The sequence below is a fragment of the Salvelinus namaycush genome, chromosome 33 (assembly GCF_016432855.1).
Source record: "Salvelinus namaycush isolate Seneca chromosome 33, SaNama_1.0, whole genome shotgun sequence".
Lineage (NCBI taxonomy): Eukaryota > Metazoa > Chordata > Actinopteri > Salmoniformes > Salmonidae > Salvelinus > Salvelinus namaycush.
The window spans coordinates 13,457,448-13,601,626 of NC_052339.1; the positions used below are offsets into that span (position 1 = coordinate 13,457,448).

The 144,179-nt window shown below is 42.0% G+C and overlaps 4 protein-coding genes across 6 annotated transcripts; 3 read left to right on the forward strand and 1 right to left on the reverse strand.

Annotated features, from left to right (window-relative positions):
• Nucleotides 1-1,200: 1,200 nt before the first annotated feature.
• LOC120027806 (cAMP-responsive element modulator-like) lies at nt 1,201-4,964 on the forward strand. Of its 2 annotated transcripts, none has more exons than XM_038972846.1 (3): nt 1,201-1,332; nt 2,583-2,739; nt 4,408-4,964. In XM_038972846.1, exons 1-3 carry the CDS (start codon nt 1,302-1,304, stop codon nt 4,553-4,555), a joined length of 336 nt encoding a protein of 111 aa, XP_038828774.1. In that variant the 5' UTR covers nt 1,201-1,301; the 3' UTR covers nt 4,556-4,964. The 2 variants fall into 2 exon arrangements, with proteins under 2 accessions (XP_038828774.1, XP_038828776.1); XM_038972848.1 differs by having other exon boundaries at nt 3,995-4,526.
• A 6,489-nt stretch (nt 4,965-11,453) lies between these two features.
• ccny (cyclin Y) lies at nt 11,454-89,388 on the forward strand. Of its 2 annotated transcripts, XM_038972933.1 has the most exons (11): nt 11,454-12,056; nt 68,974-69,048; nt 71,366-71,400; nt 71,681-71,704; nt 73,784-73,884; nt 74,044-74,079; nt 75,863-75,920; nt 76,111-76,230; nt 80,236-80,402; nt 85,004-85,166; nt 86,002-89,388. In XM_038972933.1, the coding sequence occupies exons 1-11, from the start codon at nt 11,903-11,905 to the stop codon at nt 86,116-86,118; spliced, it is 1,050 nt and encodes a 349-aa protein (XP_038828861.1). In that variant the 5' UTR covers nt 11,454-11,902; the 3' UTR covers nt 86,119-89,388. The 2 variants fall into 2 exon arrangements, with proteins under 2 accessions (XP_038828861.1, XP_038828862.1); XM_038972934.1 differs by lacking the exon at nt 71,681-71,704.
• A 2,490-nt stretch (nt 89,389-91,878) lies between these two features.
• On the forward strand, nt 91,879-93,801 carry LOC120027662 (gap junction delta-4 protein). Its single transcript, XM_038972656.1, has 2 exons — nt 91,879-91,942; nt 92,585-93,801. The coding sequence occupies exons 1-2, from the start codon at nt 91,879-91,881 to the stop codon at nt 93,799-93,801; spliced, it is 1,281 nt and encodes a 426-aa protein (XP_038828584.1).
• Nucleotides 93,802-103,666: 9,865 nt separating this feature from the next.
• fzd8a (frizzled class receptor 8a) lies at nt 103,667-106,417 on the reverse strand. The gene has a single exon (XM_038973232.1). It carries the CDS (start codon nt 105,964-105,966, stop codon nt 104,215-104,217), a length of 1,752 nt encoding a protein of 583 aa, XP_038829160.1. The 5' UTR covers nt 105,967-106,417; the 3' UTR covers nt 103,667-104,214.
• Between the last annotated feature and the right edge of the window lie 37,762 nt (nt 106,418-144,179).

Here is a 144,179-nt window from a genome sequence, read left to right on the forward strand (position 1 = left end):
CGATCCAGCGACCTTTCGGTTACTGGCTCAACGCTCTAACCACTAGGCAGCCTGCTGCCCCAAAAAGGGCATTATCATAATTTTCACAGTATTATTCCGACCTCATTGTGTGGAAATGTATATAAAACCCAGGAAAATCACGTTATTGACTGCACTGGACCTTTAAATTTGTCATCAAGGCTGTACTACTGCAAAGTACTCTTCATCGGGATCTCTGGCAGGAGTCTCCAGAAGCGCCAATACATCCAGAACAGCGCTGCCAGGATCTTGATGAGAGTGCAGAAACACCGTCACATCACCCCCATCCTGGAATCTCTGCACTGGCTCCCTGTCTCATTCCAGATTGAATTCAAAACCCTCTTGCAGTCTTTCCAGTGTATTCATGGCAGTGCCCCTCCTTATCTCAAAGAACTGCTCTCCCTCCATAACCCCACCCGCACCCTCAGGTCAAGCAATATTCTGCTCTTCGACACCCCCCAGGACCAAGTTCCGCTCCTTGGGGGATCGGGCATTGAGCACGACCGCCCCAAACCTCTGGAATGCACTCCTAGACCACCTGAAAGCACAACAGACTCTGGGCTCCTTTAAAACGGGCCTAAAGACCTTTCTCTTTAGGAAGGCGTTCTGTTGATAGCTGCGCTCCTTGGTGTCCTTGTCTCTTATAGTGTCGGCTGGGTTCTTTGTGTCAGTTGCCCTGTCTCGTTGTGTCCATTTCTTTTTCTATTTGGTAAAAAAATATAGATTTTATGCACTTAGAGATTATTCTGTATAATGAAAAGCGCTTTAAAAATGTATTAAATGATTATTATTATTATTAAAGCTTGGACACTTCAATTTAAGTGAGAAAAGTCACTCAACTGGAATGTCATAATTTGAGCATTACATAGAAATCACATTGTACAGAAATTATGTTTACAGCAGTTTAAGTATTTAAGTAGTATTAAGTAGAGTGATGTCATGTGTTTTTGTCAGTTGTTTATGTTAGTGTATTATATAATTCACATCCAATATCCAATGTTTTAAAAAGCCATACAAATAATCTTAACTTTTTGGGGTTGGTAATATGAACATATTTGAGTAGCAACTCAAACCTTTTGTTGGACCAAAAAAACACAAAAGCAATACAGTGTAGGGGGAGGACTCATAGAGCAATGCATGTCATCATTGACATCAGGAGGCAAATGATGTCATAGTGATGTCAATGCCCTTAATTGTGATTGCACACATAGCTGGTGGTTTTGGAAACATTTCTGTTAGAGAGCTGAGATAAAGGGTTTCTTTTGGACCTCTTAAGAACAGATATGGCTGTTGCTGGGGATGAGACTGAGTCAGGTATGTTAACTTTAATATTTTACTTCATGAGAAAGTTAAAGAGAAAATGGTAACTGTAGAGGAACTCTTCTGCCTTTGTGCTACACTAATACTGTACAGCCTGCTTAGCCTCTGCTTTTTGGATTAATGATTAATTTTGACTCTTAACTGTAGAAGATTGTTATTGTATGATAATATCAAAGTTGTCTACAGACATTAGCTAATAAAATAGAAAGAACATGTACTATAAAGGTATTGAACTCACCATGAAGTAATAAAGGTATTGAAAATGTGTTGATATCCTGAGAGCTGAGGTTTTTAAGATGACACAGTTGTTGTATTGCTTAGGATTTATTTTCTTCTCAAAGCAAATACATTAGAATTACATGTCATTTAACATGAGTATCCTTGAATGTCTTGGTTTGACTTTTATAAAACTGCAAAACAGCCTGAGAAAAATCAGTCTTGTGAAATAAAAAGCAGATTGCAACACGCTGAATACGATTGGAATATTTTCAGTGTTTCCCTGTGCGCTCTGTCTGTCCACCCCCCCCTCTCTCTTCTCTCCCTCTCTGTGAAATGCTTCGATGCTCTGCCCACTCAAAGCGCGCACACACACACACACACACACACACAGTGGCTGACGTCACTTGTTTTCCTGGAACAGGACCCCAGCAGGGAAATGTAAATGCTAATCGGCAAATAAGATGGACATTGACGTCAGTCCCAGTCATGCTGTGATTACAGGCAGTTCCTTTTGCGAGAGCAAGACGTTACCAAATGAATCACCATATGCAATGATATGCAGGCAGCTCCCATAGCACAGAGGAGGTTTATTTAAGGAGAAGTAGGCTACTGTACATAGAGATGGCAATAACACTCTCTCTCAGTGCTTCATCAAATGGTTTGCTTCTACAAAACAATGTTCTTTGTTCTCTGACTGATTTTGGATCGAATTATGCACAAATTGAAACTAACATGTTGAATTGAAATTCAAATAGTCAAATTCCTAGGCATTTTATTTTGTTCAGCTCTCTGTGTAGCGATCATATCCTCTCACGTCACCACTACACCCATAGTAATCGGATGACATCAGAACCGTATTGCGTAATCCACCGACGTATTCTTCCATACCTTTTGAGTCATTAATTAATTAGACAACTTACCTTTCTGTACTTTTAAGGCGGTGGATGCCTTCTGTTCAGAAAGTTAGCAGCTAATACAAATGGTAGTGCTCTAAGAAGTGTTCCCCATTTCTGTGTTTCTGTCAGCTTCCACTGGTGAAATGTCAGGCTACCAGATCTGCACTCCCACCTCCAGCCTGCCCCAGGGCGTTGTGATGGCTGGCTCACCAGGCTCTCTGCACAGCCCCCCACACGTGGCTGACGAGACCACACGCAAGAGACAACTCCGCCTCATGAAGAACAGGTAGACTACACCCACATAAGAAAAAATACTACAGTTTACTATAGAATACTACAGTACTTACTATAGAATTATGTAGTATACTGTAGAATACTATACCACACACTAGTATCCCTCGATCATGTGTAGTACTTAGTATAGATTTTTGTAGTATACTGTAGAATACTATAGTAAATAATATGGTATTATCCACCAAAAAAACACTAGTAAATAATACAGAAATGTCAGCAAAAACACTACAGTCCACAAAAACAAGACCTTTTTTAAACTACAGTATTTAATTTGCATGTACACTGCCAATTCCCCTCCTCCATATTCTAATTTGTGCCACCCGTGCCAAGTATAGACCATGTGTTGTGTTCCCTATGGTTACATACCTACAGGTTATGGAGCATTTACCCTTTTAGTATTTCTCCAGTAGATTTCCTCAAGGAGAAAGTTCCCCACTTTTTTGCAAAAGATAATAAAACAAAAACACTAAAGTAAATTCTACAGTATGCTAGAGTCCGCAAAAACACTACAGTAAATACTACACTATACTACAGTCCCCCAAAAATACATTAAATACTACAGTCCACAAAAACACTACAATAAATACTATAGTATACTACAGTCCAAAAACACTACAGTGAATATTACAGTGAAGTCTGCAAAAACACTACAGTGAATACTATAGTATTCTTACCATGGTATACACTATAGTATTTTTTCATGTGTGTACTAAACAGCCTTATGATCGATGCGGGTCCTGCATGAGAATGTTGTCTAATCATGATGGAACAGATAATCATAAAAATGATAATAACATGATTTTTCCATTCATAAATGCTACTAATTAACATGCATGTGCTGTATACTGCATTCTTGGCCTGCCTTTTTTGAGTGCCACCATTTGCCTCAGAACACACACATAGATGCTAGTTGTGCATTTTTTTGCTTTGTCGTGCTTTCACCTGAATGTTTGTCACTAAAGACTATCTTTTCTGTTGACATTTACACTCTGCTATTGCATGTAGTATTATGTCACGACTTTGCACAGGCAATTGTAGTCTCCTGCATGTTGATTTTTGTAAAATGCAGTCACTCTGTGGTGGTACTATTGCTTAAGTTCGTTACCATTATCAGTCTTGACTGAAACTTACTGCGAGTGATTGTTAAAATACTGGATGTAAGCCTTTCTTGTTATGGACGTATGGCCTTGGTATCTTTGTCTGTAGCTACCAGTCTTTTCACGGAGGCTGTGTGTTGTTGCTTCCAGGGAGGCTGCCCGCGAGTGTCGCCGAAAGAAGAAGGAATATGTAAAATGTCTTGAGAATCGGGTGGCTGTGCTCGAAAATCAAAACAGGACTCTCATTGAGGAACTAAAAGCGCTTAAAGACATCTATTGCCACAAAGTTGAATGACCACAGACTGCTAATGGCTTGATGGTGTGCGCCGCAGTAACAGTTTACAGATAACTGTAAGGGTATCTTGGAGAATCCGCTTTGACTCGATGTCCAGCATCTGCTCTCACACACCAAAATATAAATAAAAAAACACCTCTTTTCCCGATCCACTTGTTTAGAAGACATATTCCGTACTGTCGTCATACCACATTTACAGTATCTGGCCAGTTGTGGCGCGAGTACAGTGAGTATTATGAGGTGCCCCTGTTGCTTTTCCTTGTTGCAGGCAGGCAGCCAAAGAGTGCCGGCGGAGGAAGAGAGAGTATATTCGCTGTCTGGAGACTCGCCTCACCATGCTGGAGGCCCAGAACAAGAAGCTCATGGATGAGCTAAACTACTTTAAGGAAATGTATGGGATTAAGTCGAGTCAGTAACAGTACAGCATACTGTACATACACGCCCTGTAGAGACATGTTATTTATGCCTATCATAACCAGCTACTGTACATAACATTCCACAGTAATGTGTTTATTTTCAATAAAATATGCCATATGAAAACACAATGCCTATGGTTGTGGCATTTGCTTTTAAATTGTTTTAAACATTCTCATCGAAGATCTGTTATTTGAAGATTTATCAGACAAAATGCTCCCAGAGGTTTATCTTGAATGACAAGTGGAGTCTCAGGCCTGCACATATAGCAATGTATAGGCATTATTTTGTAGAGACTAGGGCTTGTATAGAGAGCTCTCTCTTAAATGACATTTTACAAAGAAACTAACCAGCATATATTACTGTTCTATAAGAGGGATAAAAAATACAAATAAAAAGTTTATTGTACTATTTCATGAATATTTATTTAGTTGTTTTTTATTGTTAGAAATCTTAAATGCTTCATGCACAGTGCTTTTTTGTTTTACATTTCTGTATTTAATCTTCGTAAAGAGACGTTTTATTGGTTGAATGTAAATGAATATATATCCTGATGTCACAAAGCACAAACCTGCCGAGATTTTTTTCATAGTTCATGTGTTTGTAATGTTGTTAAAAGTTTGTCTAAAACAATTCAGCTAAGTTAACCCATGACCCTTCTTGAATGTATTTCTCTAATCTGCACTATTGTTCAAATTCAAGTATATTGTTTTGTAAGTGAAAAACTCCTTATAATGCTTTGATATCAATTTGATTATCAAATAAAATGTTTTACACAGCATTAAAAATCAAATTTTTGGTGTGATTTCTCTGTATTTTACTTAACTGACGTTGAAATAGTTTTCATATTGCTCAAAGTAACCATTTTAATGTTATTTGCAGTAACACATGATTTTAACGCAATAATGGGCTCCCTGTCCCAGGTACTTTACAATGAATGAAAACATTTGCTTACTTACAAAAGATGCATCATAATATGCCTGCCTGTACCAAATCTCCAGCTGTGAATATACATTTGTTTAATTACATTTGATACATATACAGTGCATTCAGAAAGAATTCAGACCCCTAGACTTTTTCCAAATGTTGTTACGTTAAAGCCTCTAAAATGTATTAAATACAATGTCCTCGGCATTCTACACACAATACCCCATAATGACAAAGCGAAAACGGGTTTTTAGAAATTTTTGTAAATAAATCAAAAACAAACACCTTATTTGCATAAGTATTCAGACCCTTTGCTATGAGACTCGAAATTGAGCTCAGGTGCATCCTGTTTCCATTGATCATCCTTGAATTTTTCTACAACTTGATTGGAGTCCACCTGTGGTAAATGCAATTGATTGGACATGATTTGGAATGGCACACAACTGTCTATATAAGGTCCCACAGTTGACAGTGCATGTCAGAGCAAAAATCAAGCCATGAGGTCGAAGGAATTGTCCGTAGAGCTCCGAGACAGGATTGTGTTGAGGCACAGATCTGGGAAAGGGTACCAAAACATGCCAAGCGTCATGTCTGGAGGAAACCTGGCACCATCCCTACGGTGAAGCATGGTGGTGGCATCATCATCGTTTTTCAGCGGCAGGGACTGGGAGACTAGTCAGGAGCGAGGCAAAGATGAACGGAGCAAAGTACAGAGCGATCCTTGATGAAAACCTGCTCAGGACCTCAGACTGGGGCGAAGGTTCACCTTCCAACAGGACAACGACCCTAAACACACAGCCAAGACATCGCAGGGGGGGGCTTCAGGATAAGTCTCTGAATGTCCTTGAGTGGCCCAGCCAGAGCCCGGTGGAACATCTCTGGAGAGACCTGAAAATAGCTGTGCAGTAACGCGCCCCATCCAACCTGACAGAGCTTGAGAGGATCTGCAGAGAAGAATGGGAGAAACTCCCCAAATACAGGTGTGCCAAGCTTGTAGCGTCAAACCCAAGAAGACTCGAGGCTGTAGTCGATGCCAAAGGTGCTTCAACAAACTACTGATTAAGGGGTCTGAATACTTATGTAAATGTGATATTTCAGTTTATTTATGTATTTTTTTAAACAGTTTTTGCTTTCTCATTATGGGGTATTGTGTGTAGATTGATGAGAGAAACATTTTTTACAATCAATTTTAGGATAAGGCTGTAACGTAATAAAATGTGGAAAAAGTCAAGGGGTCTGAATACTTTCTGAAGGCACTGTGTACCTGAAAAGTTAGAGTTTTCAATTATGTTAAGGTAATTCGCTACAATTTAATCACAGCATCATATAAGAGGCTATTGGATAACTAACATGGACTACTTGTTATAATGCCTGGCACAGACACATCACTATCAATCGGGTTATTTAACATTTGTCAACGTAATCGCTTATCCAAGGGCCAAGCTGTGTACTGTATGTGTACCACTCTGTTGACTTGGGTGGGAGATTTATCACCTTGTTCTGTTGATTGTCAGTCTTGGCTTGGTTTTCTTTACAGAACATGCTGTGCTGTACTTTGAATAACACACTATGATTGTACAGTCCTCAAGGCTGCCACGGTATTGATGCAGGGAGTCTTTTTTCTCCCTTTTTGCTCCTGTCGATAACAATTTAGCTTACTGTACAAGCATACATGCCTCGACGCACTTATCACAAACGTTGTTGAAGGTTCTAGGAATTTGAGATAATCTCTAGGCACCAGTGCACCTAGAAAATTTTTATGTAATGGCAAAATTATATTTGTGCCACTGGGTGAAAGCAAAGTTGTTACATTTGGGTTTTTTTGTACGGTGAGCTCTGGCTGTTACATTTTTATCATATTTGGGCGACGAGCAAAGTCTATACATTGTATCATTCATTTTACCTCTGATTGTGAGTGTGAAAAGGAAATTCAACTCCACCTTCATGAGGGTTTACGGATTTTAAGGTTTAAGGAGGTTTATATACGTTTCAAAATCGCCTCCTATTGGTTAGATTTCTAACAATCACATTATGTTTTGTGTTGTATTCCCATTGTTATTGGTCCCTGAACCCATTGGCAACCATTTTTTAAATATATAAAAGCCTCCTTCAGTTTTCTGTTCTGTGAACCATGATTAATGAAAACTGCTCGCCTCCATCCAAAACTATTAAAAAGTTATGATATTAGTGGAGCTACATTTTTTTTATTTCTATCTCAGAATCACAGGTCAAATGTTATAATTTTATAAACCATGTCACTGGCCATTTTAAATTAGCTTATTCACGGGCTGCTAACTATTTGTTTAACAAACAAACTTGTCCAGTCATTTTACCTAGCTGGCTAACAACCTGTAACTTGCCCAGGTGGCCTATGATGTAAAATGGCACCGGGAGACAGGAAAGGGGCTGGATAGGCTAGTCCAGGTATGTGCTTCAAATGTAGGATTTTTCTGGTGCTCCTATACTGTTTGGTGCACCTAACTTTAAAGTTACGAGCACCAGTACCTTCTATAAACAAAAAAGTTGTGTTTGAGCCCTATAGATATATTTGAGTTTCTAAGCATTTTCACCATAAATCAGATTTGATAGAATGGAGGTAGGGTTGCTGCAATGGCTATCTTGAGAAAAGCCTGCATGTGGCTAATGTTGTTCCAATTCTTGCTTTACTGTATTCATGCACCATTTACATTTAAGTCATTTAGCAGACGCTCTTATCTAGAGCGACTTACAAATTGGAAAGTTCATACATATTCATCCTGGTCCCCCCGTGGGAATTGAACCCTGGTCCCCCCGTGGGAATTGAACCCACAACCCTGGCGTTGCAAGTGCCATGCTCTACCAACTGAGCCACACGGGACCACATGCACCAACATATACAGCACCATTTGGGGGCTTTTCTTTCAAATTGTCAGTATTTTTGGCCGGCACTGGTAGTTACATTTGGAATGTGCATATAACCCACAGACATACTGCTATTGAACCAGCTGCAAAGGAAGAGTCAGCCCAATCCCCTAACCCTAGCTTCATGTCCACATCCCAGTTCAACCCAAATCCTGGCTTCAACCACAACCTATAACTACTAAACCTAACCCTAGCTTCATATCCACATCTCAGTTCCACCCTAACCCTAGCCAAACGGGACGGGACAGGGGGGACGGAGGACCGAGATTTTATTTTTTGGCTGTGCTACAGACGGCTCTGTCGTTCTGCCCCTGAGCAAGGCAGTTAACCCACTGTTCCCTGGGTGCCGAAGACGTGGATGTCGATTAAGGCAGCTCCCTGCACCTCTCTGATTCAGAGGGGTTAGGTTAAATGTGGAAGACACATTTCAGTTGAATACATTCAGTCCGCTGATACAGGACTAGTAAAGGCCCAGTGCACTACTTTTTTTTTAGGATAGTTTTTTTTAATTCAGATTTTTCAGGGGGTGCTGCAGCACCCTCAGCACCCCTAATTCCTGTGGCTATGTCCCTATTTAACCCCTGATTATGAAACAACAAGCTGAACACAATACCATTCAGAGAGAAAAGACAGTGCAGTAGAACATGAGGAGAGGATTTCTGAAAGTAATGTGTCCAATATCTGAGGCTGAACAGTTTGACATACAAATAATGTGTCTGTGGTTGAATTGCAGAAAAGCAGTATAGACTACTATTTTGAGGCTCATGTGTAATTTTCCATGTAAGATGCTTGCTCTCCCTAGTGGACAGTGGGCGGCAGGTAGCCTAGCGATTAAGAGCGTTGGATCAGTAACTGGAAGTTTGCTGGTTTGAATTCCTGAGCATTCTAGCTGAAAACTGTTGATGTGCCCTTGAGCAAGGCACTTAACCTTAATTGCTCCCGTAAATCACTCTGGATTAGAGTGTCTGCTAAATGACAAAACTGTGTTACTTATCACATGATTTTGATTTGAGATCCTTTTTCTCCACCATGTGGATACATTTACAAGTACTACTTGACCATTCAAACTAAATTCCCAATCTGGCCCTCAAACCATCATGGTCACCTAATAATCCCCAGTTTACAATTGGCTCATTCATCCCCCTCCTCTCCCCTGTAACTATTCCCCAGGTCGTTGCTGCAAATGAGAATGTGTTCTCAGTCAACTTACCTGGTAAAATAACGGTAAAATAAATAAAATAAAATAAATAAAAAAAACGTCATCTTCATCCTCATAACAGTGCAATGCTTTCTTTAGCCTATAACCACTGACCTATAAGTAAGGGTATGCAATAAAGACCTACAACCCTTTACCCCTAAAACTTCTCCCAGAGTAAGCAAAGTCTCTCTCACAGATCCTCTGTCACTTTGCACTTTCAATTTTTATTTATTTAACTAGGCAAGTCAATAAAGAACAAAATATTTTTTACAATGACGGCCTACCCCGGCCAAACCCGGATGACGCTGGGCCAATTGTGCACCGCCCTATGGGACTCCCAATCACGGCCAGTTGTGATACAGCCTGGAATTGAACCAGGGTCTGTAGTGACACCTCTAGCACTGAGACGCAGTGCCTTAGACCGCTGCATCACTCGGGAGCCCAGATTTTCAAACCATGCAGATTTCAAATTGTGCATCAGTTGGTTTTGTGTTTACTGAGCCTAGTGACGGTGAATGTAAAATAGCTTGCAGTAGACCTGCACTGCTCCCCACTCAGTTCAACAGCATCACAAAATAAGTCTCTTGATTTAGCCTTTTTCAACATTTGTATTTTGTTTCTGACTTGTAATGAGATGTCTGCACCAGTAGGACGCACTAAAGCACTACAGCAGACAATATATATAGTAGACCTACTGATATCAATGTAACTCTACTACAGTACATTATAGCTCATATTTCACATATGTCCCATTTCTATTTTTTATTTATTTTACCAGGTAAGTTGACTGAGAACACGTTCTCATTTGCAGCAACGACCTGGGGAATAGTTACAGGGGAGAGGAGGGGGATGAATGAGACAATTGTAAACTGGGGATTATTAGGTCACCATGATGGTTTGAGGGCCAGATTGGGAATTTAGCCAGGACACCGGGGTTAACACCCCTACTCTTACAATAAGTGCCATGGGATCTTTAATGACCTCAGAGAGTCAGGACACCCATTTAACGTCCCATCCGAAAGACGGCACCCTACACAGGGCACCCTAATCACTGCCCTGGGGCATTGGGATATTTTTTTTAGACCAGAGGAAAAAGTGCCTCCTACTGGCCCTCCAACACCACTTCCAGCAGCATCTGGTCTCCCATCCAGGGACTGACCAGGACCAACCCTGCTTAACTTCAGAAGCAAGCCAGCAGTGGTATGCAGGGTGGTATGCTGCTGGCAATACATTGTCATGAACACAGTTCAGTCTATAGAGGCATGTCAGAACATTGAACCTCTGCCAGATGAAAGTGTGTCATACACTATAATGGATTATACATCAGGATTCCTTTCTGTTTACATTAACATTCACTAATCCCAGATAATCTCACAGAGGCATTTACTGTTAATGGCAACAGGCCATTTTCAACCACATTCAATAGGTCTACAATAGATTAACGGATGGCTGGTCTTCAATCAATTGATGGGAGATTCAAATATAATTTTTAATATTGTAGTATGTTTTGAATGGCACACAATTATGAGCAGAGACAATGTTTTTGTTTGTACATGTTTTATGACATGTATTGATTGATTTTACAATTGGGTCACAATTTGTGTACATTCTTTGATACAATAAATCTAATCTACGCATTTAAACATGATAATAAAAAGAACAGTTATTACTGTGTAGCCTAGATAGGGCTACTATTTTCCCCATTTCCTAGACCTAGAATGAGGGCACTACTTGAAGAGAGGGAAAAGTAAACTTGGGCTACAGTATGGTAGGGTCCTTTCTCTTGTATTTGAGCGAGCTAGTTTGTAACCACCCACTTGAACCGGAACCTTTTCCATCAAACGGCTACAGTGTTGCTTGCTGTAAGTGTTGCTTGCTCGAAGTGTTGCTTGTATGATGCGTCGGTTACAATGTAGCGCTGTATCTTGAACGAGATCAGAGTTTTATTCGAATAGTTCTAAAATGATTAAAACGACATTGCAGATTTGGTTCAAATTGTAAGGCAACAGCCGACGGTAAACCTGGAGATTGCGTGGGCAGAGCAGATTTCTGGGTCCGCGGGGGGATTTGGCTCTGGGGGAGTAGCCTAGCATTCTGATGTATTTGTTCCTTCTAGTTTTAAATGGCTCTATGTTACAGCTGCCGCAAGTCAGGACCGGACAAGGGTGTGTAATCGAATGAATATTTCTGCAGTTCTATCTACCCGCGCGCTGACAAAGAATCCGCGTTTACGCCCTATCTCTCATCCATCCGTTTCGAGACCTAGGAAGACGCTGACGGGAAATATACTTTAGCCTTTCTAGCCTACTACAGGGACCTAACGATGGGGAACACCGCCTCCTGCTGCGTTTCGTCGAGCCCCAAGATCCGGAGAAATGCCCATTCGAGGCTAGAACCCTACCGCCCCGAAGCGGAGCTGAGTAGAGAGGATACTGGCTGCAACCTACAACACATCAGCGACAGAGAGAATATGGACGGTAGGACATAAGTCATGTGTTATTCCCACACTCATGCGAGGTTTAAGTGTTATTGAATGTGATTTTAATAGCCTATATTAGGTTAGGCCTATAACATGTTAGGCTAAAGGAAATTGATGGTTAATGTCATGATTATGGAAAACACCATTTAGATGGGGCAATGCACATGAAACATAGAAAAAACAACTAAAACAAAAACTGTTCTTGCAATGCAGCTATGCAATGCCCCGAAACCAAAAATCCCCTAACTTACTCATTCAGTTATCCATTATGAGAATCCCCCACCCCCAAATGGCACCCTATTCCCAAGGCCCAATAGTGCACTATATAGGAAATAGGGTGCCATTCAGAATGCATCCTGTGACGTCTGTCAGTGCCTGTGGGACCGGGGCTGGGCTGGGCTGGACTGCCTTCCTGGGTTTGTGTGTGTGTTGGTCGGAACTGGGGAGAGTCTAGTCCTCTACTCTGGGCCCCTCCATAGGGCCCTTCCATGCAATGGGTGTGTTATGGGAGGACCAAAGGGCTTATGGAGTCCACTATCTGTGTGTGTGTGTTAGTGGTGTGCGGGTCAGCTGTTTGTTCACCCGCACCAGCCTGCAATTTCTAATAACCAATCCGCAACCGCCCAACTGTATATGAAAATCTGAGGCCTGCACCTGACCCTAACCTGCTAATATAGAAATTGAGCTGTGGGCTACAGTCATATTGCAGAAGGATTTTTTTTGACAGGGGGTGCAATATTTTTTGTTTCCTGATTTAGATGTTTCCGCTGATAATTTCCAACATTTTGGTAGGCTATTTGTTAGTCAACTTGTCTATAATTAGATACATGCAGCTTCTCTTCTGTCATTATATGTTGCCCTAGAAGACTAAATAAACCCTTGCTCAACAGAATAATGTCATAGATCTATAGAATTCAGTTTGGCTTGGATGCATATTTTATGTAGTTGAAATAGCCTACTATTAGCTTTTATGAAGCTGATAATGATAGCACCTCTACAGATGGTATCTGTGGCAGGTAGCCTAGCGGTTAAGAGCATTAGGACAGTAACCAAAACGTCGCTGGTTTGAATCCCTGAGCCGGCAAGGTGTAAAAATCTGCCGCTCTGTTCTTGAGCAAGGCAGTTAACCCCCAACAACAACAGCTCCCCAGGCGGCGTGGACGTCGATTTAAGGAGAGGTTGGGTTAACTGTGGAAGACACATTTAGGTTAAATGCATTCAGTTGTGCAACTGACTAGGTTTCCCTTCCATTTCCCTTATCTAACTGTGCATTTGCGTTCTCTCAAGATGGTGAAAGGAATGCATCATATTTCTTCACTCCTGTTTCTGAGTAAAAATGTTGCTTACATTTGGTGTATAATTTGACTGCAACAAATGCTCCATTTTGCAGAAGTTAATATTAAGGTTATGTGAGAGGTTATAGACCTACAGTCAGTGTCCAGATTTCAGTTTAATTTAAGAAGTGGGGGGACATACATACATACATACATACATACATACATACATACATACATACATACATACATACATACATACATACATACATACATACATACATACAAACATACATACATACATACATACATACAGCAGCAGTCGAAATTTTGGACACACCTACTCATTCAAGGGTTTTTCTCTATTTTTACTATTTTCCACATTGTAGAATAATAGTGAAGACATCAAAACTATGCAATAACACATATGGAATCAGTGTTAAACAAATCAAAATATATTTCAGATTCTTCAAAGTAGCCACCCTTTGCCTTGATGACAGTTTTGCACACTCTTGGCATTCTCTCAACCAGCTTCATGAGGAATGCTTTTCCAACAGTCTGGAAGGAGTTCCCACATATGCTGAGCACTTGTTGGCTGCTTTTCCTTCACTCTGCGTTCCAACTCATCCGAAACCATCTCAATTAGGTTGAAGTTGGTGATTGTGGAGGTCAGGTCATCTGATGTAGCACTCCATCACTCTCCTTGGTCAAATAGCCCTTACACAGCCTGGAGGTGTGTTTTGAGTCATTGTTCTGTTGAAAAACAAATGATAGTCCCACTAAGCGCAAACCAAATCTAATGGTGTATCGCTGCAGAATGCTGTGGTAGCCATGCTGGTTAAGTGTGCCTTGAATTCTAAATAAATCACAGACACTGTCACCAGCAAACCACCTCCACACCATCACACCTCCTCCTCCATGCTTCACGGTGAGACCCACACATGCAGAGATCATCCATTCTCCCATTCTGCGTCTCACAAAGACACGGTGGTTGGAACCAAAAATATGAAATTTGGACTCATCAGACCAAAGGACAGATTTCCACTGATCATGTTTCTTGGCCCAAGCAAGTCTATTCTTCTCATTGGTGTCCTTTAGTAGTGGTTTCTTTGCAGCAATTCAATCATGAAGACCTGATTCCCGCAGTCTCCTCTGAACAGTTGATGTTGAGATGTGTCTGTTACTTGAACTCTGTGAAGCATTTATTTGGGCTGCAATCTGAGGTGCAGTTAAATCTAATGAACTTCTCATCTACAGCAGAGGTAACTCTGGGTCTTCCTTTCCTGTGGCGGTCCTCATGAGAGCCAGTTTCATCATAGCGCTTGATGGTTTTTGTTACTGCACTTGAAGAAACTTTCAAAGTTCTTGAAATTTTCTGGATTGACTGACCTTCATGTCTTAAAGCAATGATGGACTGTCATTTATCTTTGCTTATTTGAGCTGTTCTTGCCATAATATGGACTTTGTCTTTTACCAAATAGGGCTATCTTCTGTATACCATCCTTACCTTGTCACAACACAACTGATTGGCTCAAATGCATTAAGAAGGAAAGAAATTCCACAAATGAACTTTTAACAAGGCACATCTGTTAATTGAAATGCATTCCAGGTGATTACCTCATGAAGCTAGTTGAGAGAATGCCAAGTGCGTGCAAAGCTGTCATCAAGGCAAAGGGTGGCTACTATGAAGAATCTCAAATATAAAATATATTTTGATTTGTTTAACACTTTTTTTGGTTATTACATTAATCCCATATGTGTTATTTCATAGTTTTGATGTCTTCACTATTATTCTACAATGTAGAACATTGTAAAAATAAAGAAAAACCCTTTAATGAGTAAGTGTGTCTAAACTTTTGACTGGTACTATATATATTTTTAATTTTATCCAGTCGGATAAACACTCCAAACAGCCTCCCCGACGCTCGGAGGCATCCACTTGGTCCTAAAGCACACCGTTACCTCATTTTGTATCACATTCCAAGGATAAAACGGGGGGACTGAAATAATTTTTTGGGGTCCCCAGTGAAAGTTGCACCCCTGATTTGAAGTCCCCTTCTTGTGACAGTCTTCTTGTTATTGTCGATTTTGTATCGAGCCTCACAATCATCACATAACATAGCAAGCACTTCTATCATCCTCTTTAACCACTTCACCAAATCTTTTTAAAACATTACTTTTATGGCCCTCCCTTCTCTTTATTTTCAACTCTCCTTTTTGAAGTGTTTCTCTTCATGAATTAAACTCGGACGTTGTCCATTTTGCCTCGGTGGATCGGCATTCACTTTTTCTGCCCGTTCCCAAAAGCATTTGGTGGTTGGTGTGTAGGCTATTTAGTGCGTGTATAGTTAGGCCCCAAAGCTTAGGCTTATGCACTAATGCCAGATAGCCTAAAATAATGAAATAAAAACCGAAATGTAGCCTATAGATATAAATTGCACAATAATTATATATTTATGGATTTTTTTAAGTGTCAATATGTCACTTTTTGGGCGACCTGACCAAATTCACATGGAAATGTGAGTTATATACTGTATCTATCATTCTACTTGAAAGCAAGACTAAAGCGGTAGATCTGTTCTATGTGTGCTATTTCTATGCTTCCCGTTCTTAAGTTTTTGTTTTTTTACTTTCGGTTTTGTACACCAGCTTCAAACAGCTGAATCAACCATATTTTTGCTTATGCGATTTCTCCATAGTGCAACTTTAAGGTAGGATATTCTTTGCTCTTTATTCAACCCGCCCTTCATCCACACAGTATGTCATGACTTTAAACCCGCCCGCCCTGCGGATATGACCGCGAGGACTGAGGGTTGTGAGTCAACCCGCGCATCACTGTTGTGTTTGTGTTTATCCCACACCAGCCTGTGTGTGTTTGTGGAGCTGGCCAGGCTACAGCCCTAATCTGGTGTGAGTTTAATGCAGCGAGTGTGCTCTACAGCTGTTAAATGTTTTTAAGCAAGCAGAGCTCCCATCCAGACAGGCAGCCTCCCTCCATTAATGCAATTTATGCCTCTAGAACGAGACGGACAGAATAAAAGGATCATGTGAGAGCAGACGCTGTTTAGGGGCGAGAGGAGAACTGTGAGTGGAGATCTTAGCTGGCACAGGTATTCTGTGGAAAGATCAATGTATAACCTGTATAGTTAGGACATTTATAGCCGTCATAGTATTGTGTTGATGCAAATGTCTGGGGGTGAGGCTGACTACACTGCTCGCGTTGCGTACGCGAGCATTGCAAAATAAATGTAGAAATCTATATTATTCAATTATTGCACCCACACTGCTCACGCGCGCCAACAAGCGTCTGCGTTGCCAAGGGCTAAAATATTTCTGACGCAGATCGCGCTGCAAGTCCTGCCTCTCCCATCTCCTCATTGGTTTAAAGAAGCAGGTGCCCACGTGCCATCTCCTCATTGGTTATACCCACATGGGTGACTTAAAGACGAACGAGGTCAGAACGAGGTCATGCACCTAATTTATGAAAGTTGACAATCGCAATATAAAGTCAAGAGAAGAAAAAGCCTAGAACGAGGAGAGATGACTAGAGACTGTTTTATGTGTGGATTAATTGTCGGAGCAAAGGACCTTGTGCATTTCAGGTAAAATAACAACTCAATGTTTATATTGAACAGCAAGCAAGCTAAATAGGACAAATTAGCTAGCAAGGGCAAGCTAGCTAGCTAAATTGCCATAAATGTTTAATGTTTTTTGACCTGTCTCCAAATTAATGTCATTGGTTCAGAGTTTGTTTTGATATTTTAACCTGCATGTCGTGATCGCGTTTGGTGTGGGGGGGACAAAATACATTTCTGCACGATGGCGCACGGGCGCAGCCGGTTTGGGTTCCGTGTAAGCCTATAATGATGATATGTAGATTTTAGAGCCCGACCGATATGTTTTTTGAGTTAAATTCTTTGGTGAAAAAAAATGACCTATGCCGATATATGGGCCCGATATACTGTTTACTATAGGGAAATGAAAACGTGCCATTTTTCCATACTGAATTCTCATCAATTGCCATCCAAAAGAGCAACTGTCCAATAACTATGCTTTAAATGTTGATTTAATACATTGTGACAATAATGACACATCATGAGAATGAACAGAAGTGTTCAGATCAGCATGAGATTCCCTTTTCTCATCCTATTTATTCAATATTAGTTATTGTGGATTTATCGGCAGGTATCGATATAGAGATGAAAGGCTAATATCGTCTGTTAACCGATATATCGGTCGGGCTCTAGTAGATTCAGTTTACCAGGTAGCCTGGAATCCAAACGGAATGTTGCTCTGTTTCATTGTGAACCAATAGTCCGTTTGGATTCTAGGCTATCTATTAGGACAGTTTGAGAATACAGACAAGTGATGATGAATAATGACCTATAAGTAATTTTTTTTATTTTATTTTTATTTATCCGTTATTTTTACCAGGTAAGTTGACTAAGAACACGTTCTCATTTACAGCAACGACCTGGGGAATAGTTACAGGGGAGAGGAGGGGGATGAAAGAGCCAATTGTAAACTGGGGATTATTAGGTGACCGTGATGGTTTGAGGGCCAGATTGGGAATTTAGCCAGGACACCGGGGTTAACACCCCTACTCTTACGATAAGTGCCATGGGATCTTTAATGACCTCAGAGAGTCAGGACACCTGTTTAACGTCCCATCCGAAAGACGGCACCCTACACAGGGCAGTGTCCCCAATCACTGCTCTGTGGCATTGGGAGACTTTTTAGACCAGAGGAAAGAGTGCCTCCTACTGGCCCTCCAACACCACTTCCAGCAGCATCTGGTCTCCCATCCAGGGACTGACCAGGACCAACCCTGTTTAGCTTCAGAAGCAAGGCAGCAGTGGTATGCAGGGTGGTATGCTGTTAGTAGCGCGTATGTGAGAGAGTGCTCCTGTACATTGGCTAACCGGGCTATCTGCATTGTGTCCCTCCACCCGCCAACCCCTCTCTTTACGCTACTGCTACTCTCTGTTCATCATATATGCATAGTCACTTTAAGCATACCTACATGTACATACTACCTCAATAAGCCTGACTAACCGGTGTCTGTATATAGCCTTGCTACTCTTATTTTTAAATGTCTTTTTACTGTTGTTTTATTTCTTTACTTACCTACACACACACACACACCTTTTTTTCGCACTATTGGTTAGAGCCTGTAAGTAAGCATTTCACTGTAAGGTCTACACCTGTTGTACATAGGGAATAGGGTAGCATTTTGAGACGCAGCCTGTGACCTACAATCAGAGAAACCAACCGGTATTCACATAACACAGATGTTGGGTAAAAAAACACACTACAGCCTCAACTCCTAACCCTGTTACCTACCCAGTGTTTTAACTCAGTATCCGGAGTTCCAGGCTTCGGGCACATGAATTCAGTCATGTCAAATAAATAATTAGTCACATGCTTCGTAAACAACAGGACTAACAGTGAAATGCTTACTCACGGGTCTTTTAACAACAATGCAGAGTTAAAGGGATACTTCGGGATTTTGGCAATGATGCCCTTTATCTAGCAGGTACCCATAGACATCCAGTCATTGCGCTAATGCTAATTAGCATTGGTTCACGAAACTACCTCTAACTGCCTTCATACTGGACACAGAGACATAAAAATGGTATCCACGAGTTCATCTGACTCTGGGGAAGTAGATAAAAGGGCATTGCCAAAATCTCGAAGTATCCCTTTAAAGATACAAAAGCAAATACAAAATTGAAATAGTGACACGAAGAATAAATACACAGTGAATAATGAATAGCAATAATGAGTAAAGATAACATGGCTATATACAGGGATTACCAATACAGAGTAAACGTGCAGCTGTACGAGGTAATTGAGGTAGCTACGTTATGTAAATATGGGTAGGGGTAAAGTGAGTGAGTGCAAAAAAAGGTCAATGCAGATTAGGGTTGCACATTTTGGGGAATATTCAGAGGTGGAAACTTTCCGTGGGAATATATGGGAATTAACGGAAATATATCAAATAAAATTGTATTTGTCACATACACATGGTTAGCAGATGTTAATGCAAGTGTAGCGAAATGCTTGTGCTTCTAGTTCTGACCATGCAGTAATATCTAACAAATAATCGAACCTAACAATTTCATAACAACTACCTTATACACACAAGTGTAAAAGAATTAATAATAATATGTACATAATAATATATGAAAGAGCGATGGCCGAACAACATAGGCAAGATGCAGTAGATGGTATAGAGTACAGTATATACATATGAGATGAGTAATATAAGGTATGTAAACATTATATAAAGTGGCATTGTTTAAAGTGGCTAGTGATACATTTATTACATCCATTTTTTCATTATTAAAGGGGCTAGAGATGAGTCAGTATGTTGGCAGCAGCCACTCGATGTTAGTGATGGCTGTTTAACAGTCTGATGGCCTTGAGATGGAAGCTGTTTTTCAGTCTCTCGGTCCCCGCTTTGATGCACCTGTACTGACCTCGCCTTCTGGATGATAGCGTGGTGAACAGGCAGTGGCTATGGTGGTTGTTGTCCTTGATGATCTTTTTGGCCTTCCTGTGACATCGGGTGGTGTAGGTGTCCTGGAGGGCAGGTAGTTTGCAATTTAAATGTAGATGTTTTTGCATTTGATATATTTATCATGTCATATGGAGACGAACCTTTTACCTTATAAGTAGACATAATTGCATAATTGCAAATCTTCACAAGGGATGATTTCACTGAACAACAAAAGAAAGGGAATATTGAATGATCCCAAATGATCCATCGCATCTCTCAAAAACATTTTCAACATACATCTGTAAAGTGATGGTCTAGAAACTAAAGCTTTGGTTGTCTTCCTCTCAGGCTTCCAAGTCTTCTCACTGGACCTCCTCAATGTCCACCTCTTGAACATCAGACTCTGAGGCCTCATCTTCACTGTCACTTTCCAACCTTGTTGAGGATGGCTCGTTGTCAGGCTCAAAAAGCCTCAAATTTACCCAGATGGCCCCACATTTTTCAATCCTTGTATTGGTCAGCCTGTTGCGTGCTTTGGTGTGTGTGTTCCCAAACAAGGACCAGTTGCGCTCTGAGGCGGCTGATGTTGGTGGGATTTGGAGGATGATGGAGGCAACAGGGGAAGAGCCTCAGATCCAGAAAGTCCATTCCACCAGATGGCTGATGAGATATGTTGGCACGACTGCCATATTGCATCTCCATCCCAGACACTGTAGTGATGACATCATAGGCCTTGTTGATCTCTGCACCAGACAGGATGCTCTTGCCAGCATACTTGGGGTCCAACATGTACGCTGCGGTGTGTATGGGCTTCAGGCAGAAGTCTTCACGCTTTTTGCTGCATTTCAGAACTGCAGTTTCCTCTGCTTGGAGCAACAGTGAAGTGGGCAGGGCAGTACGGATTTATTTTCTTACATTAGCAGAGTCTGAACATCAGACAGGATGGCATTGTCTCCCTCAATCTGTGCAATGGCTACTGCTATAGGTTTCAGGAGTTTCAGGCTGCTTACCCCTCTCTCCCAAAATACGTCATCCAGGAGGATCGTCTTGATGGGGCTGTCCATATCGGCAGACTGTGATATGGCCATTTCTTGGAGAGACTCCTTCCCCACCAGGAGACTGTCAAACATGATGACAACACCACCCCAACGGGTGTTGCTGGGCAGCTTCAATGTGGTGCTCTTATCCTTCTCACTTTGCTTGGTGAGGTAGATTGCTGCTATAACTTTATGACCCTTCACATACCTAACCATTTCTTAGGCTCTCTTGTAGTGTATCCATTGTTTACATTGCCATGATGTCCTTGAGGAGCAGATTCAATGCATGAGCAGCACAGTCAATGGGTGTGATGTGAGGGTAGGACTCCTCCACTTTAGACCAAGCAGTTTTAATGTTTGCAGCATTGTCTGTCACCAGTGCAAATACCTTCTGTGGTCCAAGGTCATTGACTGCCTTCAGCTCATCTACAATGTAGAGACCGGTGTGTCTGTTGTCCCTTGTGTCTGTGCTCTTGTAGAATACTGGTTGAGGGGTGGAGATGATGTAGTTAATTATTCCTTGCCCACAAACATTCGAACACCCATCATAGATGATTGCAATAGTCTTTTCTCTATGATTTGCTTGACCTTCACTTGAACTCTGTTGAACTCTGTATCCAGCAAATGAGTAGATAAAGCATGTCTGGTTGGAGGGTTGTATGCTGGGCGAAGAACATTCAGAAATCTCTTCCAATACACATTGTCTGTGAGCATCAGAGGTGAACCAAAAAATAGAGTAAAAAAATAAATAAATCTATGTACAGATAAATAGTTAAGCAGTTGTATCTTACAAAGGAGTTGTTTAATCTATGTTTCAAAATGAAACAGGTGAAATGGAAACAGGTGAATTAACACTCCTCAGTTAGCAGGCTCAAGCAAGCTAAAACCCACATGGTAGCAAAAACTAACTAGCAGAAATTGTTAAAAAGTTAGAAATGATTTAAACACACTTTGCTGTAGGATACTATTTACTAGTTACTAGTTAAAATCATGTCATATAAAATATATTCACCCCACCCAGTATTGTAATCAAATCTTACCAGTAAGCATGTAGTCCATGGCTCAGACAGTGTAGTAGTGTGGGCTCAATAGCAAGATCTTGAGAATCAGCTGTACATGTGATGGAAGAGTGCACTGTGCATGCAGAAGGTTGCAATTCCATTGAATTTGGGATAGTTTAACCAAAATATGCCACAAGACCTAGAATTTCCTTATGTGTATCCCACAAAAAAGGTTCACTATTATAAACAAACTTTTTTGAAGAATTTATATTAAAAATTCTCCAAGTTCCCAGGCTTAACCTGTCTAGGACTGGGGTTCCGCCAACAGCCAATAAAATTGCAGGGCGCCAAATACAAATCAACAGAAATCTCATCAATCACATTTCTCAAACATACAATATTAGGCACCATTTTAAAGATAACATTCTCGTTAATCCAGCCACAGTGTCAGATTTTAAAAATGCTTTACAGCGAAAGCTCCACAAACGATTATGATTATTGGTCACCACCAAGTCACAGATAAACTCAGCCATTTTTCCCGTCAAAGAGAGGAGTCACAAAAAGTACAAATAGAGATAAAATGAATCACTAACCTTTGATGATCTCCATCAGATGACACTCATAGGACTTCATGTTACACAATACATGTATGTTTTGTTCGGTAAAGTTCATATTTATATCCCAAAATCTTATTTTACATTGGCGTGTTAGATTCAGTAGTTCCAAAACATGCAGTGATATTGCAGAGAGCCACATGAATTCACAGAAATACTCATAATAATTGTTGATGAAAATACAGCTATTACACATGAAACTTTAGATACACTTCTCCTTAATGCAACCGGTGTGTCAGATTTCAAAAAACTTTACGGAAAAAGCATAATCTGAGAACGGCGCTCAGAGCCCAAACCAGCCAGAGAAATATCCGCCATGTTGGGTAGTCAACATTATTCATAAATGGCATTCGAAATATTCACTTACCTTTGATGATCATCATCAGAATGCACTCCCAGGAATCGCAGTTCCACTATAAATGCTTGTTTTGTTCGATAATGTCCATCATTTATGTCTGTTTATGTCCAATAGCTTCTTTTGTTAGGGTGTTTGGTAAACAATCCAAAAGCGGAAATTTCCCGGAAAGTTTCCGACCCCTTGCAACCCTAATGCAGATAGACGTTGAAATGGTATCCACGAAATCCTCTGACTCTGGGGAAGTAGATAAAGGTCTTCATTGCCAAAATCCTGAAGTATTACTTTAATTATTTATGATGTGGATACCGAGGAACTTGAATCTCTCGACCCGCTCCACTACAGCCCCGTCGATGTGAATGGGGGCGTGCTCGCCCCTCCATTTCTTGCAGTCCACGATCAGCTCCTTTGTTTTGCTGACGTTGAGGGAGAAGTTGTTGTCCTGGCACCACAAGTCTCTGACCTCCCTTTCTATAGGCTGCCTCATTGTCAGTCCTACCACCGTCGTGTTGCCAGCAAACTTCATGATGGTGTTGGAGTCGTCCAAGGCCACGCAGTCGTGGGTGAACAGAGTACAGGAGGGGACTAAGCACACACCCTTGAGGGGCCCCCATGTTGATTGTCAGCTGGTGGATGTGTTATTGCCTACCCTCATGCGGCCCATCAGAAGTCCAGGATCCAGTTGCAGAGGGAGGTCAGGGTTTTTTCTGGAATTAAAGGGGCTTAGGTGGTGGGCGTGGGAGGAGGCGTGACAATGGGAGAGGTCGGCTCATGAATTTTAGAGAACATTTTAGAGGCCCCCGCCTTGGCTGTGTAGTATTTTTAAGCAAATTTTATGCCATTCCAAAAAATCTCCATAGAGCTGATAGATATTTGTGACATTTAAAGCTAATTTCCTGATATTCTAAACATTTTGCAATGCGGCTAACGAAAATGTTGCTGTTTTAAGCAAATATTCTGCGATTCTACATTCTGCCATGGAGCAGAGAATTTTTTTTTTCCAGTTTGAAATTAATTTACTGCAATTCTATGTATTTGGCCATGGCTAATGCTGTGTTATTTTGCTCAAACATAATAACAAAACCAATACTGCTAAATTCATTGTTTTTGAAATTCTCAGTTCTCCCTGACTGTCTAGCTTTGTTCTACATACTTTATATCTGGGTTTAGTCATTTAAGTTAACACTGAAAGCATTTTTCCATCCTGAAAATGTGTAAAACATTTAATTTATTGTTGTCCCCGCAGGAGGCCTTTTGCCTTTTAGTAGGCTGTCATTGTAAATAAGAATTTGTTCTTAACTGACTTGCCTGGTTAAATAAATAAAATGAATGTAAAAAATGTCAGTAAAGACACTTGCCAGCTGGTCAGCACATGCTCTAGGTACACGTCCTGGTATTCAGTCTAGAGTTTTGTCGCCTCTAGTTGCACAGGTGACATGCTGGTAAAAAATTAGGTAAGTGGTTAGAGCGGGGCGGTAGATAGCCTAGTGGGTAGTGTTGGGCCAGTAACCGAAAGGTTGCTAGATCGAATCCCTGAGCTGTCAAGGTAAAAATCTGTCGCTCTGCCCCTGAACAAGGCAATTACACTACTGTTTCTAGGTTAAATTAAAAAACGAGTTTGAATTCATTATTACAGGTTCCATCTTTCATTCTTACACATGGTAGTTCTTCAAGCCGATGCCACAGATTGGCAGCCCAGTAGATAGTACGGCAGCCCAGTAGATAGTACGGCAGCCAGTGCTATACATCATAAGAAGCATACGATCTAGAACGGAACTGCTTACCAAACCTAATCCTAACAACATCATAGCAGCAATTGCCAACAAAGTACTACAGTGATGTTATTCTAAAGATGATGGCAGTATCTTATCTAGTGGGTATCCCAGATCACTATCACACTATGTGGGTGGGGGTCCCTGCAATGTGAGGGCTCAGGAAAGCCGCAGGCTGTGCTCCCTCACCCTCAGCCTCCAGGAAAGCTCCAGCATAAAGCAGCCAGCCACAGTTTTACTAGGTCGGCTAGGATTAAACTTTCAGCTGCCAACCTCTCTACCCTGTCCAATCTCTGGATCATGTATTGTGACTTTCCCCAATACCTTAGCTCTGCATTTGTAGTAATGCAATACTTCTTTATAATATAGTCAACATATTTTTGGAGAATCACTCGTATTTACACATATGTAACCAATATACAGTGGGGCAAAAAAGTATTTAGTCAGCCACCAATTGTGCAAGTTCTCCCACTTAACCTCTTTGGGCTCAAGGGGCAGTATTGAGTAGCCAGATAAAAGGTGCCCATTTCAAAAAGGCCTCGTACTCAATTCTTGCTCGTACAATATGCATATTATTATTACTATTGGATAGAAAACACTCTCTAGTTTCTAAAACCGTTTGAATTATATCTGTGGGTGAAACAGAACTCGACTTAGAGCAATTTTCCTATGTGTATGTCAGAATGCAGAATTTTGCTGGCTGTTCTGAGACCTGTGTATTAATTTGCCTGTCCTCTATTGGTTGAGATGCACTGCATACGCCTTCCCCTGGGTGTCAGCGAATAGGGAGAGTTGAAATGGAGTTTCTACGTAGTTCCCAAAGGTTATAAATTGCTTGGAACCGAAATGTCCCATCTTTCCACTCTTCGCTCTGACGCAGGGAGGGTCTTGGCATGTCATGTTAGAAGCTCTTGTTTTAGCTCCTAGTTATATCCGGCTCTGTTTTTATTCGATATAGGTGTTAAAGACATCGTAATGTTGTTATTTTAAACCGAATTATATCAGTTTATGTCAGTATATTGCGATTTTCGGGTATTTATTTTCGTGACGTTGTAGGAAGTTGGGTATCTCTGGCCCACATGGCTATTGTTTACTGCTAATTGCAATGTTGAAGACAACGTTCTCCAGCCTAGCAACGATTCTTTTGGACAAAGGACACCTTTCCCAAGATTCTGATGGGAGTTCATCCAAAAGTAAGAACTATTTATGCTGATAATTCATTGTTCTGTTGGAAAAAGTAAAATGCATAAGACGCCATTACTTGCAGTGTAGCCTTGCTTTATCGCACCCTGCATTGCGCAGTAACGTTAATTTTAAAAATGTAATTCAGCGATTGCATTAAGAACTGTTTTGTCTTTCAATTGCTGTCCAACCTGTATTTTTTTAGTCAAGTTTATGAATAGTTTTCGATAAGAATAGGGGCCTTTCCAAGATGGCGCCGGACAGATTGCTTGAGTATTTGGACACTATTTTCATTGTATAAGCACGATTTGTGCCGCTAAATATGCACATTTTCGAACAAACTCTATATGCATTGTGTAATATGATGTTACAGGACTGTCATCTGAAGAATTCTGAGAAGGTTAGTGAAAAAATTAATATATTTTGGTGGTTTATACGTTATCGCTATTTTTGCCTTGAATCAATGCTGTTGTTATGTTTGCTATTGTGCTAAGCTAATATAACGCTATATTGTGTTTTCGCTGTAAAACACTTGATAAATCGGAAATATTGTCTGGAATCACAAGATGCCTGTCTTTCAATTGCTGTACACTATGTATTTTTCAGAAATGTTTTATGATGAGTATTTAGTTATTTGGCGTTGGTGTCTGTAATTTTTCTGTCTGCTTTCGGTGCAATTTCTGACTGTAGCTGCAATGTAAACTATGATTTATACCTGAAATATGCACATTTTTCTAACAAAACATATGCTATACAATAAATATGTTATCAGACTGTCATCTGATGAAGTTGTTTCTTGGTTACTGGCTATTTATATCTTTATTTGGTCGAATTTGTGATAGCTACTGATGGAGTAAAAAACTGATGGAGTAAGAAAAGTGGTGTCTTTTGCTAACGTGGTTAGCTAATAGATTTACATATTGTGTCTTCCCTGTAAAACATTTTAAAAATCGGACATGTTGGCTTGATTCACAAGATGTGTACCTTTCATATGCTGTATTGGACTTGTTAATGTGTGAAAGTTAAATATTTAAAAAATATATATATTTTGAATTTCGCGCCCTGCACTTTGAGCTGGCTGTTGTCATAAGTGTACCGACGTCGGGCTTGCACGCCAAACAGGTTAAAAAGATGAGAGAGGCCTGTAATTTTCATCATAGTTACACTTCAACTATGACAGACAAAATAAGATTTTTTTTCTCCAGAAAATCACATTGTAGGATTTTTAATGAATTTATTTGCAAATTATGCTGGAAAATAAGTATTTGGTCACCTATAAACAAGCAAGATTTCTGGCTCTCACAGACCTGTAACTTCTTCTTTAAGAGGCTCCTCTGTCCTCCACTCGTTAACTGTATTAATGGCACCTGTTTGAACTTGTTATCAGTATAAAAGACACCTGTCCACAACCTCAAACAGTCACACTCCAAACTCCACTATGGCCAAGACCAAAGAGCTGTCAAAGGACACCAGAAACAAAATTGTAGACCTGCACCAGGCTGGGAAGACTGAATCTGCAATAGGTAAGCAGCTTGGTTTGAAGAAATCAACTGTGGGAGCAATTATTAGGAAATGGAAGACATACAAGACCACTGATAATCTCCCTCGATCTGGGGCTCCACGCAAGATCTCACCCTGTGGGGTCAAAATGATCACAAGAACGGTGAGCAAAAATCCCAGAACCACACGGGGGGACCTAGTGAATGACCTGCAGAGCTGGGACCAAAGTAACAAAGCCTACCATCAGTAACACACTACGCCGCCAGGGACTCAAATCCTGCAGTGCCAGACGTGTCCCCCTGCTTAAGCCAGTACATGTCCAGGCCCGTCTGAAGTTTGCTAGAGAGCATTTGGATGATCCAGAAGAAGATTGGGAGAATGTCATATGGTCAGATGAAACCAAAATATAACTTTTTGGTAAAAACTCAACTTGTCGTGTTTGGAGGACAAAGAATGCTGAGTTGCATCCAAAGAACACCATACCTACTGTGAAGCATGGGGGTGGAAACATCATGCTTTGGGGCTGTTTTTCTGCAAAGGGACCGGGACGACTGATCCGTGTAAAGGACAGAATGAATGGGGCCATGTATCGTGAGATTTTGAGTGAAAACCTCCTTCCATCAGCAAGGGCATTGAAGATGAAACGTGGCTGGGTCTTTCAGCATGACAATGATCCCAAACACACCGCCCGGGCAATGAAGGAGTGGCTTCGTAAGAAGCATTTCAAGGTCCTGGAGTGGCCTAGCCAGTCTCCAGATCTCAACCCCATAGAAAATCTTTGGAGGGAGTTGAAAGTCCGTGTTGCCCAGCAACAGCCCCAAAAGATCACTGCTCTAGAGGAGATCTGCATGGAGGAATGGGCCAAAATACCAGCAACAGTGTGTGAAAACCTTGTGAAGACTTACAGAAAACGTTTGACCTCTGTCATTGCCAACAAAGGGTATATAACAAAGTATTGAGATAAACTTTTGTTATTGACCAAATACTTATTTTCCACCATAATTTGCAAATAAATTCATTAAAAATCCTACAATGTGATTTTCTGGATTTTTTTTTCTCATTTTGTCGGTCATAGTTGAAGTGTACCTATGATGAAAATTACAGGCCTCTCTCATATTTTTAAGTGGGAGAACTTGCACAATTGGTGGCTGACTAAATACTTTTTTGCCCCACTGTATATATATTTTTTCACCTTTTATTTAACCAGGTAGGCCAGTTGAGAACAAGTTCTCATTTACAACTGCGACCTGGCCAAGATAAAGCAAAGCAGTGTGACAAAAACAACAACACAGAGTTACACATGAGATAAACAAACGTAGTCAATAACACAATAGAAAAATCTGTATACATTGTGTGCAAATGAAGTAAGGAGGTAAGGCAATAAATAGGCCATAGTGGCGAAGTAATTACAATTTAGCAATTAACACTGGTGTGATAGATGTGCAGATGAGGATGTGCAAGTAGAGATACTGGTCTGCAAAAGACCCGAAAAACAAATATGGGAATGAGGTAGGTAGTTGGTTGGATGAGCTATTTACAGATGAGCTATTTACAGATGAGCTAGTTACAGATGAGCTATTTACAGATGAGCTATTTACAGATGGGCTGTGTACAGCTGCAGCGATCGGTAAGCTGCTCTGACAGCTGATGCTTAAAGTTAGTGAGGGAGATATAAGTCTCCAACTTCAGTGATTCTTGCAAGTCGTTCCAGTCATTGGCAGCAGAGAACTGGAAGGAAAGGCAGCCAAAGGTGATGTTGTCTTTGGGAGTGACCAGTGAGATATGCCAGCGGGAGCGCGTGCTACGGGTGGGTGTTGCTAAGGTGACCAGTGAGCTGAGATGAGGCGGACCTGGAGCCAGTGGGTTTGGCGACGAATATGTAGCGAGGACCAGCCAAAGAGAGCATACAGGTCGCAGTGGTGGGTAGTATATGGGGCTTTGGTGACAAAACGGATGGCACTGTGATAGACTGCATCCAATTTGCTGAGTAGAGTGTTGGAGGCTATTTTGTAAATTACATCACCGAAGTTAAGGATCGGTAGGATAGTCAGTTTTACGAGGGTATGTTTGGCAGCATGAGTGAAGGAGGCTTTGTTGCGAAATTGGAAGCCGATTCTAGATTTAATTTTGGATTGGAGATGCTTAATATGAGTCTGGAAGGAGAGTGTACAGTCTAGCCAGACACCTACAGTAGGTATTTATAGTTGTCCACATATTCTAAGTCAGAACCATCCAGAGTAGTAATGCTAGTTGGGCGGGGGGTGCAGGCAGCGATCAGTTGAAGAGCAAGAACCAAGCTCTCATTGAAATTACAGCGAGATATGGATGAGTTTTCACTTCCTACGGCTTCCACTAGATGTCAACAGTCAATAGAACTTTGTCTGATGACTCTAATGTGAAGGGGGGCCGAAGGAGACAGGAATTAGTAATCACTGCCATGAGGTGACCACGCATTGAACACGCACCTTCACATGAGGAGGACCTCCGTTCCACCGCTCTTCTGAAGTCAATCTAATACTCCGGTTGGAACGTTATTCAAGATGTATGTTAACAACATTCTAAAGATTGATTCAGTACATCGTTTGACATGTTTCTACTGACTGTTACGGAACGTTTGGACATTTCGTCACGTTATAGTGGATGCGCTTTGTGACTTTGGAATTGTTTACCGCTAACGCGCTAAACAAAGTAGCTAATTGGACATAAATAACGGACATTATCGAACAAATCAAGCATTTATTGTGGGCCTGGGATTCCTAGGACTGCATTCTGATGAAGTTCATCAAAGGTAAGGAAACATTTATCATGTATTTTCTGGTTTCTGTTGACCCCAACATGGCGGCTAATTTGGCTATTGTTCTGAGCTCCGTCTCAGATTATTGCATGATTTGCTTTTTCCGTAAAGTTTTTTTGAAATCTGACACAGCGGTTGCATTAAGGAGAGGTATATCTATAATTCCATGCGTATAACTTGTATTATCATCTACATTTATGATGAGTATTTCTGTTGAAACGATGTGGCTATGCAAAATCACTTGATGTTTTTGGAACTAGTGAATGTAACGCGCCAATGTAAACTCAGATTTTTTGTTATAAATATGAACTTTATAAAACAAAACATGCATGTATTGTGTAACATGAAGTCCTATGAGTGTCATCTGATGAAGATAATCAAAGGTTAGTGATTAATTTTATCTCTATTTCTGCTTTTTGTGAAAGCTATCTTTTGCTGGAAAAATGGCTTTGCTTATTGTCGTTTGGTGGTGACCTAACATAATCGTTTGTAATGCTTTCGCTGAAAAGCACATTTGAAATCGGACACGTTGGTGGGATTAACAACAAGATTACCTTAAATGATATAAGACACATGTATGTTTGAGGAATTTTAATTATGAGATTTCTGTTGTTTGAATTTGGCGCCCTGCACTTTCACTGGCTGCTGTCATATCGATCCCGGTAGCTGATGCAGCCATAAGAAGTTAAACTTTTTATGGCTGCAGGGGCAGTATTGAGTAGCTCTGATTAAAGGTGCCCATTTCAAACGGCCTCGTACTCAATTCTTGCTCGTACAATATGCATATTATTGTTATTATTGGATAGAAAACACTCTCTAGTTTCTATAGCCGTTTGAATTATGTCTCTGAGTGGAACAGAACTCATTCTACAGCACTTTTCCTGACAGGGAGTGAGATTTCAGAAATCTTGGCCTCTGGTCCCAGGTCAGTTTTAAAGTCCCTGTAAATGCTATGAGGATACAAACACTGCCCACGCCTTCCTCTAGATGTCAGTAAGTGGTGACAATTTGAATGGAGTCGATTGCGCAATCAGGGCCTGTATAAAAGGCCAAAGACCGGATGTACCGTTCTTTTGCTCCCTGCGCCTGACGCACGATGGACGTCGGACCTGCTCTCTTTCCAAGCTGTTGTTTAGCCAGTAATATATCGCCGGTCATGTTTTTACTCGTTATAGGTGTTAAAAACATCATAAGGTAGTTAATTTAAACCGTTTTATAGCAATTTATATCCGTTTAGTGCGATTTTGAGGCATTGCTTTGTGATGCACTTTGAAGCGCCGGGCACGTTTCGGGGTCCCGGTCGAACGTTAGTGGGCATTTCGACGGACAAGAGGACATCTTTCGACCAAAAGAAGATTAGACCCAAGAAAGGATACATTGCCCAAGATTCTGATGGAAGATCACCTCATAGTAAGAAATATTTAAGATGATAAATCGTTGTTCTGTTGAAAAATGTTAAACACATATTCCGCCATTTATTTTGGTATAGCTTCGCTTGGCGAACCCTGTATTGCACAGTAAGGATAATTTTAGAAATGTAATTCAGCGATTGCATTAAGAACTAATTTGTCTTTCGATAGCTGTCCAACTTATATTTTTTTAGTCAAGTTTATGAATAGTTATTCATGAGACAAGATCACTGTGAAAGATGGCGCCCGACATTTTCAGGCTAGTTTTGCTAGTATTGTCATTGTATAACCACGTTTTTTTGTGGCTAAATATGCACATTTTCGAACAAACTCTATATGTATGTTGTAATATGATGTTACAGGAGTGTCATCGGAAGAATTCTGAGAAGGTTAGTGAAAAAATTAATATATTTTGGCGATGATTACGTCATGATTACGATGATTACGATGATTACGATGATTACGTACGATCGCTCTCTTTGGCTTGAATCAATGCTCGGGTAACGTTTGCACATGTGGTATGCTAATATAACGATTTATTGTGTTTTCGCTGTAAAACACTTAGAAAATCTGAAATGTTGTCTGAATTCACAAGATCTGTGTCTTTCCATTGCTATGCACTGTCTATTTTTAAGAAATGTTTTATGATGAGTAAATTGGTAATACACGTTGCTCTCTGTAGTAATTCTAGTCGCTTTGGTGAGATTTGTGATGGTGGCTGCAATGGCAAACTATGATTTATACCTGAAATATGCACATTTTTCTAACAAAACCTATGCTATACAATAAATATGTTATCAGACTATCATCTGATGAAGTTTTTTCTTGGTTAGTGGCTATTTCTATCTTTATTTGGTCGAATTGGTGATAGCACCTGATGGAGTAAGAAACTGATGGAGTTAGAAAAGTGGTGTCTTTTGCTAACGTGGTTAGCTAATAGATTTACATATTTTGTCTTCCCTGTAAAACATTTTAAAAATCGGACATGTTGGCTTGATTCACAAGATGTGTACCTTTCATATGCTGTATTGGACTTGTTAATGTGTGAAAGTTAAATATTAAAAAAAAATTTTTTTTTGAATTTCGCGCCCTGCACTTTGAGCTGGATGTTGTCATAGGTGTACCGACCTCGGGCTTGCAGCCATAAGAAGTTAACACAGTGTCCAAAGAAGGGCCAGATGTATACAGAATGGTGTTGTCTGCGTAGAGGTGGATCAAATAATCACCCGCAGCAAGAGCGACATCACTGATATATACAGAGAAAAGAGTTGGCCCGAGAATTGAACCCTGTGGTACCCCCATAGAGACTGCCAGAGGTCCGGACAACAGGCCCTCCGATTTGACACACTGAACTCTATCTGAGAAGTAGTTAGTGAACCAGGCGAGGCAGTCATTAGAGAAACCAAGGCTGTTGAGTTTGCCGATAGGCATACGGTGATTGACAGAGCCGAAAACCTTAGCCAGGATAATGAAGACGGCTGCACAGTACTGTCTTTTATCGATGGCGGATATGATATCGTTTAGGACCTTGAGCGTGGCTGAGGTGTACCCGTGACCAGCTCGGAAACTGGATTGCATAGCGGAGAATGTACGGTCGGATTCGAAATGGTTGGTGATCTGTTTGTTCACTTGGATTTTGAAGACTTTAGAAAGGCAGGGCAGGATGGATATAGGTCTGTAACAGTTTTGGTCTAGAGTGTCTCCCCCTTTGAAGAGGGGGGATGACCGTGGCCGCTTTCCAATCTTTAGGAATCTCAGATGGTTGAACAGGTTGAACAGACTAGTAATAGGGGTTGCAACAATGGAGGCGGATAATTTTAGGAAGAGAGGTTCCAGATTGTCTAGCCCAGCTGATTTGTAGAGATCCAGATTTTGCAGTTATATCAGAACATCAGCTGTCTGGATTTGGGTGAAGGAGAAGCGGGGCGGGGCTTGAGCCAGTTGCTGCAGGGGGTGCAGAGTTTTTGGCCGGGCTGGGGTTGCCAGGTGGAAAGAATGGCCAGCCGTAGAGAAATGCTTATTGAAATTCTCGATTATCGTGGATTTATCGGTGGTGACAGTGTTTCCTAGCCTCAGTGCAGTGGGCAGCTGGGAGGAGGTGCTCTTTTTCTCCATGGACTTTACAGTGTCCCAAAACCTTTTGGAATTAGCGCTGTAGGATGCAAATTTCTGTATGATGAAGAAAAGGAAGGCTACCGTGGTGTGAGTGAAACTAAAAATCTACAGTGAAGCTGGGGGGGACAGGTCAGCTCCAGGCCAGGAGTCAGTAGTAGCTAGTAGCCTCTGCTGTGTTTGAGGCCGTTGTTTGAAGTGTGCTGTTTGTTTTGGGCCAGTGTTTACTGTGCTCATTGGGACCAGCCATTCAGCCCTCCAACTGTCTCCTAATTACATTCCTAGGTCAGGTGACGCATTACATAAGCTAAATGAACTTCTCTCTAAATGTGTGTGTGTATGTGTGTTGTACTGTATAATTTATATACTGTTAGCAGAAGACAAGGGGGGTGTTATCATGTGATTTGGGACATTGCTAGTGTTGATATGTTGATTGAAAGTGCTAAGTTGATTTGTAATGGAATATCTACATTGGCCTACAAAGACCTCTTATCAGCAGCCATCACTCCTGTGTTCCAATGGCACGTTGTGTTAGCTTAGTTTATCCAAGTTTATCATTTTAAAAGGCTAATTGATTATTAGAAAACCCTTTTGCAATTATGTTAGCACAGCTGAAAACTGTTGTCCTGATTAAAGAAGCAAACATAACGATGGTCATTATGGCCAAACAGTTCTATTTTTGTTTCATCAGGCCAGAGGACATTTCTCCAAAAAGTACGATCTTTGTCCCCATGTGCAGTTACAAACCATAGTCTAGCTTTTTTTATGGTGGTTTTGGAGCAGTGGCTTCTTCCTTGCTGAGCGGCCTTTCAGGTTATGTCGATATAGAACTTGTTTTACTGTGGATATAGATACTTTTGTACCTGTTTCCTCCAGCATCTTCACAAGGTCCTTTGCTGTTGTTCTGGGATTGATTTGGACTTTTCTCACCGAAGTACGTTCATCTCTAGGAGACAGAATGCGTCTCCTTCCTGAGCGGAATGATGGCTGCGTGGTTCAATGTTGTTTATACTTGCGTACTATTGTTTGTACAGATGAACGTGGTACCTTCAGGCGTTTCGAAATTGCTCCCAAGGATGATCCAGACTTGTGGAGGTCAACTTTTTTTTTCCTGAGGTATTGGCTGATTTCTTTTGATTGTCCCATGATGTCAATTAAAGAGGCACTGAGTTTGAAGGTAGGCCTTGAAATACATCCACAGGTACACCTCCAATTGACTCAAATAGTGTCAATTAGCCTATCAGAAGCTTCTAAAGCCATGAGATAATTTTCTGAAATTTTCCAAGCTGTTTAAAGGTACAGTCAACTTAGTGTATGTAAACTTCTGACCCACTGGAATTGTGATACAGTGAATTATAAGTGAAATAATCTGTCTGTAAACAATTGTTGGAAAAATTACTTGTGTCATGCACAAAGTAGATGTCCTAACCGACTTGCCAAAACTATATATTGTTTACAAGAAATTTGTGGAGTGGTTATTAAATGAGTTTTAATGACTCCAACCTAAGTGTATGTAAACTTCCGACTTCAAGTGTGTATATATATATATATATATATATATATATATATATATATATACCCCCCCAAAAAATATCTGGGGGATTGGAAATGATGCAGGCAGTTACCTTGATGGATTCAACATTCTATCTGCAATATTAAAGCCAAACACAGACACTGGACAGAGGAACTCTGTATAGAAGGCCATCATTCCAGAGTCGCCTCTTCACTGTTGATGTTGAGACTGGTGTTTTGTGGGTACTATTTAATGAAGCTGCCAGTTGAGGACTTGTGATGCGTCTGTTTCTCAAACTAGACACTCTAATGTACTTGTCCCCTTGCTCAGTTGTGCACCGGGGCCTCCCACTCCTCTTTCTATTCTGGTTAGAGCTAGTTTGCGTTGTTCTGTGAAGGGAGTAGTACACAGAGTTGTACAAGATCTTCAGTTTCTTGGCAATTTCTCACATGGAATAGGCTTCATTTCTCAGAACAAGAATAGACTGACGAGTTTCAGAAGAAAGGTCTTTGTTTCTGGCCATTTTGAGCCTGTAATCGAACCCACAAATGCTGATGTTCCAGATACTCAACTAGTCTAAAGAAGGCCAGTTTTATTGCTTCTTTAATCAGCACAAGAGTTTTCAGCTGTGCTAACATAATTGCAAAAGGGTTTTCTAATGATCAATTAGCCTTTTAAAATGATAAACTTGGATTAGCTAACACAATGTGCCATTGGAACACAGGAGTGATGGTTTCTGATAATGGGCCTCTGTACGCCTATGCAGATATTCCATAAAGAAATCAGCCGTTTCCTGTTCCAATAGTGATTTACAACATCAAAAATGTCAACACTGTATTTCTGATCAATTTGATGTTGTTTTAATGGACAAAATGTGTGCTTTTCTTTCATAAACAAGGACATTTCTAAGTGACACCAAACTTTTGAATGGTAGTGCATGTAAAGGACTTCAGGGTTGCATTCGCTTAGATTGCTCTTTTGATATGAGATACACACTGTAGATAATGTATAACTTGTGTTTTCCATGTTTGTGAGTTATAGAGGTATGGAATTCTCAAGGCCCCATTAGAATGTTTTTCTTTTCTCCTGCTGTGGTTTCGTGCTTGGGGAGTGGGTGTGGACCTGCTGGTATGGTCATATTGGCTTATTTTGTCACCTGATTGCTTTCGACAATGTTCCAAAGTTAGATGACATCCAAGTGTCTACCTGCTGCTACAGTGTTGCACCCATCACCACCCACCTACCCCTGTCTACAGACCTCTCAGTCTAGGCCTCTAGCCTCTTCTCTGAGCTCTCTGTAGACACATTGTCTCAGAGGTGTATACAGTGCCTTGCAAAAGTTTTCATCCCCCTTGGCGTTTTTCCTATTTTGTTGCATTACAACCTGTAATTTAAATGGGTTTTTATTTGGATTCCATGTAATGGACATACATAAAATAGTCCAAATTGGTGAAGTGAAAAGAAAAAAATGACTTGTTTAAAAAAAAAACGGAAAAGTGGTGTGTGTATATGTATTCACCACCTTTGCTATGAAGACCCTAAATAAGATCTTGTGCAACCAATTACCTTCAGAAGTCACATAAATTAGATTGCACACAGGTGGACTTTATTTAACTAAGTGTCACATGATCTCAGTATATATACACACCTGTTCTGAAAGGCCCCAGAATCTGCAACACCACTAAGCAAGGGGCACCACCAAGCAAGTGGCACCATGAAGACCAAGGAGCTCTCCAAACAGGTTAGGGACAAAGTTGTGGAGAAGAAAAGATCGGGTTGGGTTTAAAAAAAATATCAGAAACTTTGAACATCCCACGGATACCATTAAATCCATTATTAAAAAATGGAAAGAATATGGCACCACAACAAACCTGCCAAGAGAGGGCCACCCTCCAAAACTCAGGGACCAGGCAAGGAGGGCATTAATCAGAGGGGCAACAAAGAGACCAAAGATAACCCTGAAGGAGCTGCAAAGCTCCACAGCAGAGATTGGAGGACCACTTTAAGCCGTACACTACACAGAGCTGTGCTTTCCGGAAGAGTGGCCAGAAAAAAGCCATTGCTTAAAGAAAAAAATAAACGAACATGTTTGGTGTTCGCCAAAAGGCATGTGGGAGACGCCCCAAACATGTGGAAGAAGGTACTCTGGTCAGATGAGACTAAAATTGAGCTTTTTGGCCATCAAGGAAAACGCTATGTCTGGCGCAAACCAAATACCTCTCACCACCCCGAGAACATCATCCCCACAGTGAAGAAGCATGGTGGTGGCAGCATCATGCTGTGGGGATGTTTTTCATAGGCAGGGACTGGGAGACTGGTCAGAATTGAAAGAATGATGGGTGGTGCTAAATACAGGGAAATTATTGAGGGAAACCTGTTTCAGCCTTCCAGAGATTTGAGACTGGGACAGAGGTTCACCTCCAGCAGGACAATGACCCTAAGCATACTGCTAAAGCAACACTCGAGTGGTTTAAGGGGAAACATTTAAATGTCTTGGAATGGCCTAGTCAAAGCCCAGACCTCAATCCAATTGAGAATCTTTTGGATTGAGCACACTGAGTTTGTCTATTGTTGTGACTTAGACGAAGATCAGATCAAATTGTATGACCAATTTATGCAGAAATCCAGGTAATTCCAAAGGGTTCACATACTTTTCTTGCCACTGTGTATATGATCTATGAAATATAGCACTGGCCCTTTTAAAAGATGACAATGGAATTTGATGTATTCCTGGCCTGCCTGGACCATAACCCCCTTTCACTTTTTATTGTCTTTTTAAACATAGTTTAAATAGGGATGTGCATTTGACCTATTTTGACTGTTCAAGTACTTGCATGATATTTTTTTTTCCAGTACTCCATTACTCGAAAGAAAATAAGCTATTTTTAGAACACTGGGGGGAAAAAATACATTTATCTGTTATGCCAACAGTGAGAAAAAATGCTAAATTTATCATAACCATTACAGATAACGAGTCCTAATTGCTAAATTGCCTCATATGTATGTGTGTATATATGTATGTGTTAGAGGTCGACCGATTATGATTTTTCAACGCCGACACCGATTATTGGAGGACCAAAAAAAGCCGATACCGATTAATCGGCCGATTTTTAATTTTTGTTTTGTTTTGTTGTAATAATGACAATTACAACAATACTGAATGAACACTTATTTTAATTTATTATAATACATCAATAAAATCAATTTAGCCTCAAATAAATAATGAAACATGTTCAATTTGGTTTAAATAATGCAAAAACAAAGTGTTGGAGAAGAAAGTAAAAGTGCAATATGTGCCATGTAAGAAAGCTAACGTTTAAGTTCCTTGCTCGGAACATGAGAACATATGAAAGCTGGTGGTTCCTTTTAACATGAGTCTTCAATATTCCCAGGTAAGAAGTTTTAGGTTGTAGTTATTATAGGAATTATAGAACTATTTCTCTCTATACGATTTGTATTTCATATACCTTTGACTATTGGATGTTCTTATAGGCACTATAGTATTGCCAGTGTAACAGTATAGCTTCCGTCCCTCTCCTCACCCCTACCTGGGCTCAAACCAGGAACACATCGACAACAGCCACCCTCGAAGCAGCGTTACCCATGCAGAGCAAGGGGAACAACTACTTCAAGTCTCAGAGCGAGTGACGTTTGAAACGCTATTAGGGCACACCCCGCTAACTAGCTAGGCATTTCACATCGGTTACGCCAGCCTAATCTCGGGAGTTGATAGGCTTGAAGTCATAAACAGCTCAATGCTTGAAGCATTGCGAAGAGCTGCTGGCAAAACGCACGAAAGTGCTGTTTGAATGAATGCTTACGAGCCTGCTGGTGCCTACCATCGCTCAGTCAGACTGCTCTATCAAATCATAGACTTAATTAGAACATAATAACACACAGAAATACGAGCCATAGGTCATTAATATGGTCGAATACGGAAACTATCATCTTAAACAAAACGTTTATTCTTTCAGTGAGATATTCCGTATTTTATCTAACGGGTGGCATCCATAAGTCTAAATATTCCTGTTACATTGCACAACCTTCAATGTTATGTCATAATTACATAAAATTCTGGCAAATTAGTTCGCAACGATCCAGGCGGCCCAAACTGTTGTATTATACCCTGACTCTGCGTGCAATGAACACAAGAGAAGTGACACAATTTCACCTGGTTAATATTGCCTGCTAACCTGGATTTCTTTTAGCTAAATATGCAGGTTTAAAAATATATACTTCGGTGTATTGATTTTAAGAAAGGCATTGATGTTTATGGTTAGGTACAGTCGTGCAACGATTGTGCTTTTTTCGCAAATGCGCTTTTGTTAAATCATCCCCAGTTTGGTGATGTTGGCTGTCTTTGTTAGGAAGAAATAGTCTTCACACAGTTCGCAACGAGCCAGGCGGCCAAAACTGCTGCATATACCCTGACTCTGTTGCAAGAGAAGTGACACATTTTCCCTAGTTAAAAGAAATTCATGTTAGCAGGCAATATTAACTAAATATGCAGGTTTAAAAATATATACTTGTGTATTGATTTTAAGAAAGGCATTGATGTTTATGGTTAGGTACACGTTGGAGCAACGACAGTGCTTTTTCGCAAATGCGCACCGCATCGATTATATGTAACGCAGGACACGCTAGATAAACTAGTAATATCATCAACCATGTGTAGTTAACTAGTGATTATGATTGATTGTTTTTTATAAGATAAGTTTAATGCTAGCTAGCAACTTACCTTGGCTTCTTACTGCATTCGCGTAACAGGCAGGCTCCTCGTGGAGTGCAATGTAAAGCAGGTGGTTAGAGCGTTGGACTAGTTAACCGTAAGGTTGCAAGATTGAATCCCCGAGCTGACAAGGTAAAAATCTGTCGTTCTGCCCCTGAACAAGGCAGTTAACCCACCGTTCCTAGGCCGTCATTGAAAATAAGAATGTGTTCTTAACTGACTTGCCTAGTTAAATAAAGGTGTAAAAAAAACAATTCGGCCAAATTGGTGTCCAAAAATACTGATTTCCGATTGTTATGAAAACTTGAAATCGGCCCTAATTAATCGGCCATTCCGATTAATCGGTCGACCTTTAGTACCAATCTTTTCAGCTAACATTCCCCTCCTTGGCACTCCTGTCATTTGCCAAAGAGACTGGCCTTTCTTCAATCTTCAAATATGAACATTCTATTATTGATGGCCTCAAGGAGATCCGAGGATTTGATCCTGATTCGATAACCCTCATAGCTATCCTCTAATCACAAAGGTTATGCAAATATAACTTTCCCCATCATCGAAAATATGAATGTTATTCCCTACAACCAACGAGCAACTCCGACGTAAAAATCCAGCTGCATGTTGAACGTTGAGATTGCCGAAAGGCCTCTGGAAAATGACAGGAGTGGCAAGGTGAGGAATGTTAGATAAACAGACTGGTCCCCTGTAAGACTGCTGCTAGAGAATGTTCTCCATGAAACTGAGAATGAGGCTACGTCTTTTGAAGGGATGGGACCAATGTGTAAGATTTAGAAGGGTGTCATCTAGTACGTATTTTGTTTAAACGTGACATCAGTAAATGAGCGGTGTCCTCAGGCAGTCCCTATTAAACTGGTTACAGTGACACACTTGAGTCTCTCTAGTAATTAATATCTGTGAATTGATTAATGATGCCAGTCAGGCAACATCAGTATTCAGACTGCTGTTGGAAATAACTAATTTAACCTCGTGATGACATAATCCTGTTTCATTGGATGAAACTCTTGTTTGTTGACAATGTATTTCTTGATTCTCTCCAGCCCTGATATGATGAATTGCATAGTGCCATGGGCCTGACTCTACCAGTGGGCTGTAGTGTCCTTCCTGTCCCAGACTCCATCTCTCCCTAGGGGTCTCAGGCTATGGCAGCCAGGACATCCCTTCCTCCTGAATGTGTCCCAAATGGCATCCTATTCCATATCGTGCACTACTTTTGACAAGCGGTGCACTATGTAGGGGATAGGGTGCCATTTGGGACACAGTCACTGTCTCAGGTGCCAGTCTGATTTGGCTACTTCTGTCATCTCTTGGCCTGGTTTGGCTCAGCTTCGCTTGGGGGCTCTTTCTCCCTCATTGCCTTGCACGGTGCCCGTCTCGGTGAGCCCGGCATAGTAAGCAGTCAGCTCAATTATCCTTGTCATAGGGTCATTTCCTCCTGTGTGTCCTCCTGTGTGTGTGTCTCTTCGGGGGAAGGGGGAGGGTGGCTGTTGATGCGAGGAAGGTTTGATTTGAGTCCTGTTTGGTTCAGGTAAGGAGAGGGAGTGAGATGAAGGTATTAGGGATGATGATGAAGTGAGAGGTAGAGAGTAGTTGCTATTCTTAGATGAGATGATTTGTGTCCATCCAGTGATACAATTAATGGGCTCGGACACGACACAGAACTTTTGATAGACGTTGAACCTATACACATCCTACTGTAATATTTCTGTCTTGGGTGTAGTTTACAGTTAGAGCAAGGTTACCTGAAATAGCATGCCTTGTCGACATTTTCCGTGTAGGCTAGAAGACATCCGCTCACAAAAGGAAAACGCTTAGGCAGAGTGACTGTTCCATGAATATATTAAGCACCTAAGAAGTATCTCTTTGGAAATGGCGAATGGGGAGGAAAGATTTTAATGTGATTTAAAAAAAAAAATGTTTATTATGAGTAGTCACAGCAGAAACATCATGTGTAACGTTTATCTCTCAGAATGATTTTGGTCTCATATTGCCTCCAATTTCACCAAGGAATAGCATAGCACATTTATTCCTAGAGAAAGGATTCCACTTCAAGACAAATTGACTGATTCGTGAAGCGGTAATGAGTATGCAATTGCCTGTAACAACCTCATCTAGCTGCACGTCATTCAGTGGAGAAGGCCAGTGTGGGATCTCTGTTGATGCTGAAGCTACAATCAGTTTGTCCCCTATTCACCTCTCAGAAGAAATCAGTCTACATATTAGTTTCTGTAAAATGAGATATCTTTAGTTGATGGTGGGAATTCACATTTTCTCTGAATAAAAAAACTGTTCTTCTGTTGAAATTAAAGGACCACTCTGCCTTAGTCTATAAATCAGGGTTCCCCAACTGACATTTTTGATATATTATTGTTGGACATAAGACTATAAAAACACCAGCAAATCAGCTCCAAGTGATTTTAATTTTGGAAATATGTTCCAAAGTATTCCCACGCATAATAGAGAGATGTGATCGTATACGAATGGAGGCAAGGTTTGAAATGATTGTTTTAGTCAAATATTATATCTGTTCTTATGGTCGATTTGCTGTCTGCATATTATTTGTAGTTATGTTCTGGCCCCCTGACCATCTGCTCAAGAAAAAATTGGCCCGTGGCTGAATATAGTTGATGATCCCTGCTATAAAGCCATTGGTGCTGGTGATGATCGTAAAATGCTGTCTACTGAAGTGTCTTTCAAAATGTGATTTTAGCGTACCATCGTAGGGATGACTGGTCATGGATCAAGGATGTGTAACTTACCAATTTAGTAGGGTAAATATAATACTTTAATACTATACGTGTCAATCTGTTAGTCGAGGTGAACTTCCATATACTCACATATGCTGTCTGAAGCATAGGGTCTGAATCTTACAACTGCCATGGAAAGATTTGCACTGCCTGTATAAGGCTTCATTTGATTTCCTTGTTTTACCATCGCTTCTTGAAATGTCCCTGGGTGTACTTTGGGGTCTCAATTCCTAGTACCTGATGCCATGGCAGATTCATGAGTCCCTATGGCCTAGATGCTTTGTGTGTCTGCTATATTAATGCTGTAAATTCAGCCCGACAAGTGTGTTTTATGATCGCTGCTGCTGACTGTTCAGCACAAGTACAGAAACCCTTCAACCGTGCTGTAATGAATCTACCAATGAAAAACATCTGGATCATCTGAAAATGTCCATCCATCCCAGTAGTAAATAAATTACCTCTGAAATGTGAACAGAAAATGACCTAATGAAGGTGCAGGGTCATATTAGAAAGCTTTACACAGGATGTGTCTTAAGTTTTCAAAGAGGGCAAAGGATTCTGTAAAAGGGTAAGGAGCCTTTAAACAGCGGAAGTCCGACCCCGACCACTCTCAGGCATTTACAGACCTGTTTGAAGTCTGCCCTCAACGTATCCCACGTTAGAGGGTCCCCCTTGTTTCCCCTGTAAATGCGTTGGTTCCCCCCGAGGTAGACGGTAGTTGATGCTGCTCCTCGGCTAAGGCAGGAACAGGCACCATAACTTGGCCCACGATGCTCTTTCTGTGGTCCATATGGCGATTTAAAAAAACAAACATCCAAACTTCTCATTCAAGAGAGCTGTGATATGTTAGGCATTTCCACTTTTAGTGTATTATTAAGCAGAGGTTGTCTGGTAGTCACTAGACATTGTAATTAGGGATGCACAATATATCGGTGAACATATCGGAATCGGACGATATTAGGTAAAAATGCCAACATCGGTATCGGCCGATGTCAAGTTTAACGCCGATGTGCAAAACCGATGTCAAAGCTGACGTGCATACCTATATAACGTAGGTAGATGACGTAATGACGCCACGTAAAATGTAGAGCTATACGTGCAACACAGCATTCCTAAACTAGCCCACAATGTCTGCTGTGTGGATCGAGCAGTCAACAAGTCGAGCAGTCATTTGAAAGAGTAACAAAATTTCAGCGAGACAACTCGAAGGCGAAATCCATTAAAGCCAAGATAATGGGATTCATAGCACCTTGACAATCAACCTTTCTCTGTCGTGGGTGATGTTGGCTTTCATTGACTGGTTGAGCACCGGTACACACTACCAAGTGCGCTATTTTTCAGATGTTGCCCTACCGGAGTTACACAGTAATAGCGTCACTGCTATTAGCTTCACGACATGCATACTATGGAACACCGTTTGGGTCTTTGCGTGTCACAAAAGATACAGTAGCACTGTCAAAGCAGTACAAAAAAGTCTGCAAACACCGGCCACAAACGATGTGTTTACAATACCGCGTTGGTAATAAAGAATCGTTTGTTCGACCGCAACTTCTGGGGTAGCTAGCTTTAGCTTGGTACCTAGCTAGCACCAATACAACCAGCCTGAAATCAGTGGAAACTGCAGTCATTTTCATTATTCTTAGCAATGATTTAGAAATCCTTGTGAGTAAGAATTAGCTAGATTGCCACTTGTTGTTCACCTATTGAAATTGAACTTCAGTTCATGAAAATAAATGGCTAGCCAGCTACTTAACCCTGTTTCCCAAAGCTAACGCTATAAGCAGCTAGCTAGCTTAATCTGGCTAGTGACGCTCGACCGGACCGGGTTATGTGTTGTGAAGCTAGACACAATAAGGTTTTTGCACAATAGTGGAATTTGCAGTTTGTCTTCAAAATAAAAGTATGTCATTGACAGTGATGCAAATGAATACAAATAGTAGAATTATACCATTTTTATTTTGAAGGCTAACCGCAAAGTCCACTATGGTGGATAATCCTTATTGTGGCTAGCTTCACATAGATGGGTGCCGACCATTAATCAAATAAGAACTGTCTTATAAATTAGGGTTATTTTAGATGACACCTAGCTATATAGTTAGCTAGCTAGCTAGCTAAGGACATTGTTTGCATCCATGAGCTAGCTAGCTTTTTTTTTAATGACCAGCACTGTAGGTGCGCGAGACAACTTTACCAGCATCATAGCATACGTATCGATGAATCATTGTGACATATGAAATACGAGTGATAGTGTAATCAATGTGTAATAACTACGTAAAAAATGTATGAACACGTAAAATTATTATGTGACGTGCAGTCATATTCAGGTCCTGATTGGTCAACAAGTATATTTGACACGTCAAATAGTTTTAAATAGTATGTTTTATGACACGCAAAGACCCAAACGGCGTTCCATAGAAATCCTGGTTGAGAATGAAATGACTGAACAAATGAACAACAAAACAGCACAGCAAGTAAGTGAAAGAAATAGGTTTTGATTATGTTTACTGGTAATGGGACATACGTAAAAGCCATAACTTTTTTTTCTGTGTGTGTAACCTTTATTTAACTAGGCAAGTCAGTTAAGAACACATTCTTATTTACAATGACGGCCTACCCCGTCAATTTATGCGCCGCCCTATGGGACACCCAATCACGGCCAGATGTGATACAGCCTGGATTCGAACCAGGGACTGTAGTGACACCTCTTGCACTGAGATGCAGTGCCTCAGACCGCTGCTGTCACACCCTGGCCTCTGTTATATTGATTTTCTTTATTAGTTTAGTTAGGTCAGGGTGTGACATGGGGGATGTTTGTGTGTTTTGTCTAGTTTAGGGTGTGTGTATTGTTTAGGGGGGTTTTGTAGAATGTATGGGGTTGTGTTCAGTGTAGGTGTTTAGGAAAGTCTATGGTTGCCTGGTTTGGTTCTCAATCAGAGACAGCTGTTTATTGTTGTCTCTGATTGGGAGCCATATTTAAGGCAGCCATAGGCTTTAGGTGTTTGTGGGTAATTGTCTATGTTCTATGTTGCATGTGTGCACTTAGTTCGTTTTAGCTTCACGATCGTTTGTTTTTCTTCATTAAAAGAAGATGTCTTTTTTCCACGCTGCGCCTTGGTCCACTCATTCGTCTCATAACGATCGTGACAGCTGCGTCTGTGTGTGTGTTAACTATGAACTATTTAACTGTACCAGAATGCTTAAAAGGCCGCAAAAATGTTAAATATAGGGTAGCGTTCTTTTTTGGGCAAGGAAAATATCGGTATCGGTCAAAAATGTAATATCTGTGCGTCACTAATTGTAATGTATATAACATCCATATGTGAGTGTTTGGATATTTGGCTCAACAGCAATTAGATGTAGTACTTGTGTATGAAAGTAAGTACATTTTCACGTGGTAAGGCTGTACGCTCAGATAAGTGCTTTTTCTACTCTTCAGTGTGAAATGTAATGGATGATATGTCTAGTCTCTTTTTGGTCGAGATAGTGAGTGCTTTGGGCTAGACTAAACAAACTGAATACTCTGCATTTTTTTTATCCAGTTACTGTCTCTGCATTCCACCCCTGATGGCACATGTAAAGTCCTCCACTCTTCTTCTATGGTGTTACTGTTTACTCAAGTGAGCTGCCGTAATGCAGTATTGGATGAATAGCCGTCAGCGGCATCAAACGCTTTGTCAGTGCGTCTCGGCAGCCATTGTTTGGGGGTGTAGGAGTCGGAGCAGTGGCATTGTTCTGGAGCTGTGCATAAATATCTCCCAGCAGCCTTTTCATGTGGCCGCGACTAGAAGGGGGCCACATGAAAAAGCTTCTGGCCAGGTCTCCATCCAGCCGTCTCGCTCGCTCTATCTTCCTTTGTCTTAACAATGTTATTTCCCACAGACATTCGGCTTTGTTTTCTCTTTCTAGCCCCAATTTATCCGCTCCTGGTTGAAAATATTATAATTCTCCCATTTTATTTACCGAATAGTATCCATTATCTCTGAAGTGCAGGTTGTAAAAAGTCCTCTTTATTAAGCCAAATGAGAACCAGACAGTACTTTAATTAGTTATTACACCGATTAACCCTACACACTGCCGGTCTGAAGATTTTAACGAAATTACATTAGTCTGAATGCTGTATTCCTCATAAGGAAATGTGGAGGAAAAATATCTTCCTCAATGAATATCTGTAGTATATCTAAATCAATCCATAGTCACTTTACTTTTTTATTTTTAAACAAGATCAGCTTTAAAACCATATTTCTTTATTTTCTTTCATGAGATACAATCAGTTGTTTGCATCATTTCTTGTTTTGTATATATATTTTTTGTTGCTTTACAATTTTTGATAAAATAATTATTTTTAAACTGGACTAATATATAATTTAAGTGATAATGCCCGAGAAGCTGGAATTTGGAGGATATATTGGCACGAAGTTGAAGTCGAGGGCCGGCAAACCGTGCCAATATATCCTCCAAAAGCCGGCTTCGAGGGCCGGCTCCAAATGTTGGAGAGAGAGACCGCAAGGTTTATACAAATCTCTGCTGTTGAAAACTAAATGTTATTCTAAAAGAAATGTGAGATGATGTTTTATAGTGGAGATCAAATGTATAAAATGCTTGGCTAGGCTGATGAGACAGTGAATTGCGCAGTGAGATGGAACAGGGTAAATAGGCATTTTAACTTCATAGATTTAGCCGGTGGTAACTTGTGGAATAGACACCGGCTGGAATGCGGTTTTAACCAATCAGCATTCAGGATGAGACCCACCCGTTGTAAAATTAAGGGGTTTGTGATATATGGCCAATATACCATGACTAAGGGCTGTATCCAGGCAGTCTGTGATGCCTTAGAACATACATACATACATACATATATACATATACACTACCGTTCAAAAGTTTGGGTTCACTTAGACGTGTCCTTGTTTTTGAAAGAAAAGCTTTAAAAAAGTGTCCATCAAATTGATCAGAAATACAGTGTAGACATTCGTAATGTTGTAAATGACTATTGTAGCTGGAAACTGCAGATTTTTTTATGGAATATCTCACAGCTTCATTAAATAGTACCCGCAAAATACCAGTCTCAACGTCAACAGTGAAGAAGCGACTCCAGGATGTTGACCTTCTAGGCAGAGTTGCAAAGAAAAAGCCATATCTCAGACTGGCCAAAAAAAAAAAATATTAAGATGGGCAAAATAACACAGACACTGGACAGAGAAACTCTGCCTGGAAGGCCAGCATCCCGGAGTCGCCTCTTCACTGTTGAGTCTGGTGTTTTGCGGGTACTATTTAATGAAGCTGCCATTTGAGAACTTGTGAGGTGTCCGTTTCTCAAACTAGACACTCTAATGTACTTGTCTTCTTACTCAGTTGTGCACCGGGGCCTCCCAATCCTCTTTCTATTCTGGTCAGAGCCAGTTTGCGCTGTTCTGTGAAGGGAGTAGTACATAACGTTATACGAGATCTTCAGTTTCTTGGCAATTTCTCACATGGAATAGGCTTCATTTCTCAGAACAAGAATAGACTGACGAGTTTCAGAAGAAAGGTCTTTGTTTCTGGCCATTTTGAGCCTGTAATCGAACCCACAAATGCTGATGCTCCAGATACTAAACTAGTCTAAAGAAGGCCAGTTTTATTGCTTCTTTAAAAAGCACAACAGTTTTCAACTGTGCTAACATAATTGCCAAAAGGTTTTCTAATGATCAATTAGCCTTTATATAATGATAAACTTGGATTAGTTAACACAACCTGCCATTGGAACACAAGAGTGATGGTTGCTGATAATGGGCCTCTGTACGCCTATGCAGATATAATATTTAAAAAATCTGCCTTTCCAGCTACAATAGTCATTTACAACATTAAAAATGTCTGCACTGTAATTCTGATCAATTTGATGTTATTTTAATGGACAAAAAATGTGCTTTTCTTTGAAAAACAATGCCATTTTTAAGTGACCTCAAACTTTTGAACGTGTGTGTGTGTATACAGTACCAGTCAAAAGTTTGGACACACCTACTCATTCAAGGGTTTTTCTTTGTTTTTACAATTTTCTAAAAAATGTATTTTATATTTTATATTCTTCAAAGTAGCCACCCGTTGCCTTGATTACAGCTTTGCACACTCTTGGCATTCTCTCAACCAGCTTCCCAAGGAATGTTTTTCCAACAGTTTTGAAGGAGTTCCCACATATGCTGAGCACTTGTTGGCTGCTTTTCCTTCACTCTGCAGTCCAAATCATCCCAAACCATGTCAATTGGGTTGAGTTCGGGTGATTGTGGAGGCCAGGTCATCTGATGTTGCACTCCATTACTCTCCTTGGTCAAATAGCCCTTACACAGCCTGGAAGTGTGTTTTGGGTCATTGTCCTGTTGAAAAACAAATGATAGTCCAACTAAGCGCAAACCAGATGGGATGGTATATCGCTGCCAAATGCTGTGGTGGCCATGCTGGTTAAGTATGTATTGAATTTTTTTTTAAATTAGTGTCATCAGCAAAGCACCCCTTCACCATCAAACCCTCCCCTCCATGCTTCACGGTGGGAACCACACATGCGGAGATCATCCGTTCACCTACTCTGCGTCTCACAAAGACGCAGCGTTTGGAACCAAAAATCTCAAATTTGTACTCATCAGACCAAGGGACAGATTTTCCACCAGTCTAATGTCCATTGGTTGTGTTTCTTGGCCCAAGCAAGTCTCTTCCTCTTATTGGTGTCCTTTAGTAGTGTTTTCTTTGCAGCAATTCGACCATGAAGACCTGATTCACGCAGTCTCCTCTGAACAGTTGATGTTGAGATGTGTCTGTTACTTGAACTCTGTGAAGCATTTATTTGGGCTGCAATCTGAGGTGCAGTTAACTCTAATGAACTTGTCCTCTGCAGCAGAGGTAACTCTGGGTCTTCCTTTCCTGTGGCGGTCCTCACGAGAGCCAGTTTCATTGTAGCGCATAATGGTTTTTGCGACTGACCTTCATGTCTTAAAGTAATGATGGGCTGTCGTTTCTATTTGCTTATTTGAGCTGTTCTTGCCATAATATGGAATTGGTCTTTTACCTAATAGGGCTATCTTCTGTGTACCACAGCTACCTTGTCACAACACAACTGATTGGCTCAAATGCATTGAGAAGGAAAGAAATTCCACAAATGAACTTTTAACAAGACACACCTGTTAATTGAAATGCATTCCAGGTGACTACCTCATGAAGCTGTCATCAAGGCAAAGGGTGGCTATTTGAAGAATACGAAATTTAAAATATATTTTGATTTGTTGATCACTTTTTTTGGTTACTACATGATTCCATATGTGTTATTTCATAGTTTTTTGTCTTCACTATTATTCTTCAATGTAGAAAATTGTACAAATAAAGAAAAACCCTTGGATGAGTAGGTGTGTCCAAACATTTGACTGGTACTGTGTAATATATATATATCAGTTAATTGAGGTAACGTGTACATGTAGGTAGGGGTAAAGTCATTGAAACTAAACGAGGAGAGGGTGAAACATGGGAATTTCTTGACTTTTGTTTAAAAAATATATATTTATCCCATTTTTCACCCCCTCCTCGTTTAGTTTCAATGACTTTACCCCTACCTACATGTACACATTACCTTCATTACCTCAACTAACCCGTACCCTTGCACATTGACTCGGTGTATATAGCCTTGTTATTATACTTTTATTGTGTTACTATTTTTCCTCTAGTTTATTTAGAAAATGTTGGTCGGTGTAGGCCGTCATTGTAAGTATTAATTTGTTCTTAACTGACTTGCCTAGTTAAATAAATGTTATATAAAAAAATACACCTGTTGTATTCAGCTCATGTGACAAATAAAATGTGTTTTGGTTAAAGCAGACATAGATAGCCTAGTGCATATGTCCACATGCTTCCTATGGAGTCTAAAGAGACCAGGCTAAGATATAATACCATATATGATGACAAGTTTTACGTAGATGTCATAGTTTTCCATAAGGGAAAGAAAAGATGTCAAGAAAAGAAAATGGCGCTAGGCAAGGCTATTTCTTCTGTTTGTGATTGCTGGATGGCTGAATGAGTGGACTGACGGCATTGAAAGAGGAGTGCATCCGCAGTCACTTCTAAGAAGCTGGCCCTTGTGGTGAAGTAGGGCTTAGCTAGGCTAATCTAGAAAGCTAATTGACCATGCAGTAAATCAGTCGTATATATGAGTTGGAGCTATCAGAGTAGGTGTGTAAATAATTACCTGCAGCGGTGATTGCCTCCCTGCACCAAGGCTGCAGTAGATTGGCCAGAGCAACCAACCAACCCTCACTGACAGATGGGGAAAGACAGGGCCAAAAATGCTGCTGCTGCCCAATGTTTGTCATGGTTTTTGAGAGAGGAACAAAATTACTCAGTGAATAGTTTGTTGTGATGTTACCATCGGTTACCATGCCAAACAATATAACTTATCCCTCTCTTAATTTTGTCTGAGCTCCAGCCTGTGTTGACCTTTTCAGCGTTAATTTCAACACTGCTAGCTGGCTCTGTGGTCCAACCCACACATTCCTCCCAGGCTGTTGTCCTTCTGGAGTCAGGCAGATAATTGGCCAGCTCTCTTACATGTGTCAGCGCTTGCAAGACCCTTGTTGACTTCACACAGCACAGATGCATCCTAGTGCCCTGCCTGCCTGTGTTTGTGTATGTGGTTGCGTGTGCCGGGACCTCACACAGAGGCATCCGCGTCCCCTGCCTGTGCAGCTGTGGCAAAACATGCCCTTTGGGGGCTCTGTGATGCAAGCTCTACCCCAAGATGATACCGTGTCACGGGTAGGATAGGTTTTCTCTCCTCCACTGTGAGCTTTGACAGATTAGACCTGTCTGTCTAATAAGCTATGTAATGTACTCCAACCAGTGGAGCTTCCAATTGTGTCAATTCTGCTGCAAATTGAATATGGTGTATGTGAATGGAGTTCCCGTGATAGTCAACATTGTCTGTTCATTGTTGAGAGCCGTTAATCCTGTGGCAGCATAATGGTGAGATGTACAGTGGTTAGGCTACCCAGAGAGGTCTTGTTAAATGGCTGAGCATTGGGAGAGTCTGTGTCTGTCTGTCTCTCTGTTTCTGTCTATCTGCCTGCTTGTCTCTCGGCCTCTCTCTTTGATGAGGACAGCCTCTGCAGACCCAGTCTTTTCAAGCCTCCGTTGCTTAGTTACAGGGAGCGGAGTGGGAGGGGAGTGCCTGTGGGTCTCAGCTGGGCTTGTTGTGTAGCTTGGGGGCGAACCAACCACCCCCTCTCCCCTGCTCCCCATCCTTGAATCCCAGTCCCCTGAGCTTCAAAGGCAGGCAGGGTGCCGGATCTTTACGCCCCCCTTCATCCTCCCACCCTCTCACATCCTCACCTGCCCTATGATCTGCTCATCTCACTAGATCTACTGTTGCCCCGATGATGACTTATTATTAATGGTGGAAATATGTTGACTTGAACCTTGGCCCATAAGGAATTTAAATCTGTTAGAGGGAATGACTAAACTCAAGAGCTGTGGAAACGATGGTTCAAACATTATCCGAAATGAGGAAGTGATTTGTCTCGCATGCATTTAGTTCGACATGCTCCACTCATTTTGTGTGTGTGCGCGTGCATGCCTGTGTAAGCTGGTCTTCTCATTGTCCCTGTTCCAATACTGTGAACCAGATTCCTCCTCATGGTTTCCTGGGACTATGAGCGGTACCTAGTGGGGCTGTAGCTACTCATCCTCATCCTGGGGTTGGCTGGAACCTGGCGGAGCATGATACCTCACTGTCACCACTGGCTGCACTGCTTCAACTCCCGGTTAATTGCAGCCATCCGTCTCCTCTAAACGATCCGTCCTCAGCACTAAAACACCAGGCTCTACAACGCTAACTAACCACATTGGTATGTATGACAAGATATATGCCACAAGGAGGGAGGAAGAATATTACGTGAATCCAGGGAAATTTAGGCCCGGTTTAGAATTGTATTTATTTTTTATTTCACCTTTATTTAACCAGGTAGGCTAGTTGAGAACAAGTTCTCATTTTCAACTGCGACCTGGCCAAGATAAAGCATAGCAATTCGACACATACAACAACACAGAGTTACACATGGAATAAACAAAACATTCAGTCAATAATACAGTAGAACAAAAGAAAACAAAAAGTCTATATACAGTGAGTGCAAATGTGGTAAGATAAGGGAGTTAAGGCAATAAATAGGCCATGGTGGCGAAGTAATTACAATATAGCAATTAAACACTGGAATGGTAGATGAGATGATGAATGTGCAAGTAGAGATACTGGGGTGCAAAGGAGCAAGATAAATAAATACAGTATGGGGGATGAGGTAGGTAGATGGGCTGTTTACAGATGGGCTATGTACAGGTGCAGTGATCTGTGAGCTGCTCTGACAGCTGGTGCTTAAAGCTAGTGAGGGAGATATGAGTCTCCAGCTTCAGAGATTTTTGCAGTTCATTCCAGTCATTGGCAGCAGAGAACTGGAAGGAAAGACGACCAAAGGAGGAATTGGCTTTGGGGGTGACCAGTGAGATATACCTGCTGGAGCGCGTGCTACGAGTGGGTGCTGCTATGGTGACCAGTGAGCTGAGATAATGCGGGGCTTTACCTAGCAGAGACTTGTAGATGACCTGTAGCCAGTGGGTTTGGCGACGAGTATGAAGCGAGGGCCAGCCAACGAGAGCGTACAGGTCATAGTGGTGGGTAGTATATGGGGCTTTGGTGACCAAACGGATGCGCTTTCATTGAGTAATTCCGATTTTTAGAAAATGGGGTTTGGTCTTGTGTGACTTGGTAACTTCTCTGCTTGTTCTGTCTCACTGGATGATTATCTGTTGTATCCTATCTGTTGTATCCTATCCCCTGCTGTATACCCACTGACCTCTATCTGTTGTATCCTATCTGTTGTATCCTATCCCCTGCTGTATACCCACTGACCTCTATCTGTTGGGCATGGCTAATTTATCTTCACCAGCCTCTCTCTCCCTCGTCTTTCTGTTGCTGTACCAGACTGCCTGGTGTTTGTAACACAATAGGATAGCAGTGATTCATGTCAGAACCACACACTAAGGAAACTCTTTGATACATTTTTATTTTTTATTTTTTTTAGTTGGTGACTGTATAGCTGGAAAGCTGGGTAAAAACATACCAGGCTCTTTACCTCCAAGATAAATCTGTTTATTTTGTTAAGATGTGGTTTTGGTAGATAAATGGCAAGGTGTCTTCTAGTATTAGGCATGTTGTGGTTATATAAAGTATGTTAGTTACTAGTTTCCCTTATGAATGTTTTTGAATGCCTTATTAAGCGTTGTAAGGTGACATTATCTTATCAGTTGCTTCTACTACTATAGCGTCTTCCCAGGGCGAGGAGAGGATATGGCCCGTTCTCTAGACAGGAAATGCCTTCCCATCTGTCAACGCTCACAGGAAGTGTGGGACAAGTGAGTGTGGCACAATGTGTCGGCTCACAGATGGCTTCTAGAACAGACCATCGGAAGCGTCCCTTCAATAGGCTAAAGACGTTGGCTCTAATGATGTCATTAAATGGCAAGAACTGCTCATCAGCTCTGACTCACAGCTTTACATTTTTGTGTGGCTAAAATAATAAATGAATAGCACTTTTTTCTCATACTAGGATGACACTAACCTTTATCATGCATTTAGTGTGAAAACATCACCAAAGGCAGTCGGTCATTCATATTGCATGTTGGGTAAGTATACCTATTAAGCAGCAAAATCTAAGTTTAGACATTTCTAACACATACTACCCTAATTTTTGTAAGAAAAGGGGAGATAAAATGAAAAATGTATCTCTCATGTGAGGTTGTATGACTATACTTACAACATTTGTTGATTATAAGACATGCAAACTGACATTTAATATGTAAAATTATATTATATTAATCTACACGCACAACTTTCAATACATTTTCTGAACACTGATTTACATTTGCTGTACTGCTATTCTTGTTAATTAGTTAATTTTGTCTTCCTAAAGCCTGTCTCGAGACTGTTTCAAATCTCCCTCTCTACTGTTGTATTACAAAGGTACAGGTGGTGGACAAAAAAAAAACAATCACCTGGATGAATGAAGGATAACAATATGACAATGCCCCCACCCAAAAGTGCATGAGTAGTCGCCCAATAGTCATCTTCTTGTCCCTCATTTGTTAAAATTTTTATCCACCACTTTATAGGTCTTCTGTCCCTGATATCCCTCAACCCTGGTCTTCTTCTTCTCTCTGCATCAACGACTACTTGTTTACGCCAAACGTCTTGGAGAGAGTACAGAGGTTTCTAGTTGTTCCTAATTGTTACTAATCTTGGTAACGGCACCATGGCTAGATGTATAACTGTAGTTTTTGTGTGTTTAAAAAAAATATATTGCACTTAAATCTGAACAAAAAACATTTCTGCTCATGATCATGTTAGGGATGTTAACGTACTATCCCCATGTGTTTCAATGCAATCCAGGATTAATGGGAGCATACTGGGCTGAATTGGAACATCTGTGATTTATGGTGAAAAAGACAGAATAGCAAAGTCTACTCATAAAATATGTGGAAGCCAATGATTTGGGGTATACATATATACTATAATATTATGCAGAGTTAGTATTTGATCATGTTGAATAATTATTTAAATGTTTTCCATTTACGTTCTGTCTAGAGTGTTCTTTGTTCTACTGTACCCTTTCAGCTCACCTGAGATTAATGTCAAATTTACATTAATGGCATCTAAAGTGGCACAGTGGGCTCCCGAGTGGCGCAGCGTTCTAAGGCTTAAGGCGTCACTATAGTACCTGGTTCGAATCCAGGCTGTATCACATCCGGCCGTGATTGGGAGTGCCATAGGGCGGCGCACAATTGGCCCAGCGTTGTCCGGATTTGGCCGGAGTAGTCCGTCATTGTAAATAAGAATTTGTTCTTAACTGACTTGCCTAGTTAAATAAAGTTTAAATAAAAACAGTGCATTCAGAAAGAATTTACACCCCTTGACTTTTTCCACATCTTGTGTGGGATCAAAATGTATTTAATTGTAGTTTTTGTCAACGATCTACAGAAAATACTATTGTCAGAGTGGAATCAAATTTCTGAAAAATATAACACTAATATATCTTGATTAGATAAGTATTCAATCCCCTGAGTTAGTCACAGTAGGTTGGTCTCACCTTAATTGTGGAGGACGGGCTCGTTCCAGCCATTCCAGCCATCCAGCCAGAACCGTTCTCCCTCAAGCAGCCTCCACTGGAGTCAATACATGTTAGAATCACCTTTGGCAGTGATTACAGCTGTGAGTATTTCAGGTGAAGTCTCTTAAAACTTCTTCTTGATAGGGGGCGCAATTGAAACATATGGCAAAATATGCGTACCCATTTTAAATGGCCTATTTCTCATCCCCCGAAACTAGAATATGCATATAATAGTCAGATTAGGATAGAAAACACTCTGAAGTTTCCAAAACTGTAAGAATTTTGTCTGTGAGTTAAACATAACTTTTATTGCAGGTGAAAACCTTCAAGCAGGAAGTGGCACTAATTTTGAGAGCTCTGTGTTCGAAAGCCTTCCTATTACATATGTGAAGTCTCATCAATAAGACCTCTTTTTCTATGTCTTCCCTAAGGTGTCAACAGCTTTTAGACGTAGTTTCAGGCCTTTATTTTGAAGGATGAGCTTGTAAGAGCACATTGAGTAAGTGGACAGGTGGGGGCTCTCCGGGTGAATCATGCGTAAATCTGAAAAGGTAGCCATTGTTTCTTTCGCTCTAGTGAGAAGGCAACTGTCCCGGCTAATTTATTATCGAATAGATTTGTGAAAAACACAATGAAGTTGGATCAGAAACAACGGTTGACATGTTTATGTGGACATTATGGATATCATTTGGAATTTTTTTCGCCGTTGTCGCGAACGCTTTTTCCTGTGAATTCCTGGGTCATGACGCAACAAACAAACGGAGTTATTTGGATGTGAAACATATCTTTATGGAACAAAAGGAACATTTGCTGTCTAACTGGGAGTCTCGTGAGTGAAACCAACCGAAAATCAACTAAGGTAAACGATCCATTTGATTGCTTTGCTGGATGTTGTTACCGAGTTACCTGACGCTAGCTGTTCTTATTGTTTTGTCGAGCGATCGATACATTTACACAAATGCATGTATTGCTTTCGCTGTAAAGCATCATTTCAAAATTTGAGACGACAGATGGATTAACGAAAGGCTAAGCTGTGTTTTCCAATACTCCACTTGTGATTTCATGAAATTATATTTTATGATTACCCTCTGGCGCTAGGCTAGGCTATGCTAGTCAGGGTTTTTAATGACAGAAAACCCGGATCCGGGATGGGTAGCAATGAAAGGATATTAAAACTTTTACAGTCAATGCCAATGCACGTGTCTGGTCTCTGTATTGGCTGTGACCACTGTTAATACGGCCAGCCATAGTAACCACTATCAGGGCTAGAGTCCAGGCCAAGGTGCATGTGTAAACACTGACCAGGGTTGGGCGGGTGGGCTGCTGGCTTCCTGTATAAGGATTTAGTGGTCCATTGTTGATGAGACCTGCTGAGTATTGACCTTCAGGTCTGGCTGTGTGTGGTGCTGCAGCGAAGGTCAGCAGTCTCCCTTCCTCTCCCTGACCCCCTGCTGGGGCTCCATTCACTTGGCTCCAACTTAATGAGAAACCACCCCTGAAGAAGAGCAGACACACCCACGGATACTCTGTTCCCATACCAATGACTTTTTGGTTGAACACAGAATGAGACGTTGCATTTTTATTTAGAAATGGGAAAATAATTACATAACTAATATTCTGTATTTAATATTTTCTATATCTTCCCCATATTCCTCTGGGATCTCATTTGGTACTTTATCAAAATGACTCCCCTTCATTTGAATTTTGTGACTGCAGATAGAAGTTGGTGGAATAAGTATTTTTTACATAAAGTATCCGGTCACTTTCATAAGTTTGTGCTGGTCATGTACTGTATTATCTAGGCTTGGTTTTCAGTAAATGGTGATAGTGACTGACTATTCACATTTGCAAAAAAACTTTATAGAAAGGGAATTAGATTAACAAGCAACAAGTGTTACATATAATCTTTGTGACACTGGAGGTATTAACTACAGGATAAGGGTGAATGCACTGAGGGGATTTGATATTCAGTCAATGCTAGGTTCTCAGAATGATATCAAATGAATCGACTGATACTACTATTTACTCTCCTAATTTTAGTTGTATTGTATGCATTACTCACACATTCCATTAGTCTGGCGAGCAGATTTGTCTTACAGTATGTTTCTGTGATGGAACGTGGTGGCGATGCAGCGGGATGGAGTGTTACTGTTGATCTCGCTTTAGCCTGACTGTGATCATTTAGCGTTGTTGGCATTGTTAGCCGTTCTGGGTGCTCTGCACCGTGTGGGAGGAAGTCCCATTATCTCTCCCCAGTCTGCCTAGAGAAGTAGGCATAAACATTGCCTGGTTGTGGGGATGTGGGGATAATGATGGAGAACGGAGAGAGATAACCGGAGAAAGAAGTGATCACACTCCCAGAGTCAGGAGGCAGATGGTAAAGGAACAGAGGGGTGTGTGAGGTCAGTTAGCCATGTCATCTCCCAGGCTGTTAATTAAGCTCTTATTGACTCCATTTATCAGGCCTTTATTTGACATTACACTGCTTTTCCTCCTCACTGCACATTCATATAGGGGACACTTAGCATCTCTCTGTTTTAATACTGAGTTATGACCTTGTTGGTTTGGTTCACACACACACACACACACACACACACACACACACACACACACACACACACACACACACACACACACACACACACACACACACACACACAGACAGAAATCTTGGTACTGAAATATTAATTTCTTCACGAGGGTGTTTATTGTTCTGAGACTTAATGAATCTCAATGTGTCAGTGTTGACTTTCATCAAGTTCAGGGTTCATTAAGTTCAAATATCACAAAGTAAATGTTTAAACCTACATTAATGCACAGTTTAATCACTCTTGACATTAAAGCCACATGAAAGAGAAGATAAAGCCAGATGAATGAAATAAACTAAGCATAGTTATCTTTGTCTCTCTAGCCAAGAACACTGAGGGTCATGTTTCTTTATGAGTGGAGATACACTGTGTTCAGTGTTTAAACCAGCTTCATGAGGTAGTCACCTGGAATGCCTTTCAATTAACAGGTGTGCCTTGTTAAAAGTTCATTTGTGGAATTTCTTTCCTTCTTAATGTGTTTGAGCGAATCAGTTGTGTTGTGACAAGGTAGGTGTGGTATACAGAAGATAGCCCTATTTGGTAAAAGACCAAATCCATATTATGACAAGAACAGCTTAAATAAGCAAAGAGAAATGACAATCATTACTTTAAGACATGAAGATCAGTCAATCGGGAAAATGTCAAGAACTTTCAAAGTTTCTTCAAGTCCAGTCGCAAAAACCATCAAGAGCTATGATGAAACTGGCTCAAATGAGGACCGCAGCAGGAAAGGAAGACCCAGAGTTACCTTTGCTGCAGAGGACAAGTTCATTAGTTATAAATGCTTCACAGAGTTCAAGTAACAGACACATCTCAGCATGAACTGTTCAGAGGAGATTGCGTGAATCAGGCCTTTATAGTCGAATTGCTGTGAAGAAACCACTACTAAAGGACACCAACAAGAAGAAAACAATTCCTTGGGCCAAGAAACACGAGCAATAGACATTAGACCAGTGGAAATCTGTCCTTTGGTCTGTTGAGTCCAGATTTGAGATTATTGGTTCCATCCGCCGTGTCTTTGTGAGACGCAGAGTAGGTGAATGGATGATCTCCGCATGTGTGGTTCCCACCGTGAAGCATGGAGGAGGAGGTGTGATGTTGTGGGGGCGCTTTGCTGGTGACACTATCTGTGATTTATTTAGAATTCAAGGCACACTTAACCAGCATGGCTACCACAGCATTCTGCAGCGATACGCCATCCCATCTGGTTTGTGCTTAGTGGGACTATAATTTATTTTTCAAAAGGACAATGACCCAACACATCTCCAGGCTGTGTAAGGGCTATTTGAACAAGAAGGAGAGTGATGGAGTGCTACATCAGATGACCTGGCCTCCACAATCACTCGACCTCAACCAATTGAGATGGTTTGGGATGAGTTTGACCGCAGAGTGAAGGTAAAGCAGCCAAGCTCAGTGTATGTGGGAATTCCTTCAAGACTGTTGGAAAAGCATTCCTTATGAATCATTCCTTTTGCTTACTTTGTGATTCCATGTGTTATTTCATAGTTTTGATGTCTTCACTATTGTTTTACAATGTAGAAAATAGTAAAAATAAAGAAAAACCTTTGAATGAGTAGGTGTGTCCAAACTTTTGACTGGTACTGCATATATTTACAAAACAATATATGGATGATTGGAAATGACATAACTGTTGATTTTTCTCATTCATTCAGGAAGCTAAACATCTGTGTTTTGGTTGTTGAGTCAATTAGATAATGCTCATTTCAACCATAACTGTCGTAACCATAAAGCTTTTTCAGAATATTTAGCTGGCTAACTCCTTGGTCCTACTTTGTTGCGTACCCCTCTGTAGTTCCCTCCTCTCCTCCCCCTCCCTCTCTCCCCCTCCACTGATCTCTGGCTGGAACAGTACCATAAACCATGTAATTCTCCATGACAGAACACTCTTGTTCTGTGAAACATGGCAGTAAATAATACCGTACCTTGGTGCCTTGCCATATGCGCAATTCCACGATAACAGAATCATGTTGAGACTCATATTTTTCACAACAGAACGTATGTCAAACAAAAAACTAAAATCGCAAAGTTTAACAAACCAGCCATCTCAAGGACAAGGACAACTTTTAACGTTTTACACAGCATTTTACAAAAACACATTTACTTGAAGAACAGTGCAGATGCAAAGTTTGGTAACATATTGGCCGCACAAATGGCACAAACTGTAATTATTTTATCAAACTTTGCATCTGCACTGTTCTTCAAGTAAATGTGTTTTACATGAGGATTGTCGACCATATGCTATAAAATATTGAACAATTACGATTACAACCAAATGCTTTTTGAATTTGATCATTCAATGAATCAGGTATCAAATGGCTAAATTAACTACTTCAAATCGAGGTATCTAAGACATGTTTATCTATAACATTGTAAAGCAAAATTTTTCCAAGTTTCAGGGGAGATCTATTGACTGCATGGGAGATATTTCTCAATTAGGCTATTCTAAGAATATATTTTAAAGGTGTCAGAATGACATGACCAAGAGGGGAATCTCAGTGTCAGATTTATTTGTCAGACTCAGAATATTGGGCGCTGGAGAGACTGTTTTACAACCAAAGTAAACATTGGTTTATCAATGCACCCGTTCATCGACGGTTGCCATTTGCGGTTATGCCGGTGGAAAGTTTTAAGGACATCGGACATGACAATTACAGTAATACATGATAATAGCTAAATAGTTAACTACTGAGAGAGCTAGCTAGGCTACACAATACATGTTGAATTGGCTATCTAGTTAGCCTGTTATCATTATTTTAAAGGCCTACCTGCTGTAAAGTATCTCTCTCTCTCCTCTGGCCCACTTGCACTGGAACACATGCAGTTGATGCATACATCATGACTTTTCCAGGATTTTCATGACCGTACGAAGCCTGTTTGCTGATAAAAAAATATGCTATAACTGCAAGTAAGGCACTAAGTAGCAAGGAATATCAACAAATGTGTACACGCAGATCTGCTCTTTTTGAATAGTGCTTCACAACTGGGGATGATTGAGACTGCTCTGCCTGTCAATGCAATACAATCCTTCTCCGATATGCTCTGCAGAAATTAGGAAAACAGCAATACGTCGCATCCAAAGGACACTGATCCAATTCTGATCAAAGTAATTGTTTGATATTGTGATTTCCCCCCCCCCCCCTTACTTGTCCATTCAGAAGACTCAAATCGACACTCACTGGCCAGTTTATTAGGTACACCCATCTAGTACTGGTCGGACCCACCTTTGCCTCCAGAACAGCCGGAATTCTTCAGGACATTGATTCTACAAGTCGGAAACGTTCCACATGGATGTTGGTCCATGCTGATGCGATGGCATCAAGCAGTTGCTGCATATTGGACGGCGGTAGACCACCACCACCAGCCTGTACTGTTGACACCAGGCAGGATGGGGCCATGGACTCATGCCGCTGATGCCAGATCTTGACTCTGCCATCAGCATGACGCAACAGGAACTGGGATTCATCAGACCACGCAATGTTTTTCCACTCCTCAATTGTCCAGTGTTGATCGCATTTCCACTGGGGCCGCTTCTTCTTGTTTTTATCTGATAGGAGTGGAACCCGGTGTGGTCGTCTGCTATAATAGCCCATCCTGTAACAAGGATCAATGAGTTGTGCGCACTGAGATGCTGTTCTGTACACCACTGTTGTACTGCTCTGTTATTTGTCTGTTTGTGGCCAGCCATTCTCTTTCGACCTCTCTCATCAACAAGCTGTTTTCACCCACAGGACTGTCGCTGACTGGATGATTTTTGTTTGTCGCGTCATTCTCGGGAAACACTAGACACTGTTGTTGATAAAAGCCCTGGAGGGAAGCCGTTTCTGATAGACTGGATCTGGCATGCCTGGCACCGACGATCATACCACGCTCAAAGTCGCTTTGGTCACTTGTTTTGCCCATTCTAAAATTGAATCGACTAACTGAATGCCTCGATGTCTGTCTGCCTGCTTTATATAGCAAGCCACGGCCACGTGACTCACGGTCTGTAGGAGTGATCCATTTTTGTGAACAGGGTGGCCGGTGAGTGTATATTCTTCTTGTCAGACTATTGCTTGTCCGGGACAAGAAAAATAATAATGTCGAGTCCTGGAGAGTTAATCACCATCACAGGGGTCCACACACACTCAGTCGTTAGTATAAGAGATGCAACCAGAGATTTGAGACAGTCACAGCAGACTGCTGAAGTCATGGAAAAGAGAGTCAGGAGACGTGCATCTCCTTCTGTCTAAATCACTTGACTAAATGTCCCTTCTTTGTTTGCTTTTCCTCTCTTCTCGGAAGGATGACTGTGAGTGTGTGTGTTCTACTCAGCAGCAGTTTCTTATGATACATTTCAGCACAGTGATACACACTGTACACATTTCTAAGTTTTGAAGGTTAAGTTTAGGCATTAACTCAGAATGGTTCAGGTTTGGGATAGGCTTAAAACAAAAATTTAAAAACAATTGCAAACTATTGCTGTATTTGAACTTCCAACCTTGGGAATCAGACGCAGATGCTTACTGCTCTCACTGTTGCCCCTAGTGGCCGGTTTCCCTGTAACCTCCTGACGTCCTCAGACATAGATGGATGTCGAATGCTGACTTGTATCATGGGTGACCTGGCTGTATATCAACCAGGATTACCACTGACTGCTGAGCTACTGTGTCTCACTGAACTGGTCATACACTACCATCACACATACTGGTATTGCTAGTGTCATGCTCTGTGTAAAGTAAAGGAGACTGCTGTTACTGCTGTTGTAGGGTCATTCATAAGTGAGGAATCACGTTTGGTTTTGAAAAGCCAGTGGGGATAACACAGTCCTGACTATTTGCCCAGGCCATTTAGCCAGCGGTGTCATGGTAGGCTCTAGCCTCAAATGCTTTACCGCTTCAGGGTGAATTATCTTCAGAAATACCCGTTTAACCCCAGGCTCTCTGACTCTATCACACAAGTCCCTTACTCGTTTTCCAATGCTACCACCACCACCAGGCTCAGGAGAAATGGAACATCTTTTATCAACCAGTTCACCAGTCCAGTGAGGAAGCTCCCATGGGCCTGATAAGTGTGAGAGAGCCTCCATCAGTTCACAGCGCTAAGCTGCTCTATTTCAACTTGGAGACGGACAAGATTTTAGTGGAGGGGCATGGTGAATATATAAAATACAGGGAAATCAAGTTTTTGACTGCACTGGGCCTTTTTAAAGTGCACTTCTTTTGAACTGGACATGTGCCATTTGTGACCCTGGTCGTCCGTAATGCTCTGGTACACCTTGTCAGGCACGTTGTCAGGCACGTCCTGCAGCTATGAGGAAAACATGCTTGAAAGGATCGGTTCGAATTATCGGGTTGAGTGGAGTCAACCTTGTGACTCTATGTCCTTGTCTTTGTGCCTGTCTCTCCACACTGAAATGTGGCGTCATGCTTATCCTGGATCACATTCATGTAATTGAATTGTCTTTATTTAGACAGGATAGTCCACCCAGTAACACTTACCACTATGTTCCAGGGAGTCCTGGGTTCCATGGAATCAATAAAAACAGACACGTCACATAAAAGTTTACTCTAAAACACACCATACACAGAAGCATATACAACATGTGCAGTAGCATACATACAAAAGCAAGCTCACATTACATCTATCTAGATTTGTGTACTGCTCTTGTCTCCTCTCCTTGTCTCCTTTCCTTCCAGATTGCAGATTACAAAGACTAGTTTCATTTGCTAACTAAGGAAAGGAGGCATACGTATAGGGTTAGTCAAGCTCAGGACCAAGTGTTACATGAAAGAAGACTACGCTCTCTACCAAGATAACAACAGAGATCCTATAATTTGTGAATAACAGGATCTCTGACACACAGTCAGTCAGAGATGCCATGGAGGTGGCGCAGCCATCTGGTCTCTCCTGGCTGGTGTCTCTGTAGTAAATTCTTGATGAATCATTGGGTTTTCTGCTCTTTGTACTGTCTGTCTGGTGACTTGTAATGACGGACTGCCAGCCCTTGGCCTATCTGGTCCAATGTGCTACAGTGCCAGGACAGGACCAGCCTGCCAGGCAGCCTGCCAACCCACACTGCCCTCGGTGATGATGAAGGGATGGAGGGACAGCGAACAGGAGCTGTGGCCACTGTCCATGTAAGTCTGCAGCTGTTGTGCGTAATGTATAGGAGGGCTCAGACAAGGAGCAGCAGCAGGGACACTGATGTACCTCATTGATTTATCAGCTTGGCCAAGCACCCTGTGATCGTTGTGAGAGAGTATTAAGTGGCGTTTTGATGTTGTCATTCTCTCAACACCGGTGCCCAATAAGACCCTTGTCTCACTGAGAAATGGCGCGTAAATCCAATGTGTTTGTTGGATGCTTGATTCATTTGAACAAACGTTTGTTGGCAGCGGAAGTGGATGGAAGTTGAGCTGCACAGAAGCAGAACTGAAGGTAGGATTATGGGAGTACAGGGACTGTGCGTGTACAATACAGTCTCACTGAGTATGATTATTTGCACACAAAATGCAATTATTGTGGATAGTCAGATTAATATTATAGTTTGATTAAGACCTTCACATGCTTTGAAAGAAGAATGATTTCCCTAATAATCATGTTTACATGGCCACCTCTGAATTCAGGCTACTTGATGGGACTTTGATAAATGCAGAACATCTCAAATAAAAATAAGAGTTCTACCACTGCGACCATGTTATTTTTGGGAGCCTATTGATTCCGAGTTCAGACATACAGTGCATTCGGAAAGTATTTAGACCCCTTGACTTTTTCCACATTTTGTTACATTACTGCCTTATTCTAAAATGGATGAAATTAAACAAAATCCTCATCAATCTACACATAATACCCCATTATGACAAAGCAAAAACAGGGTTTTAGAAATGTTTGCAAATTTATAACAAATTAAAAACAGTATTCAAACCCTTTGCTATGAGACTCGAAATTGAACTCAGGTGCATCCTGTTACCATTGATCATCCTTGAGATGTTTCTACAACCTGATTGTGGTAAATTCAATTGATTGGACATTATTTGGAAAGGCACACACCTGTCTATATAAGGTCCCACAGTTGACAGTGTATGTCAGAGCACACCTGTCTATATAAGGAATTGTCTGTAGACAGGATTGCGTCAAGGCAAAGATCTGGGGAAGGGTAGCAAAACATTTCTGCAGCATTGAAGGTCCTCAAGAACACAGTGGCCTCCATTATTCTTAAATGGAAGAATTTTGGAACCACCAAGACTCTTCCTATAGCTTGCCGCCCGGCCAAGCTGAGCAGTCGGGGGAGAAGGGCCTTGGTCAGGGAGGTGATCAAGAACCCGATGGTCACTCTGACAGAGCTCCAGAGTTCCACTGTGGAGATGGGAGAACCTTCCAGAAGGACAACCATCTCTGCAGCACTCCACCAATCAGGCCTTTATGGTAGAGAGGCCAGACGGAAGACACTCCTCAGTTAAAGGCACATGACGGCCCGCTTGGAGTTTGCCAAAAGGCAGCTAAAGGACTCAGACCATGAGAAACAAAATTCTCTGGTCTGATGAAACCAAGATTTAACTCTTTGGCCTGAATGCCAAGTGTCACATCTGGAGGAAATATGGCACCATCCCTACGGTGAAGTATGGTGGTGGCAGCATCATGCTGTGGGGATGTTTTTCAGCGGCAGGGACTGGGAGACTAGTCAGGATTGAGGGAAAGCTGAACGGAGCAAAGTACAAAGAGATCTTACAGCGAGATCTTTGATGAAAACCTGCTCCAGAGCGCTCAGGATCTTAGACGGGGGCGAAGGTTAACCTTCCTACAGAACAACAATCTTAAGCACACAGCAAAGACAACACAGGAGTAGCTTCGGGACAAGTCTCTGAATGTCCTTGAGTGGCTCAGTCAGAGCCCGGACTTGAACCCGATGGAACATCTCTGGAGAGACCTGAAAATAGCTGTGCAGCGACACTCCCCATCCAACCTGACAGGGCTTGAGAGGATCTGCAGAGATGAATGGGAGAAAATCCCCAAATACAGGTGCGCCAAGCTTGTAGCGTCAAACCCAAGAAGACTCGAGGCTGTAATCGCTGCCAAAGGTGCTTCAACAAAGTACTGAGTAAAGGGTCTGAATATATAAATGTGATTAAAAAATATATATACAGTATATACATTTGCAAAGAAATTTTTAAAAAAAATGTTGCTTCATCATTGTGGGGTATTGTGTGTAGATTGATGAGGGGGAAAAAATAATTTAATACATTTTAGAATAAGGCTGTAACGTAACAAAATGTGGGGAAAAAATTGAAGTCTAAATGCTTTCCGGATGCACTGTATATAAAGTTTTTTGGTGAAAATGTCTTCAAAGATGCACACTTTCAGTTGTTCCAAACTCACTTCACTGGCGCTAAAGAGGGAGGCTTGCTCGGCTGGTGTTAGTACATACACAGATCAAATACACATCTGTAACTCCGATATAAGGTCTTTCTTTACATGTCCTAATAATTTGAAAGATGCTGTTTTTTAATCGGCGTATGCTTACTTCGATTATGACCGTACCAATTAAGATCAGCAGAGTAAGGTGTTTGCATGACTAATCCCATACTCGGCCTACTGCCATAATCAGTTTAATATCGAATTATTAGTGTGCATGTAAACATACTCATTGATTTACCTCATTTCGGTAGCGCAAGACAACTCCCCCTTTTGTCATAACTCTAAAACAATAGAGCTGGTTAGTTTTGTGTAGCAGACCCCGGTGTGACTTCCTGTCCAGTTTCCTGAAACACAGGAAGTTAGAAGGGTAGAAGCGTGGACGTGCACCACTGTACAGGCTGAGAGGAAGAGGGCCACTCCTAAGAAAACCCTAAATCAAAGGGTACGGAGACAACCATATTGTGTGTGTATGTGTGTGTGTGTGTGTGTGCCTGCTCATTCGTGTGTGCCTGTATTTAACACTAACTTTTCATTGAGTAGAGTTCTGAAATACGGATCAGACTGTTACAGTACACATTGGACTAATAAACCTTGTTTTCGTCTTCTAGCTCCTTCTGGCTCCTTCCCACACCGTTGAATAAAAGATGGGGTAGTTTATCATCACCTAGTTCTCCTCCTCCTTGGAGTGCTGCCTGCGCCGTACGTAGGTCACTGGAGTGTGTGGAGGGAGCTCGCTGTATCTCCTTTGAGCTTTAAGTGCCTCTTACACACAAAAGACTGCAGTTCAAAAGAGTTGGAGCACAATAGTAGCTGCTCCACTCAGATGACCTCGTATCGGAGTTATTTTCCCCAGCTAAACTAGGTCTCCTCATATCACTATCATGTGATCCATCAGTTCATTTGTAAAGCAATAGCTCATATCCATATCAAGTCACAACTCCCACTCTGTTAAGACCGGCATAGAGCGCCATCTGATGTATGTGTGCTCTGGTAAGACAGTAGTATTATGCCAGGGCTGAAGAAAGAAAGCAGGACATCTCGACCTACCATGACTCATATTTCTAAGGCTTTGGGTCTGTAGGCGGGCGCTTGAACCCTGTCTTCCACTCCTCTTTCCCACTCTCTCCTCTCATCTATCACCTCTGTTGAGGAGCTGTTCTTCGGGCAGTGGCTCTCCTCTCCTCTCTGCTGCAGCTGGTGGTATGGCTGGGTGTAGCCCCTATCTGGCCTTTCCTGCCGGGATGACATTATGCTTGGATCCCTGTGGCTGCTGACAGGGTCAGGACCCAGGGCCTGGACTAGGGCCAGAGACAGGGGGGCTGGGTAGTGGATGTCAGGACTGACAGCGGTCCCCTGGGTGGGATCCTGGCCCAGAGCCAGAGACAGGGGGACTGGATGTCAAGCCTGAGGCAGTTAAAGTAATACAGTTATCTGCTACTGCACTAAGATAAGTTGTCTTGGTAAGACGTCAAGTCAATGCATTCTTATAGTAAGATATATCTAGGTAACGTCATTTTTTCTTTTGCAGTGTAAATAATATGTTAATTTTTATTGCCTGGCTCCATGGTAACTTCCGCAATATTCCATAATTTATGCTGATGGGCCTGTTATCAAGTTAACACACAGTGTGTAAAAGCATCACATAAAAACAGGCAATTGATCAAATAAGACGTTTTCATTGCCGTACCAGTCTGCCTCAATCTCCGGCCAAACCACTGCTCTTCAGCGTTACGCCGCTTGGTGGTTGCTATGTTTAACTGCATGCTCTCCTGAAATGGACCCTTTCAGTCAGGATGTATTTGCATCCCATTTGGCACCCTATTCTTTCATCTGGGTCCATAGGGCTCTGGTCAAAAGTAGTGCATTATATAAGGGAATAGGGTCCCATTTGGGACAAATCCTATAGTACTGGTATCCCCAGTCAGTCAGTATTCAATACTTGTATTCAAGGCAGTCTTTCTGTACACATGATCACCCTTTTCTCATCTGTTCAACAAATGGCTGTCTGTGTGTGCGACGCCTCTTTCTCATCAGCATGTGTGTTGTTCAGTCATCCAGCTCTATAAAACAGGTATATACATGGCTGGGTTCCTTGTTTGCTATCTCTGAATTGATATACAACCAGCAGAGTATACAGTACATTGAGCATTATGCTCCGGAGCTGATGGCTGTTTCTGTTTCCTTCTTCATCAGATCTGAACATGGAGTACAACCCTTCAGACCATCCCAGAGCCAGCACCATATTCCTCAGCAAATCCCAGACAGATGGTGAGTGTCCCTCTCCTCTCACTCTTTTTCATTTTCAATCTCTCCTCTCTCTCTAGTACATTGCACTCTCTCTTTCTTTTTTCAATCTCTCTCTCTCTCTCTCTCACCGCTCTCTCCTTTACAATCTCTGTGTTTCTCCTTCTCACTCTTTCTCTTTTTAATCTCTTTTCATTTCTCTCTCGCCCTCCTTTTCCTTCCCACTCGTCCTCTTCCTCCCTCACTCTCTTCCTCCCTCTCTCTCTCGGAACACTAACTTCTCCACTACGCTGAGTCATGGATATTATCTGTGGCACTATGATGCCTTTTCATAAAAATCCTTATTTTCTAAGCGAGTCAATTTTTACAGTGTGAGAAGACAACGTCTGCAGGAATGAATTGAAGTCACAGATGCAGATCGTGTTCAAACTATAATTGTGGTTTAATCACATGACTTTCTAATTTCTAATCTCATGCCTTGCATCATGGATGATTTAGCATACAGCTCATGTGTAGCCGACCACGGGTTGATGCTGTAGTAAAGTATTGCTTTAAGCGCTGTAGATAATTATCCGTTTGTGAGGTGCTTTCTTTATTATGTAACAGTCTGCTGTCCTAGTTAGCGATGGGTGTGTCCCAAATGGGTTCCTAGTCCTTTAACTGTACACTATGTAGGGAATGTGGTGCCGTTTGGGATGCAGGCTCATTGATGCAATATGAGAAAGATAAAAGTCAGGAATCCAGCTGTATTTGTTACTTGTCCCTTTTACATTGCTAGGTAAATAGATATATGTAGAGACAGCTTCAACTTTGTCTTTTTCAGTTCCTGTCCTCAATAAGAAAGGTAAGTAGGTTTGGTATAGGCTGGTGTGATGGGTGTGTATTTGGCTTGTGTTTTGGAGTATAGCCCTGCTCTGTAGTCTCAAGCTGTGTGCTTCTGACGGAACACCGCAATATGTCTTTGCAGCAGATTTCTGTGTGTGTGTATATACAGTATATGTGTTCATGTTTTGTGGATTATTGTAAGCTGTGCTCAGATGTAAGCTTTACCTCCCGCATGATGCGTGTTATCTGTACAAACCTAGCCACTTCTGCTAAAACTGGTATGTACTGATGATCATGAGATACTCTCGCACACATGCACACACCCAGCCCTCTGTGGCTTTAAGAAGCACACTCAGAGTTCTTTCTCCCAGCTAGATCAATATTTGAACATGTAAAAATGTGTGAAGCCTTATGATGTAAACGCTCGCTTCCACGTTTTATTTTAGAATGTGCACAGCCATGATTCCTCACAGGGTTTAGGTGTGTGTGTGTGTGTGTGTGTGTGTGTGTGTGTGTGTGTGTGTGTGTGTGTGTGTGTGTGTGTGTGTGTGTGTGTGTGTGTGTGTGTGTGTGTGTGTGTGTGTGTGTGTGTGTGTGTGTGTGTGTGTGTGTGTGTGTGCTGATTGTGTAGCAGGGTGCCAGAGCTTCACTATGTCAGTGTTGTGTATCTCGTCCTGCCCTGCTGCTTGGCCATGCAGCGCTCCTTCTATGTCGCTACGTCACTCACACACACAAACGCGCACACACACACACACACACTGGATCTCCGTCACCCAATCAGAGTGGCTTCCATACTTGGAGTGAACCCATCAATCGCAGCAAGGCCCAATGAGGAATCATCAGATTACTGATAAACAGTATGAATGCCCTGTATTCACCACATGAATACAATGACATGATTGAAATAAAGGCAGATAGCGAAGTGGAGCTATAGTTATAGACATGACAATATTTGCGTGAATGAAGCATTTAGATTTGATGTAATCCCCAGAGATTGTTTTAGGGGCAAACACATGAAAGGATTAATTAAGCAATTAACTCAATTGCTTTGCTTTCTGCTTTCACACAGTTCAGAGTGCTAAACATGACGTTAATTTAAGGCCTTTGAGGAATGAAAAGCATTTGTATTACCCCACAGCCATTCATCTATGTCAGCAATTAGCAGAAGTGTAATTTGAAGGAAATGTTGAGTTGTAGCGATTCTTTGCTTGAACAGTACTTTGAGCGATATGTTTTATTAAGTTCCCACAAAGCTGATATTGAAAAATGGCCAATCCATATAGTCACTCTTCCTTAATGTGCCTTTGCCCATACTGCACTCCCAGCTCGGTATGGTGCAGGACAGCCTTGGGATTGACTGCCCCCTGTCAGTAATGGCTGTGTACTGCAAACTGCCTTGACCCCGACCAGCGTGTGTTTCAACTCCAGGGGATGAACTCTGCTCTATCTTGTGTGCCTAATCATTAACTGTTACCATGCTGTCACTGATTTCATCTCGCTCTCTCTCAATTTGCAGTGCGAGAAAAACGGAAGAGCGTCTACATCAATCATGTGAGTATCAATCTCAGATTGGACGCCATATTGAATATAATGCTGTATTTGCATAGATGATGATGATGCTGATGAAATTGTGTCTTCTGGCGTTTGCATGGTAATATGCTATGCCTTTTCATTGAGTTAATCAGGTCATTGATGTACGCCCTACTGAATACAGAATATTTGGTTAGCAGTGTTCCTCTGTCATTTGTAAGACTGCATTATTTCTTTGAGCACATGATTGTTCCTGTGATTTTGTTTATGAAGATTTTAATCAACTTTATTATTTTGCAAGTTAACACACATTTCGGAGAACAAGGTAAAGTATTATGTATCCCTGGCATTTGTGTGTTTAGATATAGATTTAGTCTAGCTCTGCCTGTTATATCCACTCCTGTCTCTTTTGTCGTCTGAGTACAGAAGCAAAGTGTATGTATGTACAGTATGTATGTACAGGTAAATGCCAAAATAAAGGAAACACCAACATAAAGTGTCTTAACCACGAGCCAGAACAGCTTTTTTAAATGTAACCTTTATTTAACACGGCAAGTCAGTTAAGAACAAGTACATATTTACAATGACGGCCTACCGGGGAACATCCTTGTTCAGGGGCAAAACGACAGATTTTTACCTTGTCAGCTCGGGATTCAATCCAGCAGCCTTTCAGTTACTGGCCCAACGCTCTAACCACTAGGTTCCTTCTGCTCCAAAAGCTTTAGTGCACCTTGACATAAACTCTGCAAAAAGAGAAATGTCCTTCCACCGTCAACTGCGTTTATTTTCAGCAAACTTAACATGTGTAAATATTTCTATGAACATACCAAGATTCAACAACTGAGACATCCGGGTTCTTCGCTGGCCATGGCAGAACACTGACATTCCTGTCTTGCAGGAAATCACGCACAGAACGAGCAGTGTGACTGGTGGCATTGTCATGCCAGGTCATGTCAGGATGAGCCTGCAGGAAGGGTACCACATGAGGGAGGAGGATGTCTTCCCTGTAACACAAAGAATTGAGATTGCCTGCAATGACAACAAGCTCAGTCCGATGATGCTGTGACACACCGCCCCAGACCATGACGGACCCTCCACCTCCAAATCGATCCCACTCCAGAGTGCAGGCCAAAATGCCTTACAACAGGCCTACAAGCCCTCAGTCCAGCCTCTTTCCTATTGCTGACAGTATTGCCCTGGCCACATCTGCAGTCCTCATGCCTCCTTGCAGCATTCCTAAGGAACGTTCACGCAGATGAGCAGGGACCCTGGGCATCTTTCTTTTGCTGTTTTTCAGAATCAGTAGGAAGGCCTCTTTAGTGTACTAAGTTTTCATAACTATGACCTTAATTGCCTACCGTCTGTAAGCTGTTAGTGTCTTAACGACCGTGCCACAGGTGCATGTTCATTAATTGTTTATGGTTCATTGAACAAGCATGGGAAACAGTGTTTATACCCTTTACAATGAAGAGCTGTGAACTTTTATTTGGATTTTTACGAATCATCTTTGAAAGACAGGGTCCTGAGAAACGGACGTTTCTTATTTTGAGTTTATACTCTACAGTGTCTGGAACTCTATTGAAGGGATGTGACACCATTGTTCCACGAGATATTCCATAATTTGGTGTTTTGTTGATGGTTGGGGAAAACGCTGTCTCAGGCGCCGCTCCAGAATCTCCCATAAGTGTTCAATTGGGTTGACATCTGGTGACTGAGACGGCCATGGCATTTGGCTTTCATCGTTTTCATGCTCGTCAAACCATTCAGTGACCACTCGTGCCCTGTAGATGGGGGAACTGTCATCCTATGGGGGCGTAGCCATGGTAGCCAAAATAATAGCCTGCCCAGCATTTTTATACAAGAATGATGGAATGTTAATTGCTTAATTAACTCAGGAACCACACCTGTGTGGAAGCACCTGCTTTGAATACACTTTGTATCCCTCATTTACTCAAGTGTTTCCTTTACTTTGGCAGTTACCTGTATGTCTGTCTATCTGCATCACGCTGATTGTACATGACATGCTGTACTAGGTCGATGAGATTAATAGAGTGAAAGGGTTGGTGATTGGCCGATATAAACCATCTCAATGTGCAGTAGACTGATGGATTAAAATAGAAGCTACTGTTTTTAGCTAAACCCATTCCGTCTGTATGTACAGTATGTCACTGTCATATAAAACCACAAAGCAGGGGTATTAGCTGGGCTACAGCAGTTGTTTCAAGGCTTTTTACAGGACCTGCTGTGAGTGTGCGCATGCCTGTACGTTTTGTGTGTGGATGCATGCGTTCTAGCCTGCCTGCGTGCCTGCGTGTGTGTGTGTGCCTGCGTCCCTGCGTGCCTGCGTGTGTGTGGACTGTGGACATAACAGTAACAGAGTGTGATGTGTGTGTGTGTGTTTCAGCACCACGCTGCTCCAGTCAGACGGAAGTACAGCTCCTGTTCCACCATTTTCCTAGATGACAGCACCGTCAGTCAGCCTAACCTCAAATACACCATCAAGTGGTAGGTTAATCACCAATCAGTCAATCGACCAATGAATCCATCAAAATGTACTTATGATGCTAATCTTTGTCATGTGTGTTATGTTTGTAAGAATTCTGTATGCAGTTATCATTGGGAAAGATTAAATTGCAACTTCATTGTAATGATTTGTCTTTACAGTGTAGCCATGGCGATATACTACCACATAAAGAACCGGTAAGAATGACCTGTTAGGATGGGGCTAAAAACAAACCACAGATGACTATTGTAAAATATACTATGTCTGTAAAATGTACTGTATATAGTATGTGTAAGCTGGAAGTAGAAGTCGAAGAGTTATTGTCCATTAGTTTACTCCAATTAGGGGAGGGATGGTAGGGTTAGGGGGAAATAATGAAGGAAAATATATTTGGGAAGAGAAGAAAGTTGGCAGTTTACACTTAGGTTGGAGTCATTAAAAGTGGTTTTTCAACCACTCCACAAATGTTTTGTAAACAAACTATAGTTTTGACAAATTGGTTAGGACATCTACTTAGTGCATGACACAAGTCATTTTTCCAACAATTGTTGACAGACAGATTATTTCACTTATAATTCACAATTCCAGTGGGTCAGAAGTTTACACACACTAAGTTGACTGTGCCTTTAAACAGCTTGGAAAATTCCAGAAAATGATGTCATGGCTTTAGAAGCTTCTGATATGCTCATTGACATCATTTGAGTTAATTGGAGGTGTACCTGTGGATGTGTTTCAAGGCCTACCTTCAAACTCAGTGCCTCTTTGCTTGACATAATGGGAAAATCAAAAGAAATCAGCCAAGACCTCAGAATTTTTTTTATAGACCTCCACAAGTCTGGTTCATCCTTGGGAGCAATTTCCAAACGCCTGAAGGTACCACGTTCATCTGTACAAACAATAGTACGCAAGTATAAACACCATGGGACCACGCAATAGTACGCAAGTATAAACACCATGGGACCACGCAATAGTACGCAAGTATAAACACCATGGGACCACGCAACCGTCGTACCGCTCAGGAAGGAGACGCATTCTGTCTCCTAGAGATGAACGTACTTTGGTTTAACATTCTTAAAATAAAGTGGTGATCCTAACTGACCTAAGACAGGGCATTTTTACTAGGATTAAATGTCAGGAATTGGGAAAAAAACGGAGTTTAAATGCATTTGGCTGAGGTGTATGTAAACTTCTGACTTCAACTGTAAAATAATATGTGGGGGATTGGAAATGATGCAGACAATTCCATAGATGGAGGCCACAATCTTTCGGCAATATTAAAGCTGAGCTACCCCCCCCCCCCCCCCCCCCCCCCAAAAAAAGGAAAAGAAAGAATGATCTGTCACATTCAGCTAATACAATCAGCCCCTCCTAGTACTATTGCAGAGCCAGCCCATGTTATACTGTTGTCCTTCCTATGTGTTGAAAGAACATTTCCCCCCCCGTCACTGAAGGTTATTACATTCTATTTGGACATCCAGCATCAATAATGGGTGAGGGAGGGTCACACATAAAAGTCAGCCTTTGATAACACGAACAGACCCCCATAGGCCCCCTGGCATGGGTCCAAAATTCCAGTCTTTAGATGTCTAGTACTTTAGGTACTATGAGTGTGTGTTCGAAATGACACCCTTTTCCCTTTATAGTGTACTATATTTGACCAGGGCCCATAGGGCTACTGTCAAAAGTAGTGCACTACGTAGGGAATAGGGCGCCATGTGGGACACATTCTGAGTGTTCTGTGGCAAGATGGATCAATGTGCCTTTCAAACAGAGTGGAGAGGTCACTGAGGCTGTGTTCCCCTATTGGTCTACAGCCTGACTGACTTTGTAGAGGATCGAAACAGCATCCCTCTCCTCAGTCAAAACAGTCAAAGCCACAGTGTGTTTGTGAACGAGCCTTCATACTTGGGTGTCGTGACTGGTTACTGTCATCACTTGTCATTCAGCAACTGCCCTGCGTGGCCTTTTTTGTCATTCCAGGGAGATCGATGGGAGAATGGTATTAGATATTTTTGATGAAAAGCTTCATCCACTTACGGTAAGACTTTTGTAGTTATATATAATACATTATGGATATGAGTGTGTATTAGGCTGAATTTACACAGGCAGCCCAATTATTATTTTGACACTAAATGGTCTTTAGAACAATTCAGAATTGGGTCAGAATTGGGCTGTTCCCATGTTTCATTACTATATTATCCGTCTCTTTGCTCCTCTGTTGATTACAGAAATCAGAGATTCCTGCGGACTATGAAAAGCACGACCCGGAGCAGAAACAGATATATCGCTTTGTCCGGACGCTGTTCAGTGCAGCACAGCTCACTGCAGAGTGTGCTATCGTCACACTAGTGAGTGACATCGTCATCACACCCTGCCACACAACACTAGGAGGGAGTGTTGCTCCCATTTAATAACATCTTAACTAAATGGCACCATATTCCCTATATAGTACACTACTTTTGACCCGGGCCCATAGGGCTATATATGGAATAGGGTGCAAGTTGAGGTACATCACTGTCACTTTGGGCCTACTTGTCCCTGTTCAGTTAAAGTACATGGGTCTTTCTAAACACTGAGGATTTACTACACTGGACAACTTGTTATAACTTATTAATAATAATCTGCATAAAATGTTAGTCAAGATACAGTATATGGCCGGGGAATCATAGCTATATTCAATAAATTCACGAGTTGATTAAAAACCTATGTTTAACCCTTTATCATGTTTGGTGTCTTAACGGATTTGTCCAAAATCTACCAAATGGCAACCTATTCCTTATGTAGTTCACTGCTTTCAACCAGGGCCTTTCAGCAGTAAACCCCCAAAAAACAGAAGGTGTTATTGGGGCGAAGGGTAGCCTAGTGGTTAGAACATTGGGCCAGTAACTGAAAGGTTGCTAGATCGAATCCCCGAGCTGACAAGGTAAAACTCTGTCGTTCTGCCCCTGAACAAGGCAGTTAACCAACTGTTCCTAGGCCGTCATTGAAAATATGAATTTGTTCTTAACTGACTTGCCTATTTAAATAAAAAAACTACAAGTAAAAATTGAGATGGATGGAGGATGTTTCCGAGCAGAGTGGAGAGTTGTTCTGCTCTACAATGGTTTACACGGAGTACACAAACCATTAATAACGTGTCCGTGACTACGGAAAGTATTCAGACCCCTTGACTTTTTCCACATTTTCTTAGGTTATGCCTTATTCTAAAATTGATTAAGTAGTTTGTTTTCTTCATCAATCTACACACAATGCCCCATAATGATGAAGCAAAAACAGGTTTTTAGGTATTTTTGCTAGTTTATTAAAAATAAAAAACTGAAATATCACATTTACATAAGTATTCAGACCCTTCACTCAGTAGTTTGTTGAAGTACCTTTGGCAGCGATTACAGCCTCGAGTCTTCTTGGGTATGATGATACAAGCTTGGCACACATGTATTTGGGGAGTTTCTCCCATTTCTTCTCTGCAGATCCTCTCAAGCTCTGTCAGGTTGGATGGGGAGCGTTACTGCACAGCTATTTACAGGTTTAAGTCCGGGCTTTGGCTGGGCCACTTAAGGACATTCAGAGACTTGTCCCGAAGCCACTCCTGCTTTGTCTTGGCTGTGTGCTTAGGGTCCTGGTCCTGTTGGAATGTGAACCTTCGCCCCAGTCTGAGGTCGTGAGAGCTCTGGAGCAGGTTTTCAACAAGGATCTCTCTGTACTTTGCTCCGTTCATCTTTGCCTCGATCCTGACTAGTCTCCCAGTCCCTGCCGCTGAAAAACATCCCCACAGCATGATGCTGCCACCACCATGCTTCACCGTAGGGATGGCGCCAGGTTTCCTCTAGACATGACACTTCGCATTCAGGCCAAAGAGTTCAATCTTGGTTTCATCACACCAGAGAATCTTGTTTCTCATGGTCTGAGAGTCTTTAGGTGTCTTTTGGCAAACTCCAAGCGGCCTGTCATGTGCCTTTTACTGAGGAGTGACTTCCGTCTGGTCACTCTACCATAAAAGCCTGATTGGTGGAGTGCTGCAGAGATGGTTGTCCTTCTGGAAGGTTCTCCCATCTCTACAGAGGAACTCTAGAGCTCTGTCAGAGTGACTATCGGCTTCTTGGTCACCTCCATGACCGGCACTAGAAAGAGTTTTGTTGGTTCCAAACTTCTTCCATTTAAGAATGATGGAGGCCAATGTGTTCTTGAGGACCTTCAATGCTGCAGAAATCTTTTGGTACCCTTCCCCAGATCTGTGCCTCGATACGATCCTGTATCGGAGCTCTATGGACAATTCCTTCAACCTCATGGCTTGGTTTTTGCTCTGACATGCACTGTCAGGTGTGTGCCTTTCCAAATCATGTCCAATCAATTGAATTTACCACAGTTGTAGAAACATCTCAAGGATGATCAATGGAAACCGGATGCACCTGAGCAAAATGTTGAGTCTTATAGCGAAGGGTCTGAATACTTATGTATCTAAGGTATTTCTGTTTTTTTATATGTAATAAATTTGCTAAAAAATTATAACCTGTTTTCGCTTTGTCATTATGGGTATTGTGTGTAGATTGCTGAGGATTTTTATTTATTTAATCCATTTTATAATAAGGCTGTAACATAATAACATTTTGAAAAAGTCAAAGGGTCTGAATTCTTTCCAAAGGCACTGTACAGTATGTCGTGGAGATGTTATTAATGTTTTTTGTACTCAGTGTAAACCATTGTAGAGCAGAACACCTCTCCACTCTGCTTGGAAACATCCTCCATCCATCACAATAACACCTGCTGTTTTTTTGGTTTACTGCTGAGAGGCCCTTGTTGAAAGCAGTGAACTACATAAGGAATAGGTTGCCATTTGGTATACAGCCCGAGTCTGATGGAGCTGTGCTCTCTGGCCCTGAGATGTGTGGTCCTCCTGTGGTGTTCTGACACTCCATTGTTTGGTTATGACTTCACTGGCCTGTCATCTCTGTCACTTGGGATGATCTGGTTTCCACAAACACACACACACCGCACGCCTGGCCCACAGACTGTCTCATTGACTCTCCCATTGGCCCCACACCCTAGAGGGAAAACAGGGATGGATGCCGACAGTAATTGAATAGGGAACAGGACCAGTTTCAGCTGGAGAAAATGGGGAGGTTGTCCTGTGTTTTAGAGTCGGAGTGCTGAACTAGGATCAGGCCCAGCTTGTCCATTCATAACGATTCAAAATGCAAAACTGATCCTAAATCAGCATTCATTCTCTGAGACGCTATATGAATACGGGCACTGGAGGGGTGAGGTTGTGCTGGGTGGGTGGGTGGGTGAACTGGTGTTTTACTTTACATACTGCCAGTGGTTAACAACACAATGTTTCCATGTTGGAGAGTTTCCGTCTTCACTGTGTGAAGCCATGACAGTGATGCCGCTGTGCATCACAAGGCAAACTCTCCAACAATGTGGGGTCACATACCCTGCCACCTCCGCTGTATGTCATTCTACGCACACATTTCCAACAAGTTGTTTTGTGTGGAAGACTAGCTGTGTATCTAGGCTTAGGTGAATCTAGATGTACAGATAGAGAGCCGTGCCATCCATGGCTATGCTGAATCTGAAGCTGTAGGTGAGAAATGAATTCTGTGGACAATAGATAAACGGAGCACAGTCCTTGGAGACTGCTGGATAGAATAACTGAAGTGTGTGTTCTATTAGCAAGTCAGACACAAACAGTACAGGCCTCTAGATTCACCACCCACCTACCACATAGCAAGGACTGTGTCTTAAGACAGACCAAGCACATTTCCCCAAGGAAATGACTAAATTATGATACATGGAGAGAATATAAAATAAATTTCTGTAAATTAGACTACTCCCAATATATTGTGCCTAAAGGTTCAGTGCATTTTTTATTCACTGACGTACTGAATGGAGACTGTGGCTGCGATAATGGAAAGTTTTTTTGATTGACATGTATATTTTATGAGAAAGCCCAGAGAAACTGCACTACATCAGGATTTTAAGTGGTCTGTTATTTTGGCTTTGTGGAGACGGAATGCCAGAGGAGTTTGGAATGGAACATTAATTCCAGAATCAATTCAGGCACACAGAGAAGAGGGTAATTATCTGGATCTGAAGTAATTATCTTAGATGAGGAAGAACTGTACTGTATATTGTTGTTCATACATCATCTGGGAAATGTCAATTTGTTATTTGAATTATTCACAATTCAACAAGATTCTTGTTTTTGCTGCAATTATGTATTGAATTGAGTATTGGAGTTTATCACACACCAGACCAGAGGATAGTTGACGAATGTCTCAGACATCTTTAAAAGGAGGACTGTCTTTGACATCTATTTCTTTATTTCTTCCATCTATCTTTTTCTCTCCCAGGTGTACCTGGAGCGCCTGTTAACTTATGCAGAGATAGACATCTGCCCAGTCAACTGGAAGCGTATCGTCCTGGGAGCCATCCTGCTGGCGTCCAAGGTGTGGGACGACCAGGCTGTGTGGAACGTAGACTACTGCCAGATCCTCAAAGACATCACCGTGGAGGACATGTGAGTCTGGAACAGTTTGACCCCAGTCCATGAAGCACACTAACCCAGATCAACCAGCAGCCAGCTAGTCCATCTGACAGTTTTCAGCAGAGGTTAAATCTGCTCTGTGTCTCCTTTTTACAACAGACTTTCAATTAGCCTTATGCAAATAGACAGGGTATAGACCGTCTATTGTAGGATACATGCATGCATGCATAATAACAGTATACATTATCTCATGTAGGGATAGGCATGAGTAATCGAGTACTCGAACGGACGTCAAAGCTCGATCTCTAACCAGAGATAGTGTAAAACTATTTGGTGGAATGCTCGTTCATTTGCCTTGACTCTAGTTTTCCAGTTGTACATGTGCATTTGCAAGGCACAACTAAAAAGAAACCAAGACAGGCATCACACTGTTCTTCTCCCTAAATTCCCTTTCCACTCCGTGTCTCATTCACCGCGTTCCACCCGCTCTCTACACAGGTGTGCCTGAGTGAGCACACAAGCTCCCGTTAGGCCTACAGAAATAAATGTGTACAACAACACATCTAACTGATGTGATACCCAAGCTCCCGTTAGGCCTACAGAAATAAATGTGTACAACAACACATCTAACTGATGTGATACCCAAGCTAAATTCCTTGCCAAATGATGACAGTTTTATCACCAAATATAAAATGAACTGGTTGATTGAAGTAGGAGAATGTGCATTCCAACAACGAGCTGCAGTTTTGGAATAATTGCGTCCGTTTATTTTCTACTTCAGCTACTTTGTGAACTGCTAGAGCCATTTAGAGTTGTTTAGCCGAGGCTATAACCCTCCTAAACATAGACCGGTTCTACACTGAAAATACGCAAAAACATTTGTTTGGTAAAGAGCGTATTTTCATCAGAATCATTAAGTCGATGCCTATTCACCAAACAGATGTTGTAGCCGTAAATCCTCACCGTACAGTGTTCAATGTGAAACTGTTCATCCATTTACAAAATTCCAAAATGATTTTCTAATGATCAATTAGCCTTTTAAAATGATAAACTTGGATTAGCTAACACAACGTGCCATTGGAACACAGGAGTGATGGTTGCTGATAATGGGCCTCTTTACGCCTATGTAGATATTCCTTAAGAAATCTGCCGTTTCCAGCTACAATAGTCATTTACAACATTAACAATGTCTACACTGTATTTCTGATCACGTTGATGTTATTTTAATGGACAGAAAAAGTGCTTTTTTTCAAAAACAAGGACATTTCTAAGTGACCCCAAATTTTTGAAAGGTAGTGTTTATTTTTTCAGCATAAATTACATGTCTGTATATCAAAAATAACACTGATGTTTAAAAAAATATATATTTATTTTTTTGTCTTTCAACTCACCAACTCATATCATTTTACTATAAATTAGGTGTATTGACTGTGATAAGGGCTCGGTAAATAAGAGCGTCTTGTCTGCTAAATGAACAAAACAAGGCTATGCCATTGCACAGCCATAGGCTTCTACAACCAAGTGCCACTGCTGATGTTCGTGCCTTTTTGAAGATTGTGTTCCACGATATAATATAACCAGTTGATATTACAGTTTCAATAAATTCATCTTAAATGGCACTTGCTTTTTTATTGACACACACACACACACATATATATATATATATATATATATATATATATATATATATATATACACACACAGTTGAAGTCAGAAGTTTACATACACCTTAGCCAAATACATTTAAACTCAGTTTTTCACAATTCCTGACATTTAATCCTAGTAAAAATTCCCTGTCTTAGGTCAGTTAGGATCCCCACTTTATATTAAGAATGTGAAATGTCAGAATAATAGTAGAAAGTGATTTATTTGAGCTTTTATTTCTTTCATCACATTCCCAGTGGGTCAGAAGTTTACATACACTCAGTTAGTATTTGGTAGCATTGCCTTTAAATTGTTTAACTTGGGTCAAACGTTTTGGGTAGCCTTCCACAAGCTTCCCACAATAAGTTGGATGAATTTTGGCCCATTCCTCCTGACAGAGCTGGTGTAACTGAGTCAGGTTTGTAGGCCTCCTTGCTCGCACACACTTTTTCTATGGGATTGAGGTCAGGGCTTTGTGATGGCCACTCCAATACCTTGACTTTGTCGTCCTTAAGCCATTTTGCCACAACTTTGGAAATATGCTTGGGGTCATTGTCCATTTGGAAGACCCATTTGCGACCAAGCTTTAACTTCCTGACTGATGCCTTGAGATGTTGCTTCAATATATCCACATAATTGTTCTGCCTCATGATGCCATCTATTTTGTGAAGTGCACCAGTCACTCCTGCAACAAAGCACCCCCACAACATGATGCTGCCACCCCTGTGCTTCACGGTTGGGATGGTATTCTTCGGCTCGCAAGCCTCCCCCTTTTTCCTCCAAACATAATGATGGTCATTTTGACCAAACAGTTCTATTTTTGTTTCATCAGACCAGAGGACATTTCTCGAAAAAGTACAATCTTTGTCTCCATGTGCAGTTGCAAACCGTAGTCTGGCTTTTTTTATGGCGGTTTTGGAGCAGTGGCTTCTTCCTTGCTGAGCGGCCTTACAGGTTATGTCGATATAGGACTCGTTTTACTGTGGATATAGATACTTTTGTACCTGTTTCCTCCCTCTTCACAAGGTCCTTTGCTGTTGTTCTGGGATTGATTTGCACTTTTCGCACCAAAGTACGTTCATCTCTAGGAGATAGAACGCGTCTCCTTCCTGAGCGGTATGATGGCTGCGTGGTCCCATGGTGTTTATAGTTGCGTACTATTGTTTGTACAGATGAACGTGGTACCTTCAGGCGTTTGGAAATTGCTCCCAAGGATGAACCAAACTTGAGGAGGTCTATAATTTTTTTTCTGAGGGCTGATTTCTTTTGCTTTTCCCATGAGGTCAAGCAAAGAGGCACTGATTTTGAAGGTAGGCCATGAAATACATCCACAGGTACACCTCCAATTGACTCAAATGATGTCAATTAGCCTGTCAGAAGATTCTAAAGCCATAACATCATTTTCTGGAATTTTCCAAGCTGTTTAAAGGCACAGTCAACTTAGTGTATGTAAACTTCAGTCCCACTGGAATTGTGATACAGTGAATTATAAGTGAAATAATCTGTCTGTAAACAATTGTTGGAAAATTTACTTGTGTCATGCACAAGTAGATGTCCTAACCGACTTGCCAAAACTATAGTTTGTTAACAAGAAATTTGTGGAGTGGTTGAAAGATTTGTTTTAATGACTCCAACCTAAGTGTATGTAAACTTCCGACTTTAACTGTGTGTATATATATCTTTACACACACACACACACACACACACACACACACACACACACACACACACACACACACACACACAACATGTGGAGTAAGTCAAGGGGTATGAATACTTTCAGATGTATTTTATAATCATGGGAACAGTAAAAACAATGTCAAATGCCATTCCCTAATCTCGTGCTCTACTGCCAACCCCACTCAGTGCTGGGAACAGTCGGGGACATTTTGCGTTGTGAACTCAGAATAACCTTGATATGGGGTCAGTGGTGGTTTAGTCGGTGTTGGGACAGTCCGGTGTTTTGGAATCAGGTCTGCTTCCCCCAGTCTGGTGCCCAGGGCTGGGGCTTGGGTATAGGGCTGTGACAGGGGCTGGACCTGAGACTGGGGCTAGGGCAGAGGCTGGGGCTGAGGCTGGGGTTAGGGTAGAGGCTAGAGCTTGAGCTGGGTCTTGAGCTGAGATTAGGGCTGGGGCAGAGTCTGGGGCTGGGGCTGGGGCCAGGGGCTGGTGTCTTGAGCTGTGGTAAGGGCTGGGGTGTTTTCAGACAGGCGGTATCTGCGGCATGGGTACAGTCTGAAGTCTCATAGCCTGGTAGACAATAGTTAACTAAGGCCACAGGCCACTGGGGCTTCGACCTCCTTACCCAAAATGAATCACAAAGAGACAAGGAGAATCTATGTGGATTATTTAGAGACGTTATCTGACACCTTGAATGTGTAGCCACCAGTAAACCTCCTGACCCATCCTGAATACACAGTTAGTTTTAAGACTGCTTGTTGTCATGACCCCCTCTCAGTGGGCTCATAGAACATAGCCCTGAACCCAAAACCAATGCATGAGATTCTTTCTCTTGGTCTCTCTCTCTCTCTCTCTCTCTCTCTGAGGAGTAGGTGGAGGAGAGGAGTTTTATTAGGCAGAGCCTCCACCACTCCACGGCTGGCTAAATTTAGCTCGTCTGTTGCTGCATGAATTAGAATATCTATGTAGGTGGTGAGAAAAGCCTGCTTGGTGTAGCAGACGTCTTTAACCTTGTGAATCAAAGACCGGGGCTTTGCTACAGAGACACAGACCGACCAATTAGGTTGTCTAAAGAATGTCAGAGAAACGGTCAGGGGAAACAGTCAGCTGAAGCGAAAGCTAAGCTGCAACCACAGTTAATTGACTTGATACCATGGAGTAATTTTGTATAATTCTAAAAGCTTAGCACATAAGATAGTTGGTGACGTCTCTTTTTCAGTTGTTTAGTTCTTCTTAAAGATCAGTTCAAGACGTTGACTGGTGATCATTTCTCTTTCTCTGTCTCTCTCTGTCTCTCTCTCCGTATGAAGGAATGAGCTGGAGCGTCAGTTCCTGGAGCTGCTGCAGTTCAACATCAACGTTCCGTCTAGTGTTTACGCTAAGTACTACTTTGACCTGCGCTCCATGGCCGAGGCCAACAACCTCAGCTTCCCTCTGGAGCCACTGAGCAGGGACAAGGCTCAGAAACTAGAGGTGAGTAGCAGTGACGCATACAGTCGCTGCTTCTCCACAATCCCATCAGCTGTGAGGATGGTGATCTTATTTTCGTTGACACCCAGCGTTCATAGGACCTACACAATGCTACTTGTTTATCGACACTACTACCACTGCTACTACTGTCATCACCAAATAATTGTAGCGTCTTTGAAAACAGCATGCACAATTGCTTATCATTCATTTGTGCTCCAGAGGGAGCTTTTCTCCTTCCCCTTTCATCAAGATATTAACTCTGTAAAACATGGCTGGAGGATGCACAAACACAATGGCTAGATATAGCCTGCTAATTAGTGTGCAGTGAGCACAGTGTGCATTTGACAGAGGTGGTGGTGTGTTCTCTGCGTTCGTTTTGTGTCTGTGACGGAGGACGTGAGGCGGCATTCGTTGCCATGTAATTATCTCCCCAGCAGCACCAGCGACCCCCTTCTCTCCCATCCGCTCTTCCTCCTCATCCCTCCTTCCTCCCCGTCCCCTCTTCCCCTCGTCCCCATGCCTCTCCGCTGGGCAATTAAGGTCTGAAATGAGCCCTTGTGGTATTGATGCTGGTTGAGGCGTCGTGTCGTTCTTTGTTCTCTGTCAGTGGAGCTGTAATAGAGGGAGAGGGAAACAGGCAGTTTCGGATCGTATTCAATATTGATCTGACTTGTTAAAGAAATGCCACCAAAGAAAGTAATAAGTGATCTTGCTATTGCTATAGTGATTTTTGTTATTAGGCTTCCAGTGTAGTTTATGTAGCTCTGTGTACATGAACATAACGTTAATTCTGTTTTATATTATTCTATGTCTTATTGTGCATTTTTCCATGTCTCAGGCCATCTCCAGGTTGTGTGATGACAAGTATAAAGACTTGAGGAAACCGTCCAAGAAGACATCTGTGAGTGCAGACAATCTGACGGTGGTGAGGTGGAATCCGGCCATCATATCCTAACATTCACCACCAGGAGGAGGACAGCGCATCCACCATGACGGAGACATGACATGGCTGCCTGGCCTAGGAGGTCAAGGGTTAGGGCAGGAGAACTTAGACTCAGAACTCAGTTGTCCAGTTGCGTCTGTGTGGTTTGTTTCACACAGAAACGACCTGCTGGCACTTTTGTGGATAATAAGTGTTATTGTTGCTCTGATGGTCCACTTGTGTACTGTACATACAAGATGTCCCTCTGGTTGTCTGAAGTTGAACTTGAGTCCTACAGGTGACTTGGTGACCAATGGCAGAAGAGCAGTGGCCAGATGGGAAAAGATTAAAAGAACATTGGAAAGATCAAGAGACAGTGGAAAGATTTGAAAAATCCTAGAATAATAACCCATAAACTCAAACAACAGCATTCCAATAGCCATTTTAAAGGTTGACTGTCTTGTATAGAGGAGAAACCGCTCGGGTATACTGTACATTCCTATGATTTTCAAGGATTTCAGCAAATTCCTCTCTAAAGCACAAATGTTTTTTCCCAGGTAACAGGCAAACCTAATTGGTACACATTCCTGAAATATAGAAATGTCTCTACTTTCCTTGGAGGCAGTAACAAGACCTCATCAAGTGTTATTCTTACTGTGTTTGGTTGCAATGAAATCAAACTGCCAAAACCTCAAGGGTTTCTTTCTCTGTAACGTTCAACAAACTGCACCTGTGTTTGAGTTTAAAATGGCAACTGTTTTGTATTTACATTTACATAAAGACACCAAGAGGGGGAATGTGAAGTGAGAGATATACAGTAGAGAAAGAGGAAGACAGACATTTGAAGAATAACTTAATTAGGGCGATAAGACTGATAAATGAAGTTCAGTTGAAGGTGAACAAAGTGATCTTTATCTTTAATTGCGTTCCGTTCTATCTAGCTATACCAATTTGCCACCGAGTGATGATTATCTAAAACTATTTCACACATTAGTTCTATCTCTCTCTTCCTCATGGCCAAAATGATACATTCTGCGTCCCCAAATGGCACCCTTTTCACTATATAGTGCACTACTTTTGACCAGGGCCCATAGGGTGCCATTTGGGATACTGCCACAGTTAAACATTCCAGTGAACATTGCGCTCACGCCAAGCAATATTCATGTACCGCTTTGTTTCATGGTAGGTCTCGAATGACGTACAGGGATGAGTTTGAATGACAAGCACTCGAATAAAAAGGAGAAAAACATCTTCCAAGAACAGGAAATAACTATAGTATAAGTAAGACAAAATGGTGGGTTTGAACGTCCATATAGTGTATTCACTGCCGTTGTTCTGACCTGTGGTGCCTGTAACATGCTGGTGTAACATGCTAGTGTAACATGCTAGTGTAACATGCTGGTGTAACATGCTAGTGTAACATGGAGACCTTCCTTTTTCATTTTTAAAGTGCAACTGGGGTCGAGTTTTTTTTCTTGAATGCTTTTTTAAATTACTGATCTTCCAACTCCTAAAGAAACAGCAGAAACATCATTTCAGAAAACCAATTTGCATGATGATTCTTCAATATATTGGAAATGTATTTCTAAAAATGTCCTACAGTATATTAGAACAAAAGGACGTTTATTGATTAACAAACACTGTTCACAAAACCATTAGGAATAAATCAAATATAATTATTTAGCAAATTAATTGATTTTGTACAGTAAGATAAGATATCAGTGTGCAGACAAAGAGCACATTAACTTTCAAACATGGAGAATTGGGGTGAAATATTTATAAATATCTGATCAGTATTTACATTTAAAAAAATTGCAATGTCTTATTATACCAGATATGAGGAGAGTTTAGAACTATGGGTTATATGGAAGCTGGTATTATTTCATCTAGAATGTAGATGGTAAAACCATTGGAAGGAATTTGAATCTTTTGTCAGGATCTAGTTTTTCATATCAAGTTTGCAGAGCTCAGATTAACTACAGTGAATGATGGGTTCATGTGTTTTTCACACTCAAACATTGAATTGAGACCGTTCTGTTAGACTCTCTCATCTTATCATACATACATTTTCTGTTACCATATGAATTATGTTTTCAGTGTTACATGGTTTTATGATATCCCTGTTGCAAAACCAGGTGAAACATTCCTCTTGTTCTTGATGCTGTTTTATTTTAAAGTTGTTGAGTTCACGGTGTTTCCCCACTCTTAAGCAATCTTAACTATTGAAAAGATAAAAGCAATTCCTTATCAAGGGTCTCTACAGTTGTTGTTTTCATAGTTTTATTTGATAGCATTCCGTGAATACCAATCAGCATTCATTCAAACCATTCATCAGGACCAACTATCTGCCAGATGTTTCACTTTCATATGTAAAAAGGGATGGAGTTGAACCAAAGTATCAGACAATGAAGGATTAGCCTTTGAATATGTATTGTTGTGATATAATAGATCCCCTTTGCACGTGATCGGAATGGTATAAGGACTCTGAAGTGGAACTGTTGGAATGGTATGGCCTTGGAAACAGAACAGTTGGAATGATGTGGGGACTCTGAAACGGAACTGTTGGAATGATGTGGGGACTCTGAAACGGAACTGTTGCGTTCTATGGAGCTGTGACTGTGAGCGACTGAAGTGCAAATGTCTTCGGGCGAGAAGAAACAGGTGTTGTCGTGAGGAGACAGTAGAGGTATTTTTAAGATTGTATATCTTATTTATTGTATGTATGTGTGTGTGCATACAGTCTGATGTTGACTTCTAGAAATGAAAATGAACTCATCATGCTCTATAGCCCGAGCCTGTGGTATAACCTAGGCTAGTGACTGGGGTGATAGTCGTGTGCACTAGACTCTACCTCTGCATAGAGTTTTTACTTCTTCTACCTTTTCTCTTTCTATCTCTTCTACGACAATGTTAGGATTTACCAATGCAACTCTGTTGTCAATGATTTCCTGTGCTAATGAAAGAAACTGCTGTAGTTGTGTGAACTCTGTTTTTATGTTTTGTTTTATAGTTTATTTCCTGGGGTTTTATTGCTGTTTTATGTTGTTTGTTCCTGTTCTCAGTTTGCCCAATGTGGTTAATCTGTATCTTTTTGAGTACTAATCTCTTAGTTCATTGTAGCCTACATTCTAAGAAGTGATCCCAGGACCAACAACCCTAAGGGACTGGAGTCTGAATAAGCCGCAGTCTCTCCCTGTATGGACTGTTCTAACTATGATTTTAGTTCAACTGATGTGCCCAGATCAGAAGCAATGTTTAGAAACCTGCACAATAAATAAACGTTTAAACCTTGCAATAAAAATACCATGGTGTCACTTTACTTGGGCGTGACAATGTAGCATTCATCAAGTCTTTATATGCATATGTCAGTCTCTGTATTTATATAATCTTTTATTAATACTTTATGTAGTTTTTTGCTGTACTTGAATGGTATCAGTTACATTTTCAATGGCTGTACTCCTGTTTATGCTGTACGCGTCTCCAAGTCAAGTGTATACTACAGTGTCACCCATTTGAATATGAACCTGGCTTTGGTTCTGTGGTGGTCAGGTCTACTTAGCACGTCTATCGGTGTCTCTGATTGAGCACTGCTGGAAGAGCGGCAATGATTATGTCATGTCGTCCCAATGTAAAGGACTGGGTCAGTGTCAGTGAAAGAGAGACCGTTTGCATGAGAAATATGAATGTATAATTCAATTAGTTAGCTGCTAGACTATCTTCCGTCAATGTTATGTCCTATTATGCCATTCAAAGTTGGTCACTCACAACGTTAAGTATCTGGATTTGAAGCAGGGCCTATTTCTAAAGAAGATCACCACTACACATGACTTTAGGCCAAAATCAAAGTAAAAAGTAAAAAGAAAAGTGAGTCGTTTCTATTATTCTGCTGATGTAGCCCATGTTGTGATCAGTATGCTGTTTTTTTTCTCCCTAAGAAACAAAGATTTAAAAGGCAGAAAAGCTCTCTGTTTACACTCGCAGTCACATTGTCACTAAGGACCGTGTATAATCCTCCATATTAGCCCAGATTTACATTTCAAATACCGAGTGGTAATTGCTGCGCTAGTCAATTGATTCTCTGCCGTGACATTTACTGAAGGAGAGCTGTGGGCTAATGAATAACATGCTGCCACATCTCTTATAAACACACACCTGCAGGACCATCTCTGCGCACAACGAGCCAGGAGTACTAATATGTTACACAGGGAAAGCTTCATTTTATGAAGTATTGGTTCAAGTGATGAGTGGGTATGATATTAATAAGTATACAAAGCTGAGGGAGAGATGATAATCAGTTAAAATTACAAGCCAATGAGGTTGAACAAGGACCAAAGCAATACAATCTGTTCATCTGACGTAATGCCCACCACAAAGTACATGTATTCCTTTGGTCCATTGCTTTTAGTATGGCCATTGTGTATCCTTAACGTGCACGTTTGCTGATTGAATGGAACCATTCAAATAGCAACATACTAACCTGTTTCCCAACCTTTTAAAATAAGTAATTACCCATGTTTTACAGACATTTACAGCAAATCCACTGTGGTCCTCAAACACACATACAGACACACATGCAATGGCCCCCCACGCTCAACCTAAATCCCCCCGGGTATTCACCACAGCCCGTAACTTAATCCCCACAAAGCAGCCTCCACACATGGAACACTTTTCCACACAAGTACATGATAACAACTGGAACCCTTTATGACTGCTTATTGCCTGGCATCTGCCAATACTAATCAGCATAAATCTCCAGTCATTAATGGGACAAGCCTAGTCTGTACCCCATGCCATGTGTCCAGTAAAGATGTCCTTCTCTGAGAGGATGAAAGGATTTATGACAGCAAGGCCACAATACAGGGGAATACCACAGTGGGCCTTCTTTCCCATGGCAACAGTTAAAGCTTCCATCCTTGCTTTTCGTCTATCCTTTTGTTTATTATATTATATATAATTCCAGAGTTTTTTTTTTACAAGTCTCACACAAAAGCCATTTTAAAACTTGCCATGAATTATCCCGATTCAACACAATTCATCACTCACCATGGTATCCAGCCAACATGACAATGTGAAGAAGATGCCACATGGACCCTCTATGTCCTTGGCAGGGATATACCTTGGGACTAGCTTTGAAATGCTTTCCATTGTGCTTGTGAACTTAATACAGCAATTTAATGAGTAATCCTGCAGCTTGTTATTCTCCTGGAAGGACACCCAGCCAGCCACCAAAATATCTCAGCAATGCCAGGATGGTGGACATGCCTCTCTTAACTGGTGGGTAAGAATAACCCTTACAATGGGGTTCACTCCCATCTCCTGTTCTGTTGTCTGAGGACAGTGGTCGCTGGGACAGGACAGACGTTGAGAAGAGACCAGAGGTAAGACAGGACTGACGTTGGGCTGACGTCAGGCACGGTCGACTCCACGGACTCTGGAGGTGTACGGACTCTGGAGACTCAAGAATTTGGGAAGATGTTCAGATTTGTATCAGTTGTGTTAGGAGAAACTAGCCACCTATTCTATCTGATCACCTGGAGCTGACTGACTGATGGAGATTCTAGAAGAGAGATTGTACTATTCTAAACGAAGAGAGATTCATCTGTTAGAACTGGACTCTAGTGTCTAGTTAATCTGCTCACCTGGAGGTCACTGGCTCCTGTGGAACAATTTTTGCCCTGGTTTGGAGGCGGGTTAGGGTGGACAGTGTCCTGGTGATCGAGGAGAAGAGGCTCAGACAGGCCTGGAGGGGGACAGCGTGGCTTCAGAGGGCCTTCATCATCATCATCTGCTAACATGGGCAGACAGAGTGCTTCCGAGGTGGTCTTCATCTGTCTAAACCACAACATAACGCTTGTAGGTGAGTATCTTGTGGATCTTTCACTGAGCGGAATGCGGACTGGATTTGTCATTGTAAGAGATTGTCAGTCAAATATCAGAGAGAACATCAGCTTGCTTTGCATATACGATTATGTATGTTTAATGCAGTTCTGTCAATTCTGGAAGTTATATCCTTCCATTGGTTTGATTTGACATCTGACAAGGGCTCGTAGAATAGATCATCGGAATGCCAATGTCTGTCAGTCTGTCTAAACTCAAACTCAAGGGGAGAACTTTCCCCTATCTGTTAGTTATGAATGATTGACAAATGTTTGACCCATATAGGTAAAATAAGTGCAACTTATTCAACTCCCTGTCAGACAAAATTCTGTTTTAAAGTTTTATGTTTCCGGATATTTTCCATTTAGAATATATTGATATTCCCCAAAACACCTAACAATTTTGATGAAAATGTACAGGCAAGATATATTTTCTTGGTAAGCTTATAAACACATTTATTAGCAGTTAAATATAATTTAAGACTTTACCAGTCCTGCAATATGAAATTAAATTAAACTACGTGATTTCAACAAATCTGTAATATTTATTGCAATATAAATAGCAAGTGTGAGTGGTTGTGACTAACTCTGACATTCTTTACTTCACCTTCACTGTCTTCCAGGGAAGATATGGTTGATCCTGATGATTTTACTGAGGATCCTGGTCCTGCTCTTTGCAGGATACCCCCTCTACCAAGATGAACAGGAACGCTTTGTGTGTAACACCATCCAGCCGGGCTGTGCTAACGTCTGCTACGACATCTTCGCTCCTATCTCTCTGTTCCGCTACTGGCTTGTTCAGCTGCTCGTTCTCTGTCTCCCGTACGTTATCTTCGTTATCTACGTCATCCATAAAGTCACATCACGCCTCACCATCGACACTACTGACCCCTCAGATAGAGTTAGAGCTGAACCGCTCTACCAGATCCAGCAGGAGTCATTCAGGAAGACGGCCCTGACCAAGACAGCTCTCCAGGTGCAGCATGGCAGGAGTCAGTGCTTCTCAGGAGCATACACCCTCCATCTTCTGTTCAGGATACTGCTGGAGGCTGGGTTCGGGGTGGTCCACTACTACCTGTTTGGGTTCTATATCCCCAGGAGGTTCCTGTGCCAGCAGACTCCCTGCACCACCCAGGTAGACTGCTACATCTCCAGGCCCACGGAGAAGACCGTCATGCTTAACTTCATGCTGGGGGCCGGAGCCCTGTCGTTATTACTCAACTTGGCTGATCTCATCTGCGCCATCAAGCGCTCGGTGACGCAGAAGACCAAGAGGAAGATGTTGGTGGAGAAGATGTACGAGGAGGAGCAGTACTACCTCTCGTCCAGCGGGGGGAGCAGAGGCGTGGAGGCTAACATCCCTCTACTTCCCCAGAACCTGGTGGTGGAACCTATAACCTTTCGGAAGAGAGGGGCCAGTAAGTCCAGCACCGCTGACCAGGGAGCCTATCCCCATCTGGGGGAGGCTGAGGACGCCTCTGCCCCTCGCTGTGGTTCTAGTTTCTCCTCGGGGCATCCAGGCGCCAACACCAATGGGAACAACCTCTACCCTGCAGCCCAGGAGGAGGGCCGCGAGGCAGAGGGGAGCGAGGTGGCTCTGTGCCCTGTAGAGCCCATCGGGACACCCAGGTCCATCAGGGTTAGCAAACGTAGCCGCCTCAAACCGCCCCCGCCCCCACGACGGGACCTGTGCCCCCCAACGGCAACCGCTGCGGGCGTCCCCCCAGGAACAGCGGTGTGCACCAGGAGAGTGGGTCAGTACACCCTGGTAGAGATGACAGCCTCGGACTTGCAGTCCAACACCAGCGAGGGCCAGGAGAAGAGGTCTGAGTGGGTTTGATTGGACTGAGATGATGAGAGAGCTGCAGCTCTGAGGAGAGTGATTTTATTTATTTCCATGATGGAGACGTGAGAACCAGTGTTGGGGAAGCTACTCTGAAAATATAGTTTCCGGAGTTAACAATTACTTCACACTGAAATAACTTAATTAAGCTACACTAAAGCGACCCTTAAAAATAGAATTAACTTAACTAAAGTTACTTTGAAAGAGTATTTCACTACATCCAAACTACTTCATGATAAATCATATCTAAATATGAAGTATCATAGACTACATATTGCAAGAACAGATCACTCTGGAGTCAGATAATAACAGAATGTTTCATTTGGCCTATTAAACACAAAAACGATGTTTCAAGTGAGAACTAGAAAGGTCTGATGCCAAAAAGAAAGGAAATGATTGCCTACTTCAATAGTTAGCTACACCACTACATGGCTAAAATGTAATACAAAAAAACACTGCCAAGATTTGAATGTAGTTCAACTACCACCAAGCTATTGCAAAGGGTAGTTGCATTACTAGTTGAACTAGATGTAGTTCACTACTCCCAAATGCTGGTGAGAATGTCAGGATCAAACCCACCTGCCTCTGTGGGATGTGGTGACAGATTCTTATGTGGCTAATACAGCAGCAACTGTTGGAGAAATGAAATCCTATAAGCCCACTGTGCTGTAAGACTGAAGTTCATTCTGACATTGACTACGCTTTCACACCAGGATAATTACATGAAATACGTGTCTGTCATTTTTATCTGACCATGTGATAAATGCACATAGTTATGGTGTTATTATACCATCAGTGCGTTGGCATAAACTGTATAATGTATATTCTTTAAGGATGACGCAGAGAGAAGATAATCCAGTCGTGGATACTGTCTTGCTGCCAGGGAGTCACTGCCTTAGTGCCTATCATTATAGCCGAGTGTCCTTCAGTAAAACCTTTAGTAAAAATCTATAACTGTTCTGCCCACCTGTTCTCTCTGTCTACGTTAGATCCCCTATCACTGTCAGTAAACAAAGACAGGCCTTGACCTGTCCTGGCCCTGCCCCCAGCTAGATCAAAGGTCAAAGATTACTGTAGAGCCTAGTTCTTAGCTCTGGGGTCAAGGTGGACATGTGCATACAGCCTGCGGATGGAGTCGTGTTTGGATGGACACAAGGTCAGGTGGTCAGGTGGAGTTAAAAGACAATGACCCTGTAAGGTGCTACTCCTCCAGGCCAGGGTCTTCAGTAGGGAATGATATACCAGACCTGGCATCAAATAATATTCAAAATCATTTCAAATACTTTCTGTGCTTTATTGAGCTTGCCTGGCTTAATGGAACCAACAGAATAGTCCCAAAACGTCAAACCTTGTCCCTCTGGCATTTCAGGCAGGCTCAAAGTATTTCATTTAGAATAGAATTTGAACCCAGGTCTGGAGGATATACTTCCGCTCAGATATAAAGCCCATCCACAGTTGGAATCTGCCACAGTTGGAATCTGTATTTATGGAGATAGATTGTCACTCTATTTCAAGGCCTCTGAGGGCTTCAGACATATACAGAGTCTGGAAATAGAGTGAGTTGGTGCAGGGTGTAACTCAACTGGACACTACTAGAGCTGCATCCCAAATGGAACCCTACTCCCTATACTTAGAATGTTTTTATTTAACCTTTATTTAACTAGGCAAGTCAGTTAAGAAAAATATATTATTTTCAACGATGGCCTACCTCGGCCAAACCCTCCCCAAACCCGGACGACGCTGGGCCAATTGTGCGCCGCCCTATGGGACTCCCGATCATGGCCAGGTGTGATACGGCCCGGGATCAAACCAGTTTCTGTAGTGACACCTCTAGCACTGAGATGCAGTGCCTTAGACCGCTGCGCACCTCGGGAGCCCTATATAGTGCACTACATTTGGCCAGAGCCCTATGGGGTAGGTCGAAAGTAGTGCACTAAATAGAGAATAGGTTTCCATTTGGGATGTAAACTTGACGTGGCCTACCTAGCTGCCTGCCCTTCAGTATGTCATTGTAGCATTTGTTTCACCTCGATGGTCAGATTAATTTGTGAGAGTCGGCGTGTGCACGGTGCAGTGTGCCATTACTCGTGGCTGACTATCAATCGTAGTATGTCATGAAAGAAGACATACTTTGATTCCTTTTACACATTGTAGAACCCTGTCAGAGCATTACTGTTTAATGTTTTATTAACCTTTACCTTAGCTGACATGTCCTTTGGTTTAAAATAGTTTTTGTTGAGATGTAATACATTTTTTTCTTGAAAGGTTATATTTCATTGTTTTGTTATACAATGATTTATTTTCTAGGGCAAAGAATCCAGTCATCATCATTGTGACTGTCAGATACAGGTCATAAGCACTTTATATGTATTTCTAAACATTTCTAAACATGTATTTAACCAGTGACTAACCAACAAAGGATTGCACTGTATACCACCGCCCAGTTATAAATGATCCCCATAGATTGGGGTACAATCTGATTTGGCCATGGGGTGAAACTCTGTGTAAAGGGATAGCTCTTGATCTTGATTTGCCATTATGTCTCCTCCTATGATCCCTTTGAAGGTGACAACAAAGCTTGCTCCTACCTCACAGAGTCTCTAACGACACTGTAACGTGAGTGAACTGAGCTCAGCACCATAGGGCAATAAGCTCAACCTCTCTGGTGAGATGCTTGATGTCATATGATCTGTCTTCATCTAGGGTACTTGTTGCAGATAAATGAGTTCTGTGAAACAGGATGTACAATTATAAAAGTGTTTTATTTGTTTGTATTAGCAAAGAAACAGACATTCAATTCCTTCTGTCTTCATCTACTTTTTGCAGGTATCTGATCAACTTCTTTGAAATATGATGCAACATTTCTTTGATCGTTTTATTTGTTTGTATTAGCATGAAAACAGACATTCAATCCCCTCTGTTTCATTTGTGTTATGATTGGTTGGGTGAAATGGGTTTGGAGGCCATTCAATGCAATCAAGAGTCTGTGAAGTGACTACTGCAGGTGATTTTGGGTCTCTACAGATGACTATTTATTACTGTGTTACAACTACTTTATTGTCCCGCCACATTCTTTCAACAATTGATTTCATAATATTTGTTTCATTATCTGTTTGCCATGGTCAACTGAAGAGCTCTGCCCTGGCCTAGTATTTGTATCTAATAGTGTTTACACTGAAAGTCAGCTGACAAAAGTTTATTAGAAATATCAAATCATGAGGTATCCTTTACTGAAATAAGGTCTGTGATGGAATGGAATAATGTTTTTTTTAAGACTACATATAGAATTTGTTTTGATGTTTTCTTGAAACACCTCACTGCCCCCCAGTGGTATGAACCATGAAGTCTTTTTTAAAATTTAAAATCATATCAATTTGGTATCTAACCACCTCATAATACTTTCTTTATGATGATAAATATCAATGTTTATATAAATGTATATTTATATTTCATGAACTCTATGGGTTCAGTTCGTTCAGTCTGAGGGAATGTGAGACAGTGAGATACGTACTGCGTTGATAGACGATCAAAGACTTTCTTCCTCAGCTTTCAGATTCAGAGTATATATATATATATATACTCTGAATCTGAAATATATATATATATATACTCTGAATATATATATACAGTACCTGTCAAAAGTTTGGACACACCTACTCATTCAAGGGTTTTTATTTATTTTTACTATTTTCTACTGTGGTAAACATGCTAGTTAACTGTGCCTTGAATTCTAAATAAATCACTGACAGTGTCACCAGAAAAGCACCATCACACCTCCTCCTCCATACTTCACTGTGGGAACCACAAATGTGTAGATCATCTGTTCACCTACTCTGCGTCTCACAAAGACACGGCGGTTGGAACCAAAAATCTCAAAGGACAGATTTCCACCGTTCTAATGTCCATTGCTCGTGTTTCTTGGAACAAGCAAGTCTGTTCTTCTTATTGGTGTCCTTTAGTAGTGGTTTCTTTGCAGCAATTGGACCATGAAGGCTTGACTCACGCAGTCTCGTCTTAACAGTTGATGTTGAGATGTGTCTGTTACTTGAACTCTGTGAAGCATTTATTTGGGCTGCAATCTGAGGTGCAGTTAACTCTAATGAACTAATCCTTTTCAGCAGAGGTAACTCTGGGTCTTCTTTTCCTGTGGCGGTCCTCACGAGAGCCTGTTTCATCATAGCGCTTGATGGTTTTTGTTACTGCACTTGAAGAAACTTTCAAAGTTCTTGAAATGATCCGGATTGACTGCCCTTCATGTCTTACCAATCCTTTGTAAACTTCTGGAAAAATTGGGTTTCACCAGATACAATGCTATTTCACAGTAAACAAATTGACAACAGAATTTCAGCATGCTTATAGGGAAGGACACTCAACAAGCACAAGACTTATACAAGTGACTGATGATTGGCTGAGAGAAATTGATGATAAAATAATTGTGGGGGCTGTCTTGTTAGACTTCCGTGCAGCTTTTGACATTATCGATCAGTCTGCTGCTGGAAAAACATATGTGTTATGGCTTTACACCCCCTGCTATAAAGTGGATAAAGAGTTACTTGTCTAACAGAACAAGGTGTTCTTTAATGGAAGCCTCTCAAATATAATCCAGTTAGAATAAGGAATTCCCCAGGGTAGCTGTTTAGGCCCCTTGCTTTTTTCAATTTTTACTAACGACATGCCATTAACTTTGAGTAAAGCCAGAGTGTCTATGTATGCGGATAACTTAACACTATACACGTCAGCTACTACAGCGACTGAAATTACTGCAACACTCAACAAAGAGCTGCAGTTAGTTTCAGAGCGGGTGGCAAGGAATAAGTTAGCCCTAAATATTTCTAAAACTAAAAGCATTGTACTTGGAACAAAACACTCACTAAACCCTAAATCTCAACTAAATCTTATAAGAAATAATGTGGAAATTGAGCAAGTTGAGATGACTAGAGATGACAGGATGAATATGTATGAACTTTCCAATTTGTAAGTCGCTCTGGATAAGAGCGTCTGCTAAATGACTTAAATGTAAATGTAAATGACTAAACTGCTTGGAGTAACCCTAGATTGTAAACTGTCATGGTCAAAACATATTGATGCAGTAGTAGCTAAGATGGGGAGAAGTCTGTCTATAATAAAGCGATGTTCTACCTTCTTAACAACACTATCAACAAGGCAGGTCCCACAGGCCCTAGTTTTGTCGCACCTTGACTACTGTTCAGTCGTGTGGTCAGGTGCCAAAAAAAAGGACTTAGGAAAATTGCAATTGTCTCAGAATAGGGCAGCATGGCTGGCCCTTGGATGTACACAGAGAGCTAATATTAATAATATGCATGTCAATCTCTCCTGGCTGAAACTTTTATTTATGAGAGGTCTTGGCATGTTGAATGCACGGAGCTGTCTGTCTGAACTACTGGCACACAGCTCGGACACCCGTGCATACCCCACAAGACATGCCACAAGAGGTCTCTTTACAGTCCCCATGTCCAGAACAGACTATGAGAGGCACACAGTACTACATAGAGCTATGACTACATGGAACTCTATTACACATCAAGTAACTCATGCAAGCAGTAAAATTAGATTTACAAAACTGATTAAAAAACACCTTATGGAACAGCGGGGACTGTGAAGCAACACAAACATTGGCACAGACACATGCATACAAACACACACACGATAACATACGCACTATACATACACATGGATTTAGTACTGTAGATATGTGTTAGTGGTGGAATAGGGGCCTGAGGGCACACAGTGTGTAGTGAAATCTGCTAATGTATTGTAATGTTTTTAAAATTGTATAAACTGTCCAGGAAGAGTAGCAGCAGCTAATGGGGTTCCATAATAAATACAAATACAAATGATGCGGTCGTTTTTCTTTGCTTATTTGAGCTGCTCTTGCCATAATATGGACTTGGTATCTTACCAAATAGGACAATCTTCTTTTTTGGTTACTACATGATTCCATATGTGTTATTTCGTAGCTCTGATGTCTTCACTATTATTCTACAATGTAGAAAATAGTTTACATTTTTTATTTATTTGAATGAGTAGGTGTGTCCAAACTGTGTCCAAACTTTTGACTGGTACTGTATATATGAGTACTTGGCCATACGGTCTGTTCACAGTTAGGCATTCCCCTGCAAGATGGTATGAGATGTATTCTCCATGTAGCAAGTCTCCCCTCCTGAATATCATAGTGGTCCGACTATAAACTGTCCTTTGTGGAAGAACGTCTGGGAAATAGCTCAGTCCTTTAGATAAAAGGAGAACTTTTCCTTTTGTGTGTGTGTCAGTCACAGGGGGACCGAGGGAAAGGAGCGCTGTGTTCCTCCTTGCCGTGTGGGGGACAAGGGGGTTGCATGGGAACTCTTGAGAGGCAGGATGTTGTACAGACCATTCTCCCTCTGCAGGGTCATTGTTGTCATGCTAACATGACATCTTTGTCACACACAATAACAGTTCTGGCTCTGCTGACACCTGTCCTTAAGTTAGAGAGGTACTGTAACGACAAACTTCTTAATTGGACTGGCGGACGGTCGGACCACTTGTCAAGTGGTCTCTGAAGTTTAAATCGCTTAATTGGATCAGAGGATACTTTGAAGAAATGATATTTCACAACGATAGAATTTCCCATTTGGGAAAACAAACTGGGTGTGGCAGGTGGTAGAGTCAGGGGTGGGGGAAGCCTGTCTTCTAGTATTTTTCAAAATCATAAAGCAACTTTAATCCCAAGCCCAACTGTAACAGTTTCTGTGACGTTTATTTCCCTCGTGGTATAACTCCAAAATCTGAGAGAACACAGATGTCGCTGAGCTCTTTATTTCTCAACATCTGCGTTTTAAACAGGCCTGTTGGGAATATGAACATAAAACCAGTCTAGGGGTCATGAACCCTCCCATTCTATATGAGCAAGTCACAGAGCACTAGGGTCAGGGCATGCTCTATCTCATACAGTAGATGTAGTCATACACTCGGATACACAGCTGTGGGGTCTTTTTATTATGTTGTAAATGTTGTCGTCTTCACTGTAAATGGAAGGGACAGGGCGGCAGGTAGCCTAGCGGTTAAGAGCATTGAGCCAGTAACCGAACGGTTGCTGGTTCAAATCCCTGAGCCGACTAGGTGAAATATCTGTCGCTCAGGATAAGAGTGTTTGCTAAATGACCCAAAAAATATATAATAATTAAAAAAATATATCCAAATGAGTATTCAACAAAGCTGTGGTATAGTCACAGATCACCGTGTTGAAATATTAATCCAATACCTAATTACATTTGTGTCCCTTTTACTCTTTTGTGATTTTCGCACACCACAACGTGTTGATTGGGGTTGGTGACATATAGGCTGATTATAGCCAAGAGATCAGTTTTGATTTCTGGCTAGCAAATGATCTGAGGTTGGTGTCAGAGTTGCTGTGTGTCCTCCATCCTCACTAAGGCTTTGTACTAATGTATAGGTCTACTCCACTCCACATCTCCCCTCACGCACTAGGAGATGAAAAGGTTGTGTGTGTGTGTGTGTGTGTGTGCGTGCGCATGCTTGCGCTAAAGATCGATGGCGTTTAATAAGCATAACCTGGCTCTGACCCTCTGCAGTCCTCTGTGTTGCTCCTTCATCAAACACTGTGATTAATATTTAATGGCCTAGCCATGTCAGAATGCATGCATCTCTTAACACGTACGGCAAAGAAAGGAACAACATAAAGGCTACGAATGCTTCGCCTCACTGCAGCCACTGATTAGGAAATCAGACAAGTCAATCGCTGCAATGCAATGGGAGGTTGTTTCTTGCCTCGCTGCACAAAGCTAGAGGATTCAAGATGAGATCTGTAATCTTGTTGGTGAGGATTTCACTCTGTTAATGGTTGATATTAGGTGGAAGGATAGGGTAGCTACCTTCTTCTCTGTCTGATTCCACAGTGGTGATACATTGTAGGCTATTTACACACTGTATATAGATTTTTTTCTATTGTGTTATTGACTGTATGTTTGTTTATTCCATGTGTAACTCTGTGTTGTTGCTTGTGTCGCACTGCTTTGCTTTATCTATGCCAGGTCGCAGTTGTAAATGAGAACTTGTTCTCAACGGGCCTACCTGGTTAAATAAAGGTGAAATAAAATAAAAATAAATGTGCCTATTATTCTGAGTAGAACACAAAGGTTATTTCCACCAAAAACACATGCATGCTTTAATAAATACAGATTTGAAATGGATTCAGGTAGCAATCCAATGTGGGAAGAAAAGTGTCATCTCAGAAAACACAAGGGAACTATATGGAATCCGTAATTTGGCTTTCAGCAACCAGAGCCCAGTGTGTGCGGGTCATAAGGCCAGAGTGGACAGCCATTTGGCATTTTGGAGTCACTTTTGATTACGATGTGAAGCTCATCTTAACGACACTCCCAGGGAGTCGCAGGGTTCAGGTTTTACTTTCTTAGATAACATCCCCAGATTTGGGTTACGATCCTCTTAAGAAACAGACGGCTCTCGGATAATTACATCTTGTGACAATCAGCCAAGCCAGGGCTTGCCCCATTGCCCTGAACCGCCCGCTTGCTCAATAGACGTACGTGTTAAGAGGAAATCAGATGCACAGCTTTCTTTTTACCACTAGGTGGGAGTATGAAATCGTGTCTGCGTCAACAAGGAGTGTTTTTTAAATTAAACTGTATAGACCTAAGTTCCCTCTGCAGGATAAGTTTGGCCAACTTCATGTGCGTAAAGTTAATAGTAACACAAATGAATAATTGTTTCCTCAAAACTGATAGTTGAAGCTCCAGGTCAGAGCATAGATCCAGGTAAATGAAAACAAAAAGTGTCATAACTTTGTAATAATAGTGTTATAGCTGTAGGCTTAGTTGTTAGTTAATAGGCCTATCTTCATTCCAGACATTCTGTTATGGACACACCTCATTTAGGTCCAGTGTTTTGACTCACAGAAGTTAGCTTTAAAACACTCTCAATTGACATCTCTGTCCATTGCATGGATCTTCATCCAAATAACGCTTAGCCGGGCCACAAAACATATAAGAGTCTTGAAAAATACCTCAAATATCAGAGGATCACAGTCACATTTGACATTTTGCTGAAAAAAATGTGCTTCTTTTTTGTGGGGTTATATTGTATCATCTTATGCCAATGCATTGGGGTTACTTGGACACAAAGATACATTTGCTGCAAAAACGTCTGTCCCGGGGCGTGCTAAGATGTGACATGATGTGAACAGACCAGCTGTGGAGCATTCACTGCCATTTCAATATCATGTCAAAACCCTACGGTCTTAATAATAGGCTACATAGAGAGTTGAGGCAGAGATGTTTTGATTCAGCTTTTTAAAATGGGAAGAGTTGCAGCTTCAGCAGCTCTGCTCTGACAAACCAAAGCGAGAGAGGAGCCCTAAAGTTCTTTTAATTCAATAACGGCGTCCATCAAAGCAACAACAGCCGCGCAAATTGGACATTAGGGGATCCTTGGCGCATCTAACGGACACTTCTAACTACATGTCACCTTTATTCTCTGCCATTAAAAAGTGAGATCAAAGTCTCCGACAGATGAAAAGAACCCATTCCCTACATTTAAACTCTATTCAACTTGGTCCTCTTTTAATCAATTAAGTAGCGGGCCTATGCAAGCATGTGAAGAGGTTGAACCATTATAGAGAGGGGATGCTTCAACTCAACCCCTGCCTCTAATTACGAGGCCGATGGTTAAAAGGGTTCTCTTTGCTGCTCAGATTCACAAAAGCATCTATTACAGCGGTCTTCAACATGGTGACTGACTGACCGCAAGGAACCACCAAGTACCGAGTACCAGTAGGGAGTGATTTGTAGCAGCATCAAATAGCTGTAGAAAAGTTACACGGAAGTTTTACATTTATCAAAATGTTTATTTTTATTGTCAAAATAAAAGTCATATTTGCTTTTTTTTTTACAAAGAGACATCTTCTACACTTTATACACATTTACAATAGCTTATACATTTTCTTTTATACAGAATTTACAAGTTTGTACATAACCATTATATAAATACATCTTTATAATTAAAAAAAATGACACGTATAATATTTGGGCACTATTAAGGCTTAATTTAAACCATCTTTGATATTGTTCTGATTGATTTATACAATTATATCTGACTGGCACTGTGTTAAGGTTATCAATCAGTCCTTATAGGGTTATGAACTAAATGTTTCTTTGCGTAAAATGAAAGAACACATAATACCCATGCGCCCAGAAATGTCAGTCTGCGCGTTCTATACATATGAATGGGTAGGAATGAACCCTTGTTAATGCCAGGTAGGTTACAATGTTATAACCAGTTCTTCAACAGTATGTTAAAATGCTAACTGGTATTAAAAGAGTGCTAGCCAAGCTCCGGAACAATTAGCCCATTAGTCCATCCATGGGTTTCTTTTCAAACCTGTGACAATGGCATCTGCTTTGGGCAAGATACAGAGCTGGCGGTACCCGATCTCCAGGTTAGTCCTGTGCTCACGTCACTATACATTGAGCCACTGGTGCCTTTGCTACCCCAACAGCAGCGCGTGCAGAAGGTCCTCCATGATTCCAGGGTCTTCCCCGACCATATCCACACGCCGGACGTGATGCCCACCAGAAGGCACATAAAGTACTTTAACATGAAGACAGCATAGTCCGGCTTGTTCAGTTCATGCTCCAACAAACAGGAGCAGTTGTGGGTTATCTCCCAACTCTGTCTGTTGTGCTGCTCATAGAAGTAACAGGCCACTATAATAGTGGCAGGTACGGTGTACAACACTGTGAATATCCCTATCCTTATCATCAACTTCTCCAGCTTGTCTGTTTTGGTGCCACCCTGTTTGATGACGCTGCGTATCCTGAACAGGGACACAAACCCGGCCAGGAGGAACATAGTGCCGATAAATAAATAGATGACCAGGGGGGCCAACACGAACCCTCTCAGATTGTCCAAGTTTTGATTACCAACGTAGCAGATTCCAGCCACTGAGTCCCCGTCCACAGAGCTGAGGGCCAAAACAGCAATAGATTTCATACTAGGGATAAGCCAAGCAGCCAGGTGAAAATATTGGGAGTAACTGGCTATGGCTTCGTTTCCCCATTTCATCCCAGCAGCCAGGAACCATGTCAAAGAGAGAATGACCCACCAGATAGAACTGGCCATGCCGAAGAAATAAATCAAAAGAAACACAACAGTACAGAGTGCAGGGCCAGTGGTCTCATAGTGAATGTGTTCCACGTCATACTCCCGGTTGCAGGCCACCTTTTCGTGTCCAGCGATTAGTCTGACGATATACCCGATGGAAACAAACATGTAACAGGCGGAGAGGAAAATAATGGGTCTCTCTGGGTACTTGAACCGCTCCATGTCTATGAGAAAAGTGGCAACCGTTGCGAACGTGGACACAAAACATAACACGGACCACAGACCTATCCAGAACGCGGTAAACGTTCTCTCGTCTTGCGTAAAATAGGGGTTATGGCAGGGCATGGCGCAGTTTAAAAGCTGCCCGGTCTTCACCCGGTTGTAGAGGTGATGCCGGTCAGTGTTTATCGGGACCATGGGCGAAAGACACTTGCACTGCGGCTCGCAGGGAGCCGGCGGTTTGTATTTACCGGGAACACCGGGTCGATTATGTCCTTTGTTGTTTTTATTAGGGTTAAACGTCTTACCCGGATAGTTGGTGGGCTTAGAAAGGACCGGTGAAACTGTGGTCGAGTGAGTCCTATTGTAGTCCATGCATAACATCTCCGGATTGCCTTGAACCGGTAGCGAGTCACATTTCATTCTGTCTGGCCAGGGAAAACCATACTGCCTCATAAGAGGCGCGCAGCCTGCCTTCGCTCTCTCGCAGACGCTCCGGCACGGTGGCAGTGGTTTCTTATAGTCCTCTAGGCAAATAGGAGTGTACATGCTGCAAAGAAAGAACTTGAGGTCCGGCGAGCACTGGATTTCAACCAGAGGCCAGAACTGGTGTACCTCCAAACCCGCCTCGTCCTGGGTGTCGTGATTGAACTGGTTGGGCATGTAGGTATAGTTGTAGCCGATCCCCTTGCACAGAGGCACTGCAATCTCTTGGCAGGTGATCTCCTTCGCCGTGGTGCCGCTGGATCTCGGTAAAATAGCAAGTGCGAGAAGCAGGTATATCCCCAACAGGTAGCACTCCATCCTTTATCGGATCCCTCTCCTCTGTTGATAAAACAGCAGTACAGTAGTCCTCCTCTGCTTGCTCCTGTCTCTTGCCAGAACCAGAGCGCAGTCCAATTAGATCGTGTACAGTGAACCCATCTCGCTTACTCTTTTGGCACGGAGTTGCAAGCAATTTGCAAACCGTGTATACTTTCAGAGGAGGAGCGGGAGGAGAAAATATAGCCTTCAGGCGAGCAGGAGCAGTCAAGATGGCTGAGGACTGAGGAGAAGCGAGAGATGCAGAACACCCGTCTTTATTTCCTTGTAAAAAAAGGGTGCTATGGTTATCCTGTAGCTTATCCTCGACCAGGCCTCTTTCCCCTCAATTGGTTTGCATGCTCCGTTTAAAACAATTATAGAAGTTTAAAATTCGTGGCTACTGTTTCTCGAAAAGCAGTGGCTACATTCGTTGTGTGTGTTCTATGTTCTATTGCCCATACAATTCGTGGTGCCACAGACGCCACGTTCAGTATTTATATTGGAGACGTGAAGTCCTTCCCCCATGCTCCGTTGACAAATCAGACAGCAGGGGCGGGACTTTTGGATAAGTCAATCAAGTTTTCTTCGAGCGTTTTGTTTAATAGCCGTAGTTTGTTTTTCAGTTGCCTACGGTAATTTTTGACCAATTCCATTATATATGCGATGGAGTGTTTGTGTAACACAAGGAGTAAAGGGAGGTGATTATTGAATAGGTTTACCAGATGTAGAATAGAAACACCATAATAGTAACACAGTAATAACACAATATTGATCACATTTATATAGGCTACTGTAATTTGTATGAAGCTAGAATGAAAAGTAGCCAGTAGCCACACTAAAAGTGAAAATGCACCTTTAATGCACAAGGTATTTTCATTTTATACCTTTGTCGATTTTCAGTTTAAAAAAAATCACGACTGACACTGATAAAAATACTGTGTTCAAAAGAATTCAAATACCACTACGACCCAGAATGGAATGGGAGCCCTTCTTCAGCAGGTTCATTTGCGCATGAGAGGGCTGCCCAGGGGGTTGTCTGTCTGTGAGAAAGGGGTATTTATTGATTAATTGAGGTGCTGATGTTTTGTTTAGCGGTTGTATAGGGCTCACGCAGGGGAGGTAATTGCGTGAACGCCAAGAACAAGCACCACAGTTTGTAAAACACTGGCAGAGCACAACGTACCCCCTGCTTCCAACTAGTCCAGTCCAGTTTACTCTTTGTAAAGTGATGGTGTAGTTTGCTTAAATGAACTTACAGCCTACTGCAATAAACAATTGCTACTTTGTTTCATGACAATTCAGTTTTTCGACATAAGCTACCCTGATTAGTGTCGAGCTTTGTTTAGGCAATACATTAATGAACATTATATGTTAATGTGACAAACATTGGATAAATCAATGTATTTTTACAAAACATATTAAAGGTGTAATAATATGTTTATAAATAGCCAATGGCTCGCCTGCCTTAGCCATATAGCCTACCCCTGGCACGGTCCTTTAGTATCTATTAGTATTGAATGCTTGCAGAACTAAAAACAAAGCCTGTTATTGCAGAGTGTTTAAAGGCTGACAACAGGTGTTTGGTTTCTGAACGGACCATTATGAAACAAACTAGCAGAGAGCGAGCAGATGACTATCAGAATCACTTACACTGGGATAGGGTATTACTGCTGAACACATATTAATTAACATGGAGATGGGGGCTATGTGTGTTCCCTCCATCCACCAACTGGACCCTCACCACCCTGGCCCAGGTTTTCATCCCAAATGGCACCCGATTCCCTTTATAGTGCGCTACTTTTGACCAATGCCCTACAGGACCTGGCCAAAAGTAGTGCACTGTATAGGGAATAGGGTGCCATTTGATACAACTCACATCCGCAGACTAAATCCAGAGTTGGGTTACTCACAGCTCCAGCATTCCAAGTTTGAAAGGGTAGAAATTTGATTACTGCATCTGTTCGTAACGTTATTATTTTCAATTCACTACTGAGACTCTCGGGTGGTGTGGTTGGGTTCCGAAGTGATACATGCTTCCCTTATTCCTTTATGCTGCACTTCCCGCATTTGTGCTCAAAGACCCAGCGTAGAAAAGCAGAGCCCCTGTCTGAGGGGACACAGAAAGCATTCTGTTACCTAGATATGCAACCTCTGAATACTTTTCTATGTAGCCTGCATTTGGCTTTAAGTGTTTGATAAGCTATAAACAATATTAAAGCCACGGCACCTCAAATTGCACATGTTGACCTAGAACTAGAGTAATATTAAATGCAACGTTTATTTACATATACATCAAACGTGGTATCTTGTCGTGTTACGTGATGTTTAACAAGGATGATGTAAGAATCAGTGTATTTTATTCTCCCGTTATCATGTCCAAGAATTAGGCGAGAGCTTGGGACTATAAGGTCTTTTTGTCAAAATGGAGTTATTGATATAGCCTTGTTCTGTTCAATGTTCTCAAAATAATATAAGATAAAAATAACTGACATCATTCAAACAAATGAGGGTTCAGAACTTTCAAGCCAATTATCTCAGAACCATCTTTTTGCAGATGGAACCTTATAGTCCCAAGAACTCGAATGAACGATTGAAGCAGAAAGGTGGTGGAGTTAAGGTTGAGTAGTATTGTGTTTGGGTTGGAGCCAGGTCTTTGTCATGTGAGGGAATTTTCACATGCAGCAGACACACTAATCTAATAAAATAACACACTTTAATTCATCAGTCTGCCTGTGTGTGTAGAGAGATGCTACATATGTTCTTTAAAGACATAGTGTGACTGGGATTAGATCTGGTTTACTATATGAGATAAGAACAGTCTAAATGGGTGTTTACCTTTGATTAGGCTCAGAGGCAGGACAATATCAACCAGACGTGTGGTGTGTGCGTGTGCGTGTGCGTGTGCGTGTGTGTGCTGGAGGAGAGATATCCATTACTCTTCCAGAAGCGCCAATAAACACCAATGATCGAGATGTGTGAAAACACACACACACACACACACACACACACACACACACACACACACACACACACACACACACACACACACACACACACACACACACACACACACACACACACACACACACACACACACACACACACACACACACACACACACACACACACATACACACACACACACACACACACACACACAATAAGGAGGGAGGAGGAGGGAGGACATGGTCGAATAGGTGTGATGTGAGACTGTGTGTTGTTGCCACTGTACTCAGTCTGTTCCAACAACAGGTAATGATTCACTGTGTGATAAAGGGTTCCATCCTGATTTACAACCCAGACTGAGACACTGAGTTACTCAGTGTCAGGGAGCATGTGAAAATGGCCCCTATAAGACCTAGTCAACCAAAATACAATTGAACTCATTAAACTAATGAATGTGTTGACCCAAGCAGTTTTTTCTTCACATTGAAAATAAGACTATTTGTGTGTGTGTGTGTGTGTGTGTGTTGTATGTGTGTTTGTGTGTGTGTGTGTGCATTGACTTAACCCAGAGATGGTGGGAAAGATACGGTAATACAACTTTATCTTGTATAGGGCTAAGCACTCAGACAGAGAGACGTTAGCCCAATCTACCAAACACAATTCCAAGAACCTATACGGCATTTAGCAGACTCGTGCTAAACCAGCAGTGCTTGTTAAGTCTTAATTAGCTGTGTTTGCTCAGCCTCTCCTTTCTATAGAGATGGAGGAGGTGGCTGGAGGCCTCAGTGTGCCCGGTCGTAGCCCCACTTGGAGACTCCCCATATGGGTCTGTGTGCTCAGGGGTTGGCCTGCTAATCAGTTTCAGGTGGGGCTTGGGGTGAGGCTGGGGTTGAGGTTTGTGGCTAGAGCTGGGGGCGGGGATGGGGGTGGATGCAGGGGTTGGGGGTGGGGGCTGAGGGCTTGGTGGCTGGGGATGGTGGTAAGGTTGAGCCTGTGGCTGAGGCTGGGGGGGAGGTTGAGGCAGGGAGTGTGGTGTAGACTTAGGGAGTGGGTGTGTAAAGTTGTGGGAGAGCCTCCTCCACTGTGGAACTCCGAGGTGTCGGAGTGTGTACCCTGTGAATTACCTCACCTTCGGTCCATTACCTTAACAAACATGGCCAACCCCTCGTCCCCTCCAATCAGTCTACTGCTGGGAAGAGGCAGGGCAGGAAATCCTCCCTTAGCTACCTGTGTGTGTGTGTGTGTGTGTGTGTGTGTGTGTGTGTGTGTGTGTGTGTGTGTGTGTGTGTGTGTGTGTGTGTGTGTGTGTGTGTGTGTGTGTGTGTGTGTGTGTGTGTGTGTGTGTGTGTGTTCATTCACACTATGGGCCATTAAATGCTGTCAAGGGAACTTTGGTGCACAAATCAACAGGGTTCATTATTTACGACTATGTACTGTCAAAAAATGTTCAGGCGAGTAACACAATTATGCTTAACAGAAGCTGTTTTTGGTTATAATCTTGGAACCACTGTGCGCTGTACGTTAAATGAAGTGTTGTGCTACATGATTATTCCGTTTCCCTATGTATTCTTTGGTATGTGTCTGGCTGGTATGGGCTGCTATTTGACACCCATGTCAGATTTACCGCTCCTCTTGTAAAAGAGAATGCATCTTGTTCTTTCTTAGTGAGCCCAATGAGAGTTCCCTTCCTCCCTCCAGGAAACACACACAGTGAAAAGCTTTTTTAACCTGGTCCGTAACTTGAGAGGAGGCCTAGTTTGCCTGACACATGGAGAGCGAAGTTGCCTTACAGGTAAAGAGAGAACAGATGGAGGGTATACTAACCTAGAGAACGCTATCCCATAATTACTTTTCCTGGCCTCAGTGCCATCATTATACCATAGATAGACATTAGACATTCTGGAGGGTGATATATGTTCTACCAGAGCTGACCCCTGACCCTGTCTGGATGTCCGGGTTACGTGCCTGGGTGTGTGATGTAGTGTCTCCTCTTTGTAGGGCTAGCGAGCTGGGGTGGGCTGGACAGCCAAATTACTTTCCTTTTTCGTATGCATCCAATTTTAGAATATTTGATTAATTCCTCTCCCCTATCCCTCTCTTGAAATTGCTTTTCCTCTGTCCTTCCTCTTTACAGTAGAGCGTATAGTCACATGTCAGACAGAGTTCATGATGTCCTCCTGACCGTGACAGCTGGGTGGGACAGGTGTCGGTGCAGGTTGTTAAGTAGACACCACCTTTACCTGGGTGTCTCAAAGTGTCAAAGGTCGCTGCTGATGTTTGTTAATGGACTGAGTAATACCGTTCACAACAGTGGTCTGCCGGTCCACTTCCTCCGTCTCTCTCTCTCTCTCTCTCTCGCTCTCTCTCTCTCCATCTTTATGTGTGGACTGCAGAACAGATGGCGAGGGCAAGGATGACCACCAGATGGAAAACTACTATATAGAGGAGAGAACGTCAAAGCAGAATGACGGGATCCAAAATTTGGTGAGCGAAAGAGAGAGCAAGAGCAGATGTACAACACAACAACCTTGCAGACATTTCAGCTCTCACCAGACAGGCTGGGCTGCCCTCACTCCCCTTGTACACAGACACACACACACACACACACACACACACACACACACACACACACACACACACACACACACACACACACACACACACACACACACACACACACACACACACACACACACACACACACACACACACATATCACACAAACATATCACACAAACATATCACACAGGCAGGCAGACACCTCAAGCGAACCTCCCTGGGCACCTGTAATGCTCATTAGCACTAGGATTAAGAGATGTTTATTTATATAGAAAAACAGTGTGAGTAAACATGGGCTTATTTATTAATTTTGCCTTCATATCCAGTTCATATGATGACTGACTGAATTGGGGAATTGCAGACGAGGAGAGATCTGTGTTTGAAGTTCTCCTGGTGAACATCTGTAGTGAGTTGGGGTGAGCAGAGCAGAGAGGAGACTCTTGGTTGGGTGGGTGGTATTGGGGAAGGGAGACCATGTTCAGAGAGAGAGAGAGAGAGAGAGAGAGAGAGAGAGAGAGAGAGAGAGAGAGAGAGAGAGAGAGAGAGAGAGAGAGAGAGAGAGAGAGAGAGAGAGAGAGAGAGAGAGAGAGAGAGAGAGAGAGAGAGAGAGAGAGAGAGAGAGAGAGAGAGAGAGAGAGAGAGAGAGAGAGAGAGAGAGAGAGAGAGAGAGAGAGAGAGAGAGCTGGGGGGAGAAGGAGAAGGGTAGAGAGGGGGGAACTTTAGGAGTGAAAGATCTGTCTCTCCCATCGGCCCAAACACATGGACATGGATGACCTGAGACTACATGTGATCATGTGTTACACACACACACACACACACACACACACACACACACACACACACACACACACACACACACACACACACACACACACACACACACACACACACACACACACACACACACACACACACACACACACACACCATTCATCTCTCCATGGACGTGTAACACCCCCAGACTTCAAACTGGTTCATCTGCCCCCTTCTACCCAGAGTGGCAGGCATGTTGATGCCATACTGAATAATGAATGATGGACATGATAATGAATACCACAATTACCTATGTGGCTTGGATATGTTTACCATATTATTATAGATGAAATACTGTGGGGGACTCACAACTAATGGTTGACTCTCTGGTGTTGATGGTGATGCACTCTGAGGTTGTTGAAATTCTGCTCACGGCTGTGTGTGTGTATTGCTTTCTATTGCTGTGTGTGTGGTTGTGTGTGTGTGTGTGTGTGTGTGTGTTTATGGCTCCCTGTAGCTGATGTTAACCTTTGAGCAGCACTAGTAAACCAAGGTTTATTTATTTAACCTTTATTTTAACAGGGAGCCATGCTAAGACCAAGGTCTCTTTCACAGATGAGCCCTGGAGATAAACCTTGACCTCTTTCTGGTCCTCCCACAGCAGTTGGCTGTGTCCTCCCACTGCATCCACCATGAAAACATTACAACCCTTTCACTTTACTACATTCAATGTTATAAAGGCACTAAAGACAGTTACACATTCAGAGCCCCTGGGATTTGAATGGAATCAAGAAGGGGTTATCTTTATTGCACAGTGAGAACTTAGTAACACATTCCAATTACAAACATAACGTGCTGTGCTTCATAAAATGTCCTTCTGTTGCTGCATATCTCCCCTGTTGTAAGTTTCCGGAACTTGGAGTGTTACTTTTGCAGCCGGGGACACAGAGATAGATACAAATGGGATACCACTAACTCAGCTAAAAGGTCACATAGAGAATATCAGTTTGTTCTCTACAGATAAGTAACATTTTACCAAAGAGATGATGATTAGACCAACCAGCCTGTGTAAATGTAAAATGTACAGAGTGAATCATTTGGATAAATATAGCATCAGATCATTAGACACGTCTTTGCCCCAAATGGTACCCTAACACCTTTATAGTGCTCTATGGTCCCTGGACAAAAGGGAATAGGGTGCCATTTGGGATGCTGGCCACTTCTGTCCTGATAAAGCCCACATGACTGTTCGGTATCAGAATCCATGTTGGTGGTGCGATCCAATTTCTCTCCAGTGTCACTCTGGTTTGTCACAGACGTAATTAGGGGTGCTGGCCTTTTCATTCGCACGAGAACAGGGAACACAGACAGTGACAGCAAAAGTGTATGTTTGTGTTTTCTGGTGTATTTCCCAGACTAGAAGGAGTGTGTTCATGTTGATAGACGTTTAAGGAGTGTGTGTCCTGCCTTCCTCAGTCCTTGATCAGCTTCTATAATGATACAATACAGATTAAAGCAGGATTTCTGCCCAATGATAATTGGACTAATTGAATTCACGTATAACGACACGGCTAGGCGTTTCTGTATTGGGGTGCATGGCACAGGGGTGTTACTTAAATTAGGTAGGGGGATGACAGAGCGGAGCTCCTTTGAGGTGAAGGACTGTTTTACTATGACTGATTGAATCAGCGAGGTAAGGTAAGATGGAAACGCAATAAAGATTTCACTCTGAGTTGTAGATGTTATCTGGCTGAATAGATATAGAGGGAATCACAGAGGCCTTTATCAGTCAGTGACAACATTAAGATAGCTATCTCCAGACAGAATGGATTAGGTAAGTGGACCATTGTACCACAGACTGAGATAGTTGAAGTGCAAAGTCAAGATCAATATTGTAACCCAGCAGTAGTGTAGTAGTACACACATTTTGGCCAAAAATTCTCAAAGGATCCCTGTGTGAAAAATTCTATGAGAAACAGTGACATACACTCAATGACCTTAAATTATGTATCCCATATTGGTCTTTCACAGTCAGGCCAACCTAAACTGTACAGTCAAACTGTCTTTTAGTTGGCCTACTATTGAAACAGATAAATTAGGCTGTCAACTGAGTCAGAAATTCACAGGTTGCTGATAAAGAAAACCTGCTTTTTTGCACTCAAAGTCACACTTTTTTAAAGAGAAAAACAACAAAATTGGATGTTCTATGTCCATAACAATACTTAAACTACATCTGGAGACCACTTTTGACGTCTGGGAAAAATCTAAGAAATGTTGATTTGTTTTGTGTAGTTACCCTTTAATTCAAATGCACAGGCTCATAGCACTGTTTTTTGGTTAGCAGTGTTTCTGTAGCACATGAGATTAAGTTTGAAAAGATGGACACTGTATTGATGTAAATAATCATGATATCATTCTGTCAGGTAGGCATAGGATAGTTTGTAGCTACACTGAACAAAAATATAAATTCAATATGCAACAATTTCCTAGATTTGACTGAGTTACAGTTCATATAAGGAAATCAGTCAATTGAAATAAATTGATTAGGCCTAATCTATGGATTTGACATGACTGGGAATACAGATATGCATATGTTGGTCACAGATACCTTTAAAACAAGGTGGGGGCTTGACCACCATTTACCTCATGCAGCGCGACACATCTCCTTCGCATAGAGTTGATTAGGCTGTTGATTGTGGCCTGTGGAATGTTGTCCCACTCCTCTTCAATGGCTGTGCGAAGTTGCTGGATATTGGCGGGAACTGGAACATGCTGTCGTACACGTCAATCCAGAGCATCCCAAACATGCTCAATGGGTGACATGTCTGGTGAGTGTGCAGGCCAGAAGAACTGGGACATTTTAAGCTTCCAGGAATTGTGTAGAGATCCTTGCGACATAGGGCCATGCATTATCATGCTGAAACATGAGGTGATCGAGGCGGATGAATGGCACGACAATGGGCCCCAGGAACTCGTCACGGTATCTCTGTGCATTCAAACTGCCATCGATAAAATTCAACTGTGCTCGTTATCCGTAGTTTATCCCTGTCCCTACCATACCCCACTGCCACCATGGGGCTTTCTGTTCACAACGTTGACATCAGCAAACCTTTGGCCAACACAATGCCATACACGCTGTCTGCCATTTGCCCGGTACAGTTGAAACCGGGCTTTATCCATGAAGAGCACACTTCTCCAGCGTGCCAGTGGCAATCGAAGGTGAGCATTTTCCCACTGAAGTCGGTAACGACGAAGAACTGCAGTTAGGTCAAGACCCTGGTGAGAACGACAAGCATGCAGAGACGGTTTCTGACAGTTTGTGCAGAAATTCTTTGGTTGTTGCAAACCCACAGTTTCATCAGCTGTCTGGGTGGCTGGTCTCAGATGATCCTGCAGGGGAAGAAGACAGATATGGAGGTCCTGGGCTGGCATAGTTACACGTGGCCTGCGGTTGTGAAGCCGGTTGGACGTACTGCCAAATTCTCAAAAACGACATTGGTAGAGAAATTAACATGAAATGATCTTTTAACAGCTCTAGTGGACATTCCTGCAGTCAGCATGCCAATTGCATGCTCCCTCAACTTGAGACATCTGTGGCATTGTGTTGTGTGGCAAAACGGCACATTTTGACTGGCCTTTTATTGTCCCCAGCACAAGGTGCACCTGTGTAATGATCATGCTGTTTAATCAGCTTCTTGATATGCCAGACGGATGTAAACAAATCTGTGCACAACATTTTTGATGAATACGTTTTTTGTGCGTATGGAACATTTCAGGGATCTTTTACTTCAGCTCATGAAACATGGGAGCAACACTTTACCTGTTGCGTTTATATTTATTTAATCTAATAGTTAACATTTAATTGACATGGGTTTTGGGAAAGCCTTTCCATCTACCAGAAGACAGTTAGCACTGCTATATTTTTCCTGTTCCTATATTGTTTTAAACCTGGAAGTTTTACTTCATATTATGAGGCCAATAATAAAAATCTCCCCATAGAAACGTGGAGGCAATTATTTTATAAAGACTTCCTCAAATGCGTTCTCCCGTTCTATTGGTTTTCTTTCAACTTTTTTCCATTTTCTAGCAGCCAAAGGCATTATCCTAGTCATATTAACAACCCATGATAGTTTCTGCATCTTTAGATCTCCCCTCTTTCAAAATGTCTAATTCATATTTCCATCTCTGCCCATGAAAATGCTTGCATGTGTGCAGGGCATTTTAGAACAGTGTTTTCCCTTTGAATTGCATTTTCGAACATTAGCGCAGGTCTACCGCCGTGTGCACGTTGCTGCGCCTAAAATGTGAAGAAATAAAAGTTTATCAACATTTTTGGCTAAATATTCGAGTCTGTTCCATCAACCTTATTTATTGATACGGTCTATACCTCCACTACAATAGTTTGATATGCATCGTGGGGATTAAGAAGGGAGTATACGCAATGGCCACTGAAAAAAGAAGTGGGTATACGGCGTATACCTGCGTATACCGTCCACTACACCACTGTAACCCAGCTCTTACAGTGTCGTTATCACTCAATTTAATAGAATTATATTATATCTATGGTGGTTACGATCACATAAACACAATAATCTATACAAAGGGCCTTAGATTTGACTTCTACCACCACCCCCAATCTCAAGTCTGCTATGGTTTATTATGACCTGTCATTCTAATTAATTATTACTGCTTTCTTAATGAATGAAGAAGAAGCTGTTATTTTTATAACTCATTCTCAGAATGTGCTGTAGCTGAGAGATCTTCTGCCAGTGTAAATAAAGGAATACTTGGGTCTGCTGTCCCAGTGTATAATTTATGGTTGTATGGATCTTTATATATAGATATCAAATCAACAGTGCCAGTATCAACACATTAAGCATAGAGAGATCAACAGGGAAAGGCAAAAACAAAGAATTACATATAGAGCTGATTTATAGGATCTCTGTAGGGTGAACAAACCCTAAAAAGTCCAAACCCAGTTGGTTTGTGTGGAATTTTGAAGCCTCATCAAAATCTCATTTTTTTACCACAAAGCTTAATTCAGATATGAAATAGTAGTTTGTTATTCTGATATTTCAATCTGCCAAAATGTAAATAAAAAATCACAGATTGTATAGTTTAGGCCCTGAATGCATTTGCATTTATAAAAGACACAAAGAAAGAGGCTGAGAGAGACATAATCTGCGGCCCAAATGGCACTCTATTCTGTATGTAGTACACTATATAGGGAACAGGGTGACATTTGGGACATAGACGTTATGTCGTCAGAACACAAGTTCTACTGAGGGACAGGCATACTGCCATAGTGACTGATATGTGATTGACAGAGAACATGGTGGATTTACCTAAGCTTCTGAACCCTCTCTTTCTTCTTCCCTCTACCCCTCTCTCTCTCTATCTCTCTGTATCTCTCTCTATCTCTCTCTATCTCTCTGTATCTCTCTCTATCTCTCTCTCTCTCTCTCTCTCTCTCTCTCTCTCTCTCTCACTCTCTCTCTCTCTCTCTACCTCTACCGCTCTCTCTCTCTCTCTCTCTCTCTCTCTCTCTCTCTCTCTCTCTCTCTCTCTCTCTCTCTCTCTCTCTCTCTCTCTCTCCCTCTCTCTCTCTCTCTCTCTCCCTCTCTCTCTCTCTCTCTCTCTCTTTCTCTCTCTCTCTCTCTCTCTCTCTCTCTCTCTCTCTCTCTCTCTTTCTCTCTCTCTCTCTCTCTCTCTCTCTCTCTCTCTCTCTCTCTCTCTCTCTCTCTCTCTCTCTCTCTCTCTCTCTCTCTCTCTCTCTCTCTCTCTCTCTCTCTCTCTCTCTCTCTCTCTGAGAGGTTGAAACCTGATGAGTGTAAATCCGGGGTGGATTGGCTTGGGGCAGCGACCTCCTCTAGAGAGGGTCAGTGGGAAACAAAGGCCATTCAGGTGAAGGATCCCGGAGACAGCTAGGGCTCCCATGGAGATAAGAATAAGACTGAGTGGAGCGGCTAATGTACTAGCGTTTGCATAGGCAACGCTTAAGACTTGGCAGCGGAATGTGTGTCTCTGTGTGTGTGCGAGTGTGTCTGTGTCTCTCTATATCTGTGTATTTGTGTGTGTGTGTGTGTTAGAGAAGGGAAAACAGATTGACAGGTGAGTAAACACACATTAAAGCCCAATAGACATTCCAAACATTTCTACCAGGGTTGAACATATGCCATACAGGGGTGCTAATCCTCCCTATGGCAGCTTGGCTTGAGCAAATTCACAACTTTTTCAAATGCATAATAGACAACTTGAGAAGTCAACCCATTGGCCAATTGTAGTGAAATACTGTATAAATCTGTGTAACTAGCAGTCCTCTAATGGCTAATTCCAGCCATTTCCCACTGTCAGTGTGTCATGCCAAAGGCATTTTGTATGATAATGCAAAAGTAGATTTTATTCACTCTAACCTTTCCAAGTTACATGCCGCAAAGAAAATGAGAGAAGAAGAGAGAAATCATGACTATTTAATAGTCACTGCAGTGAGTAGGCCTAGGCTATGTGTCAGGAGGAGTGGTATATAAAACGTAAGCGTGTGTTCGCTGATTATCCTTCATTTGTGCCTACAGCTCTAGTGTTCCCTCACAGTCTCCTATCTGCTCTGAGCAATAACACTCGGTTCCCATGTGGAACCATACAGGCTCCAGAAGAGCAGAACTTTAAACATTACTGTCACTAGCATCAGCTGTTAGCGTTGAAGAACTCTAACTCACTCCCAGCACACAGAAATGTCTTCCAACAACTGTATAACTCAAAATATAATTGTGCTTGTTTGAATTTGTGACAAGCACTTTCGGGGGTCTCCCTCTCTCTGTGTCTCTCTTTCTCTCTCTCTCACTCATTTTAGGTCCTAATTATGAGGCAGCTTCAAATAAATACATTTTAGCTAGTTTATTGAGGAAAAATGGACTTGACTATGACTGAGATATGACTATGACTGAGATACTGTAAGTCACTCTGGATACGATCTGCCAAATGACTAAAGTGTTCTTTACTGTATGTTTACCTACATAGCCCAATTTTTGACAATGGCCAGAAATCTGAATTCTATTCTCAGAGAGAGAGAGAGAGAGAGAGAGAGAGAGAGAGAGAGAGAGAGAGAGAGAGAGAGAGAGAGAGAGAGAGAGAGAGAGAGAGAGAGAGAGAGAGAGAGAGAGAGAGAGAGAGAGAGAGAGAGAGAGAGAGAGAGAGAGAGAGAGAGAGAGAGAGAGAGAGAGAGAGAGAGAGAGAGAGAGAGAGACATAGAGAGAGAGAGAGAGAGAACAAGAACCAGCCAGATATAGAGAGAGAGCTCTTATTCAGTGCATGGGGGACCACCACTTAGGGATTGTTGGCCGGACTGGAGAAGGAAGGAGATTTCCTGGGTGCCACAGTATTTGTGTCTTGTTAATTCTTACAGTAATGCAGGGTAATGCAGGCTAGCTATACAGGCTATGCAATTAGCAAGCTGAGCTCTGAATAGGCTGGCTAATCAGGGGACAAAGGCTGGGGCTCAGCCACCATTATAGCCAGGGGTGAAAGTAGATTTACTTTCTTCCCGGTACAGAATTTTTTTGGGGGGAGGGGGCTAATCATAGAATAACATAGAATCCCTATTAATTTAATAGGAGCTCTGTGGGCCTAATAGTAAAGATATGTCGTTTATCTTTAAAAAGGTATTACCTTTTAATGTGGCATTAACATACCAGTCATGCTGTTTTCAACGGATTGTCAAACAATCACTTCAAAAGGCTTATGTAAGCCTGACTATCTCCCACGTTCGTCCACTCTAAAACAATTACCTCCTCCATACAGGTCACTGTGCACCCGCCATTTGAGGAATGGAAAGAGACATCTCTAACAAAACACCAACAAGTGTAATCAATCACAATCAGTTATTCTCATTCAGTAGGCCTACACTTGGAACCTGAATTCATGAGTCCACTGTCTGCGCACGTCTCGGTCTCGGCCATCTCTGCGTTTTGGAGCGTATTCCACACGTTTTCATGTGGGTGACATGCAATAATGATAAGTAATAGTGTAATAGCCTACAGTTTTCTTGGCATCTTTGTTTAATTATTATGATAGGCTCATGCTTTACCGGCACAGTGTACCCCCACTATTTAGTTTGCCGGTACTCTGTACCTGACAGTACCGGCTTACTTTCACCCCTGATTACAGCCCTAAGGATGTTTTGCCATTGTCAGGAAAACCTACTGAGATGCCTTCATAGGACCAATCAGAGAGAGTAGAATTGACACGTTTTCTTTTTTCCTCTCTAAACCAAACTTGATGGTTTTGCTGTGATTCAGGATAATATGGTGTAATAATACCTAGATCAGGATCAGGACTGGCTTTTACCCCCCCAAAATATTATATTACCAGGAAAGTTTTTTGGCATTTTGAGGAGCAATACAATCTTGTTCACGTGCACCTTTTGAGATCTGTAGGTTTTTAAGCAATGGCTAAAAGGGGAGGGTATGCATGATGAATGAACCTGACTGGTATAGCTCATGTACATGTTTTCATTCTTACATTCACCTGCTCATGAAGACAAGAAGACCATATCTCTAGCATGCCCCTCCCCCTCACCTCTCCTCCTTCCTCCCCCTTCCCCTCCCCCTCTCCGTGTGCCCCAGCCACACTCAAATCTGTCGACTCAGTAGTCTGTGGGACCTTTTGCCACCTCGGAAGGGTGAGGGAGGAAAAACAGAATAGCAGATCCTACCGTTATCTTCCCCTCCCTTTCTCTCCTTTTCTCTCCCTGCAGCTTTATCTTTCATCCCTTCATCCCTGCTAATCACATCGGCAGCCAGGCTCCGTTCCTTCCTTCGTTCAGCAGAGAATAAAGGAACTGAACTCTCCTGCATGGTCATTAAAATTAAGCATTGAATTATTGACATGTAATTAGCCTGGTCTTTATGTGGGAGACACTGGAAACTTTCCCCCTGCGGTGCGCTGAGGAGGAGAGAGAAGAAGTCTCAGTCTCAAATGGAACCCAATACCTATTTAGTGCACTACTTTCAACCAGGGCATATAGGGGAATAGGGTGCCATTACGGACGAAGACATAATATGACTTACAGCTGTAGTCATCAGAACTAGAAAAAAACAGATGACAGAAAATCCCAACTCCTAACTTGAAAATCCTATTTATCTCATCATAATAATACGATTGAGGGACTAAGCCTGGTTCGTTGGTTCCATCTCATTTAACAGAGTTTCTAGTCCCATAAGGAGTAGAGTCTTGTCTTCAGCTTGTTATCTGCTTCTTCGTTGGATTATGTTGTGGATTATGCAAATGTGGGCAAAATATATGCACATAGATAACTAACATTTTGGTGCTCAATTGCCAAGCATTTATGTGTGTGGTATACTTATTTATACTAATCTTGTTTATCTGTTTATATTTAATTATATTGTTACATTCCATATTCTAATTCTGTTTATCTGTTTATCCCCCGTCACTCAGATTCATAGTGTTTAATAGTCACATGTACAGGGTTGCAGGTGTGATTGCAGGGTACAGTGAAAATCTTACATGGACTCACACACAATAAGTAAACGACAACATGTCAACAATATCCATCTGGGCATTATTATTGAGGGGAATCGTGCTAAATATACCCTTTTCACTGCAGATGGCAATTATAGCGACAAATGCCAAATAGCATTTCTCAACAATGAGAAAGAAATAATTATTTGGCTTGTTGACTAAGTCAAATACACATTTGGAGTATTTTTAAAGGAGTTTGACAAGCTGTTTATGTTAAGCCTAAGTAAATCAATTTCTGAATTTGCTGTCCTAGTAATCTCATTTTGTTTACCGCTAACGCTAAGTACATTAGCATCTTCATTGCCTTGACTTAATTTACCCCTACTGTATACAGGATTTATTAAGCTTAGCAGGGAGTAGCCTAATGTTGTGGAATAAGGCTAACCTACTGTATTACAGTTACATTTTAGTCATTTAGCAGACGCTCTTATCCAGAGTGACTTATAGTAGTGAGTGCCTACATTTTCATACTTTTTCGTATATTTATGAAGTGTTCACTGGCATAATCTGACATTGAGACAGGATAGAATTCAGTGCTCGGAGAACTGGATGCCTTCTGGGTAAGAAGTGATAGCAGAAAATGTTTTTCCTTAAAGGCAAATGGACATATATTTGGGAGTTGAGGACCTGGCAAATACTCCAGAGCACATTGTTGAAGAAAAGTGTCAAATTAAATCACACTGCCAGATTATAATGAGTTTTACAGTATTTTTTTGCACAGATTTAAACTATTTAAACTATCTACTGTACCATGGAGACGTGGCCGTTAGTTTCTCTCCTGTCTGTCTGTTGGTGTTTATAGGAGGACGTGAGTCACCACTGAGAGGGAAACCACCAAACCCCTGCTCAGGAAACAACAATTTACACAATGGGAAATAATTATTTGGTTAGCTCATTCCGGCGGAGGAGGTTTTTTTAGTGGGGGGTTTAGTTGACCTTTAGGAAGGATGTAAACATTAGGTCAAAGGTCACAGTGTTTCCAGGTTGTTGTGGTTTACGTCCAGGCATCCATCCATTCAGAGCGAATGGGAGCAGGTTTCATGTCTCACCTAACTGTGGCTTTCCTGTTTGTCCTGTATAACCACAGTTCCAGTGGTTGACTACAGTCCTGGTTCCCATAACCTGGCAGTAATCTGGACTCTATGGATCATTAGGTAGCCATATCACAGCCCTATACAGTCTGTGTCACAACCTGGATCCTAATATCTTCCATTCTACAGGATCTAGCAGCTTCCGCAATGTAGCAGGAGGATAGATTGGTTCCATGTCAACAACTGTGTAACGGTCTCTTTCAATGGCTCCTTTTTTTATGGTTGGTGCTTGGCGAATGAACTAAGTAGACCAGACCCAGCTGCCATCGCATTGGTGCCTATTGGTACCTTAAGTAGACTGGAACTGTGAACATTTTTTCAATGGTCAAAGGCCTTTTTGCGTCATCTTTATAATCCACCCTCTTTGGTGCGGCCTGGCTTTTACTGACTATGCTGTGGTTGTTTGAGTGAGCTATTTGCTAATAACCCTTGGCAAACACTAACCCCTTTTGTATGAATGAACAATGTTACAGACAGGTGTCTGGTAGAATAATAGGGCCATAGGCTAAGTGGCGTGTGTTGTTTACTCACCGGAATTAGGACATTATCTTTATAGATAGTAAATGTTTCAGGCAATCTGCTCACACTGAAGCCACCATTAGCAAAACAATGAGAATGGGTTCGCAGAGACAAACGAGGCAATTCGTTAACACTAACGTTAATCATTTGTTTGCGCTGGTGGCTGCCAAATATTCATTAGCACCTGTGATTGGACAAGGAGGGTGGGCTGCTACTTAGAATGGCAAGAAAATGAAGTGAAGCAACACTTGTCCATTCTCACAAGACAATACCCTTCGTTGTATTTTCAGGAGAAACTATACCCATCTTACACATTTTCACAGCTCTTCAAATGAAATATATATATATATATATATATATATATACAGCACCATTCAAAAGTTTGGACCAACCCCTACTCATTCAAGGATTTTCTTTATTTTTATTATTTTCTACATTGTAGAATAATAGTAAAGACATTAAAATGATGAAATAACACATATGGAATCATGTAGTAACCACAAAAGTGTTAAACAAATCAAAATATATTTTATATCTGTCACACCCTGGCCTCTGTTATATTGATTTTCTTTATTAGTTTAGTTAGGTCAGGGTGTGACATGGGATGTTTGTGTGTTTTGTCTAGTTTAGGGTGTGTGTATTGTTTAGGGGGTTGTGTATAGTGTATGGGGTTGTGTTCAGTAGAGAGGTTTAGGAAAGTCTATGGTTGCCTGGTTTGGTTCTCAATCAGAGACAGCTGTTTATTGTTGTCTCTGATTGGGAGCCATATTTAAGGCAGCCATAGGCTTTAGGTGATTGTGGGTAATTGTCTATGTCTAACGTTAGTAGCTGTGTGTGCACTTTCGTTTGTAGCTTCACGTTTGTGGTTTATTGTTTTTGTATTAGTTTGTATATTGTTCGTTTCGTCTTCGTCTCTAATAAAAGAAGATGTATTCATATCACTCTGCGTATTGGTCCGATCCATGCTCCTCCTCAGACGAGGAGAACGAACGTGACAATATCTTATTAGACTCTTCAAAGTAGCCACCCTTTGCCTTGATGATAGCTTTGCACACTCTTGGCATTCTCTCAACCAGCTTCATGAGGTACAATGTAGAAAATAGTAAAAATAAATAAAAACCCTTGAATGAGTAGGTGTGTCCAAACTTTTGACTGGTGCTGAATATGTATACTACCGTTCAAAAGTTTTTGATCAGAAATACAATGTAGACATTGTTAATGTTGTAAATGACTATTGTAGCTGGAAACAGCAGATTTTTTATGGAATATCTACATAGGCGTACAGAGGCCTATTATCAGCAACCATCACTCCTGTGTTGCATGTTGTGTTAGCTAATCCAAGTTTATCATTTTAAAAGGTTAATTGATCATTAGAAAACCCTTTTGCAATAATGTTTACATTTTTTAAATTCAAACTTTTAATAATTTTGAATTTTACCCCCCTTTTTCATGGTATCCAATTGTTAGTAGTTACTATCTTGTCTCATCGCTACAACTCCCGTACGGGCTCGGGAGAGACGAAGGTCGAAAGCCATGCGTCCTCCGAAACACAACCCAACCAAGCCGCACTGCTTCTTAACACAGCGCGCATCCAACCCGGAAGCCAGCCGCACCAATGTGTCGGAGGAAACACCATGCACCTGGCGACCTTGGTTAGTATGCACTGCGCTAGCGCTGCGATCCAGTGCCCTAGACCACTGCGCCATCCGGGAGGCCCCCTTTTGCAATTATGTTAGCGCAGCTGAAAACTGTTGTCCTGATTAAAGAAGCAATAAAACTGGCCTTCTTTCGACTAGTTGAGTATCTAGAACACCAGCATTTGTGGGTTCGATTACAGGCTCAAAATGGTTGAAACAAAGAACTTTCTTCTGAAACTAGTCAGTCTATTCTTGTTCTGAGAAATTAAGGCTATTCCATGCGAGAAATTGCCAAGAAACTGAAGATCTCGTACAATGCTGTGTACTACTCCCTGCACAGAACAGAGCAAACTGGCTCTAACCAGAATAGAAAGAGGAGTGGGAGGCCCCGGTGGACAACTGAGCAAGAGGACAAGTACATTAGAGTGTTTAGTTTGAGAAACAGACGCCTCACAAGTCCTCAACTGGCAGCTTCATTAATTAGTACCCGCAAAACACCAGTCTCAACGTCAACAGTAAAGAGGCGACTCCGGGATGCTGCCTTCTAGGCAGAGTTGCAAAGAAAAAGCCATATCTCAGACTGGCCAATAAAAATAAAAAATTAAGATGGGCAAAAGAACACAGACACTGGACACAGGAACTCTGACTGAACTGATTTCTTTGCTTTGCTATTGGCATAGGAGGTTTGAGTTTTAACGTGAAGGACAATCATAATTATTCTAGGAAGGTATTTCCCTTTAGAAACACAGTCAATTAAAGAAATGTTCACAATAAAACAGTTAAATCTTTAATATGAGTTGTGGATGTGAGTATAGGAGTATTGTCTTTCAGTTGGATGTTTCTATCTCCACAGTTCACACAGACCATCTCTTTGATGTTGTGGTTTAATACCTTAGACGTGTTAGGAAGAGGATATCGTTTAGTTGATGACCTGTCTAGAGTTGCATCCCGTACACAATTAAAATCATTAATCATTAATTCGCTTTGAGTCGTCTTCATTTTGGCAATAACAGTTCATTTAAGTGACTTTTTTCTGTGACAGTTTTCTTTTAATCATTATTGAACTTCCATTATGGTCTGTAGTAATTTCTGTAGACTTAAATTTGACTTTTTTTTTATCAATGAGAATTGACACTCCTCTGGATCATGAGGAGAAGGTGGAGGAGAATGCCAACCCACCCCAAGCTCACCCAAACCTTTCACTTTCTATTGCTGATTGGTGAGTTTCTTGTAAAAAACAGATGTTGGTGTTATTCTTTTTCAAATAACAAATAACAAAACATTTTCAAATGCCTTCATTATTGTGGCTGGCTGCGCAATTTCATTGACATTTCATGTCACACATGTTAATGTATTCATATCTTAATTATTATCCATAACACGTGATATTGAGATGGGTCTTTACATATTTTTTGTTTCATATTGACACCATACATTATATAAGGTGTTTGAAACACTACATAAACAGCTACAATGAAAATAGTGTTGATCAATGTTCAAGCTTCTAAGTGGGACAAAAAAAAGGTCTTCTCCTTTCCCCTTCGATGCTTCCCACACAAATCTGTCCTGTACGGTTGCACAGGTAAGAGAGCGACCTTATTGGTGCCTCTGTGGTGGCCAAATGAAATATCTTGAACAGTCATCCTTTCCATTTTACTGTATCACAGGTTAAATATCATCATCGTAGGTTAAATAATACATTTTCACAAAATAGTTTAGCATTCACAACTCATAATGCTAGTATTTTATATCTACAGCCTAGTCTGAGGAAAATGAATGTTTTTAGACTAATTTAACCCAGATAGATTAGCAGTAGGTGTACAGTATTCCAGTTCAATCTTTTCCATTGCTATTTCTATACAGTTTGTGCATCCATTGACTTTAGTGTACTATACATTGAAGTGGCTTCTCTATCTGTCTGTATGCATTGGTATGCATGGTTGGCTACACCAACAGATCACATGTTCTCTCCAGTGATGAAAGAGTAGAAAAAGGATTCTTCCACTTCATGCCGCCACTTGATTCTCTTCCATAATACGAGGATCAAACACAATCCAGACCAACTGTAGCTTTACTATAGTTTCATTCAGCCACCAAGGAGTTTTAGTGGTGGTGGGTTATGTTTCTGCCCTGTGGCAATGCAATCTCAATATCCCAATGCAATTATCAGGATGAGACATTTCATTTCTATAGCAAAGGCCAAAGTCTCAAGCATCAAGACTCAATTTGATTGAAGAACCATGCGTGCTTATTACGTCTCCACAGACTTCAAACTAAGGCCCCTCAAACTTCAAACTAAGGCCCCTCAAACCCCATAACCCTCCCCTGCACTTCTCTGTAAAATGTATTTTATTCCAATTTCTCCATTCTCTGTTGGAATGTATTTTTATAAAGAAATCTGCATATGCCTTCCCTATTTGGCTAATTTTCATCCGAAAAACATTGTGTGTGAAAACAAAAAGGCTGTTTCCAGGGAATATAGATGTGATCAGTATATCTTCTGTCTCAGTCAGTGTCCTTGTGGGTAATAGGATGTAAGAACTTAAAACAACAACAGCTCCAGAAAACTACAATGAACTACATCCTTCATTGAAAAAGCCATCAGATACGACACCAGCGTGTCCGTTTGGACTTTGTGATTCATTTTTAAATTCCCTGCATGCTTTCATGTTGTGTCCTAATTCTGTATGCTAAACCAGAAATGCCAGAGAACACAGCTGAATAAATTCCTGCTTGGCTGGTTAAAAATTAATACTGCTGTCAATGTTGGAGCATTATGTTACTTTTTAACCACACACTCTGTTAAATATTCAATCTCAGGAAAGCAAACAGTGCATTCCTTTACCTTCAGCTGTGCCTTGTCACCTGGTGTGTGTATATGTGTGTGTGTGTTGTGCGTGTTTGTGTTTGTGTGTTTGCGTGTGTCTTTGTGTGTTTTCATCTGTTTACTCTGATGCCAGAATTTCAACTTAATTGGGATATCTGTAGAGGTTTCCTTCGAGTGCGAAACACAGTGGACCTCCAACACCTCAAATATTTATTCATTATTTGTACACACAGTTTTCTGATAGCGGGAATTCTTATTAGGCAACCTCATTTAAGGGGTGACTACCAATCCAATTAGTTGTAATTGGAGGCTGATAAAACAGTCTTCAGAGGTAACCTGTGTTGACACAGGCTACATCCTCACACCCCGACGCTCCTCTCTCTCCGTGTCTCTCTGTGTGAAGGCTGTGGACCTGCAGAGAGCGAGAGACAGAGATGGAGACGGAGAGAGTGAGAAAGAGAGAGAGAGAGAGAGAGAGAGAGTCCAGGCAATGCTGAAATCCTTAGCAATTACATAATAATGAGAATGTTATATTATGTGTGGTGACAATGCTGATCTATTCATCAGTGTTCAGCTGACTAGAGAACCAGTTGGTGTTGACAGTTTAGCTGACATCATGAGGAGAGAGGAGACAAGCGATGGCAGGGGCTAATTCAACCAGTCCTACTCCTAGTCTCCCACAAAGCCCCCAGGATCCCAGCACAATGCCCCAGGACCGGCCTATTGTCTCAGGGCCTGGACCACCCTGCTCAACCCTCAGTCACACATACAATGGACCCTGGTGTGGTGGTCCTTGTGGCTCTGTCTGTCTGTGGGCCATATTCACTGACAGAGACTGATAAGAAACCAAATCAGACGTCATGTACATGTAGATAGACTGGCGTGGTGATCGTATTGAGAAGATATGCTGGCCTGTTATGCCCTTGGTCTGTGGAGATTGTGAGGTTTCTCTGTAGGTGACAAGGGAATGTCAGGCTCATGTCGGTGCTACTGTGTCAACTAGGCCAATGTTAATGCTACTTCTTTGGTAGTATAGAAAATGACAGATACACATACACATCACACACCGACTGATTTGATCTCTGATGAATCCCGCTAAGCTAGATCACTGCTCTACTGGAGGTCCCCGTCCCAGCTCTCTGGACTATATAAACAGCCAATCAGAACATGGGAGTAAATACTAGTTCAACATTAGAAGTGGTGTGTGTAGTGTTGAGTTGGATATTTAGCGACGGAGCTCCAGACTTTGTTGAAGATGGACGGGCTGTCACTGCTGACATCTCCCCCACTTTGATGATCCAACACAGAGGTCTAATTTTTTTATTTTATTTTTTATTTATCCTTTATTTTACCAGGTAAGTTGACTGAGAACACATTCTCATTTGCAGCAACGACCTGGGGAATAGTTACAGGGGAGAGGAGGGGGATGAAAGAGCCAGTTGTAAACTGGGGTTTATTAGGTGACCGTGATGGTTTGAGGGCCAGATTGGGAATTTAGCCAGGACACCGGGGTTAACACCCCTACTCTTACGATAAGTGCCATGGGATCTTTAATGACCTCAGAGAGTCAGGACACCCGTTTAACGTCCCATCCGAAAGACTGCGCCCTACACAGGGCAGTGTCCCAAATCACTGCCCTGGGGTATTGGGATATTTTTTTAGACCAGAGGAAAGAGTGCCTCCTACTGGCCCTCCAACACCACTTCCAGCAGCATCTGGTCTCCCATCCAGGGACTGACCAGGACCAACCCTGCTTAGCTTCAGAAGCAAGCCAGCAGTGGTGTGCAGGGTGGTATGCTGCTGGAAGTGGTGTCACAAGGCAGAGGCTTGAGTCTGGAGGATCTGGGCGGTTACACCAAACCCTATCCAGCGTGAAAGATTAAAGTCATCGCTGCTTCCTATCAGCACGGAGCCAAGTACCCGGGGAAATACTATATAGCGTTTCACTCCCCCTAATGTTTCCTCTTTGGGATCAAGTGGGGATTTCATATCTGATTGGACGGTGTCAGGGTTTGGAACATGATGTAAGGAAACATGGAAACCTTTGAAATGCCTGACGCACCATTAGCTATTCTTACCATCCCAGTTTACGTTTCCCCCCTGTTGCTCCGCTCAATGCCTGCCTTGCTGTGTGGGGATGTGTCGGGTGTGTGTTAGTGGTTTTAAATGTGGTATGTTTCCATTTAAACAGAAGCATGTGGTAAAGCTGCGGACTTGGAGGTTGTATTATTTGTGTGTGTGTGTCATTTGCATGACAAATGGGTGCACACTGTCGTCTCAATCTATGTAGATCATGTTAACCTGATTATCAAGGTAACCTACGACCTGACAGGCCACAACCAAGCATGCACACAAACACATATGCACACGTGCGCGTGCACACACATACACACAGATAACCTCACACTTTCATTACAGTTTTTTGGTTATGAGCGAAAAAGAAAAAACGGCATCTACAGTATATTATGGTTGGTCCATCTACAGTATATTATGGTTGGTCCATCTACAGTATATTATGGTTGGTCCATCTACAGTATATTATGGTTGGTCCATCTACAGTATATTATGGTTGGTCCATCTACAGTATATTATGGTTGGTCCATCTACAGTATATTATGGTTGGTCCATCTACAGTATATTATGGTTGGTCCATCTACAGTATATTATGGTTGGTCCATCTACAGTATATTATGGTTGGTCCATCTACAGTATATTATGGTTGGTCCATCTACAGTATATTACGGTTGGTCCATCTACAGTATATTACGGTTGGTCCATCTACAGTATATTACGGTTGGTCCATCTACAGTATATTACGGTTGGTCCATCTACAGTATATTACGGTTGGTCCATCTACAGTATATTACGGTTGGTCCATCTACAGTATATTACGGTTGGTCCATCTACAGTATATTACGGTTGGTCCATCTACAGTATATTACGGTTGGTCCATCTACAGTATATTACGGTTGGTCCATCTACAGTATATTACGGTTGGTCCATCTACAGTATATTATGGTTGGTCCATCTACAGTATATTATGGTTGGTCCATCTACAGTATATTATGGTTGGTCCATCTACAGTATATTATGGACGCGACGATGGTCCCGTCTATCTTAGGTTTTGAGCCAGCAATCCATGTTAAAGTGAGTTTTTCCCTTAGTCATTTCTCAGTCAATACTCCATATTACGGAACAAAATTTGGCGCACCGGTTGAGAACTCAACTCCCTAAATGGTCAGCAGATGGCACCGCGATCGGATCGCTAGTTTTCTTGCTGGAAGGATGTATAGAAATTTTGCATTCAACCTGTAGGAATTCGTTAAGAAGGCAATTAAGAAAATCCACTAAATTGTCAGTGACACTCGAATGACCAAGAAAGATTACATATCAGAAGTGCCTTCCATTTGAATATCTGATAAATATATTTTCTCTGCAATTTTTCCCAGCAAAGAATGAAGGTAAGCTAACTAAATTAACTAAATTACATGGGGGCTATCAAGCAAATTATTTCATTTTTGTTGAAGGAGAAACAGAAAAAGACAAACAGAATTAGGATTACATACAGTATAATTCAAAGTGACAAATGCAGCATGCTCTCATTGTAAATCTACAGTTGAAGTCGGAAGTTTACATACACTTAGGTTGGAGTCATTAAAACTATTTTTTTAACCACTCCACAATATCTTGTTAACAAACTATAATTTTGGCAAGTCGGTTAGGACATCTAATTTGTGCATGACACAAGTCATTTTTCCAACAATTGTTTACAGACAGATTATTTCACTTATAATTCACTGTATCACAATTCCAGTGGTTCAGAAGTTTACGTACACTAGTTGACTGTGCCTTTAAACAGATTGGAAAATTAAAAAAAAATGATGTCCTGGCTTTAGAAGGTTCTGTCAGGTAATTGACATCATTTGACTCAATTGGAGGTGTACCTGTGGATGTATTTCAAGGCCTACCTTCAAACTCAGTGTCTCTTTGCTTGACATCATGGGAAAATCAAAAGAAATCAGCCAAGACCTCAGAAAAAATTTGTAGACCTCCACAAGTCTGGTTCATCCTTGGGAGCAATTTCCAAATGCTTGAAGGTACCACGTTCATCTGTACAAACAATAGTACGCAAGTATAAATAAATTCTTACCTTGATCCTCGGTATGAGCTACTATTTGGCCATATCGCAAATTATTTTGAGTGTCATCACAAAATCATACCAGTTTCCAGGCAATGTTGTTCTGCACTAAGATGGCAGTAGACTGATGTTGCAGTATCTTAGCCTGATTTATCCAGACTTTCTGGCAATTGTGTAAACAGGGCCGGTTTCAGGCATAAGTGACATAAGCGGTCGCTTAGGTCCCCCGGCCGCTAGGGGACCCGACCCAAAACATGTAAACATTTAGGAACTCAGTGGGGTCTCAACTAACTATTGAAAGTAAGACTAGTAGATGTTATGTCTGTCACTGACAGTCACTCAATTAGCCATGTCAGCTAACAATTGTTAGATTGGTGTTTAGTCTAGCCAGCTATCTAAACTTGTACCAATGACCGTATACCAACTGGGCACGCAGGTCACATGCCCAGGGGCCCTGACTTCCAGGTGGCCTGGTGAATAATCTGCCAATGTGCCCTTGAGCAAGTCACTTAACCCTAATTGCTCCTGTATGTCGCTCTGGATAAGAGCATCTGCTAAATGACTAAAATGTAAAGATGTCAGTGGTGACCCTCCCAAAAGGCTAGAGCTGCCACGGTGTGTAATTTATAAGCAACTTAGCTATTGAAATGCAAACAATAGGTGATGAGACCAGTACACCCATGCATACCCCATAAGACATGCCACCAGAGGTCTCTTCACAGTCCCGAAGTCCAGAACAGAAAATGGGAGGTGCACAGTACTACATAGAGCCATGACTACATGGAACTATATTTCACATCAAGTTACTCATGCAAGCAGTAAAATTTGATTAATAAAATAGATAAAATACACGTTATGTAACAACGGGGACTGTGAAGCAACACAAACACAGGCACAGACACATGCATACACACACACAATAACATACACACTATACACACACACATACACATGGATTTTGTGCTGTAGATGTGTGGTAGTAGAGTAGGGTCCTGAGGGCACACACTTGATGTGTTATGAAATCTGTTGTGAATGTTTTGTAATATTTTTTTATTTTTTATAATTGCCTTGATTTTGCTGGAAGAGTAGTTGCTGCCTTGGCTAGATTAGGGTTGGAGAAAACCTACAAGACGGTAACTCTCCAGGAGAGTATCAGATCAAGCACTCGGGGGCCTGATTGGTGTTACATTTTTCCCCCAGCCCCTGCTAACACACCTGATTAAACTAATTGCACTCAAGGACTAGATTCCTCTAGAGAAACACCCAAAAAACATAGTGTCACATTTACTTTGATTGCAAACTGTAGCAACACTGATACTTAAAAAAAAACAAGCAATGCTCTCATTCAATACATGCTTGTGGTTGGCAAAGAAAGCAAACAGGTGCACATAACAAATATTAATTGATGTATTGTCAATGTTTTCACAGAGTTGGATCATGTTTACATATGGTAGCCAGGGAGAGGTGAGGTGGGGAATGTGATTAGTCTAGATAGAACAGTGTTTCTTAACCTAAGGATCTGACCATTTTTTCAATTTTCGACTGAAATGACATACCCAAATCTAACTCTCTGTAGCTCAGGACCTGAAGCAAGGGGGTGGAGCCAGAGACAGTGGGGTCAAACTGTAGAACCCAGTTTCTACATTTCAATTTAAAAATACAAAACGACACTATATTTTATCTCTGGGACCCTCAGGATGACAAATCAGAGCAAGATTACTGAATGTAAGTGTAAGGACCGACACTGGAATCGAGAAGCAGGTACGGGGAGTCAAACATTTAATGAGGAACAGACAAGGAACAAGCCAGGAACAGAGTCAGCACACGGGTAACAAAACGACATACGAACGTTAATGCGGAAGCGGGGAACAGAGCTGGGGAACAGACAGATATAGGGAAGGAAATAACACAGGGGATTGAGTCCAGGTGAGTCCAAATGATGGCTGATGTGCGTGACGAGGGAAGCAGGTGTGCGTAATGATGGTGGCAGGATTGCGTAATGCTGGGGAGCCAAGCACCCTTGAGCGCCAGGGGGGAGGAGCGGGAGCAGGCGTGACAGTACCCCCCCTTTAGGGGCGCCAACCGGCGTCCCACCTGGGCGAGCCTGACGGGCCGGCCGATGCACGGTGGCTGGACAAGCCGACTGGGTGTAAAATCCCGACGAACCGGCAGAGGCGTGGGAGCATGGCGAGCCGGCTGAGGCATAGGAGCCTGACGATCCGGCTGAGGCGTGAAAGTCTGCTGATCCTGCTGGAACATGGGAGCCTGATGAGCCGGCTGAAGCGTAGATGCCTAGGGAGCTGGCTGAGGCGTAAAACCCTGGTGATCCAGATAAGGCCTAACGTGGGATGGGCGCCTGCCGAGCCAACTGGGGCAAGGAAACCTCTCGAGCCAGCTAGGACGTGGAAGCCCGACGAGCTGGATTAGGCACACCCGGTTCCATCGATGGTGGCCCCCGGACCCAATGTCACCACCAACCGAAACGCCAGTACACCTCGATGCTTCGTTGGATGGCTTCCGCATTCTATAAGAACCGACACTGGAGTCGAGAAGCAGGTACGGGGAGTCAAACATTTAATGAGGAACAGACAAGGAACAAGACAGGAACATCGTCAGCACACGGGTAACAAAACGGCATACCAACGTTAATGCGGAAGTGGGGAACAGAGCTGGGGGACAGACAGATATAGGGAAGGAAATAACGCAGGTGATTGAGTCCAGGTGAGTCCAAATGATGGCTGATGGGCTGTACGAGGGAAGCAGGTGTGCTTAATGATGGTGGCAGGAGTGTGTAATGCTGGGGAGCCCTGCGCCCTCGACCGTCAGGAGGGAAGAGTGGGAGCAGACGTGACAGTAAGTGCATTGTTTACCTTCAGAGGTGAATGTATCAAACCAGTTGCCGTGATAAAAGTGTTTTGTTGTTGTGCACTATCCTCAAACAATAGCATGGATTTTTTTCTCTGTAATAGCTACTGTAAATTGCACACTGTAGTTAGATTAACAAGAATTTAAGCTTTTGCCCATGTAAGACATGTCTATGTCCCGGAAAGTGGGGTGTTGTATACAATGTTTTCTAGTCACATTATTGCATATTGAGCAACAACCGTCCCGGTTTAGGGACACCTATCCTGTAGAGGTTTTAATCCTGTTCCTGGGGACCCAAAAGGGTGCACTACACTGCCAATTCAAATTATGAACTTCTCATCAAGTGTTGATGATTTGAATCAGGTGTGTAGTGCTAATGCAAAAACAGTATATCTTCCTCCTTTGTTCCTGTTCCACACTCAAACTCGCAAATACATGTGACCGTCCTCCTTGACAACGTACCAATGGTTAAGCCACCCAAAAGGTACCACTTGGATGGCCCCATCTGCGACATTTCAAGCTAGCTGTGGAGTGAGTTTACGGCACGTTCTTAACTCTGTTACACGTTTGTATATGATCATGTAGTAGTGTATGTCTGTGATTCTTCTCGTGACCCACCTGCCCTCGGCACCTCTCATTCATGTCTCCTCTCTCTCTCTTATACCATGGTACTGTACTTGTACTCCTCAGTTTTGCCTTCATTGTTCTTCAGTGAGATGAGGTGGTGGTCTTGGGGGGTTTCCCTCAGTCTCATTCACTGAGGGGGGAAAGTGGGATAGATGGAAAGGATAAAACATAAATACAGTTATTCTGGTTGGAAATGGGGTGCTTGACGAGGCAAATAATGCATTACTACACCTTCTAAAAAGACATTGAGGAGCCATTGAGGAGATGAGGGGAGGATACTCCACTCTACTTCCGGCGCCGACAGAGATCCTAGGAAACTATGCAGTATTTTGTTTTTTTACGTGTTATTTCTTACATTGGTACCCCAGGTAATCTTAGGTTTCATTACATACAGTCGGGAGGAACTACTGAATATAAGAGCAACATCAACTCACCATCATTACGACCAGGAATATGACTCTCCCGAAGCGGATCCTGTGTTTTTCCTTCCACCCAGTACAATGGATCGGATCCCAGCCGGCGACCCTAAACAACGACGCCGTAAAAGGGGCAAACGAAGCGGTCTTCTGGTCAGGCTCCGGAGACGGGCACATCGCGCTCCACTCCCTAGCATACTACTCGCCAATGTCCAGTCTCTTGACAACAAGGTTGATGAAATCCGAGCAAGGGTAGCATTCCAGAGAGACATCAGAGACTGTAACGTTCTTTGCTTCACGGAAACATGGCTCACTCGAGAGACGCTAACGGAGTCGGTGCAGCCAGCTGGTTTATTCACGCATCGCGCCGACAGAAACAAGCATCTTTCTGGTAAGAAGAGTGGAGGGGGGGGGGGGGGTATGCCTTATGATTAATTCTTATGGCTGCAGTCCCGGTAACGGGACCGATATGACAACAGCCAGTCCAAGTGCAGGGCGCCAAATTCAAAACAAGAGAAATCTCATAATTAATATTCCTCAGACATTCATGTGTCTTATATCATTTTAAAGGTAATCTTGTTGTTAATCCCACCAAAGTGTCCGATTTCAAATAGGCTTTTCAGCGAAAGCACTACAAACGATTATGTTAGGTCACCACAAAACCACAATAATCACAGCCATTTTTTCCCAGCTAAAGATAGCTTCACAAAAACCAGAATAGAGATAAAATGAATCACTAACCTTCGATTATTTTCATCAGATGACACTCATAGGACTTCATGTTACACAATACATGCATGTTTTGTTTGATTAAATTCATATTTATATAAAAAAATCTGAGTTTACATTGAGGCGACTAGATTCACTAAATGCAAAAACATCAAGTGACTTTGCATAGCCCATCGTTTCAACAGAAATACTCATCATAAATATAGATGATAATACAAGTTATACACATTGAATTATAGATATACCTCTCCTTAATGCAACCGCTATGTCAGATTTCAAAAAAACTTTACGGAAAAAGAAATGCACGCTATAATCTGAGACGGCGCTCAAAAATAGCATACCACAGCTGCAAAGACAGCGTCACCATAAACACAAGAATACATGATAAATATTCCATTACCTTTGATGATCTACATCAGAAAGTACATCAGGAATCCCAGGTCCACAATAAATGTTTGTTTTGTTCGAAAAAATCCGTTATTTATGGTAAACATGTCCAAACGCTAATTCTGGTCAGCTTTATATCGGACAAAAACTTCAAAATGTGATATTACCGGTCGAAGAAACATTTCAAACTAAGTACTGAATCAATCATTAGGATGTTTTTAACATATAGCTTCAATAAAGTTCCAACCGGAGTATTCTTTGTTCTCTTCGTGATCAATGGAACGTCAGTGGCTTCCATGAAGAAAAAGCATGATCAGGAAATGGCTGCTTGATGGACACCTGACTGATTCTGCTCTCATTCTCTCCCACAACATCATAGAAGTCTCATTGAAATTTCTATTGATGGTTGACATCTAGTGGAACCCCTAGGCAGTGCAACATCATTAATAGCTCAAGTGGATTTCTTTAGGGACTCTGGTGAATACACACAGGCTCAGATTTCTGACTTCCTGTTTTGATTTCAACTCAGGATTTTGCCTGCCAATATGAGTTCTGTTAATTTCACAGACATAATTCAAACAGTTTTAGAAACTTTAGAGTGTTTTCCATCCAATACTAATAATAATATGCAAATATTAGGAACTATGACTGAGGAGCAGGCCGTTTGATATGGGCACCTTTCATCCAAGCTACTCAATACTGCCCCTTCAGCCATAAGAAGTTAACGAGACGTGGTGTGATCATAACAACATACAGGAACTCAAGTCATTCTGTTCACCTGACTTAGAATTCCTCACAATCAAATGTCGACCGCATTATCTACCAAGGGAATTCTCTTCGATTATAATCACAGCCGTATATATTCCCCCCAAGCAGACACATCGATGGCCCTGAACGAACTTTATCTGAATCTATGTAAACTGGAAGCCACACGTCCTGAGGCTGCATTCATTGTAGCATTTTAACAAGGCTAATCTGAAAACAAAACTCCCTAAATTCTATCAGCATATCGATTGTGCTACCAGGGCTGGTAAAACCCTGGATCATTGTTATTCTAACTTCCGCGACGCATATAAGGCCCTCCCCCGCCTTCCTTTCGGAAAAGCTGACCACAACTCCATTTTGTTGCTTCCAGCCTACAAACAGAAACTAAAACAAGAAGCTCCCGCGCTCAGGTCTGTTCAACGCTGGTCCGACCAATCTGATTCCACGCTTCAAGACTGCTTCGATCACGTGGATTGGGATATGTTCCGCATTGCGTCCAACAACAAAACAACTCGGTGAGCGAGTTCATTGGTAAGTGCATCGACGACGTTATACCCACAGCAACGATTAAAACATTCCCAAACCAGAAACCGTGGATTGATGGCAGCATTTGCGCGAAACTGAAAGCGCGAACCACTGCTTTTAACCAGGGCAAGGTGACCGGAAACATGACCGAATACAAACAGTGTAGCTATTCCCTCCGCAAGGCAATCAAACAAGCTAAGTGCCAGTATAGAGACAAAGTAGAGTCGCAATTCAACGGCTCAGACACAAGAGGTATGTGGCAGGGTCTACAGTCAATCACGGATTACAAAAAGAAAACCAGCTCCGTCGCTGACCAGGATGTCTTGCTCCCAGACAGACTAAATAACTGTTTTGCTCGCTTTGAGGACAATACAGTGCCACTGACACGTCCCGCTACCAAAACCTGCGGGCTCTCCTTCACTGCAGCCGAGGTGAGTAAAACATTTAAACGTGTTAACCCTCGCAAGGCTGCAGGCCCAGACGGCATTCCCAGCCGCGTCCTCAGAGCATGCGCAGACCAGCTGGCTGGTGTGTTTACGGACATATTCAATCAATCCTTATCCCAGTCTGCTGTTCCCACATGCTTCAAGAGGGCCACCATTGTTCCTGTTCCCAAGAAAGCTAAGGTAACTGAACTAAACGACTACCGCCCCGTAGCACTCACTTCCGTCATCATGAAGTGCTTTGAGAGACTAGTCAAGGACCATATCACCTCCACCCTACCTGACACCCTAGACCCACTCCAATTTTCTTACCAACCCAATAGGTCCACAGACGACGCAATCGCAACCACACTGCACACTGCCCTAACCCATCTGGACAAGAGGAATATCTATGTGAGAATGCTGTTCATCGACTACAGCTCAGCATTTAACTTTTTATGGCTGCAGGGGCAGTATTGAGTAGCTCTGATTAAAGGTGCCCATTTCAAACGGCCTCGTACTCAATTCTTGCTCGTACAATATGCATATTATTATTACTATTGGATAGAAAACACTCTCTAGTTTCTAAAACCGTTTGAATTATATATGTGAGTCAAACAGAACTCATTTGGCACAAACTTCCTGACCAGGAAGTGGAAAGTCTGAAATCGATGCTCTGTTCTACTTCCTGCCTATACATGGGCATGATACGTAAGAGTCTACGTGCACTTCATAGACCTTCCCCTGGATGTCAAGAGGCTGTGAGAGAAGAAATGAGGTGATTATCTTGGTCTGAGATGGAACACATCATCTTGGAATGACGTGTCCCCCATTTTCGGTACTCTGAAGAGCGCGAGGAGGACAGTGGGATTGCCTTTTGTTTAGCTGCCGTTATAGGCGACTACTATCTCCGGCTTTGATTTTATTTGATACATGTCACCATATCATCGTAAAGTATGTTTTTTCAATATAGTTTCATCAGATTATTGAAAATTTTTCGGGAGTTTTGCCGTGTTTCGTTCTCTTCCGTTTGTTGACATGGAGAGATCCGTGTCACTTGGCTAGTGTGCTTGCTAAATGAAGAGGGAAAGTTGCCGTTCTAAATCCAAACAACGACTGTTCTGGACAAAGGACACCTTGTCCAACATTCTGATGGAAGATCAGCAAAAGTAAGAAACATTTTATGATGCTATTTCATATATCTGTCGTAGATGTGAACTAGTCGTCGGCGCCCAAGTGTTTCTGGCTATTGTGGCTACGCTAATATAACGCTACATTTTGTTTTAGCTGTAAAACACTTAATAAATCGGAAATATTGTCTGGAATCACAAGATGCCTGTCTTTCATTTGCTGTACACTATGTATTTTTCAGAAATGTTTTATGATGAGTAATTAGGTATTTGACGTTGGTGTCTGTAAATATTATGGCTGCTTTCGGTGCAATTTCTGATTGTAGCTGCAATGTAAACTATGATTTATACCTGAAATATGCACATTTTTCGAACAAAACATATGCTATACAATAAATATGTTATCAGACTGTCATCTGATGAAGTTGTTTCTTGGTTAGTGGCTATTTATATCTTTATTTGGTCGAATTTGTGATAGCTACTGATGGAGTAAAAAACTGGTGGAGTAAAAAAAGTGGTGTCTTTTGCTAACGTGGTTAGCTAATAGATTTACATATTGTGTCTTCCCTGTAAAACATTTTAAAAATCGGACATGTTGGCTGGATTCACAAGATGTGTACCTTTCATATGCTGTATTGGACTTGTTAATGTGTGAAAGTTAAATATTTAAAAAATATATATTTTGAATTTCGCGCCCTGCACTTGAGCTGGCTGTTGTCATAAGTGTACCGACGTCGGGCTTGCAGCCATAAGAAGTTAACACCATAGTACCCTCCGAACTCGTCATCAAGCTCGAGACCCTGGGTCGCGACCCCGCCCTGTGCAACTGGGTACTGGACTTCCTGACGGGCCGGCCCCAGGTGGTGAGGGTAGGTAACAACATCTCCACCCCGCTGATCCTCAACACTGGGGCCCCACAAGGGTGCGTTCTGAGCCCTCTCCTGTACTCCCTGTTCACCCACGACTGCGTGGCCATGTACGCCTCCAACTCAATCATTAAGTTTGCGGACGACACTACAGTGGTAGTCTTGATTACCAACAACGACAAGACGGCCTACAGGGAGGAGGTGAGGGCCCTCAGAGTGTGGTGTCAGGAAAATAACCTCACACTCAACGTCAACAAAACAAAGGAGATGATTGTGGACTTCAGGAAACAGCAGAGGGAGCACCCCCCTATCCACATCGACGGGACAGTAGTGAGTTTTAGTAAGTTTAAAGTAAGTTTTAAGTTCCTTGGCGTACACATCACGGACAAACTGAATTGGTCCACCCACACAGACAGCGTTGTGAAGAAGGCGCAGCAGGAGGCTGAAGAAATTTGGCTTGTCACCAAAAGCACTCACAAACTTCTACAGATGCACAATCGAGAGCATCCTGTCGGGCTGTATCCCCGCCTGGTACGGCAACTGCTCCGCCCACAACCGTAAGTCTCTCCAGAAGGTAGTGAGGTCTGCACAACGCATCACCGGGGGCAAACTACCTGCCCTCCAGGACACCTACACCACCCGATGTCACAGGAAGGCCATAAAGATCATCAAGGACAACAACCACCCGAGCCACTGGCTGTTCACCCCGCTATCATCCAGAAGGCGAGGTCAGTACAGGTGCATCAAAGCAGGGACCGAGAGACTGAAAAACAGCTTCTATCTCAAGGCCATCAGACTGTTAAACAGCCACCACTAACATTTAGTGGCTGCTGCGAACATACTGACTCAACTCCAGCCACTTTAATAATGGGAATTGATGGAAATGTATTTAAAAATGTATCACTAGCCACTTTAAACAATGCCACTTAATATAATGTTTACATATCCTACATTACTCATCTCATATGTATATACTGTACTCTATATCATCTACTGCATCTTGCCATCTTTATGTAATACATGTATCACTAGCCACTTTAAACTATGCCACTTTATGTTTATATACCCTACATTACTCATCTCATATGTATATACTGTACTCTATACCATCTACTGCATCTTGCCTATGCCGTTCTGTACCATCACTCATTCATATATCTTTATGTACATATTCTTTATCCCTTTACACTTGTGTTTATAAGGTAGTAGTTGTGGAATTGTTAGGTTAGATGACTCGTTGGTTTTTACTGCATTGTCGGAACTAGAAGCACAAGCATTTCGCTACACTCGCATTAACATCTGCTAACCATGTGTATGTGACAAATAAAATTTGATTTGATTTGATACTCACATGTAGAGGAAGCCATAGGTGGAGTTGACTCCGTACCTCTCCTAGTTGAACATCTCAGAGGCATCCCAGCCATTAGACTAACACCAGCCATTAGACTAACAGAGAGATACAAGGGAATGGGGGTTAGTGTATGTTTCACAATGTGTGTCTCACTGTGTATCACCAGAGTGGTATACTACTTAGGCTTTTATAAAGCCAGCCAGCTTCAGTTAGCTTCACATTCCAGGTCAGGCTTCATCTGTACTAGGACAGTGGATATTGCTCGCCTGCCTGACGCTAACTCTAGCAGGCTTGTAACTGCACGTGCATGTCACACATGGCTAGTCGAATGCTGAACTCTTCATTGAGACAATGCTGAAACATCAATCCATGGGAGAATCAGTGTAACATTTTCATTTGTGACAAAATCTAAATAAAATAAAAGTTATCTTGCAAATTCAGCAGGCTATGGTGTGAAATGGGCTTTAAGAATTGCCATCTTTATCTTATTATTTATTGTTAATGGCGTCTTTGGTGTGCTTTTCCCACTCCTGTCGCTCCTTCTATCTGTGGAACAGCTTGTTGCATTGTATGGCACTTTGTGACATTGGCAGATGTAAAAAGGGCTTTATAAATACATTTGATTGATTTATATAATCCATAGAAGGGTTTTGGAACCTCTAACCCTGTGTCACGTTCCTGACCTGTTTTTCCTTTCCTCTCCGGTGCTGCCCCTTAATCTAATGGGGGTTATATGGAGGGTGGCCATTGGGAGGAGGCCAAGGAAGCGGGGTTTGACTATGGTGGGGTGGGGACCACGACCAGCGCCAGAGCCGCCACCGTGGACAGACGCCCACCCAGACCCTCCCCTAGACTTTATGCTGGTGCGCCCGGAGTTCGCACCTTAAGGGGGGGGGGGTTATGTCACGTTCCTGACCTGTTTTTCCTTTCTCTTGTATTATTTCAGTTGGTCAGGGCGTGAGTTGGGGTGGGTTGTCGATGTGTTTGTTCTATGTTGGGATGTTTGTGTTCGGCCGGGTATGATTCTCAATCAGAGACAGCTGTCAATCGTTGTCCCTGATTGAGAATCATACTTAGGCAGCCGGTGATTCACGTGGTTTTTGTGGGTGTTTGTATCTCGTGTCAGTGTTCGTGCCAAACGGGACTGTTTGCGGTTTTGTCACGTTTGTTGTTTTGTATTTTGAAGTGTTCAGTCTATTTTTATTAAATAATGAACACTAACCACTCTGCGTTTTGGTCCTCTTCTTCTGTCAGCGAGGACAGCCGTTACAGAACCACCCACCAATCTAGGACCAAGCGGAGTGTAAACGGGCAGCGACAGCAGCAGAGACAGACACAGGAATGGACATGGGAAGACGTCTTGGACGGCAAGGGTTGTTACACATGGGAGGAGATCCTGGCTGGAAAGGATCGCCTCCCATGGGAACAGCTGGAGGCAGCGAGGAGAGCGGAGGCAGCCGGAGAGAGGAACCGGGGGTATGAAGGTACGCGGCTAGCACGGAAGCCCGGGAGTCAGACCCAAAAATTTCTTGGGGGGGGGGGTACACGCGGAGTGTGGCAAAGCCGGGTAGGATACCTGAGCCAACTCCCAGTGCTTACCGGGGAGTGAGAGGGCGTCGTACTGGTCAGACACCGTGTTATGCGGTAAAGTGCACGGTGTCCCCAGTACGCGTGCTTAGCCCAGTGCGGGCTATTCCACCTCGCCGCACTGGTAGGGCTAGGTTGGGCATCGAGCCGGATGTCATGAAGCTGGCCTCCAGTACGTCTCCTCGGGCCGGCATACATGGCACCAGCCTTACGAATGGTGTCCCCGGTTTGCCAGCATAGCCCAGTGCGGGCTATTCCACCTCGCCGCACTGGCAGGGCTACGGGGACCATTCAACCTGGTAGGGTTGGGGAGGCTCGGTGCTCAAGAGCGCGTGTCCTCCTTCACGGTCCGGTATACCCGGTGCCACCTCCACGTACCAGTCCACCGGTGGCAGCCCCCCGCACCAGGCTGTCTCTCCGGGTTCTCTCTCCAGCTGCTCCCACCTTCCCAGCGCTGTCTGAACTGCCTGCCTTCCCAGCGCTGTCTGAACTGCCTGCCTTCCCAGCGCTGTCTGAACTGTCTGCCTGCCCAGCGC

What these genes read in the sequence shown, in the direction of transcription:
- fzd8a (XM_038973232.1), bottom strand. Translation starts at nt 105,966, where the DNA reads ATGGAGTGCTACCTGTTGGGGATATACCTGCTTCTCGCACTTGCTATT.
- LOC120027662 (XM_038972656.1), top strand. Translation starts at nt 91,879, where the DNA reads ATGGGCAGACAGAGTGCTTCCGAGGTGGTCTTCATCTGTCTAAACCAC. An exon ending in CCACAACATAACGCTTGTAG is followed by an intron (nt 91,943 to 92,584) that starts GTGAGTATCTTG and finishes ACTGTCTTCCAG; the next exon opens with GGAAGATATGGTTGATCCTG.
- ccny (XM_038972933.1), top strand. Translation starts at nt 11,903, where the DNA reads ATGGGGAACACCGCCTCCTGCTGCGTTTCGTCGAGCCCCAAGATCCGG. An exon ending in CGACAGAGAGAATATGGACG is followed by an intron (nt 12,057 to 68,973) that starts GTAGGACATAAG and finishes CTTCTTCATCAG; the next exon opens with ATCTGAACATGGAGTACAAC. An exon ending in TACTACCACATAAAGAACCG is followed by an intron (nt 74,080 to 75,862) that starts GTAAGAATGACC and finishes TTGTCATTCCAG; the next exon opens with GGAGATCGATGGGAGAATGG.
- LOC120027806 (XM_038972846.1), top strand. Translation starts at nt 1,302, where the DNA reads ATGGCTGTTGCTGGGGATGAGACTGAGTCAG. An exon ending in TGGGGATGAGACTGAGTCAG is followed by an intron (nt 1,333 to 2,582) that starts GTATGTTAACTT and finishes TGTTTCTGTCAG; the next exon opens with CTTCCACTGGTGAAATGTCA. An exon ending in CTCCGCCTCATGAAGAACAG is followed by an intron (nt 2,740 to 4,407) that starts GTAGACTACACC and finishes TCCTTGTTGCAG; the next exon opens with GCAGGCAGCCAAAGAGTGCC.